Source organism: Microcebus murinus, chromosome 25, assembly GCF_040939455.1.
Source record: "Microcebus murinus isolate Inina chromosome 25, M.murinus_Inina_mat1.0, whole genome shotgun sequence".
Lineage (NCBI taxonomy): Eukaryota > Metazoa > Chordata > Mammalia > Primates > Cheirogaleidae > Microcebus > Microcebus murinus.
This window is the reverse complement of record NC_134128.1, coordinates 877,501-987,093: the sequence shown is the minus strand read 5'-3', so window position 1 is coordinate 987,093 and position 109,593 is coordinate 877,501. Positions and strand designations below refer to the sequence as shown.

The following is a 109,593-nucleotide window of genomic DNA, read 5'->3' as shown; positions in this document are numbered from 1 at the left end:
TTGGGAAACTTCACTTAGTAGTATGGGTTCCAGCTCTATCCAGGAAAATATAAGATGTGCTATATCACCATTGTTTCTTAGAGTTGAATAGTACTCCATGGTATACATATACCACATTTTATTAATCCATTCTTGGATTGATGGGCACTTGGGCTGTTTCCACAGCCTTGCAATTATGAATTGTGCTGCTATAAACATTCGAGTACAGGTGTCTTTTTTGTAGAGTGTCATTGGATCACAAATATTGATTCTTTATCATTCATTTATAATTGATTGCTTCCAAACATACTGTCATTTGATAAAGTTCCACAAATATGTATTAGCACCTATTCTTTGATAAGTACCATGCTAGAAATTAGAGGTAAACATCATTCCTGCCATCATGGAACTTACTACATCATTCTTTTTTTTTTTTCTGAGACAGGGTCTCACTCTTGTCACCTGTGTCATCATAGCTCACTGCCACCTCAAACTCCTTGGCTCAAGCCATCCTCCTGCCTCAGCCTCCCAAGTAGCTGGGACTGCAGGCATGCACCACCATGCCTGGCTAATTTTTCTATTTTTAGCAGAGACGAGGTCTGGCTTTAGCTCAGGGTAATCTCCAAATCATAGCCTCAAGTGATCTTTCCACTTCAGCCTCACAAAGTGCTAGGATTACAGGCGTGAGCCACTGTGCCCAGCCCCAGAACTTGAGAATATAGAAATGTTTTAAGTTATAGCCCATTTTTGTAGGTAACAGTTTATAAAATATTCTGAAATAAACAATCAAGATTACTCTCTGTTTCAGTGTAATTTTATGCACTGTTTCACCTTAAGTAGTCCACTGAAATATAAGAAGCAATTCATTTCAACAAGGTTATATTGTGCACTTACTATGCTTCAGTTGCTGTGAGGACTTCAGAGATACTAAGGTGACGAAAAGATGAATAAACCTCAGGTAGCTAGAAGGAGGATATTGAATGTTCCCAGCACAAAGAAATAGTAAATGTTTGAGATTATGAACATACTGATTACCCAGATCTGATCACTGTACATTATATGTATAGAAACATTAATCACTACCCAGGGGTCCTCAAACTTTTTAAACAGGGGCCAGTTCACCGTCCCTCATACCGTTGGAGGGTCACTGGAGAGTGCAGTGCACATTCCACACATGCGCACTGTGGGCCCCGGACGAGTCGGCTGCTAAGCAGGACAGGCAGCAGTGGCAAAAACACCCAGTGGGCCGGATAAATGTCCTCGGCGGGCCACATGTGGCCCATGGGCCATAGTTTGAGGACCCCTGCACTACCCTATGAATACATACAATTATTATTTATGGATTTAAAAAAAGATGAGGCCAGCTGTGATGGTTCACACCTATAATCCCAGTGGTTTAGGTGGCAGAGACAGGAGTTCAAGACCAGCCTGGGCAACATGGTGAGACCTCGTCTCTACAAAAAAATTTTTTTAATTAGCCAGGCATCATGGCACATGCCTGTAGTCCTAGCTACTCAGAAGGCCGAGGCAGGAGGATCCCTTGAGCCCAGGAGTTTGAAGTTGCAGTGAGCTGTGATCATACCTTTGCAGCCTGGGTGACAAAGCAAGACACTGTCTTTAAAAGAAGGTAAAAATAAAAAAAAAAATTTAAACAGTGAATAACCATGATCTATGCACAAAAGGGCTTAAAGTTTAATGAGAGGAAGCAGGCTCTGTGTTATGATGCCAGGGAGCACAGGGGAGGGGTTCTAACATGGGGATGGGGTGCTGGGCAGGTTTGGGAGGAGATAACGCTGGAATTGAGTTTCACCAGGTGGACAGGATGGAAGAGAAAGACATTTCAATCTGACATAAAAGCACAGAGACATGCAAGAGCCTAGAATTTAGATAATTGCAAATAGTTCCAAAAGACTGAACTGGACTTCTGCTTCTGGCTGAGATGGACTAACAGGGACTAGATTTACTCTCCCATCTAAACAGCTGAAAAAACAGAAAAAACTTATGAAACAACAGATTTCAGACAGCACACGCCAGGCAGCCGACGACAGGGAACGGGGTCCTGTGGCGGTCTGAGCTGACTGCGGAGAGAGCTTCCCGGGGCAGCCAGGCAGGCCACCTTGAGCTCGCAGGGCAGAGTTCCGGAGTGGAGAGAGCTCTTGGAGAAAGAGCTCCAGAGGTCTTCAGAGGGCTCCTCCACTCTTCAGCTGAGAACTGACCAGCATATGAGTGTGGGGAAACTACTCAAGGCTCAAGGAAGAACCTCTGGATTGGAGCAGAGGGGTAATGTTTGAATGAAAAGCCTTGTAGTTCACAGGGTATCAGGTAGAGCACTCGAAGAGCACTGCCTCAGTAGGGCGGCAAAGTCAGCTCTAGAATAAAGGCTACTCTTATCCTACTTAATAAAGCTTTAAAAAATCTTTAAGAAGGTTAAACTATTTCCATGTAATGTAACCATTTCCCAGAATAAAGCTCAAAAAATATTTATAGGAACAAAACTATCCAACACCTAAGAAGGTAAAATTCATGATGTCTAGCATCCAATAAAAAATCACCAGACCTACAAACAAGTGGGAAAAATATGATCAATAATAATGAGAAAAGTCAATCAATAGAACCCAGAAATGACACAGACATTAAATTAGACAGACATTAAAACCAGTTATTATAACTGAAAGGTGGTCTTACTAATAACCTGTCTAACACATGAAAATAAACTATCAAACAGAAAGTCAGAGAAGTAAACTCACAGCACATAATTGCCCCTTTGAAAAAAACCACAACTACTCTGTTTTGTTTAATTAAAGCACCTGTAGCTGGCACAGTGGCTCACACCTGTAATCCTACTACTCTCGATCACTCGAGGTCAGGAGTTTGAGACCAGCCTGAGCAAGAGCAAGACCCCGTCCCTACTAAAAATAGAAAGAAATTAGCGGGACAACTAAAAATATATAGAAAACATTAGCTGGGCATGGTGGCGCATGCCTGTAGTCCCAGCTACTTGGGAGGCTGAGGCAGGAGGATCACTTGAGCCCAGGAGTTTGAGGTTGCTGTGAGCTAGGCTGACACCACGGCACTCACTCTAGCCTGGGCAACAGAGCGAGACTCTGTCTAAAAAAAACACCTGTGGTCTAACTCATTATCTCTAAGACTTCATTTTCTCAGCCTCAAAAGAGCACTAAGGAGACAGTAGGAGTATGAACTCCCTGCGCCAACTCTCTGCCTCAGTTCCTCCCAGAACCAGATTCCAAGGACTCAGATAAGCTGACCTCACAGAGAAAAGGAAAAAAATAGAAAAAGCAACCACCACTGTTCTGCAGCTGCTCCTGTTATCAGTCTGCTAAAGCAGAGGTGGGGGGGAGCCATCTTTACCCTTTAAAACACCAGCCGCTTCTCCTCAGCTGCCCAGCATTTTCACTCCTTTCTGTGTGCCATGGCCTCTCTCTGTCTCTGTCTGTCTGTCTGTCTGTCTGTCTCTCTCTCTCTCTCTCTTTCTCGTCTCTCTCTTTTTCTTTCTTGGGAAAATAAATAAACTTTATACTTCTTTCTGTTTTAAACTCTGTGTGAGAATTCTTTCTCCAACCCACTGTGAGCATCTAGCAAGTCTCCACCCTTTCAATAACTATATTCCATATTTTAAGAATCTAAAGGAAAGATTCTACAAACTGAACTTCTAGAAATGAAATACAATATCTGTGGTGAAAAATATGTTGGATAGAATTGACAGAAGGTTAGATGATATAGAAGAGATGAGTAGTAAAGTTGAATATGTAGCAATAAAAACTATCTGAAACAGGGAGAAAAAGGTTGGAAGCAAAATGACCAGAGTGTCAGTCAGTGAGCTGTGGAATAACTTCGGGTTGCTTACACTGTATCTGAGGCCAAAGTTGATTGATCTGTGGGTGGACACCTTGGCCATGGCTGGGCCAGGGAGTTTCTTCCTTGGAATTTTGAGTTTAGGACCAGCTTGAATCAAGCCAGTCTTGCTCTGGATGCCTGAAGCTGGAACATGGAAGTCTTTGTGTTTGCCACGACAGACTGATAAGCAGAAATTACCTGTCTGCAACAAGGAGAAAGGAAACAGACATACAGAAGAAAGTAGATATATAATTTGGAGAAATAAATTGAGTTTTCTAGGTCCTGGTTCCAGTTGTCTATGAGCATAGCTATATACCTGTGCTGTTTAGCTTCCCATTAGATTCCATGAAATATAGGCTTTTGTTACATAAAATGAAAAACGCCTTAACTTGCACAGAGATGATACATTCGATTTTGGACACATTAAGTTTGGAGTCTGTAGGATATCAATATGGAAATGTCCACTGGGCAGGTGAATAGACTTATCTGAAGCTCAGAGAACAGATGTGTGCCCCAAATTCACATTTTTATTCTATGCATCAATAGGCCCTACTTAAATCGGTTATAGTATATGAAACTGACAACAGAGAACATATACAAGGAGTCAGAAATAAAGCCGAAGATGGAACCTGACATAAAAACATATTAAAGAGACAGAAAGAAGAGCATCCAGGAAAAGAATCTGAGAAGGAATGTCCACCAAGGTAGGGTGAGAGCACAGTGTTGAGGAAATCAAAAGAAGGGAGAATTTAAAGAAAAGGGAAGTCAGGCTGGGTGCGGTGGCTCATGCCTGTAATCCCAGCACTTTGGGAGGCAGAGGTAGGAGGATCACTTGTGGCCAGAAGGTTCAAGATCAGCCTGGACAATATAGCAAGATCCTGTCTCTACAAAAAGTAGAAAAATTAGCAAAACATGGTGGAGTGCACCTATCGTCCCTGTACTCGGGAGGCTGAGGCAGGAGGATCACTTGAGCCCAGGAGTTTGAGGTGGCCGTGAGCTATGATCACACCACTGCACTCCAGCCTGGGTGAAAGAGTGAGACCCCATCTCTAAAATATATGAAATAAAATAAAGAAAAAGGAAATCAATAACTGTGTCAATTCCTAAAGAACCTAAACATCCCTGACTTGATCGGCAACCACTAACTTCCTATATTTCTAACCTTACTTCCTTTTTTAGGCCCACGTTTACCAAGCCTGAGTCCGTCCTTCCCTGTTTCTGACCTCAACATGCTAACTTAACCACAGTTATTAGTCTCTTTCAGGACAGTTTAATTTGGTTGATCTTAACCCCACCTTTTCCTGCGACACATGACAAGGACTAAAGGCCGGGTCGGCGGGGAAGGGCCGAGCACTCTCCGGACAGCCGCGCCGACAGCCGCACGCCACGCCGCGGCGGGCGGGGAGGCGGGAGCGGAGCCGGCTCCAGGCACGCAGAGCGGGCTCGCCAGCTCACCGGCTGTGCTGGGAGGCGCGTGTGATGAGGACGCACAGAGGGGCATCCACTCACGTCTCAGAAAGCCTTTCACAGAGTCCCACACAAAGGACGTTCCGGGCGCGGCGCCGCGGGAGGCCGCGGGCGCCGGGAGGCGGCTGAGGGCGGAAAGCAGTGGCGGGGGAAGGGCGCTTCCGGGAGGGAGGAGTGTGGCGCCGCATGCCCGCGCCGTTTTCCGGTAATATGTTAGGGAGTGTGTAGAGGTGGGAAGGCACAGTGCCACTAAGTTCTTCTGCTTCTAAAGAGCCCATGTACATGCGAATAGCCTCGAGTTAGTGTGAGGCTGCGTGAACCGGCAGAAAGTATTGAATTGGTCTTCACGTGGGCAAAAATAAGATGCTAAGGGGAAGATCATCTAAATTACACTTCGAAGCTCCACGCGCTCATTCGCTCGTTAAACAGTTGCTGAGGGCGTCCTGTGGGGAGAAGCCGCCGCCCGACTCGTTGCGGGGCGCTGTGGCCCTCCGGGAGGCGTTTCCGCCTGCTCTCAGGGGACTCGTGGAGTGAGGAGATGTTTCCTGAGCCTTGAGGAAAGTAAATTTAAGGAAATAGTTCGCACAATAGGAAACACATGGAGCTGAGTTTTCCAGCCGTTAAGCTAAGGCTGAAAATTATAAACACACTCGACATATTTAGATAATTTCATAAAAGACAATGAATGCTGTAATGGTTTTGTTAAGAGAAACTATTTGGGGCTATATTCCTAACAGATGGATTTATTAGCCAGGACCACTTTTGTTGCAAGTAACAAAAATGAAGACTAACTTAAAAAAAAAAAAAAGGAAAGGAAAGGAAAAGGTCAGCCTGGCTTCAGGCGCAGCTGGGCACAGGGCTCAAAGAGGATCCTGCCGACACTGGTAGCTGTGGCCCAGCGGCGCCATCTCTGGCTGTGTTCACTCTGTGCTGCTTTCCTTGTACGATTGTTTTTTTGGCTTTTTTGAGACAGAGTCTCACTCTGTTGCCCAGGCTAGAGTGCCGTGGCGTCAGCCTAGCTCACAGCAACCTCACACTCCTGGGCTCGAGCGATCCTCCTGCCTCAGCCTCCCGAGTAGCTGGGACTACAGACATGCACCACCATGCCCAGCTAATTTTTTCTATATATATTTTTAGTTGTCCAATTAATTTCTATTTTCAGTAGAGACGGGGTCTTGCTCTTGCTCAAGCTGGTCTCAAACTCCTGACCTCAAGAGCTCCTGTCTTGGCCTCCCAGAGTGCTAGGCTTAAATCGCGCCAGGCCTATTGTATGATTTTTTTCACATGGAGCAAAGATGGTCTATGTGTAAGAAATTCCAGTTTTCTGTGTTCCACAACACCTGTGCTCTTAGGAGACCCTTTTTTCCCCCCGCAGCAGCAATATCACTTCCTGAAAAAGGACTCCAATTGGGCATCCCTCAACACTCACTGTGGCCCTGCCAGGGCCACCACACCAACGCCAAGAGCCAGGGTGAGAGGAGCTGCCGGCTTCCCAGAACCACACAAACGGAGGACAAAGGAGCCATCATTTCGCAAATAGATGGTGCGCAGACCAAAAAAAAAAGAGAGAGAAACAACTATCTGCTTCCCCTACATAACATCATCGCAGACGGATCAGTGTGGCAGGCAGGCTCCGCGATGACCCCTCACAGTCTCTGCCCCTGGCATTTGTACCTTCGTATGCCCTTCCTCCTCACGGTGGGCAGCATTGATTAACGTCTGGCGAATGCACATGGCGCGTCACTTCTGAGCTGAGGCTATGAAAGACTCCAGGTTGCGTCTCAGACGCTCTTTCTGGCTTTGTCTTGAGTGGTTCACTCTGGGGAGAGCCGGCCACCAAGTTGAGTCCGTCCTGGGGAGAATCCCACGTAAGTGAGCTTGGAAGTAGGTCCGCCCCAGCATAGTCTTCAGATGAGGCCACAAAATCTGAGAGATCATACATTTTTGGTTTTGTAAGCCACTAAGTTTTAGAGCAATTCGTTACAGCAATAGATAACTAATACACTGGGGTTGGTACAATAAGGTAATAATTATGTTCCTATGTATAAATACAAATGACCCAAAATAGTTCAGTATATACAGGATCAGCAAGGCATGTTGGCTCACGCTGGTAATCTCAGCACTTTGGTAGGCCAAGGTGCAAGGATCACTTGAGGGCAGGAGTTTGAGACCAGCCTGGGCAACATAGTAAGACTCCATCTCTACAAAAAATAGAAAAATTAGCCAGGCATGATGGTGCACACCTGTAGTCCCAGCTACTCAGCAGGCTAAGGCAGGAGGATTGCCTGAGCCCAGGAGTTTGAGGTTGTTGTGAGCTAGGCTGACGCCACACAGCACTCTAGCCCAAGCTGAATGTGAAGAAATGTAAGTTTCTCCTCCCCCAGATGAAACTACTGGGCATTATTTTTTATCCAGTAATGACTCAGTACATAGTAGCTACATTGCATCTTATTAAATACAAATCTTAAATCAACATATGGGACTTACAGCATTTTGTAGCTAAAGTCTAGACTATATCTATTTGGCTGTCTTCTGGATTTCTTCTCTAATTTTTTGCTGATTCAAATGAGGTTTTCAAGGCCGGGCGCGGTGGCTCACGCCTGTAATCCTAGCACTCTGGGAGGCTGAAGTGGGTGGATTGCTTGAGGTCAGGAGTTCAAAACCAGCCTGAGCAAGAGCGAGACCCCGTCTCTACTATAAATAGAAATGAATTGGCCAACTAATATATATAGAAAAAATTAGCCGGGCATGGTGGCACATGCCTGTAGTCCCAGCTACTTGGGAGGCTGAGGCAGGAGGATTGCTTGAGCCCAGGAGTTTGAGGTTGCTGTGAGCTAGGCTGACACCACGGCACTCACTCTAGCCTAGGCAACAAAGCGAGACTCTGTCTCAAAAAAAATAAATAAATAACAACAAATGAGGTTTTCAATTGTAATTTGAGGTTTAAGAAATCATTTTGCCAAGTTTCCTTTGACTAATTGTTTAAAGATATGCAAAGGGCTGGGCTCGGTGGCTCATGCCTGTAATCCTAGCACTCTGGGAAGTCGAGGCAGGCGGATTGCTCGAGGTCAGGAGTTCAAAACCAGCCTGACCAAGAGCGAGACCCCGTCTCTACTATAAATAGAAAGAAATTAATTGGCCAACTAATATATATAGAAAAAAATTAGCCGGGCATGGTGGCGCATGCCTGTAGTCTCAGCTACTCGGGAGGCTGAGGCAGGAGGATCGCTTGAGCCCAGGAGTGTGAGGTTGCTGTGAGCTAGGCTGACGCCATGGCACTCACTCTAGCCTGGGCAACAAAGTGCGACTCTGTCTCAAAAAATAAATAAATAAATAATAAAAAAAAGATCTGCAATGTATCACCATGGAGTAAAGGTCTATGTAGGACATTGTGACTTTGTCTTTGAGATCTGTTTATATTTGTAGGTTACCTAAGTACCTCTCTCTGATGAAAAGGAAAAAAATTTCCCGGGGAAAAAGAAAGAGGACTGATGGCCGGGCCAGGTGGCTCATGCCTGTAATCCTAGCACTCTGGGAGGCCGAGGCGGGTAGATTGCTTGAGGTCAGGAGTTCAAAACCAGCCTGAGCAAGAGCGAGACCCTGTCTCTACTATAGATAGAAAGAAATTAATTGGCCAACTAATATATATAGAAAAAATTAGCCGGGCATGGTGGCACATGCCTGTAGTCCCAGCTACTCAGGAGGCTGAGGCAGTAGGATTGTTTGAGCCCAGGAGATTGAGGTTGCTGTGATATTTATTAAAGCCAATTTTCTTTAAAACCTGCCTTATCTTGGGCAGCAGCTTTACAATAAAGAGATATTTTTAAATTTATAAATCACATCATCTGGGTATGGATGGCAGACTGATGTAGCTCCATGAAAAATATCAAGTTATAACCTCTGAAAACTGAGTAGGAAGGCCGGGCGCTGTGGCTCACGCCTGTAATCCTAGCTCTTGGGAGGCCGAGGCGGGCGGATTGCTCAAGGTCAGGAGTTCAAAACCAGCCTGAGCAAGAGCGAGACCCCGTCTCTACTATAAATAGAAAGAAATCAATTGGCCAACTGATATATATATAAAAAATTAGCCGGGCATGGTGGCACATGCCTGTAGTCCCAGCTACCCGGGAGGCTGAGGCAGAAGGATCACTCGAGCCCAGGAGTTTGAGGTTGCTGTGAGCTAGGATGCCACGGCACTCACTCTAGCCTGGGCAACAAAGCGAGACTCTGTCTCAAAAAAAAAAAAAAAAAAAACTGAGTAGGTAATAGAAATGTCAATTAACCTCAACTGCAGTGCCCATACCTGCTGCTGTTTTCAGAAATAAATAGCTATCCTGGGGCATTTTTAACTTACATACAGCATTGAATGGAATTTTCCTGTGATGATTTTCCTAATATTTCAGAAAATTCTAATTAGTAACTAATTACCATTCCACCTTGTCATTACACACGGGGCACTGCTGTTTTATCTTTATATCTTTTTCTAATGGGGGGGGGGGCTCCAGTAAGTTCTTAAGGCACTTTGGTGACTGCGGCACCAGGAGCCACCCTGCATTTGCTGCTACTTCTGTAGGGTATAATTTGTATGTTGCAAATTCCTTCAGCTCAGCTCATGCTCACTCATGTGCATAGAAAATTCCATGTTTTGACATGTATTACATCTGGTTGAGTTTTTCTTTTTTCATCCGTAGATAATTTGCTACTGCTGTAGAGGACTGTTTTGAAGCTAGTTTTTGTTCAGTCCATTGAAACCTTGGGAGGAAGACAAAATGAATGAATATACACATGTTCGTATACAGTACAAACACATGTCCTTATTACCTGGCGGTCTAGGTAAAACCTGCAGTATTGACCCCACGGGACCCCGCATTGATTTGAGTTGGTGTTTTGCAGAGAGCATGGTGACAGCCTGTAGGTCCTGGAGAAGCAGAATTGATGCTCCCATTTTTTCTCCCAGAAACAAGCACCTTGACACCCGTGGCCTGAGCGGTTCAGATCACCCCCGAGCAGTTCAAAGTCCATCTGGCGTCACCGCGGGACACGGGCCGCCGCTTCGCAGCGGAAGGCCGGGCTTTGCGTCCGCCCAGCGCGCTCCACAGAGGCGGGTTGCTGCCCGTGGGCATTAGCTGACAGTAGAAAAGACCTTCATGCACAACGGCAACAAGAGAAACCATAAAGGGGAAGACTGATACATCTTACTACAAAAAAGGTAAAAACATCTGCAGGTTAAAAAAAACATAAATAGAATTAAAGGCAAGTGAAAGTAACAGAAGATATTCGAAAAATATAGAACAAAGGATTAGGGTTAACGGTTTTAACATAGAGTTCTTTTCAATCTCTTCAAATAAAATTAAGTTTCTGTTTGTTTTCCTGTTCTGAGGAGTGTGAGAGGCGTCGTCAGCCCGCCGAGCCTGGGGCGCTCCGGCCGGGGCGCAGGCCGCCCGCCAGGCCGCCAGGCCGCGCTCCGCGGGCGCCACGCGAGCGGCGACAAGACCCACTGCGCTTTCGATGTTGAGAACAGAAAATCACGGGAAAGTGTTGAAGGCCCAAACACAAAGCCACAAAGCTAAATTAAAAAATGAGGCTTGTCTGAATAATAAAAAAACCAAAATCCTTATTCTAAAAATTGAATTTCTGTCTGCTGCTGCATCATGGGAAAGTGGACGCGCATGTTTTCACCAAATTTGGAAGTATACGTGGGGTTATCTGAATTAAAGCACAAGCTGTGTCTTGTACAAAGAATTTATTTGGGGGATCCCGTGGCAAGCCCCTCGTTGGGGCAGCTGAGCCCGAGGGTTAAAGTGAGGCTCTTGGGGTGCGTGGTGGCGGGACGTGCTTTGGCGCGTGGTGTCCACACTGGCGGAAGCTGACGGTGCCGCGAGGGCCGCGCGATCCATCCTCTGCGCGGCGCGTCGGCCTCCACGCCCGGCACGCTCGCTGATCGCTTCGACCGCCCAGCACACCCGGCCCGCGGCTGCTGGAGGCCAAGGCGAAGAAGAAGAAAGGAGGAGGAGAAGGAGGGGGAGGAGGAGGGGGAGGAGGAGGAGGAGGAAAGAAGAGGGAGGAAGGAAGAAGAGGAAGAGGAGGAGGAAGAAGTATATGTTTAGCTCAGCATTATTTACCTTTGTTTTTTTTTTTTGTTTTTGTTTTTTTTTTTTTGGTTGGTTGGTTTGTTGAGACAGGTCTCCCTAATGTTGCCCTGCTGGCCTCAAATTCCTGGTCTCAAGCGATCCTCCTACCTCAGCCCCCTAAGCAGCTGGGACTACAAGCGTGAGCCACCACACCCAGCTCAGCATTATTTACATTGGTAAAAAGTAAAATATTAATAGAAATCATGTAAGTGATTTAAAATAAATACAGAAAAGAAATAGAAGAAATGCTGTACCACCATTAAAAAAATTTTTTTTTTTTTTTGAGACAGAGTCTCGCTTTGTTGCCCAGGCTAGAGTGAGTGCCGTGGCGTCAGCCTAGCTCACAGCAACCTCAAACTCCTGGGCTCCAGCGATCCTTCTGCCTCAGCCTCCCGGGTAGCTGGGACTACAGGCATGTGCCACCATGCCCGGCTAATTTTTTATATATATATCAGTTGGCCAATTGATTTCTTTCTATTTATAGTAGAGACGGGGTCTCGCTCTTGCTCAGGCTGGTTTTGAACTCCTGACCTTGAGCAATCCGCCCGCCTCGGCCTCCCAAGAGCTAGGATTACAGGCGTGAGCCACAGCGCCCGGCCTTCACCATTAAAAATTGCGTTGCAGATGAACAGTTAATAACATGGAAAAATGATCACAGTGTACTGTTAGGTGAAAAAAAGTTGGCTATGAAGGGTATATACAATATAATCTCAATTTTAGAAAAAATATATAGAAAGACTATACTATGCACTTTTCACAATATGCACGCATTACTTTACAATTTAAACAAACCCTATGTATTATCTATAGCAGACACACACAGAGTTTCGGATGTGTGGCATCATCCCACTTCCTTATAGTGGCCTGGTTTCGTATGGGGAATAACCTCCCTCCTGAGGAAGGCGATTTGGGCTACCCATCTCTCATCCACCTCTCACTTGCGGAAGCCAAGAGGCTCTGGGTACTGCAAGAATGGTGGCTTTTTCCGAGGACGGCCCTAGTGTCCTGCCAGCACTGTCGGCAGGGAAGTGCATGGGGCTGATTTTGTGACCCTGCTTACAGCTTCTGGACTCAGGGACTTCCTTGTTCCCTGCCCTTTCCCAAGACTGACCTTTCTCCTTCTAAAGTGTTCGTGAGCCCCTGTTAGCTCATGAACTAACCAGCCAGTCAGTCCTTCTCTGCTTATCCAGAATCTATTTTGCTGTTTGCAACCAAAAACTCTTATTAATAAGTTATTTTTAATAACTGGCAAATAAATAAAGCAAGGGACACTTCAGGTAACAGCAGCTATGGAGACATTCTTTGCAGGAGTGGTCCAAACCTGGGTGAGTCTAAGAGGGTTTGGAAGAAATGCTAAATGACCTGGCTGTGGCCACAGGATGCCAAGCATCTGGTTGGAAACTGGGAAAATGCATCACATTAATTAAACATTAATCAATTAATTAATCATTTTTCAATTTTAGGTGTTCCCAGATATACAGTTGTTTGATATGATGTGACATTCGATGATTGTTATTCTTTGATTTTTGTGATTTGAATTTATTTAGAATTTAGAATACTGTGAAGGAAATGTTAAACTAAAATGAACAAAGACCTTAAAGCACAGTACTAATTAATCACACATATACTAGCTAGTAGGTATGAAAGCTACTCCTGTATTTTGCAATATGAGACCATAGGCCTGTAGCTCTTCACTTTTAAAACTTGACCCCAAGAGAGCAACATAAGTTGTAGCTTTGTTGCCATGCTCTAACAATTCGTCTGTATTTAATCTTGGTAGCACGACAACTTTTCAGAAGTTTTCTTTGCACCATCGGCCATTAAAAATGATTACTGCTTTGATACAAGCAAGCTTACCAGATAGTCACACTGCCTCAGTTTTGTCTTTATAATATTTCAGGAGTGTCAACTTCTGAAACCTCTTAGCTTGCCTCCTGAATTATTGTGCCAGTTTTCTCTCACTCTCATGGAAACATACCCTCCAAATGGGAGTCTGACCGAAGATTTGGACAAGTCCTGACACCTAAGAGAACACAGCACATGTAACAGGCAATAGTTATCCAGCTTTCTGGAAACACATTCCTCTAAATGTGATTTTTACTTATTGTGCAGCATCTCATAATTTGCAATCAGTGTTCTAAAGGCCAGTATGAAAATTAAATGTTACACAATTTTATTTTAAATCCATGCTTCTCACATTGTAATGTGCACATGAACTACTGAGGGACTTTGATGAAATGCAGGTGACGATTAGCAGGGGTTCTGGATGTATGGTGCCGCATGACACATATTCCCAAGCTAAGGCCTGAGACGGCTCAGGAAATGGTCAGTTTGCTCACAAACCTGCAGTTTGGGCGCGGCTTGGCGGGGACAGCTGGCCCCACACGGGCTGCGCGGGAAATTCTGCGCTAAGGGTACTGAGTGGCTGGGAGCCGCAGCCATCTGAAGGCTCTACTCAAGTGTGGTGGCTGTTGCCAATTGTTGGCTGAGACCCCAGGTGGGGCTCTTGACCCCACACCCCACAGGTGTCCTCTGATGGGGGTGCGTGGCTTCCTTCCGGTGTGGCGGCTGGGCTCCAGCATGCGTCCCAGCAGAGCAAGGGGCAGTGCGCGGCGTGTGTCCGACCTGGCCTCAGATGCCGCGCAGCGACGTTTCGGGCAGGGCAGCCGTGAAGGTCTGCTGAGGGCTAGGGGCAGGGGATGGGCCCCATCGCCTAAGGGAAGGAGTCCTGACGTCACACTGTCAGAGCGTGAGGGAAGGAACATCGCCTTGTGCCACATCTGGAGAAATGCTGTATGCCACGGTCAGTCTGGAGGGGCCTGAGACTCTGCCATTTCTAACTTCCCCTGGCACCAGTGCTGCAGGTGCTGGGCTCACACTGTGAGTAGCAAGAGTCTAGGTCGCTCAACAAAGTCAAAATTCTATCTATAAAGATATTTTGGGCCCGGGCGCGGTGGCTCACGCCTGTAATGCTAGCACTCTGGGAGATCGAGGTAGGATTACTTGAGGTCAGGAATTCAAGACCAACCTCAGCAAGAGCAAGACTCCGCCTCTACTAAAAATAGAAAGAAATTAATTGAGCAACATAAAAATATGTAGAAAACATTAGCCGGGCATGGTGGCGCGTACCTGTAGTCCCAGCTACTCGGGAGGCTGAGGCAGAAGGACTGCTTGAGCCCAGGAGTTTGAGGTTGCTGTGAGCTAGGCTGACGCCACGGCACTCACTCTAGCCTGGGCAACAAAGTGAGACTCTGTCTCAAAAAAAAAAAAAAAGATATTTGCAAAAGTGTAATACAATACCGCTCTGGCGCTCACCGGCCGCGACGCCCGCCCGCGCCGCGCTCACAGTCCCCGCGACAGCGACAGTCCGCGCTCACAGTCCCCGCGACAGTCCGCGCTCACAGTCCCCGCGACAGTCCCCGCGACAGTCTGCGCTCACAGTCCCCGCGACAGTCCGCGCTCACAGTCCCCGCGACAGTCCCCGCGACAGTCTGCGCTCACAGTCCCCGCGACAGTCCGCGCTCACAGTCCCCGCGACAGTCCCCGCAACAGTCACCGCGACAGTCCGCGCTCACAGTCCCCGCGACAGTCCCCGCGACAGTCCGCGCTCACAGTCCACGCGACAGTCCCCGCGACAGTCCGCGCTCACAGTCCCCGCGACAGTCCCCGCGACAGTCCGCGCTCACAGTCCACGCGACAGTCCCCGCTACGCAGCGACCACGAGCGAGTCCGGTCTGCTGTCTGAGACGAGGGAAGCTTGACCGCGCTGGAAGCGGTTGTACCTCACAGGCAGCTTTGCTTGTCCTGTGAATCAGAACAGGTAACATACGCATACATGTTTCCATCACGCTATTTATTTATTTTTGAGACAGAGTCTCGCTTTGTTTCCCAGGCTAGAGTGAGTGCCCTGGCGTCAGCCTAGCTCACAGCAACCTCAAACTCCTGGGCTCAAGCGATCCTCCTGCCTCAGCCTCCCGAGTAGCTGGGACTACAGGCATGTGCCACCATGCCCGGCTAATTTTTCTATATATTTTTAGTTGGCCAATTAATTTCTTTCTATTTTTAGTAAAGACAGGGTGTCGCTGTTGCTCAGGCTGGTCTTGAACTCCTGACTTTGAGCGATCCTCCCGCCTCGGCCTCCCAGAGTGCTGGGATGACAGGGTTGGGCCACTGCGCCCGGCCCCTCCTGTGTACTTCAATCATCTCCAATTTGGGTATGGTACCCAACACAATGGAAATGCTATGTAACCAATTAGCATGCAGTAATTTTATCTTTTTTATTGGCGTGTTGTTACTTTTTATTGTTTCCCCACCCAGATATTGTCAGTCTCGAGTTGGCGGCAGCCGCAGCACGGACTGTGCAGCCGGGCGGCCGGCTGCTCCTTCGCGCCGGAGGGGCGCTGCGGGCTTGCGCGCACGTGGAGGGGCGGCTGTGAAGGTCTGATTTAAAGAGACCCTTCACGCTTCAGCGCCTGGAACCCTAGAAAGGACCGCTCAGCATCACAGAGTGAGAGGGCCGCGAGCCCGAGCCGCACCGCGAGGTTTCCGAGTGGCCACGCGCTGTCCGCAGCTGAGCGGGCAGGACTCCAGGCGACGCGGCCCCGCGCGTCGCGGCTGCAACCCAGCAATCTGGAGCCTCGTCTCCTCGCCCCGCGCCCGCCCTCCGCGCAGCCACGCCGCCCTCCGCCCGCCCCCCGCCGCGCAGCCCCGCCGCCCTCCGCGCAGCCCCGCCGCCCTCCGCCCAGCCACGCCGCCCTCCGCCCGCCCCCCGCCGCGCAGCCCCGCCGCCCTCCGCGCAGCCCCGCCGCCCTCCGCCCGCCGCCCGCCGCGCAGCCACGCCGCCCTCCGCCCGCCCCCCGCCGCGCAGCCACGCCGCCCTCCGCCCTCCGCCCGCCGCGCAGCCACGCCGCCCTCCGCCCGCCCCCCGCCGCACAGCCACGCCGCCCTCCGCCCGCCCCCCGCCGCGCAGCCACGCCGCCCTCCGCCCGCCGCCCTCCGCGCAGCCCCGCCGCCCTCCGCCCGCCCCCCGCCGCACAGCCACGCCGCCCTCCGCCCGCCGCCCTCCGCGCAGCCACGCCGCCCTCCGCCCGCCCCCCGCCGCGCAGCCACGCCGCCCTCCGCCCGCCGCCCTCCGCGCAGCCCCGCCGCCCTCCGCCCGCCCCCCGCCGCACAGCCACGCCGCCCTCCGCCCGCCGCCCGCCGCGCAGCCACGCCGCCCTCCGCCCGCCCCCCGCCGCGCAGCCACGCCGCCCTCCGCCCTCCGCGCAGCCACGCCGCCCTCCGCCCGCCGCCCAGCCACGCCGCCGCTGGGCCGGTCCGCGCTGCCGCGACGACGACGCGCCGGCCGGAGCCCTGCTAGCCCGTGGCGGCCTCCCCTGCCGCGCCCGTTGCGCCGGCGCGCGTCTCGGGACACGTCTCGGCGGCTCACAGGCTCCCGTCTGGACTGGCGCCCCTTTATGCTGTGGCCGTGGTGACTCCCTTCTGTTGTCGGGTCCTTCATTGTTTTCTTGTTTTTGCGACAGGCTCATGTGGCCCAGGCCGCGCGCCGCTGTGCTCGCGGGCTCTGAACCCCTCCTTGGGCGTCCCGGCCTTCCCCTTCCGTAGTTCAAGCCCTCAGTTTGGTTGAGTAGAAGCTTCCCCATAAGAGTACGTAAAAAGTAAAGTTGTTTTTTTTTTTTTTTTGAGACAGAGTCTTGCTTTGTTATCCAGGCTAGAGTGAGTGCCATGGCGTCAGCCTAGCTCACAGCAGCCTCAAACTCCTGGGCTCAAGCAATCCTCCTGCCTCAGCCTCCCAAGTAGCTGGGACTACAGGCATGCGCCACCACGCCCAGCTAATTTTTTCTATATATATCAGTTGGCCAATTAATTTCTTTTCTATTTATAGTAGAGATGGGGTGTCGCTCTTGCTCAGGCTGGTTTCGAACTCCTGACCTCGATCGATCCGCCCGCCTCGGCCTCCCAGAGAGGTAGGAAAAGGTAAAATTTTTGAGAGCTGATAGGTATGCAAACTTTTTTATTCTATCTACCCTTACACCAATTGAAGCTGGAGATAATTTTCCCTCAGAAGTTTAAAGGTATTGATTTATTTTTTTTCTAATTTCTGGTGTTATTTGATGCATTTAGATTCTCAGTCCTTCATATGAATATTTTTTTGTTTTTGTTTTTATTTCAGGGTATTCTTTGTACTGAAATTCATAACCTACCTTAGTGTGGGTCTATTTTCCTCTATTGTGCTGGGCATTAGAAACTGATGGTTTTCAGTTAAATTTTCTTAGATTATTTCACTAATGATTTCCTCTCCTCTGTTTCTTCTGTTCTCTCTTTGTGAGTTGCTTGTTATTTAGACGAGGCCCTTTTTCTGGTCTTTTCTTTGCTACTTTCCAACTGTTCTTTTTGTACAATTTAGTGAGTGATTTCCTCAACTTCATCTTTTAACCATTCTATTGAGTTTTTATTTTCTATTTTCATTTTTAAAATTTTATATTCTGAATATTCCTTTTTTTAATGGAGAAAATTTTTTTACTGTTTCAAAATTCGAGGATATTAGTGGCAGTTCTTTAACAATGTTTTCTTCTCCCTGCATAGTCCCAGTTTCTTCCATACTTAGTCGTGGGGTTTTGTGTTTGCTTTATTTGGTTGTTTTGATCCTACCTTTCCCCCTAGAGCCTACCTCCAGCGCCCTAGAGCCTACCTCCAGCGCCCTAGAGCCTACCTCCAGCGCCCTAGAGCCTACCTCCAGCGCCCTAGAGCCTCCTCCAGCGCCCTAGAGCCTCCTCCAGCGCCCTAGAGCCTCCTCCAGCGCCCTAGAGCCTCCTCCAGCGCCCTAGAGCCTACTCCAGCGCCCTAGAGCCTACTCCAGCGCCCTAGAGCCTACTCCAGCGCCCTAGAGCCTACCTCCAGCGCCCTAGAGCCTACCTCCAGCGCCCTAGAGCCTCCTCCAGCGCCCTAGAGCCTACCTCCAGCGCCCTAGAGCCTACCTCCAGCGCCCTAGAGCCTACCTCCAGCGCCCTAGAGCCTCCTCCAGTGCCCTAGAGCCTTCCTCCAGCGCCCTAGAGCCTACCTCCAGCGCCCTAGAGCCTACCTCCAGCGCCCTAGAGCCTACCTCCAGCGCCCTAGAGCCTACTCCAGCGCCCTAGAGCCTACTCCAGCGCCCTAGAGCCTACCTCCAGCGCCCTAGAGCCTACCCCAGCGCCCTAGAGCCTACCCCAGCGCCCTAGAGCCTACCTCCAGCGCCCTAGAGCCTACCTCCAGCGCCCTAGAGCCTCCTCCAGCGCCCTAGAGCCTACCTCCAGCGCCCTAGAGCCTACCTCCAGCGCCCTAGAGCCTACCTCCAGCGCGTGGTGCGGCCGTCTGCGCGCGTGTCGGCCGGGCCCCAGAGAAGCGGGCGGGGAGCGGCCGTGCGTGGGAGGGGCTGTGCGTGGGAGCGGCTGTGCGTGGGAGCCGCCGGCGCGTGGGAACGGCCGTGCGTGGGAGCGGCCGTGCGTGGGAGCGGCCGTAAGTGGGAGCGGCCGTAAGTGGGAGCGGCCGTAAGTGGGAGCGGCCGGCGCGTGGGAGCGGCTGTAAGTGGGAGCCGCCGGCGCGTGGGAGCGGCCGTGCGTGGGAGCCGCCGGCGCGTGGGAGCGGCCGTAAGTGGGAGCGGCCGGCGCGTGGGAGCGGCTGTAAGTGGGAGCCGCCGGCGCGTGGGAGCGGCCGTGCGTGGGAGCGGCCGGTGCGTGGGAGCGGCCGTAAGTGGGAGCCGCCGGCGCGTGGGAGCGGCCGTAAGTGGGAGCGGCCGTAAGTGGGAGCGGCCGTAAGTGGGAGCGGCCGTGCGTGGGAGCGGCCGTGCGTGGGAGCGGCCGTGCGTGGGAGCGGTCGTAAGTGGGAGCGGTCGTAAGTGGGAGCGGTCGTAAGTGGGAGCCGCCGGTGCGTGGGAGCGGTCGTAAGTGGGAGCAGCCGTAAGTGGGAGCGGCCGTGCGTGGGAGCGGTCGTAAGTGGGAGCGGCCGTAAGTGGGAGCGGCCGTAAGTGGGAGCCGCCGGTGCGTGGGAGCGGCCGTGCGTGGGAGCGGCCGTAAGTGGGAGCCGCCGGTGCGTGGGAGCGGCCGTAAGTGGGAGCGGCCGTAAGTGGGAGCCGCCGGTGCGTGGGAGCGGTCGTAAGTGGGAGCGGCCGTAAGTGGGAGCGGCCGTAAGTGGGAGCCGCCGGTGCGTGGGAGCGGCCGTAAGTGGGAGCGGCCGTAAGTGGGAGCCGCCGGTGCGTGGGAGCGGTCGTAAGTGGGAGCGGCCGTGCGTGGGAGCGGCCGTGCGTGGGAGCGGCCGTAAGTGGGAGCGGCCGTAAGTGGGAGCGGCCGTAAGTGGGAGCCGCTGGTGCGTGGGAGCGGCCGTGCGTGGGAGCGGCCGTGCGTGGGAGCGGGCTTTGCTGGCTGTGGGCCTCCGCTTCCTGGGGAACCCCTGGTATCTATCAGCCGTCAGAGTTCTTACAGAAGAGGCTTCTCATCTCCTGGCTGAGCGCGTAACCCTGGCCGCCAGTGTATAGATAGCCAAGTAGGAGGAAAGGGCTGGTTTTAAATATTCTGAATATTTATTTGAGTAAATAAATTATTTAAGTCTGTACTTTCAAATTACCCTCCGTGTCAGTCAAGGTCCAAGAGGATCACCTGTAAATGGATGCAGAGAACGGTAAAGGGTACCCGATGGCTAAGGAAGAGAAACTGAGGTTGGAATAAACTCGGAAAGGGCTCTCCTGCCCCAGGTCAGGACGCAGAGCCGGCTGGAGAAGGTGTGGTCACAGCCCACCACTCAGGTGGCAGTTTGCTGGACTGCCCCAGGTGAGAGCTGAGCACAGTCGCCAGGCAAGCGGCCTGGCGACCGTGCACCTGTGGGTGCATCAGGCCGACCCTGGCCAGCGGGGCGCATGGCTGGGACTGGCAAGAAGGAAACACACTGCTGGGGCGTGGGCGGGCGAGGCTGGCGCCCTCCTGCAGGAGACGGGCAGGGAGTGCAGCCGCCTCTGGCAAGTGGAAACACGTCTGTCTCCAGGCCGTCTGTGAGCTGCGGCTGAGGGCCAGGCTCAGAGGGGGTCAGACTTCAGGAGAAGCAGTCGCAGTCTGGGGCCAGGGCTCCGAGGGATTTGGGCTCTGGATCCCAGCTGGGGCTGAGCCCCACTGGATAGCCCCCACTGTGCCACTGACAACCAGATAGAAATATGAAACAGCCAACTGAAGCATGCCAGAGCCAAGAAAAGATGCCCCTTTCTCTTGCACTTGACAATGCAAAGGGGGAAAATCAGAGGGCCCTGCGCCATTACCACAGAGCAGGCAATTGTGCCAGTTGGCGAGGGCTGATGTGAGAAACAGGCTGGCTGGCTCAAACAACAGAACTTGATTGTCTTACAGTTCTGGAGGCTACAAGTCCAAAATTAAGGTCTTGGCAGGATGGACTCCTTCTGAGGGCTGTGAGGGAAGGTTCTGTTCCAGGCCTCTCTCAGCCTGTAGATGGCCATCTTCTCCCTTTGTCTCTTCATAACATCTTTCCTCCATGCATGGCTCTGTGTCCAAACTTCCCCACATGAGGGCACTAGTCATTTTGGATTAGGGCCCCCCCTGATGACTGCACTGGAACCTGACTTCAGGAGTCATCGGATTGGGTCCCCAGAAGAAAGGACCTTGCAACAACAAAGCAAGCACAGACCACAACTCCCCCAGTCCCACCCCCAAAAGAATTATGGCCATTTACTCAGGTCACCAGAAACTGGAGAAAGGGGAACACCCAACTATTTTGAGGGCCGTTGGATCCAAGGTCTGAGTTGACGGCCTCCTGAAGCATCATCGTGGCGGGAGCACGTTGGGGCAGGGAGTGCCGGCCGAGGTATAAATGTACAGGTCACATGCAAGTGCTCACATTACACCTGCACTCTCAGCCTGGGCAACACAAGACACAGTCTCTACAAAAACATTTTTTAAAAAATTAGCTGGGCATAGTGACAGGCACTTGTAGTCCCAGCTACTTGGGAGGTTGAGGCAGGAGGATCCTTGAGCCCAGGAGTTGGAGGCTACAGTGAGCTGTGATCTCACCACTGTGATCTCACCACTGTGTCTGGGCGACAGAGTGAGAGCTTGTCTCTAATACAAAGAAAAAAAAGAAAAAGAAATAAAAACTGCATGTGTTCTTGTGTATCCATCTGGTGTTCACTATTTCCTTGTTTCTGTACATGTAACTCAAAATGACATACTCAGCAATTGGTGTGAACCCTGACGTCACATCTTTGGCCTGTGGGATACAGGCCATCCCGTATAGTAACGATGGCCAAACAGAAACCTCTGTTCAGAATCAACGTAGCGTACAATTTTGCCCTGGGGCTACATTAACTCTCTGCTGTAATATGGTCTGAAGATATTTGGGCATCTCACCGTTAAGCTCATGGAGCTAGATGAGCCCAAAGGGGCTAGCAAGCTGGAGGCCCTGTCAAGACACCTGGTCTAGAGTATAGGGGATAAACCTTATGAAGACTCAGGCACCATCCACAGCAATAGGATTTTTATGAATCCAGTAGTCAGGGTGTGCCAAAATATCTTTCCAAAGAATAGTAAAAGACAAATCCTTGCTTCTTGTTGCTCCTACATGAAGCAAAAAGCCTGGCGTGCCTCTGGGTTCTGGTAACAGCGTATTCCACACCCAGCAATACTGGCCTGCCCTTGTACCAGCGGATATAAATGCTGCTGGTTTTAGGTGGAGTCTAGACTAGGAAAGGGCTGTGCAGCAAACACAGTGGAGGTGTAAGCAGCCCTGTCACTAGAGGCATTAGTAATGGTGGTGGGAAAAGATGCCGAGTGTGGCTGTGATGACGCCCAATGGCAAATCACAACGGGAGCTCCTGAGGTTCTGGAGCAAGGCCATGACATCTGCAGTGAATTCTATGCTTTTGAGAAAATAATTTCTAGTTCTGGACCCTAATAGAGATGGAGCACCTATGTCCACATTTTCCCACAGAACCTAGTGACCGTGCACTTGGAACTGCCATCAAGAGCAGGGTTTTGTCAAACCTGCCATGTGAAAAGGTCAATAGTATGTCCAGGAGCAAGCATGGGCAAGACCAGAGGGCACAAGCCAGCTGTAAGAGCAGCCTGCCAGACCCCGGCCTCGCCCCCACTGCTGCAACAGCTCTGCTTGCTCAACGCACACCTCCAGCATGTGGGGGCCCACTGTGATGAGCTGTTGGAGGAAAAAGCCCAAGTTTCTTTCCTGGATGAGTTGGCTTGGGATATGGATTCAAGCCATATATGGATGGCAGCCTCACTCCAGTGTAGTCTTGAGGGACAGTGGCAAGGGCAGACTTCTGGTTTCCAGTCCAACATAGTTTGGAAGTCATTATTCCCATCCCACAAGAAAAAGCTGAGAAGAAAATCAACAGCTCTTCTTAGATCAGAGAATTGAGGTCACAGGGCAAACCACTGTCCCCAAAAGTGGAGACAGGTGAATACAGAGAATCAAAGCTTACTGGAGCAGAAGCCCAGATGATTTTAAGAACTAATAGGCCCAGTGCTGGAGCCAGAACTGAGTTCCTTTTACCCAGTACATTATGTCCAGCTTTCAGCAAAAAATCACAAGACATTGAAGAGACAGAGCAAGCATCAGAACCACACTCAGACAATGGCAGAGATTTTAGTTATCTTCAGACCAGGTATTTAAAATAACTATGACTAATATGCTAAGATTTCTAATGGAAAAATGTGGACAACATGCAAGAACAGATGGGTAATGTAAGCAGAGAAGTGCAAACTCTACGAATCAAAAGAAAATGCTAGAATAAAAAACACTAACAAAAATGAAGAATGCTGTGGATGGGCTCATCAATAGAATGGACAAGGCTGAGGAAAAGAATCAGTGTGCTTGAAGTTATGTCAAGAGAAACTTCCACAACTGAATTGCAAAGAGAAAAAAAGAATGAAAAAAGATGGGATCGAATATCCAAAATTGGAGAAAGGAAAAAAATATTTTGAAGCAATCACAACTGAGAACTTCCCCAAATTGACAGATCTCAAACTATAGATCCAGGAAGCCCAGAGAAGACTAAGTAGGATGATACCAAAAAAATATCGATACCTAGGCATATTATATTCAAACTGCAGAAAATTAGAGAAAATTGTAGAAAACATTCCTTTTATGCCTAGTTTGTTGAGGAATTGTTATCACAAAGCATGCTGCATTTAATCAAATACATTTTCTGCATCTATAATGATATGATTTTCGTTTTACATTTTGCTTATGTTGGTGAATCACATTTACTGACTTGCATATGTTGAACCACCCTTATCCTTGGGATAAAATCCACTTGATCATGGTGTATTATCTTTTTGATGTGCCATTGGATTCAGTTTGCTAGTATTTTTGTTCAGGATTTTTGCATCTGTGTTCATCAGTGATTGGTTTGTATTTTTCTTTGTAGAGACAGGGTCTCACAATGTTGCCCAGGCTGGTCTCAAACTCCTGGCCTCAAGCAATCCTCCTGCTTCAGCCTCCCAAAGTGCTGGGCTTATAGGTGTGAGCCACCACAACTGGCTCTGTAGTTCCTTCTTTCTTTCTCTTTCTTTTGAGACAGAGTTTCACTTTGTTGCCCAGGCTAGAGTGAGTGCCGTGGCGTCAGCCTAGCTCACAGCAACCTCAAACTCCTGGGCTCAAGCAATCCTCCTGCCTCAGCCTCCCGAGTAGCTGGAAGATACTCATACTGGCTTTGTACAATGAATTAGGAAGGATTCCCTCCTCCATCTCTTGTAACAGTTTCAGTATGACTGGTACCAGCAGCAACCATTTCTTTATGTAATTTTCTTCCCCCTAACCAATTATATTTGAATATGAAAAATAATTACCCCTTGAACCAAAGTGAAGAAAGTTACTGCCTGCTCTTTGCCCAAAAAGCAATGTAAATGCCTCTTGGCTGCAGTTGTAGAATTCTGCAACTAGATAGAATACAGATTCTGATTAATCTAATGATTTGGTGGTTCTGTTTTTAATGACCATTGCCTCAAAAGTGGTAGAACCAGCTGGGTGTGGTGGCTCACATCTGTGATCCTAGTACTCTGGGAGGCCAAGGCAGGCGGATTGCTCAAGGTCAGGAGTTCCAGACCAGCCTGAGCAAGATGGAGACCCTGTCTCTACTATACATAGAAAGAAATTAATTGGCCAACTAATATATATAGAGAAAAAATTAGCCGGGCATGGTGGCGCATGCCCGTAATCTTAGCTACTTGGGAGGCTGAGGCAGGATTGCTTGACCCCAGGAGTTTGAGGTTGCTGTGAGCTAGGCTGACCCCACAGCACTCACTCTAGCCTGGGCAACAAAGTGAGACTCTGTCTCAAAAAAATATAAAGTGGTAGAACCCCTAAAGGAGTTCTCTATTGCACAAGCACCTGATTATAATAAGAAACAGTAATTTCTCTGGCTATATCAATTATGATAATATATTCATGTCCATCCTCTTATGTTTGCCTGCCTGTACCTAAATCCAAACTGGTTTCTTTACTTGATAAACTTCTTTATTCCTTTTGCGTCCCATTCCTTAGATATGCTGTGATTTTTTTTTTTCCTTTTTAGTTGGTAAAAAACCCTGTTTCCATTCAAATTTCTCCAGGAAAAGAAAAAGTGATTTGCAGGCTTACAGAGCACGCTTAAAATAAAATAACAAAAAACAAAAACGAAATGTACAACTACCTGGTAACCATTGGTAGATGACAGTGAAGTAACTCATTATTTTCAAACTTGCATAAAAGGGGAAAGAGTCCTATCTTTCCTTACAAACTACATCACTGGGTAACCAAATAGCATAAGAGGGAAAGTTTCTCTATTGCAGTTAACAAATAGAGGATGATATAATTATTAATAGAAAACTGCCATTGTGTATGTAACCCCCAACTGATGGATCTAGGCATTGATCATTAATGCCAATAATCCAATGAGACAACTGGACCTTATGTGCCACTGATGGAAGAATACCACCTGGTAAGTAATACTGTCCCCCAACAAAACACAATAAATATCTGAATCTGAATAAGTCTGTGGATCCAAAACAAATTTACAGGAGACACAAAAGCCAGAGGAATATGCTGATATCAAAGGGATGTGATCAGCAAAATGTGGGAAACTCTACAATGCAAATAACTTGTTTTCTTCATAAATTAATTGCAAAGAAAAAAACAGAGATAACGTGGATCGGGACTCTTTGCAATACATGGACTTTTGATTTGAAACATTACCTGTAAGAACTAAAATGTGAATTTATTATGAAATTATTAACTTTTTGATGTGGTAATGGTACTTCTGTTTTAAGTATGTATTTTTATCTACTTATTGAAATATTTATAAAAGAAGCATATGTTCTGTGGGAATGCTTCAAAATAATATTGGGAGGGGCATGAGTGGACGATGGATTAAACTAGATTAGCCATGAATTGATTAATTGTTGAGACTGAATGACTGTTACTTGGGGTTTCATTATGTATTGTCCACTTTTATGTACGATTAAATGTTCCCATGATATTTTAAAAAGATATAAAACACCCCCAACAAAAAAGACATGATCACCACTTGAATTTAGTAAGTCTTTTTTCAGTATCTGAAAAACAAACTTTTTTTTTTTTTTTTTTTTTTGAGACAGAGTCTCGCTTTGTTGCCTAGGCTAGAGTGAGTGCTGTGGCGTCAGCCTAGCTCACAGCAACCTCAAACTCCTGGGCTCAAGCAATCCTGCTGCCTCAGCCTCCCAAGTAGCTGGGACTACAGGCATGTGCCACCATGCCCGGCTAATATTTTTCCTATATATTTTTAGTTGGCCAATTCATTTCTTTCTATTTATAGTAGAGACGGGGTCTCGCTCTTGCTCAGGCTGGTTTCAAACTCCTGACCTCGAGCAATCCGCCCGCCTCGGCCTCCCAGAGAGCTAGGATTACAGGCGTGAGCCACCGCGCCCGGCCTGAAAAACACACTTTAACAGTACTCTTCTTATACTGGTTAATAAAATAATCAGACTTAAATAATGCAGACTACAACACTAAAGTAAAATAACAGGTGAAGAGGAGCAAACCAGAAGAGGGTGTGGGATTAAAAACATACCCACTGGGTACAATGAACACTGTTCTGGTGATGGGCACACCAAAAAGCCTGACTTAAATTATACAAGGTATCCATGTAACAAAAACACTTGTATCCTCTTAATTAGTATTTTGAAATAAAAATAAATAACAGGTGAGACTGTTAATTCATTTCTACCTCTTCAGCCTACATACTTAATACCTCCTGTCCAAAAGCCTGCCAACACATTGGGAAACACAATATCCACGAATGTAATAATGTATCAGTCACTAGGCCGGGCGTGGTGGCTCACGCCTGTAATCCTAGCTCTCTGGGAGGCCAAGGCGGGCGGATTGCTCGAGGTCAGGAGTTCGAAACCAGCCTGAGCAAGAGCGAGACCTCGTCTCTACTATAAATAGAAAGAAATTAATTGGCCAAATAATATATATAGAAAAAATTAGCCGGGCATGGTGGCGCATGCCTGTAGTCCCAGCCACTTGGGAGGCTGAGGCAGAAGGATTGCTTGAGCCCAGGAGTTTGAGGTTGCTGTGAGCTAGGCTGATGCCACGGCACTCATTCTAGCCTAGGCAACAAAGCGAGACTGTCTCAAAAAAAAAAAAAAAAAATGTATCAGTCACTATTCTATCAAAACAGAAGGCTACCCAGTTCTTCATCAAATACGTTTTAAGAAAGCCACTACATTTCAAAAAAATTTTCCTCTTTATTTAAACATACAACACATTTACAGCATGCAGGTTAACTTATATGGCGTCTTCCCAAACCAAGTATCTCTGAATGTGTCTTCAAGCACTGAAAATAAACCAACATATTCCACAGGTAGACTCAGACTCTCTTCTGTAACCTCATGTCAAATGAGTTGAATTAAGCACAAACCGAGAGTTATGCATAGTAGTTTCTTAAGTTAGGCAAATAATTTAATTGATCACCATGAATAAATATTATTCTCTTATTTCATTGAGTTTCTCTTCTGAACCATTTATCAATACCATTCAGAGGAATATTAATATATCCAGTCAAAAAGACACTGCAAATTGAAGTAAGGTCAATATTCTAGATGATCAGATGTTTTCATTTATAAGAGTATAAGTGCTGTGTTTAATGACCTACCACAGCAAAAAGAGCAGTTCGCAGAAAACAAATTTATGAAATTCTTGGTACACTTTAAGAAAGTTTGAAATTATAAATAGAAAAGAACCATTAAGATACTGTATACTCTGAATCACATGCTAGTTACAATTCACTATTTGTTATACAGCACCAATACCCATTATACATCTTATAAGAATGAACTAACATATTCAGACAAAAGAGAAAAAAATTTTGCTTCATTTATGAATATTGCCAAAGCAGCAAGTTTTCATGTGAAAACAAAATGTGTCTATGTGAATGCAGCCAAATGTTTCTCCATTTAGAATACTATCATCATAAAGAAGCTGCAGCACTTTTTTTTGTTTATTGTATTACTTGTATCTTGCTGCACACCAAGATTTCATCTCAATTTTTGGAGTGTTTCTTTTGATCAATCCTAAGGCAACATAATCATTGTAGAGGTTGCACACTACAACAGCAAAGATCAACTGTTAAAAAAATAAATAAATAAATTTATCTTTTAAAAATCAAAATTATTATAAAAGTGGAAATTACAATAGTTAAGGAAATAGAAAAATAAGCCAATTATGATCTGAGTCTTCTGACCATGGCTCCAAATTTAATAATACAAATATCTGTGTATAAAACTTTTTCAAAAAGTTAATTCTGCCAGCCAGATCTTAACACATAGTTTTCCAAGTTTCTCTACTGACCGAATAACCTTAAATCCCCATTCTCTGCGTATTTCTGCTAATACAGTTGCAGTCACCCCCCACCCACCTCTAATGAAGCAAATATTGAAATCTCTTTCCCTATTACTTTTATACTTTCCTAAAATAAACTGCTGACTTAATCATCTGAGGAAAAAGTGGTAAAAATAGGTACACTTTTAGTACTGACTACAAAATTATGGGCTATAGTCAACAAAATAATTTGAGGATTAGCGACTTGCAAACAATTTGCTATTTTTAGACTAAAATAAATAAATTATAGTGTATGATTTAGTGTAGCAGGTAAAAAACATCTCAGGGATTTGAGACCAAAATTTATCTACAAATTTTTAAAAAATCCACCATGTATCTGCCCTATTTCTTCATACTTTTCTCAATTTCCATAGGCTGTAAATTTAGATCAGCCAATAAAGTACTAATAAGATAAAATTATGTTTATTCCTATAATATCTTAATTCATTTCACTACATTAATTAAAGATGAAAAATTAGTATCTAATTCTTATATCAGCTAGCAGGCTCACAACTAAGCAGGGTATTTTCATTCCATCAAGCTGTTGAATACAGAATCAGAAAGAAGAGAATTACAATTCCTTTTCCAAACTCTCTTAAACTGAGATCTGCTTTTGATATTGTAAAATATTTCTATTCAAAACAACTCAGCAATAGACTTTTCATGAGATAACAATTAAGTAGCCTTGCTCAGTCTCAAATGCCTAATTAGGCAGCTGTAAGGTTTCAGTGCTCAAACAATAGTTTTCAGAAGCAAACTTCAGAAATGACACAAATAATTTTAGCCCTGATATCATTTCAAGGGATTTTAAAATACAGTACTGACCTGATATATTTTGTGGGCATGTAGTGTTATAAGTGGCAAAATTTAAGACACTTAACCTAAATGTTCCATTTACCTTACCCTAAAAAAAAAAAAAAAAAAAAAAAGGGAAGACATTTTAATAGGAAAAGAAAAAGAAGAAGCAGTAGCAGCTAAGTGATTTAAACTGAGATTCCTATAAGGTATGGTTAACTTGGCACAGACTAAATTTAAGACAAGAAAGACAAACTGTGTAATAAATAGGGCCACAGTTGTAAACTGTCATTTTCCCCTCCTAAGATGCCAAAACTGCATGCTAGTTGTGTTGGGAAGCAGCAGAGTTTACAAGAAGAGTGGGCGGGAAACAGCTGTACAGGCCAGGTATAATTTATACATTTAAAAAAAAGTTATAATTCTACAACCCCAAGGGGGTAGAGGTTAGTCATTGAATGACTCTTTGATACCATGTCCTCTTCATACTTTGGGTGCTTTTCAACACCTGAAAATGGGAGAAAACACAAAGAGAGAATACATTTAGTTTTACAAAACTCATGCTTGAGATAATTATGAAGAAGAACGAAACAAGTAAATAAAATATCCCAATAGTTTACAAACCTTCTAGCTAATAGCTCTGACCACTTTCCCCAAAATTAAAGAAATGATTTGATTTCTTCTCCTTTTATTTACCTCTTCTACTAAGAACTACTTATGAGCAAGTACAGTGTTTAAAGGAGGCTAAAATAAATTAATTAATTAATTTTAAAAAAAAGGAGGCTAGTCCTTAATATGTTTTTATTCTCCGTAATAAAGCCATGGGTGAGCTGATACATTAATTATATTTGTTTAAAAAGAAAAAGGCTAATCTTTTAACCAGCAGACTGGTCAGTAACATTCTTAAACCAAGGACAACTTGCAATTAGTAGTTACAAAGTAAAGGTGAAAAACAGTGGAAGAATAGGGAAAAAAACCAGTGAAAGAATTCCTATAGTTGTTACCTGAAGCCATCCTTGTATTAACTGCCTATTTACCTATGCATTTAGAAAAACTCAACCTGTTAAACTATTATGCAAGCCAGAAGAACTGGGAACTAAAGGTATCAGTATTATTCACACATTGTAATCCTTTCTAAAAATAAACCCAGTGTTTGGAAATGTTTTTCTTAACAAAAATTTCCTGCAAAGAATTTAACTTTTAGACAATTTATCACATAAGTAGATTGTATTTCCCAATCATGGTTTAAGATTGATTGAAGAATTTTAAAAGTAAGACCTGCTATCCTTTGGACCAGCAATGAAACAAACCTGTAAATAATTATACTTTCATATTATAATTTTCAAGTCTGAAAACCTAGTTTAGCTGGTTCAGCTATTTTTTTCTTTTTTTTTCCTGAGACAGAGTCTCTCTCTGTTGCCCGGGCTATAGTGCAGTGGCATCAGCCTAGTTCATAGCAGCCTCAAACTCCTGGGCTCAAGCGATCCTCCTGCCTCAGCCTCCCGAGTAGCTGTGACTACAGACAGATTCCACAACTAAACTAAAGTACTGTCACTATCAGCTATATTTAACAAAGGCCATGGTCTATCCTCTCTGCAAATGAGATATGAATTCAAAGTTTACATATAAATTTTAACATGAGAAAAATATCCAAAAAAGGATAAACTTTTATGGGTACATATACTTTGAAAATCCCCTTGCGTAGCTCCCAGTTCCAGAAACGTATAAAAAGGCAGCTTGCATCTACATAATACTGTGTGCTGTGTAACATCTTAACTTGTGTAATTCTCAAGAATGATTTCCAGGCCGGGTGCAGTGACTGACGTCTGTAATCCTAGCACTCTGGGAGGCCGAGGAGGGTGGATCGTTTGAGCTCAGGAGTTCGAGACCAGCCTGAGCAAGAGCAAGACCCCATCTTTACCAAAAATATAAAAAATTAGCCGGGGATGTAGTCGCCTGTAGTCCCAGCTACTCAGGAGGCTGAGGCAGGAGGATCGCTTAAGCCCAGGAATTTGAGGTTGCTGTGAGCTAGGTTGACGCCACAGCAGTCTAGCTGGGGCAACAGAGTGAGAGACTCAGTCTCAAAAAAAAAAAAAGAATGATTTCCAGTGACTGGTGCATGCCTGTAGTCCCAGCTACTTGGGAGACTGAGGAAGATCGTTTGAGCCAGCCTAGCAGTTCAAGACCAGCCTGGGCAATATAGTTGAGACCCTGGTAAAAAAAAAAAAAAAAAAAAAAGACTTACATTTTATTAATAAAAGGGGCATCAAAAAGTTATTAGTCACAAGAGAAAAAACACAGAGGCCATCTCTAATAGCCAGGAAAATCAGCTATCTTATTATCTACTGATGTGACCCAATATTAAGCAAATATTACCTCCAACATAGTCTCATCAAAAATGTTTATACTCATTATCTAATCAACTTTTAATTTATTTTTCAATATATAATATAGGGAATAGAAGAAACAGAAGAACAAGGCAACTACACATAAAAGCGATCAATCAGACATATTCAGAGGGTGGCATACACTCAAGATAACTGACCTAGTCTCTTTAATAAGTCAATGTTAGTTAAAGGGGGGGTTATTCTAGATTAAAAGAGACTTAAGGGATTTGCATTAAAAACAAATGTAAGGCCGGGCGCTGTGGCTCACGCCTGTAATCCTAGCTCTTGGGAGGCCGAGGCGGGCGGATTGCTCAAGGTCAGGAGTTCAAAACCAGCCTGAGCAAGAGCGAGACCCCGTCTCTACTATAAATAGAAAGAAATTAATTGGCCAACTGATATATATATATAAAAAAAAAAATTAGCCGGGCATGGTGGCGCATGCCTGTAGTCCCAGCTACCCGGGAGGCTGAGGCAGAAGGATCACTCGAGCCCAGGAGTTTGAGGTTGCTGTGAGCTAGGCTGACGCCACGGCACTCACTCTAGCCTGGGCAACAAAGCGAGACTCTGTCTCAAAAAAAATAAAAAAAAAAAAAAAAAAAAAACAAAAAACAAATGTAAACAGCAGTACTCGATTGTACTCTGGTTTACACAAATCAGGACATTTAAAAACATAGAGAGGCCGGGCGTAGTGGCTCACGCCTGTAATCCTAGCTCTCTGGGAGGCCGAGGCGGGCGGATTGCTCGAGGTCGGGAGTTCAAAACCAGCCTGAGCAAGAGCGAGACCCCGTCTCTACTATAAATAGAAAGAAATTAATTGGCCAACTAAAATATATAGAAAAAATTAGCCAGGCATGGTGGCGCATGCCTGTAGTCCTAGCTACTTGGGAGGCTGAGACAGAAGGATCGCTTGAGCCCAGGAGTTTGAGGTTGCTGTGAGGTAGGCTGACGCCACGGCACTCACTCTAGCCTAGGCAACAAAGCAAGACTCTGTCTCAAAAAAAAAAAAAAAATAGAGAAATCTGAATATAGATTGATATTCAATAATATTAAAAATATTATTTTGTCAGGCATGATAATATTGTGGCTATACAGAAAAATGCTATGTTTTGGAGATTCATTGAATAGTTAAGTCATGAGCCCACAATTTATTTTTATGCTAAAAATATTTTAAAAGGACCATGCACAATGATCACTGAGGTCAAGGAGTTGGAGACCAGCCTGAGCAAAGAGTGAGACTCCATCTCTATTAAAATTAGCTGGATATGGTGGTGTGTGCCTGTAGTCCCAGCTACTCGGGAGGCTGAGGCAGGAGGATCGCTTGAGCCCAGGAGTTTGAGGTTGCTGTGAGCTAGACTGACACCACGGCACTCTAGACCCGGCAATAGACCAAGATTCTGTCTCCAAAAAAAAAAAAGGAGTCAAAATGAGAAAGAAACTAACTCTTAAAAAGTTACTTGCTCAAGTTCATAAAAGTAAAGTAGAAAATCCAGGATTTAAACTTAGATGGAACTCCAAAGTCCATGCCCTTTTAAATCCTATACTGTCTGAACAAAGTATTATACTAAATTGTTGGAAATGTGAATCCTACAAAATATCATTTAATTCTCTACTCAAATTTAGAGGCAGAGGCCGGGCATGGTGGCTCATGCCTGTAATCCTAGCACTCTGGGAGGTGGATCGCTCAAGGTCAGGAGTTCAAAACCAGCCTGACCAAGAGTGAAACCCCGACTCTACTAAAAAAATAGAAAGAAATGAATTGGCCAACTAAAAATATATAGGAAAAAAATTAGCTGGGCATGGCAGCACATGTCTGTAGTCCCAGCTACTTGGGAGGCTGAGGCAGGAGGATTGCTTGAGCCCAGGAGTTTGAGGTTGCTGTGAGCTAGGCTGACGCCACAGCACTCTAGAATGGGCAACAGAGCGAGACTCTGTCTCAAAAAAAAAAAAATTTAGAAGCAGTGTTATACAAACTGTCAAAGTAAAAGTAAGGAAGATTAAAATAAACTGGTTTTAGTATTTGTCAGAAACAGTAACAGTTAACCATTGTATATTTATCTGGCATTTTTCATTTCCAAAACACCTACACATTTGGGACTTCCTGAAGCATTAAAATTTGAGTTTCCACAATATGATGAAACATTAGGTAGCTATTAATCAATCAATCATGTTGTAGAAGAAAATGTTCAGGATGTATTGCTAAGTTTATTTATTCATATTTTAAAGATCAGATCCGCTCTGTTGTCCAGGCTGGAGTGCAGTATCTCAATCATGGCTCACTGTAACCCCGAACTGCTAGGCTCAAGCAATCCTCCCATCTCAGCCTCTCTTGTAGCCGGGACTATAGGCGTGCGCCACCACACCAGGCTAATTAAAAAAAAATTTTTTTGTTGTTGTTGAGACAGGGTCTCAGTACGTTGTTCAGGCTGGTCTTGCACTCCTGGGCTCAAGTGATCCTCCTGTCTTGGCCTCCAGAGGTGCTAGGATTAACGTGTGTGAACCACTGTGCCTGGCCTACTTTGTGATATTTTTTATCCCCTAGAAGGAAGAGATTCATACAAAAAAGAAAAAAGAATAGAAGGAAGAGATTTTACTTGTATAATTAAAAATAAACAAATAAAACTCAGAAATCGGTTAGAAAAATCACCCACAATAGGTAAAAAGGATACAGAGAGATAATTCATTAAAAAAAACCCAAAACATAAATGGGCCAATAAATATATTTAAAAATCCAATTTCAATAATAATGAATAAGATGCTATTTCTGGCCAATTAAATTGGAAACAGAAAATCGATTAATGCTCAATGCTGGCAAAGATGCAACAAAACAGTATCTTTGGCTAATATGCAATTTGGTGCTGTCTTTCTAGAAAGCAATGTGGTAACATGTAGCAAGAGCCTGAAAAATGTTCACACCTCCTTGGGATTCCATTTCTGGGAATCTTCTGGAAAAAATCTAAAAGGTGAGGGAATATAAAAAATGTTTCACATTTCAAATTTCATATACAGAAATCTCAAATATGGGAAAAATTAATGTAATTGAATGTCCAGTAAAAAGCAATGGCTATAAGCCATGGTATATCCATCCATTAGACAGAATACCAAAAGCTATTACAAATGATCCAAAATGTTAGATTTATAAACAGTAACAGAAATGTTAATATACAGTAATTACTATAGTAATAGTTTTACTATAGTAATAAAAATTACTATAGTAATATAGGATGATCTTAACTATAAAAAGCACTAGAAGCAGTCATGTTAAGTTACTTTTTTTTTTTGGAGACAGAGTCTCACTGTCCCCCTCCCCCTAAAATGCAGTGGTGTCATCACAGTTGACTGCAACCTCCAACTCTTGGGCTCAAGTGATCCTCCTGCCTCAGCCTCCCAAATAGCTGGGACTAGAGGCACGTGCCACCATGCTCAGCAAATTTTTCTACATTTTGTAGAGATGAGGGTCTCTCGCTCTTGCTCAAGCTGGTCTTGAACTCCTAACCTAAAGCAATTCTCCTATCTTGGCCTCCCAGAGTGCTACGATTATAGGTGTGAGCCACTATGGCATGAGCCACTGTGCCTGGCTCTAAGTTACTTTCATAATCACTTATATTTAAAAAAATTATGACACCAATTTGAGAATCAAAAAAGTCCAAAAACCTATGTAAGAATCAATAGCTCAACTCTTCCACATATACCTATGAAAATCCAGATGGAAATGACAAACCTGTGTGTATATGTAAATATTTACGCTTGTTTGCCTCCTCCACCTCGTACTGCCACTGGCTGGCTGTTCTGAACGAATGCACCTCCTCCACGAATTGCGCTTGGATGAGTTGGAGAAGCTGCTGGATGCTGCCCAGGACGAATAGGTTTAGCTAGTATGAAAGACAAAGGCTGACTTTAGAAATGAGCTTAACACATGACTGCAATGACTGATGGCCTAGGGCTCCTCTCTTTATTCACCCCAAATAGCCAAATGTTTTGTTTTTCTTTCCTTTTGTTTCTCTCTTTTTCTTTTCAGGTACATCCTTTTTTCCAGGACCTATAAAATCCTTAGCCTCTTAAAAATCTTTTTTCCTGCACCAATGATTATTCTGAAACATGAAATAACTGATGACTTACTTTCTTGCAATTCTTTCCTTTGCTTTAACAATATGGCTGTATGGTTTCTCCTCTCCTTGACCATTCTTGTTTATGTCTCTAGTTCTTATTTATCTTCTTGTCCTGTTAATGTGGTTATTTCTCAATTTCTTTTTTCCTTCCCAACAGGGCCACTCTTTGGTAAGTTAGAAAATAGAGACAGACACACCCTGACAACTCATAAAATTCAGATGTTTTCAACTAAAAGAAAGCATTCAAACTGAGCAAGGAGTACAGGTTTTAATGTGTTCTACTAACCAATCTGTGCAGAATGCCCTCTTCTGGCCATATTCTTTGACCTGACTGCTTCCTTTATGCGATCAACTTCTTGCTGATAACGTTTGCGATCACGAGATGCATTTTCTTTGGCTTCCTTCAGTGCTGACTCCAAAGCTTTCACTCTCTCGGCTGTAGCTCGAAGTCGCTTTTCCAATTTAGGAAGTTCACAGCGAAGATCTGCATTATCACGTACCAACTAAAGGTACACAAAGAAAACAGGATTCTAGCTTTAACAAGAGGATTTAAGAAAGTCTGAACATTTCATAACTGCTCTTCAGAAAAGAATTGCTACCAAAAGTTTTTAATTTAGCTAATTTAATTTGGGCAGAAACATGCTGAAAATACACCCACCCATCCATATCATACATACACATATTTCTTACAAAGATATAATTTAATTTGTTAAGGTGGATTGTTCTTTCCCCTGCTAGGCAAAGACAACAAATTACAACATAGTCCTAGGTTTCTTCGACCAGATAACCAATCTAGGGAATGAATATCCCTTCATATAAACTAAGTACACAGTAAACAAACTTAGCAAGCCCCTTAGTAAGTGCTGAAGAGCTAAAATGTCTTTAACCTTACTCTAGTGCAAACAGTGGGTTTACATTAACAAAGACATACAAGAGTCAAGTGTGTTAAGAAAGTTTATCAGTAACGTAAATCATTCACAAATAGTAATAAAGAATAAGCAAAACGAAACAAAACAAACAAACAAAAACCTAGTAAGCATTATTTAAAAGAAAAACTGAAATGCCTCATCATGTATTTTATACACTGGGCATTAAGTGTAAAAGGACTTCCCAAAAAAGACTGTATTTTAACTGCAAAGACTTGTCTGCCAGAGATTTAAAAATTACTATGAATAAATCAAGAAAATGGATGCTCTTGAAACCCTAAAGAGAAAATAAGAATGCATGTTTTTATTGCTCTTTTGGATAATAAGGTTGTTAAAAATATTAACTCCTCTAAAAGTTACTGGTGGTATTTGTATATAATTGCTTGATAAAATAGTGAAATAGATTCAGGTATAAAAATTCCTTAGAACTCTAAAAGATTAAAATACTTACCACTCAATTTTTGATTCTTACAATGTTGCAGCTATCACAAAATATACTCTTTATTACCTGTTTGTGCACTTTAGTGAGTTGTTCAAGATTATTTTCCAGAAAGGAGATTTTTTGCTTCTGAGCAGCACTGCCTCCAGTATCATCAGAATCAATCTCGGCACTCTGATAAAAGAAGGTTGATGAATACTATAAAAAAATTTGAAGATCAAAAAAGATCTAAGCTTGACTATACAAAAATTGACATGACAATGTAAAATTATTTCATTTATGAAAACATAGAATTACAGGCAGTATGTGCCATTTATACAAATACCCACCCTTTAGTATAGTTACATTACCTTTTTAACTCTGGTAGCCAGGTCCTGAACAAAGAGCTTGCGCAAGTTATGTAAAGTCTGAAGTTCTTTTGCCTTGAATTAAGAACAGCAATATTTTTGGCATTCAGACTTCAAATTTAGGACAACTGAAAGAAACCCACAAAATATTCCCCCATCCTATTTATTTTCATGTTTTTCTTACCACTGTCTCTTCCAAACCCTTCAAGTCTTGTCTTGCTTGTTCTCGTCTATCTTGCATGACCCTATCAATGGAAGAATATATATGTATATTTTCAACTTTGATTCCATAAAATTCTAGTTTTATTTAGCATAAGAGTTGAATACTTTAGCTGAAAGGATCAATAATTTAAATACATGAAAGATGCTTATTTTTAAATAGTTTACCTGTATTGCCTTTCAAGAAATTTTTATGCCCTGTAATCTCCTTCTAAATCTAGTTTATTACCAAAAAAATCTCCATTTTATAGGAAGAGATGAAATAAAATGTGGCACAATTCAAACATTAAGACATGGTTCTAATTTATATATTTAAAAATGCCACATATAGTATCTATTGCTATTTATCCAAAACGATACTGAGTTCTTTTTGTTTGTTTGTTTTGAGATGGAGTCTTATTCTGTCATCTGGGCTAATGTGCTGTGGTGTCAACCTAGCTCACAGCAACCTAAAAGTCCTGTGTTCAGGTGATCCTCTTGCCTCAGCATCCTGAGTAGCTGAGACTACAGGCACACACCACCATGCCCAGCTAATTTTTCTATTTTTAGTAGAGACAGGGTCTCACTCTTGCTCAGGCTGGCCTTCAACTCCTGACTCAAGCAATCTTCTCGCCTCGGCCTCCCAAAGTGCTAGGATTACAGGTGTGAGCCACCATACCTGGCGAAATGATACTGATTAACTGGGAATTATAGAGATTATAAATTGTCAAAGATGAAAATATTTTACATTAAAATCATTCTATATAAAATTATAACTGCAATTCAGCATAATCCTTATAACATCAATTCTAAACTGGTCCTGCTGGTCTAACTATCCCAATAATAGCAAATCATTTACAAACTGTCTCACAAATTCAAGGGATATGAAAAATTATAATCATGAGTATTCTATCTGCTCAGATTCTAGAAAACCAAGTACTGACTCAGTAAATGAGAATGAGTAAACAGTGAAAACCTATGTTCAAAAGGCAAGGCTAAAACAATAATGTTCTTTTTATACAAGATCAAATTTGACAAAAATTCAGTTTTTGTGATAAATCCTGAAAATCTTCTAAATTACTAATGTCATATTTTAGGCTGATTTTTATGATGGATCCCAAAGGAATATGGCAAAACACCAAGTAGGCTGCCAAGATAGGAATTTAAATCTTGACAACCAATGAAATATAAGACCTTGCTTTCACTAAAATAGAAGCATATATTGCAAGTATTTAGATACAAATCAAACCCAGAGGATTTAAGAAAAACACCCTTTAGCCCTGAAGTCCCCAAACCCTGGTACTAGTCTCAGCCTGTTAGGGACCAGGCTGCAGAGCTCCCTACCCCTATCTGTGGAAAAATTGTCTTTCATGAAACATGGGGACTAGGGGTCCAGACAGCAGGGGAGCAGCAGGCAAGTGAGTGAAGTTTCATCTATACAGCTGCTCCCGACCGTGTGCATCACCGCAGGAGCCCCACTCTCAGTCAGTGGGAAAGCTGTCTTCCATGTAACCCATCCGTGCTGCCAAAAAGGTTAGGGACTGCTGTTTTAGTCCATACGAAGTTAAAATGTACCTACTGGATATATCCAAGGCTAATGCTTACAATCCTCTAATTTAGTTTTTATTTTTAAACTTTAAGCACAACAATTACTCACGTAAGTTCATGTAGTTTTCTACTCTTTTCCTGATCTGTAGCTTTCAACTTCTCATGTTCTACTCTTAGACGTTCCTGCTCTAACATCATTTTCTGGTTTTGGCTGAAAGAAAAAAATCATAATACATTATCAACATCATAGCTTTCTGAATTTTGTAGTTAAAATGCTTCAAACTCTTAAAATCTATAATCTCATTTTTCAAACACCAAGGCCTCCTTTGTTTTCTTGTCCCCCATGGGAGAAGACTGGGAGGGGGCCTGATTACTTTCAGCCATACAGTATTTTTCATATTTTGGTTTGAAATCATGATTTTATTCTGCTATGTCTTTTACCTTCCTGAATCCTTACCCCTCCTTCTATTAGGTAGTAATAAGACCCATGACCCAAACTTCATCATTTTTGTTGTTTTGATACTCTCCTCTGGTTCCTACTCAAATTGTCACAGGCTCCAATTTTTATAAATTCTATGTATGTGCACATGATTACAGAAGGCAAATGTCTTCTAGATAAATTAACGTGACAACTTCCATTGGAAAAAAAACTTTTAAAACCCACAATTTTGAATAAAATTTTTCTCAGTTAAGAAACTTTTAAATAAAAAAGTAAATGATCTGGAGGAGACTATGTTATCTACTTATAACAATAAGTTCTTTTTTTTCTTTTCAGTGAATATTTAGGTTAAAAGAACTCAGAAAATTTTTCAATTATTTGACATGAACTCCTAAGTTTTATTCATAAATGAAAAAATTCTTTATTTCCAAGTCAAAAATTGTAATTTCAATGAAAACTACAGGTTTCTCATAAGGACATACTGTCCATCAGCAACCTATTATTTCCTACTGTCTAAATAGTCCATCTTTCTCAGTTTCTAATATCTAAAAGAAAAGTATAATACTTACTCTTGAAGATCAGTAATAAGTTTTTCTTTTGCCTCTACTTCATCTCGCAAACTACTGATTTGTTTTTGATGAGTTTCTCTGTGGCTCTGGATCTGTTGTTCAACAGCTTGCTAAAATTTTGAAGAGAAAAGGGATATTAAAGCCAGACTAATAAAAATTAATAATAATGGACTAAAGTCATTAGAGTCCAATGCAACATCATACTTGCCTTAACTTCATTTGCAGTCTGAACCTTATTTAAGTGTTCCTTTTCCATTTCATGTACTTTCTCTGTTTGGGTAAGGAGAGAAAACAGAAGAGTGAAATAAGTCTTAAGTTTCCTCACATAAACCGACGAGCAAAAGGATTTTATGAAGTATGGTCCTTAGTACTACTTGACTTTAAATTTATCCAAATGTCAAAAAGTAAATCTTGCTCTCTTAGCTCAATGACATGGTGACTAGCACACTTAGTCATATCCCTTGTGTCAATATTATGGATTCTTTTATGTATTTTCTTTGCCTAATCCCAGAACATATGGGATAAGGGGCATGGTAGGGAAACGAGGTAGCTTCTAAATCCCGTGTTAAGATTTACACACACAGCCCCCTTCCTAACTGTGGGAAATTTCCAGATTGGCGATTTTCACATTCAAACACAATCTTAAACAATATGTTCTAAAGCAACATTAAAATGTATGATTTGCTTACCATTCCAAGTTATACACATTCCTACTATTCTCCATCAGTGTGAACGTAAGCTTATTACAATTACACATTAAAAGAAGGAATTAATGCATAACTCGTAAATAGTTGGAAGCTAATACCTTGTGCTCGAAGCTGGACTAGTTCTTCACTGAGGGAATCGACAGATTCTTCCAGCTGTCTTTTCTTTTGTTCCACATTCTGAAGGTATTCAGTCAGTGACTTGATTTTGGCTTCATGCTTTTGGAAAAAATATACTGATATGAAATGGAAAAAAAATCTCATGCACATATTGTGTTAAGAATATTTATTGATATATCTGACTATATGATAACTTGAAGATACTTAAACCTAAAATGTTCAGGAACCAGATTTAAAATGTTAAAGAATTTAATAAATTAAATGGCCATCTGTATAGCTTATACCACTTGCAAACTAAGGCACTGAAGACTGAAATATGAAATAATATTCTTATAGTTATCTTCAACCAACGTAACCCTCCCCCCCTCCCTGTGAAATTCCTATTTTGATGAATGGCCCCATTAGTTCATTTGTGAAAGCCAGAAAACTGGTCCCTTGCAGTTCTGCCCATACTGGAATTCTTCTAGAATCTTCAATAGGCAGCATCAGTCACATCTTTCTAGTAAATTTCTATATATAACCCAGTTAAATCATCCAAGTTATTATATTGTAGCTAGATAAGGAAAGGCAACTAAATTAGCCTTTTTATTTTGTTACTCAAAATAACCTACAGAAGCTCATTTTTATGAAAACTTTTATAATAAATAAAATTTATATGTGGATGGTTGAAAACACGAAGAAAATTTGTAATGTAACATACTTGAGAGATACGAAGCTGACACGCTGCTAACTCCTTTTCATTTTCTTCCATTTTTTGGTTGCTCTCAGTTTGTGTACTTTCTAACTGTTTGCAACGTTTCACCATTGTTTTTACTTCTGACTTCATTTTGCTAATGTAGAGCCTTGCAACAGTGAACTCTTCATCTATCATGCCAGTTCCCTCAGGTTGCTGCGAGAAAAAAGTAAAATAAAAAATTAAAGCCCAACATGTTCAGAGTGTCTTCCATCTAGACTTTAAAATCTTATAACAAAATAAAATATATTGTAATATGACTCAAAGTCCATAGGAAGTCTGGAATTTATTTTTTCTTTCATTACTCTTTTCAATAACGGGTAAACAAACAGAGCTTACTTTTAAAAACATAATGTTAATATATGCCTACAAGGAAAATAAATGTATACCTAAAAAAATAAAAACAAACTGATGTTAACTGGGCTAGAGGATGAAAAAAAATAAAGAAAAAAGATAAAAAAAATTTAAAAGAAGAGAAAAAAAACCCAAACTGATGAATTCTGCCTCTTTCAATTTTTATATTTCCTCCTTACAAGATCTCTTCAGTAAATTCATTATTTCCTCCTTACAAGACCTCTTCAGTAAAGTCAACCACTTCCTACATACCAACAACGAACAACTGGAATTCAAAATTAAAAACACAGTGCCAGCCAACATGGTGGCTCACGCTTGTAATCCCAGCACTTTGTGGGGCTGAGGTGGGAGGATCACTTGAGTCCGGGAGTTTAAGGCTGCAGTGAGTTATGATCGTGCCACTGCACTCCAACCTGGGCAACAGAGCAAGACCCTGTCTCAAAAAAAAAAAAAAAAACCCCACAAAAAATCCAAAAAAACACAGTGCCACTTATATTAGCACCAAAAAAAAATATATATATATATTTATAATCTAACATAATATGTACACGTTCTATAAGAGGAAACGCCAAAACACTAATGAAAGAATATAATCCCAATCAAGGTAGCAGCAACTTATTTTGTGGATATCAATAAACTGATTCTAAAGTTTATACAGAGGCAAAAGACCCTGAATAGCCAACACAATACTAAAGAAGAACAAAGTCGTAGGACTGACACTATACAACTTTAAGACTTATTATAAAGCCACAGTAATCAAGACTGTATAGTATTGGAAAAGAATAGACAAATAAGTCAACAGAACAGAGAGCTCAGTAATAGATCTAGGGACAAAGGCAACTGAATAGAGAAAGGATAGTCTTTTCAAGAAATGGTGCTGTAAAAACTGGACAACCACATGCAGAACAATGAATCCTGACAAAGACCATACACCTTTCAGAAACATTAACTCTAAAATGAATCGCAGACCCAAACATAAATGCAAAACTAAAAAAATTTTAAAAGATAACATAGGATAAAATCTAAGTGACTTTGGGTTTGGTGATGAGTTTTAAAATACAATACCAAAAACACAATCCATGAATGAAAAAACTGGCAAGGCAGATCTCATTAAAATTCAAAATTTCTGCCTTGCAAAAGATCCTGTTAAGAGAATAAAAAGATAAGCAAGCTACAGACTGGGAAAAATATTGCAAGACATTACCTGATAAAGGACTTACATCCAAAACACATAAAGAATTCTCAAAACTTAACAAGGAGAAAATAACCCAAATACAAATTTAATATAACACTATACATTAGAACTGCCAAAATAAAAAACTGACAACAATAAATTCTGACAAGGACGTAGAGCAACAAGAACTCTCATTCAGGCTGATAGGAATGCAAAATGCTTCTGCTACTTTGGAAGACAGCTTGACAGGCTCTCACAAAGCTAACATAGTCTTAACGTATGATCTAGCAATCACACTCCTAGGTATTTTACCCAACTGAATTGAAAAGTTATGTCCACTGAAAAACTTACACATGAATGTTTACAAGAGCTTTATTCAAAATTGTCAAAAACTAGAAGTAATCAAGTAGGTGAATGGATAAAATAAATTGTGGTACACATTCATACAACAGAATATCATTTAGTGATAATAGAAATGAACTATCAAGCCACAAAAAGACATTGAAGAACCTTAAATGCATATCGTTAAGTGAAAGAAGCTAGTCTAAAAAGGCTACATATTTGGATGATTCCAACTATATAAAAGTTTGGAAAAAGCGAATCTACAGAGAGAGTTGTAAAAACAGTAGCTGCCAGAGGTTCACAGAGTAGAGCTAAATAGATAAAGTACAAGGAATATGTTAGGGTGGTGAAACTATTCTAAAAGATACCTGTAATAGTGAATCTACAATTTGTGCATTTAAAAAAATGTAGGCCGGGCGCGGTGGCTCACGCCTGTAATCCTAGCACTCTGGGAGGCCGAGGCAGGCGGATTGCTCGAGGTCAGGAGTTCGAAACCAGCCTGAGCAAGAGCGAGACCCCGTCTCTACTATAAATAGAAAGAAATTAATTGGCCAACTAATATATATAGAAAAACTAGCCGGGCATGGTGGCGCATGCCTGTAGTCCCAGCTACTCGGGAGGCTGAGGCAGGAGGATCGCTTGAGCTCAGGAGGGTGAGGTTGCTGTGAGGTAGGCTGATGCCATGGCACTCACTCTAGCCTGGGCAACAAAGCGAGATTCTGTCTCAGAAAAAAAAAAAAAAAATCTATACACCTATAAAACAAGTAGAACTCAAATAGTGCTTACTGATGATAGGAAAAGAATTACATGTACATGACAAAAATACCGAGGATCTTTTTGTTTTTTTAAATTACCTATTTCCAAGGCTGATTTATTTTCAAAATGTTATAATGATTTATTTAAAAAAGCAGTCTAGGAATCCGGGAACCTGTATTCTATGTATGGCTCTGCCACTAACCATAGCCATTTCCACTCTTTATTTTCTCTATCTTTACCACTTTTCACTTAAATTATGATTATTTGAAAATGAAAGGGAAAGAGTTTTCTTAAAAAAGGTTGAAAAATCTATAAAGCGAATTTTGAACAATACCTTTCTAGTGTTCAGTGATATGAAATAAATCTACTTTTCCATCCTAGACGATCCCCACAGCTCTCCTCTCACATTACTTCACCATAATAAACAGAATAGGGCATAATGTTCAGACAGATGGTGTAAGAGAGAAAGTCAAGTCACCTGATACTTAAAAATGACACTTTTCCTTTGTTTCAATGAGGTGAGTCAACATAAGGAAATGACATATGAGAAGAGTAACAAGAATCCTTGCCTCCACCAACAAACAGCAACTTTCAACAACACACTGGACAGAAGGAATGTGTACTCAATATTGAAAACTTTTATTTCATTTCCAACTCATTAAACTGGGCTTCCTAGCAGGCTTTCATTATAAACTCAAGTGTAAGTTTCTTCTCTCTTAAATTAGGCTTAAATTAAAAAGGTAAAGTCCAAACAAATAGCTAATGCAACATAGAAATCTTTCATGTTATGTGATGTTTTTGTAGCTGAGAATTTCAGTTTGCATTCTGGTCTGAATTTTTAAGTCTTCCAGGTCATATGCCTAATGACCAATATTAGTGTCCTTAAAAAGATTATTATAAGAAAAAGGGCATAAAGTGTGGCAATATTTTAATAACTGATAACTCTGGAGTTCATTATTCTCTCTACTATTTTATGTTTGAAATTTCTCATACAAAATTTAAAAAGGAATTAAGTAGTGCTCATCTTTTACCTTTATTTAAACATTTAAAGCAACAATAGGCTAAATCATTTGAGTTTACTTGCTGAGTTAATCTTGACTCTTGGTATAATCACATACTTTCATGTATGGTAATTTATTAAGATAATTTCTAACTGTGAAATCTTTACATTGTAAAGAATCAAAAAAAGGTTCAATAAATGCTACGTAGTATGTCTATATTGGTGCTCCTTATTCTCACCCTCCCCCTTCATCTATTCAAAATGGAGTTAATATCATATACCACACATGGCTGTTGTGAAGATGAGATAATTGCTACGAAGAACTTTGAGAGAAAGTAGCAAACATAAGTACAAGTTGCATACAGACAATTACATTTAATATCTAAATATTATATTTACCTTTACATCATTATTTCCCACAGCAATTCCTATTTCTGCAAGGTCTTTTAGTAAAGATGCCATCATCTCAGCTGCTCGCTTTTTCTGGTGGTTGGTCATTTCCTTAAGTTTCTGAAGCTCGGCATCTATACTTGCTAAAGTTGCCTAACATAACCCAAAACAAAAAGCATATAGTTAAATCTACTAAATAAAAACTCAATTCAAATATTCATATGCATTTCAAGTTTTTTACCTAGCCCATACAAAACCATGTATTTTCTGCTTTCACTTTTTTGAATTATCTACTGAGGTCTGGACTAGCTCCCAGCTCAAACTTAAAAAATATTTCAGACCTCACAGGCTATGGTAAAAGTAGCCATATTGTATTCCATTAAGAGCAGGCAGCTTGTATTATTCCACTAAATTTTTGAGACTTGAATATGTTTCTGCCTAGAAATGTGAAACTTCAAAATTAATTAAATTTATCATTTATTACTATATTATCACATCTTTGGAAGTTGAATCTGAGGTAATTCATGTCAGAATGGAACTGACAGTTTCTAGATGGTTACATGTTTTCTTCGTCTACTTTCTATATGCTTACTGAAAAATCTACCTGATGATAATTATCACTATTTTTCATATTATGATATAAGCAATTATCCAGGAGCCAATGATAAAAGTAATATTACTATTTGGGTTTAATTACTACAATTATAAATTTAAAATGACAGCTGGTTTACTAGTTATAAAGTCACCAAATTTTGAAAAGTCCAACCTAATCTGGACACTTAAAAAATTATTCACTATATCATGGATCAGACACAGGTTGATTATCCCTAATCCAAAATGCTCCAAAATCTGGAACTTTGTGAGTGCTTACATGATGCTCAAAGAAAATGCTCACTGAAGCATTTCAGATTAGAAAGACTCAACCATTAATTATAATGCAAATACTCTAAAATCCGAAATGCTTGGGACCAGAAGTTGAATATAAGGAATACTCAACCTGTAATGAATTTTTAATGCAACTTACTGACTTTTAGTCATTATCTTTTTAGTAAAGGTGCCATCATTCAACTACTCTTTCTTCTGGTGGTTGGTCATTTCTTTAAGGTTCTGAGTATCAGTAGAGTATATGTTCACCAATCATCTTGCAAGTCTAATTATGTAGCATCCTTCTACCATAAATATTTAAATTACCATACATTTTCTCTAAGAAATGAAGAGCAATGCTGTTTAAGCATATAAAAAGATGCTAAACACTAGGGGTTTCTAACTCCTCTTACCAATGTAGTGCTGACAGATTTCAGCTCCAATGAAATAACAAATGTTAACTACCTTAAAGACTGAAATCAGCTGGGCAAAGTGGTTCACACCTATAATCCCAGCACTTGGGAGGCCAAAGCGGGAGGATCGCTTGAGCTCAGGAGTTCAAGACCAACCTGAGCAACAGTGAGACCCTGTCTCTATAAAAAATAGAAAAATTAGCCGGGTGTGGTGGCATGCACCTGTAGTCCCTGCTACTCAGGAGGCTGAGGCAGGAGGATCCCAGCCAGAAGTTTGAGGTTGCAGTGAGCTACGATGACACCATTGCCACTCTAGCCTGGGCGACACAGTGAGAATCTGTCTCAAAAAAAAAAAAAAACAAAAAACAAACAAAAAAAACATCAGTGGCCAAGGACCAACTCACAGAGTTGTAAGAAACTCTTGTTGCTTTTCCAAGCAGCAATTAGGTTTGCTAATAATGCAACTCAGTAAGAGTTATAACAGTGTCTTGGATCTCCAGGGTATTAAATTTTAATTTTAAGTTAACTGTATCTTTGTAGATTAAAAGGGGGAAATGAACTCATTAGGTACAGTAAATCTTTTATAAGTGCTATTTCATACTGTTGACTGCTTTCCTTTATATAAGTGAGCATGGATAGGGAAATTAAGTGGTGGGCACAGATCCTGAGTGCAAGTCTAGGTACTGATCTCTAAACAAGAAGCTAGCATTAACAACAAAACCACAAGAAGATAGCTCATTCATGATGGTGCTGAAACAATCATAGGTCTATACTATCTCTGGCATCACTGTTGGCTTACAATCCCTGTCATACAGTAAGGATAAAAAGTAAAAATCCTCATCTACTGGGGAACCACAAGGAAGACCCTACTGCATTTTGCCAGGAAGGCACTGTTCAAGGTAGTGGGAATAAACAGTAAACAAAACACAAATTATATAAAGTTATACATCCTCATGGCTACTCCAAATAATTCATGTAGTTGATCAAACAACATTTTTATTTTTAGGCTCATGTTTATTATAGTTTGAAAAATCATCTAAACTAGAGATGATCCAACTCAGCTTTACTGAGCAACTAAAGGTAACTTAATTTTTTTCCCTTTAACATCAGGAATGAATGGCAACATCTTTTAAAATAGCATTTAAAATTAGATAATTAACAGACCTTTAGGAACTAAAAAGATAACTTGTCTTCTACAACCTCTAAGGCCTCATATACAGAAGGAATGAAAATTGAGACCCTAGACTTTGGAGAATTAGTACTATCAATCTTGGGCTTATACAGAAAGAAGTAACAAGTAATTTTTAAATTAAGGATACTTGTGGGCCGGGCATGGTGGCTTACGCCTGTAACCCTAGCACTCCAGGAGGCCGAGGCGGGTGGATCCCTCAAGGTCAGGAGTTAGAAACCAGCCTGAGCAAGAGTCAGACCCTGTCTCTACTAAAAATAGAAAGAAATTAATTGGCCAACTAAAAATATATAGAAAAAATTAGCTGGGCATGATGGTGCATGCCTGTAGTCCCAGCTACTCGGGAGGCTGAGGCAGAAGGATCACTTGAGCCCAGGAGTTTGAGGTTGCTGTGAGCTAGGCTGACACCACGGCACTCTAGCCTGGGCAACAGAGTGACACTCTGTCTAAAAAAAAAAAGAATATCTGTACTTAAGTATTAAGAAAGAAAACAAAACTATATCCTACCGATTTCTGATTCAGTTCATCACTAAGCAATTCATACTCCTTAGTTTTGTCTTCAACTTCCTGAGACTTCTGGTCATAATTGACAGCAAGTTCCTCTAAAGCCTGTAAAACTTCTTTAACTTCCTCTTTAGAGGCATCATTTTCTGCTTGAAGGCGATTCAGCTCAGCTTGCATATTGTCTTGATCCCTTCTGGTAGATGCCAGAAGCTGTAAAAAAGAGTAAAATATTTATTTTCATCAAAAGTATACAGGTGTTTTTTTTTTTTTTTTTGAGACAGAATCTCACTCTGCAGCCCGGGCTAGAGTGCTGTGGCGTCAGCCTAGCTCATAGTAACCTCAAACTCCTGGGCTCAAGTGATCCTTCTGCCTCAGCCTCCTGAGTAGCTAGTACTATAGGCATGCGCCACCGTGCCTGGCTAATTTTTTCTATATATTTTTAGTTGGCCAATTAATTTCTATTTTTTAGTAGAGATGGGGTCTTGCTCTTGCTGGTTCTGAACTCCTGACCTTGAGGGACCTGCCTGCCTCGGCCTCCCAGAGTGCTAGGATTACAGGTGTGAGCCACCGCGCCTGGCCAAAAGTATACAGGTTTTTCTTTTTTCTTTTTTTTTTTTTTCTCACTTTGTTGCCCAGGCTAGAGTGAGTGCCGTGGCGTCAGCCTGGCTCACAGCAACCTCAGTCTCCGGGGCTCAGCGATCCTATTGCCTCAGCCTCCCGAGTAGCTGGGACTACAGGCATGCGCCACCATGCCCGGCTCATTTTTTGTATATATATTTTTAGTTGGTCAATTAATTTATTTCTATTTTTGGTAGAGACAGGGTCTCGCTCAGGCTGGTTTCGAACTCCAGACCTCGAGCAATCCGCCCGCCTCGGCCTCCCAAAGTGCTAGGATTACAGGCGTGAGCCACCGCGCCCGGCCAGTATACAGGTTTTTAAAAACCATCAATGAAGTTTCACCATTAGCTAAGCACAAAGAGAGTGAAATGTGGATACCATTAAGTGTGGCAACATTTATTCAATGCCTACTATATGCAGACACAGTGCTGGATGCTGAAAGACAATAACGAAGTCAAAGACTTTGCTTTTTTTTTTTTTTAAAGACAGAGTCTCACTCTCTCCCCAGCTAGAGTACAGTGACATCATCATAGCTCACTACAACCTCAAACTCCTGGGCTCCACCAGTCCTCCTGCCTCAGCCTACCAAGTAGATATAGGTGTGCACCACCACACCTGGCTAATTTTTCTATTTTTGTGTACAGACAGGGTCCCAATCTTGCTCCGGCTGATCTCAAACTCCTGACCTCATGTGATCCCCCCACCTTGGCATCCCAGAATGCTAGGATTACAGGTGTGAGGCACCGTGCCCAGTTAAGACGTTATCTTTGAGGAATCCAAGTCAAAGAGAAGAATGGTACACAAATAAGTGCAATACAAGATGGAATGTAAGAGCCACAAAAGAAGGACAAGACAAAGTGCTTAGTAGTATAAGAAAGGAAGATATTTCTGGAGAATATTCATGGAGAAATTGGTCCAGATAGATTTTAGTCATGTGCGAACTAATGTAATAGAAGAAAATGGCATTCTAGGCCCATGAATGGTATATATATATATATAGAACCAAGAAATTAGATGTGTAGAAGAGTTGCTTAAAAGTTTAGATGTGCTATGGGCAAGAAGTAATGGCATCTGTGCTATGCCTCAGAAAAACAAAATCTGAACTACATGCCAAGGTGGGGGGAGGTCAGGAGTTTGAGATCAGCTGTAGCAAGATTGGGACCCTGTCTGTACACAAAAATAGAAAAATTAGCCGGGTGTGGTGGTGCACACCTGTATCTACTTGGTAGGCTGAGGCAGGAGGACTGGTGGAGCCCAGGAGTTTGAGGTTACAGTGAGCTATGATGATGTCACTGTACTCTAGCTGGGGAGAGAGTGAGACTCTGTCTTCAAAAAAACAAAAAAAGCAAAGTCTTTCCTGGTTCTTGGTTCAAACCGGAGGGAAGCCAAGAGACTAAGAGACTAAGTAGGAGCATACTACAATCATACAGGTCAGTGTCTCTTCAGTAGAGATATTTGGAAATGGGTGTGAGTGCTATAAATGGGGTGGGATGCTAACACCATTTAGAAGTAGGGGCCAGGGATGCAAAAGGTTCTGTAATGCACAGGACAGAACATAATTATTAAACCCAAAATGTCAATGGTGCCCCTCTGAAAAACAATGCTATTGCTGACATAAGTATAAAGATGATCTTACCAGGATTAATTTCACTGATAGTAACTCTTACCTATTAAAGCTTTACAGTCTTTGTCTCCACTTCCCCACCCCACCAAAAACCTTAAATAAAGGACTAATTATCCCCATGCTGTGCCCAGGGAGATAAAAATAAGGGTCCAAAGTAGGTGACAAGAAGACAAATGTGGAAGAACTAAGAAGAAATTATCATTCCCATAAAAAGTCATACCTGAAATTATACAACTACGAAAGACAAAGTCAATGGGATTTAGAAACCAATACTTCCTTTCTTTATAATCCTTTAGACCTACATCTTGGGTTTAAGCAAACACAAAATTTTATGTTTTTATATTTCTTCCCTCATATCCATATGTAAATACTTTTCATTGAGGGAGGGAGAATCTAAGATTGCTTCAGCCCACAGATCAATAAAAAATGTTCAGGGGAAAATAAGGTGATATACAGCATTATACTTTGAAGTAAGTAAATAAAAATTAAAAGTTTTTCTCCCCTTTGGATTAGAAGGAACTCAAACTTCAAAAAGAAACAATCTGGGCCAGGCATGGTGGCTCACACCTATAATCCCAGCACTTTGGGAGGCCAACATAGGAGGATCATCTGAGGCCAGGTTTAAGACCAGCCTGGGCAACATAGTGAGACCTCATCTCTTAAAAAAAAAAAAAAGTGGCCAGGCATGGTGGTGCATGACACCCGTAGTAGTCCTGACTGAGGCAGGCCTGAGTTCAGGAGTTCAAGGCTGCAGTGAGCTACGATAGCACCACTGCATTCTAGCATAAATGACAGAGATCCTGTCTCAAAAAAATAAAAAAAGAAACAATCTTCGCTTCAATCCATAATGAGGTATAGATTTCATAGGATATTCACAATAAAGCATGAAGATATTAAAAAAATTTTAAAATATAAGCATTAGTATATTCTCAGCGGTACAGATTCCTTCATCTTTTATGTTTAAATCATAATAATAAACTATAAAGCTTCTCTGGAAGCACTATGACAGCTATTTAACTCACCTCTTCCTGATCCAACATTTGTGTCTTCAGTTTTTCTACTAGTTGACTCTGCTGGTTAATTTCTTCATCCTAGAATTTTTAATACCCAGTTAACAATGTAGCCCACAACCTGGTCTAATTGTTTCCCAATACAGGTTGTAAGACCACTACTCCCCCAGAAATACTTCAAAACTGTTTCTCCAAATTCAACATAGGTATTGTAATCTTTCTTAAGAAAATGACAAAACAGAAGGAATTATCAGTAAGTGTAACTTATTTTTCATGCAGTAACACAAAAGGCTTATGTTTATGAAATCCATTCATTAAATACTATAATGCTTAAAAATAACATGCTTAAGGCTATTATTAAATATAATGGTCATGTAACTACTCATTACATGCTATCTCCACTTAAAATACTAAAAATATCAACTTAAAATAATGATTTTCCTCTAGTCTCTTTATTGCTCTTATCCCTGGCCTTCTGTTCATAATTTTTTCCACACTACTAACATTACTGACACAAGCAAAGCAGAATATGATTTCCATGCTATTCTGTTCCCCTAGTCTTTTGTATCATCTTTTGAGAGGGTCCTCAAATCCCTGATTTTAAGAGGTCATATCATTAAGGCTCTTTAATGCCAAATTTTCTTTAGAAAGGTCTATTAGCTTAAAAAGGAGGGAATAGAGGGAGGATCAAGATGGCGGACGAGAAACACCGCCAGAAAGAGTGTCTCCGCAGAAAAGACAGATTCTAGCAGAAATTAGAAAAAAGAAGCAAGAAGGCAAACATACAGCAGACGAGGGCCGGAAGGAGAGTTACCTGAGACCCCGGGAGACTCCACGGGAGGAGGCTGCGGAGGAGAACTGGAAGCTGAGACCACCGGAGCAGCCCGGAGACCAGCGGGAAGGGTAGGTGGATAAATCACCTTTCCCCTCCCTTGCATTTGGGACTGCTGGTGGGCTCCCCAGCAGGTGGAGAGACCTGCGGACACCAGCCCAGAGACAGTCGCTGCTAGCTAGCGGTGAGCCTGTAGCAGACCCGGCACCAGACTCCCAAATCCCTCGGGGCACCTCCGTGTGCACAGACCTGAGCCGCACGGCAGGCGCCATATTGCCTCCTCCTCCCCTCCGACGACCCTACCCGCGGCTGCCCAGAGAGACAATATAGCCACCAGCCGGAGGCACCTCCAGGGAACGGGACCTTCCCTTCTGGGACCCTACAGCTGACTAAGGGGAACTCAGACTGGGAGCTCCCTAGCCGCCAGCCCTCCCCGGTGCTGCTGGCACGGTGTTCCCAGGAGAATGGTGCCGACTCAGAGGCTGAGAGACACAGACACAGCTTGGGCTCCCTGTGGGTGAATTGGGACCGGAACTCCTCTCCCTGGTGGGGATACAGTTTGAACTCTGGGACCCAGAGATTGGACCTGCAGACCAGATCCCGTGCACCGAGGTCTAGCATTGTCCGGGGCACAGAAGGGATATTTGTGAACAGCCTGCTGAGGTGTGTGTGCCTCCAGGGGCAGATCAGCATCCTAGAGGGCAACCCTCCCCCCAAAGGGAGGCCGCGCGCCCCGCCCAGGTGGCGTTCCTGGGCAGGGAACCTCCCTGCCGGCATCAATCCGGGGAGGCCTGGTGGCGTGTGGTCTGGCCTGCTGGCAGAGGCCCAGGAGTAGCTGCAGAGTTGGGGAGGGTGGAAAGAAGCAAGGCCTGCTCCAGACTGCGGGTCTCAGACAGCCCCACCCCCACAAGCAGACTTTCTGGCTGAGTGGGACCATTCCAGCCCCTCCCTGACAGCTTTTCCTGGAAGCAGAGAACAGAACTTTGACCTCTGCTAATTGCATTGGTGGTGTCTGAGGGCAGGCTTACCCAACCCAGCTCTGCCCAGAACAAGAGCTGATAACAGGACACAAAAACAACAGCATAGCCTGTTCCTCCAAGCAAGCGCCACCTACTGACAGGGACGGCATCCTGCACAGCCTTTTCACGGCACCCACTGACTCATTATACAGGGAGTGGACGAATCTCACCCACAGACACCACCTACCGGATCATAAACTAAACAAGGCGTGTGAATACCCAAACAAAAACCTAAAGGAAAGAAATAGCAACTGATCGACATGGGAAAAAATCAGCAAAGGAACTCACGAAATATGAAGAACCAAACGGAAAACACACCCCCAAAGAGGAGCACCAGCCCCCTAGAAATGGACACCAACCCAAATCAGGCAACCAAAATGACAGAAGAGGAATTTCATATGTGGATCATAAGAACACTCACCGCCCTGCAACAACAACTCAATAACCAACACAAAGAAACCACCAAAAGCCTCCAGGACCTAGAACAAAAGTTCACTAAAGAAATAGACACAATGAAGAAAAGTTTAACCAAACTCCTGGAAATGAAGAATCAATTCAGGGAACTACAAAATACAGTGGAAAGTCTCAAGAACAGGGTAGATCAAACAGAAGAAAGAATCTCAGAGATTGAAGATAACACCCTCCAACTAAATAAAACCATCACAGAGATAGAGCAGAGAAACAAGAGAAAAGAGCAAAGCCTACAAGAGATGTGGGATTATGTGAAGAAACCTAATGTGAGGGTCATAGGGTTACCAGAAGGGGAAGAGGACAACACTCAAGGGTTGGACAAGCTATTTGAAGATATAATAGAGGAAAATTTCCCAGGCCTTGCTCAAAATCTCGATATACAAGCTCAAGAAGCTCAGAGGAACCCGGGGAGATTCAATGCAAACAGGAAGACATCACAACATGCAGTCATCAGACTGACCAAAATATCAACTAAAGAGGCCCTTCTAAGAGCTGTAAGATGAAAGAAGCAAGTGACATACAAGGGAAAGCCAATTCGAATAACACCAGACTTGTCTAATGAGACTTTACAAGCAAGGAGAGACTGGGGCCCCATTCTCACTCTTCTGAAACAAAACAATGCCCACCCTAGAATCTTATTCCCTGCAAAACTAAGCTTCATATATGAAGGAGAAATAAAGACATTCTCAGACAAGGAAAGTCTCAGAGAATTCACCAAGACAAGACCAGCCCTGCAAGAAGTACTCATAACAGTGTTACACAAGGAACACCATAATAAACACTCACAAATATAAAAACAACCAAAACCCAAAGATTAAAGGCCAGATAATACAATGGCTCAAGAGAGAAATCAAAACAACATCCAACCCAACAGAATGAACAGTAATATACCTTACCTATCAGTTCTCTCAATAAATGTGAATGGCTTAAACTCTCCACTCAAGAGACATAGGCTGGCTGAATAGATAAGAAAATACAGGCCAAGTATATGCTGTCTTCAGGAAACACATCTAACCTGCAAGGATGCATATAGACTAAAAGTAAAAGGGTGGAGATCAGTATTCCAAGCAAGTGGAAGCCAAAAGAAGGCTGGTGTGGCAGTTCTAATTTCAGACGATTTAGTTTTTAAACCAACAAAAGTAGTGAAAAACAAAGAGGGTCATTATATAATGGTGAAGGGCACACTTCAACAAGAAGAGATAACAATTTTAAATATATATGCACCCAACTTACATGCACCCAGATTCATAAAGCAAACTTTACTGGACCTAAGCAAGTGGATTAACAGCAACTCCATAATCACCGGAGATTTCAACACCCAACTGATGGCACAAGACAGATCCTCCAAACAGAAAATTAATAAAGAAATAATGGACTTAAACAAAACTCTAGAACAATTGGGTCTGACTGACATTTTCAGAACATTCTACCCAAAATCCACTGACTATACGTTCTTCTCATCAGCTCACGGGACATCTCTAAGATTGACCATATCCTAGGACACAAAGTAAACCTCAAGAAATTTAAAAAAACAGAAATCATACCATGTATTTTCTCAGATCACAGTAGAATAAAAGTAAAAATCAACCCTAACAGAAACTCACATTTCTACACAAAAACGTGGAAATTAAACAACCTCCTACTAAATGATTACTTCATAAATGAAAAAATCAAGATGGAAATAAAAAAATTCTATACTCCTACACTGCTGGTGGGACTGCAAATTAGTTCAACCTCTGTGGAAAGCAATATGGAGATACCTTAAAGCGATACAAGTGAATCTACCATGTGATCCAGCAATCTCATTGCTGGGCATCTATCCAAACGATCCAATGACACTCTACAAAAAAGACACCTGCACGCGAATGTTTATAGCAGCACAATTCATAATTTCAAGGCTGTGGAAACAGCCCAAGTGCCCATCAATCCAAGAATGGATTAATAAAATGTGCTATATGTATACCATGGAGTACTATTCAGCTCTAAGAAACAATGGTGATATAGCACATCTTATATTTTCCTGGTTAGAGCTGGAACCCATACTATTAAGTGAAGTTTCCCAAGAACGGAAAAACAAGCACCACATATACTCACCAGCAAATTGGTATTAACTGAACAGTACCTAAGTGGTCACACAGGTACTGCAGTAATAGGGTATTGGGCAGGGGGGAGGGGGGAGGGTACATACATATATAATGAGTGAGATGTGCACCATCTGGGAGATGGTCATGCTGGAGACTCAGACTTGTGGGGGGAGGGGGGGAAATGGGCATTTATTGAAACCTTAAAATCTGTACCCCCATAATATGCCGAAATAAAAAAAAAAAAATGTCCATTCAGAATAACACCGAGGAAAGACCTTTAAAAAAAAAAAGGAGGGAATAAAAGGATATGCCCTCATACAGTTTCCACACAGAAACTGAAATTATTCTACATTTTCTATTAATACAGTGATTTTTAAGAGGTTAACAGAAACCAAAGATCTATAACCATAAGTACCCACAATATTGAAATTAATTAGAAAAAAAGCACCTATATCAATATTCTTTTCTTTTTTGAGACAGAGTCTCACTTTGTTGCCCAGGCTAGAGTGAGTGCTGTGGTGTCAGCCTGGCTCACAGCAACCTCAATCTCCGGGACTCAGCGATCCTACTGCCTCAGCCTCCCGAGTAGCTGGGACTACAGGCATGCGCCACCATGCCCGGCTAATTTTTTGTATATATATTTTTAGTTGGTCAATTAATTTATTTCTATTTTTGGTAGAGACGGGGTCTCGCTCAGGCTGGTTTCGAACTCCTGACCTTGAGCAATCCACCCACCTCAGCCTCCCAAAGTGCTAGGATTACAGGCGTGAGCCACCACGCCCGGCTATATCAACATTCTTAAAACAGACCTATAAAGAAACAATACCTACCTTGTCATCAAGTTGTTTGTACAATTTAGCAATTTCTTCTTCACACTTTCTTTTTTCAGCATCAGTAAAATTCCCTGTAACTCCAATTGTGGCTGCTGGTTTATCACTGGTAATAGTAATATCTTTATCCACTGTAAAAGCTTCCAGGTTGGCTTTCTCTTTGTCAAACTGTTCATCAATAGGCACTTTCTCCCCTAAAATAAAGACCATAGACTGGTTAACAAAAATCTACATGTCTAAAACTAATTTTAATTTTATTCAATTTCCTTTTTTTCATTTTTCTTTTCTGACTGTGTGTTTCCAAATAACCTGTCTTCAGGTCCACAGATTCTTTCTTCTGCTTGATCAATGCTGCTGATGCTCTCTACTGTATTTTTCATTTTGTTCATTGTATTTTTCAGCTCCAGGATTTCTCTTTGACTTTTAAAAATAATTTCAATGTCTCTGTTAAATTTCTTGTTCTGGTCATTTATTGTTTTCCTCATTTCATTGAACTGTCTCTATGTATCTTCAAGTTCAGTGAGCTTCCTTAAAAGTTTTTTATATCTTTGTCAGGTAGTGCACACACTTCCATTTCTTTAGAGTCCTTGCTGGCTGGCACTTTATTTCATCCCTTTGGTGATGTCATGCTTCCCTGACTGTTCCTGATCATTGTGATTGTGTCAATGCCTGCACATTTGAAGACCTAAGTGGTTATTCCAGTCTTCACAGACTGGCTTTGTCTGAAGAAGCCCTTCAAAGTCACCCAACCCAAAGATTCTAGGCAGGCCATCTGGTATGGTTCTGAAGCCCAGGGCCACTGTAGTGGTCCAGTGTTGAATGGGCCAGAAGTCCAGGGCCACTGAAGTATAAGATGAAGTCTGCTTACAGGCCTCAAACCTGGAACTGTAGGCTCCCACTGACACTAGGTTTTACTGTGATGGGACCAGTGGTAGGCTCCAAGGCAAACTCCTATGTTCACTCCCCTTTTTTCCCAAAGTGGACAATATCTCTCTCCATGCTGCTGTGCTGCCTAGGGTTGCCAGAGAGGTGATGTGGGTAATGTAAAACTATCCTTCCTACCCTCTTCAATGTATCTTTTCTTATTATTGTGCCACGACCAGGTACTACGATTTTTCACCTGGTTTCCCTAGGTCTTGCAAAGGTATTTTTCTGTGTGGATTAATTATTCAAATAGATGTTTCTGCACAGGGTGATCTCCAGAAAATCCTGTTCTACCATGCTGCTCTGTCCCTCTCTCTCATTCATTTTCAGCATCTCTTATCAACTTTCCTATCTGTTCAGTCCCTGAGATTTGAACAGCTAAAATTATCTTTGCTTTCCTCCATTCTTCTAAATCTAGTCACCAAATCTTGTCATTTTATTATTTCCACTCTAATTGAGGTATCTTATCATCTTGTGACATCCTAATTGGCCTCTATGCCTCATACTTATTATTTCAGGTAAAATCAAAATTTAATATAAAAGATTTTATTCATTTTTTATGATCCCTAAATGCATAAAAAGTAACAATGGATATGCTTTGTTCTTTTCTTTTTCTTTTTTTTTTTTTTTTGAGACGGAGTCTTACTCTGTTGCCCAGGCTAGAATGCAATGGTGTCAGCCTAGCTCACAGCAGCCTCAAACTCCAAGGAGCTCAAGTGATCCTCCTGCCTCAGCCTGCCAAATAACTGGGACTACAGATGCACACCACCACGCCTGGCTAATTTTTTCTATTTTCAGTAGAGATGGGATCTCTTTCTTGCTTAGGCTGGTCTCAAACTCCTGAGCTCAAGCAATCCTCCCGTCTCAGCCTCTCAAAGTGCTGGGATTACAGGCATAAGCCACCACACCCACTTTTCTTTTGCATTCCTTTTATTCAGAGACAGGGTCTCACTCTGTCACCCAAGTTGGAGTGCAGTGGCTCACTGTAACCTGAAACTTGTGGGCTCAAGAGATTTTCCCACCTCAGCCTCCCAAGCAGCTAGGACTACAGCTAGGACAACACACCCGACTACTTTCAAAAAATTTTTTGTAGAGATGGGGACTCACTGTGTTGTTCAGACTAATCTAGAACTCGTGGTCTTAAGCAATCCTCCCACCTTGGCCTCCCAAAATGCTTAGATTATAAGCGTGAACCACTGTACCTGGCCTATTATTTTCATTTACAATTATGTCAAAATCTCACATTTAAAAATGAGCTCAACTATGTATCAAACAAACCTACGGCGATAAATTCTTAAGTTATTATTTACCATTACGCCATCGGTTGAGTTCATTTTCAAGCCACTGAATGGTGTTCCGCAGGATCTTATTTTTTTCTTTTTCTTTCTCATACTTCTTTTTCCACTGTTCTGCAGTTAACTCTACATTGACACAAACTGTGTTCTTAATTGTTTTGGCCCTAAGAGAAATAATTGGAGGGGAAAGAAGGATGTGACTAAAATTATTTTTAACTGACATCCTATGTAACATATGTATATATGGCTACATAATTTATTCTTATCCAGTTATTTGTTAGATTAATAAAAGCTATTATGCATAGTGCTTTTTCACAATTCAACTAAAATTGAGTCAGCCCCCAAAATCTCTGAATTACAAAAAACGGAACAATCCATTGAAAATAAAAAAAAACAAGGGCCTATATTTTTCCTGCTCATTTGCAAGTCTAAATTAAGAAATTATTGTTGAAGTCCAAAGATAAATTATGGACTTTCCTAGACTAACCATCTCATAGATTATTTGAACCTGTCACTTATGTCAACAGGATTGTTTTTGCCAGGCTTTTACTTTATCATCTAATTCAAATACTTATATTCTTTAATGTTAAATTAAAGATTGCCATATAAGTTTGACCAAAGTTAACATTTAACTTTAACATGTACTGAAACTTAACTCAAACCAAGCAGCCTAAAAAATGGACCTCTCTTCTATTATCTGTCTTTCAATTAAAAATGAGTGTTTAGCAAATTAACAATATACACTGATTTGAATAACAACCATCTGACATTTTCTTAAATTTAATAAATAAAAGGCCATCTACATTTAGGCTTTGTATTTTCTTAACAAACCTTTGGCCGAATAAGAGTGTTGATTTTGTTTCAGACTCATTGTATGATGATGGAGAGCAGCAAATTACAATAGTGGTTCTACAGTTGCCACCTAGTGAATCTTGAAGGATTCTTGTCATTTTACTATCTCGATATGGAACATATGTCTACATAAAAAAACAAGGAAAGAAAATATAGAAGGATCAGTGGGTTTCTAGATAATAAAATTTATTATATAAATATGCTACTTTAAATAAATTAAAAAATTATTTCAGTTATTTTAACTGCTTGATATTAAGATGCAAAGTAGGATATATGTACTAATACTATAAACTCCTAAATGACAACTAATTCACACATACTGATTCAAACACAGCAAATCTCTCTCACACACACGTACATACACACTCATGCATACATATACATTTGTATTTAAATAATTTCCCATAAGATAATGGGGAAATAGAAGACATGTATACTCACACTACCCTCAGCCAAAGCAGAAATGACATTTCCAAGAGCAGAAAGTGACTTGTTGATGTTCTTAGCTTCATCCAGCACAGCACCTTCAGCTCCAGTTTTACTAACCTATACATAATATTTCCAAAGAATGAAACCAAATTACAAGTTTAAGATAACACTGAGTTTTCTAAAAAGTTCACATATCATAACCAGTAAAAAAGAAAGAAAAACATGAAAAGCTTCATGTTATCTGCCAAGCATTAACTCTAAGGTACCACTATTTCTTGAGTATTACTCTTCTAAGAACTTGGTCAAGCAACTAGTTATATGATAAGATTATGATTAAAGACACATCAAATCTTATTTTTAATTTGTGGGTGCTCTTGAAAACAACCGACATGTAAATTTTGTAGTCCATTAATTTGTGAGTCCCCTTTTGCTACATTAGAAGAGAAATCTAAAATTTGCAAACACATGGTGATATAACTGTTAGAAAACGGAGACTGAGTTTACACAATAAGCAAACTTGTTTCTTTTTTAAAAATGTAAGATGTAACTCTGGGAGGCGGAGGTGGGTGGATTGCTCGAGGTCAGGAGTTCGAAACCAGCCTGAGCAACAGCAAGACCCGGTTTCTACTATAAATAGAAAGAAATTAATTGGCCAACTAAAAATATATAGAAAAAATTAGCCAGGCATGGTGGTGCATGCCTGTAGTCCCAGCTACTCGGGAGGCTGAGGCAGCAGGATAGCTTGAGCCCAGGAGACTGAGGTTGCTGTGAGCCAGGCTGACGCCCCGGCACTCACTCTAGCCTGGGCAACAAAGCGAGACTCTGTCTCAAAAAAAAAAAAATAAGATGTATAAATACCTATGTTAAAGACAGGTTAGACAAATAAATAAGCAATGTTGGCAGAAGAGATGGCTTCTAAGAATTCACAAGATTAGAGATAGTCTTTGAAAGACGTATATAAGACTTTTGAGTAAAATGAAATAGGTACACATCATTCTAACCAGAAGAAACAAAACTAGCAAAAATAGTCACAGAGGTCCATATTAAAACATTCAAACTTATTCTGATTTCAATATAAACTAGAATCAGACTGTGTAGAACTATAATCATCATCTAAAATAAAGAAATAAGTACAACCAAACCAGAAAGGATTAATGGATATTTACCAGTTTTAACAGGGAGTCCACTGCCAATATGGATAAAATAGACACCAAAAATTAAGAAAGGGATACCTAATGAAATTTTTAATGACATATGACAAATTCTCAATAAAAATATACATCTTAAGTAAAAGGTAGCACGTATTGGCTGAACTGGACTATGGTCAAATAACAGTAATTTAGAAGTGTTCAGTTTATATAATCACAAAGCATTGGTATCAATAGTTATAATTCTCAGATTACCAAACTCAATTTGGTAAATTTTCAAGATGTAACAATGAATCCTTCATGAGTCCCAATTCAAGCTAAAGTTTATAAAAATATTTAAATATTTATCAAAATAAATAAAGACTTTACCTTCTCACTACCAGCTAAATCGACCAGATAAAGTTTTCCACTCAGTTTTTGTTCCGTTTGCGTGTTCTCTTGTTTTACATTAATAAGAAATATACTGTGACTCCTAGAGCTATGTTCATTCATATCTGCAATGAAATTACACAAACTATAAACAAAAATGGTTTTCCTTTACTAACAATTTTCCTGCAGCATTAATTTACAAAAATAAAAAACTTACAATTAATCAACTAGACAAGAATATTTTAAGGTTGTTTTATACCCTAGCCCCAGTGCTATACACTCTACTTACTTGTAACTGCTACATGTCTGTTCGATTTTCCTTCATCTATGGTATCCATAACTTCATCTGGACTACACACAAAACGCTCTGTGCACCCCTGTGAAATAATTTATAAAAAATTATGTTGGTATCTTTTAAAAAAACTTACTACATGGCTTTTCTAAACAACTATTAATATATTATTTTAAAATTACCTTTACATAGGGAACTCGGTTTTTGTCTTCATGGACTGAAAGGTTGGTCTTTGAAACTGAAAAAGAAAAATAAATACTATTAGCAACTTCTAACCTATAACACTGGCTGTGAAATAAATAATTCAACTGAAAGACTTCCTCAAGCAGTCTAATAGCAATAGGGGAACTTTAAAGAAAAACAGAAACATTGCTTTTAAAGCAGACCTTGTAGATGTAGGAGATTTAAACAGAAATCAATGCAGGAACGTAGAAATTGTAAGTCTACTCCAACCTCTACTACCCACATTTTATAAATAAAAGCATTAGACTGGGCCGGGCGCTGTGGCTCACGCCTGTAATCCTAGCTCTTGGGAGGCTGAGGTGGGCGGATTGCTCAAGGTCAGGAGTTCAAAACCAGCCTGAGCAAGAGCGAGACCCTGTCTCTACTATAAATAGAAAGAAATTAATTGGCCAACTGATATATATATAAAAAAAAAAATTAGCCGGGCATGGTGGCGCATGCCTGTAGTCCCAGCTACCCGGGAGGCTGAGGCAGAAGGATCACTCGAGCCCAGGAGTTTGAGGTTGCTGTGAGCTAGGCTGACGCCACGGCACTCACTCTAGCCTGGGCAACAAAGGGAGACTCTGTCTCAAAAAAAAAAAAAAAAAAAAAAGCATTAAGACTGAATGGTTCATGGTCTGCTTGAGCCCAGGAGTGTGAGGTTGCAATGAACCATGATCATGCCACTGTACTCCAGTGGGGGCAACAAAGCTACAAGCTGTCTCTAAAAAAGAAGTAACTGGTGCTATTCAAAACTAATCAAAAAGAAAGAATTTAACTTACCATCTAATAGGTCCCTTATTTTATCCAAATATATTTCAAAATATGAAACCTAAATGGCAATAAAAAGGAAAAAAGGTCAACCAATTAAAATTATAAAACAGCTTATGCATTTATTAAATATTTATTGAGGTCTAAGTACCAGGTACTGTCTACACTAGGAGGGCAGAGATATCAACATACCAGCCATAGCTCACATTCTAATGGCAAGACATAAATTAGCAAAACTCTTTAAATAACTAAAATTAAAAGTCATTTTGATCACACATCCTCATCTAAAATGAATCAGAATAGTTAGAGTAGGAACCTTCATGTTCTGTAGTAAAGCAAACTCCTTTATTTTATCAAGAAGGAGGCTAAAAGCAAGAAAAACTTAGCTAACTTATTTAAGGTCATCTAATGGCAGATGAACACGGATCCAAGTTTATTAATTCTAATGATATTTCAACTATGCTTGTCCATAAAAATAATTTTTAAAATTCCTTTAAGAAACTAGTATTTAATTATTATAGGTGTAAAATAAAATACAATCTTTCCCCAAGGAATTTACCTTAATGTGAAATTCCAAATTTTCATCCATGGAGTAAATATAATTAAAAATATCTTGCACTATTCTTGGAATAATTCCCATGCCTTCTGGATCATGAAGTTTACCCTAAACAGGAAACAAAACTAGATTTCTTAAACAAATTATAAAATATGAATTAAAAACAAACACTTCCAATCTACAATTTACAGTTAATAAAGGACAGGAATTATAATTGTTATTTTTTTGTGTGTGTGCCAATGGCTCATAAATGCCTAAAATCCCAACTCAACAATGACACATATATGAACATATTCAAAAAATGAGTTTCTACATTGTTCCTTCCAGGCCAGGCGTAGTGGCTCACGCCTGTAATCCTAGCACTCTGGGAGGCCGAAGCGGGCGGATTGCTCAAGGTCAGGAGTTCGAAACCAGGTTGAGCGAGACCTCGTCTCTACCAAAAACAGAAAGAAATTAATCGACCAAGTAAAAATATAAATACAAAAAAAAATTAGCTGGGCACGGTGGCACATGCCGTAGTCCCAGCTACTCGGGAGGCTGAGGCAGAAGGATTGCTTGAGCCCAGGAGATTGAGGTTGCTGTGAGCTAGGCTGACGCCACGGCACTCACTCTAGCCTGGGAAGCAGAGTGAGATTCTGTCTCAAAATAAATAAATAAAATAAATAAATGTGCCTTCCACTTCATGTCAAATTTAGGCAAATGCTAACAACGTCTTTGTTCTCTGAAACTATGAAAATGAGTAATACGAATCACGCTAAAATAAGCAGTTATTCTTCTGCGGTAGTGGAAGAACATCACAGGTTGTTTTTTAGAAGAAAAGCTAGGGCAGGTCCACATGTATTAACAGCAAAACCGATAACTATGACAATATTCTTATCAGAGAAGACTGCAGGTATTTTTAGGAGGAGGACCCAAGAAAAGGAAAAAAGTAATCATTCTGAACAGAATCAGTAACACACAAGCATTCAAAAATTTCGCATATAACAGGGTCACAGAAAGTTCATGTTTAACTCTAACTAATAAAACAAAGCTATATATAATCTCAAACAGAGGTATCCCTTACTATTCAAACTCAAGAACTGGTTAGACTCGAACAATGATGTTACCTGTATATTATTCATATGAGAAAAAGCAATGAAGAGTAAATAAAGATGTTTAAGCATGGTAAAATAATTTCACAAATGAATGAATGAATATACTACATCTAAGTACAGATTATACAACATTACCTCCATTGTATGTGTCTTCCCAGATGATGTTTGTCCATATGCAAATATTGTCCCATTGTAGCCCTCAAGTACATCTAGGAGAAAATTGAAGATGTTAAACTTCAGGGAATTTTTTCCTTAAAATTCGTAAGAAATTACTTAAAGAATGTTACAGGAAAACGTCATATGTTTATCCTTAGTGACATAGAAAAACTCTAAAATAAATTCACACACACAACCCTCTTCCTAATCCATGCACACTCAATTCTGCATAAAGCATCTGTGTAAAGAATGGTGACAAAGATTCAGATTTTCTTTCTTTTTTTGTCCCCCACCCCTCAAGATTCAGATTTTCTTTACACTAATATGAAAGATCCGTTAAAGTCAAAGTTTAGTACATAAAGGATTTATAAAGACATTAAAGGAAACAATATATTAATATTTTATAGTAAATTTTCTTAGTGATGATCCATCCATCTAAGCATTACTTTCTCTTGGACCCAGATTGCTTTCTGTGGTTAAGAAATTTTACAGTGAGGCCGAGGCAGGCCAAGCCACTCGTTTGAGCTAAGGAGTTCGAAACCAGCCTGAGCAAGAGCGAGACCCCTTCTCTACCAAAAAGAAAAAATTAACCGGGCATGGTGGCGCATGCCTGTAGTCCCAGCTACTCGGAGGCAGAGGCAGAAGGATCGCTTGAGCCCGAGAATTTGAGGTTGCTGTGAGCTAGGCTGACGCAACGGTACTCTAGCTGGGGCAACAGAGTGAGACTCAAAAAAGGAAGAAAAAGAAATTTTAAATTCCATTGCTTATAATCAATAATCTCTTCTATCAATCTACATTCTCAAATGCCATTACATTTGTATTCCAAAGCTTTATGTGACCTAAAAGAAAAAATCCCTTGCCAATTTATGTATAGACATGAATTAAGATTTTAGAAACAAGACTAATTGGTGGTTAACTGGTGGTTAAATCTCACAAATGCGTACCTTCCTCTTTATCCCATGCTCAGTCCTACCTCAAAATCAATTATTCAGCAAGTTCCTATGAAATTAAAGAAAAAAATCTTTTCTAGACCTTGGTGTAGCCAAGGATTTGCCATTAACATTTAAGTATACGCAGTTATTAGGTCAAAGGGAAAAATAAAAGAATGTGGGCAAACAAGGTGACAAGAAAAGTGCAATGTCCATTCTAGAGGAAGCCAATGTAAAAAGAGAAGTCTCTGCTGGCAACAGTAGATAACAGTAAATAAAGCAGTAAGCAAGCCAATCCTTGTTTTTATAGATTATTTAAAAAAGAAAAAGGAAGCACTCTGGGAGGCTAAGGTGGACAGATTGCTTAAGGTCAGGAGTTCAAAACCAGCCTGAGCAAAAAGCAAGACCCCGTCTCTATTATAAATAGAAAGAAATTAATTGGCCAACTAATATATGTAGAAAAAATTAGCCGGGTGTGGTGGCGCATGCCTGTAGTCCCAGCTACTCAGAAGGCTGAGGCAGAAGGACTGCTTGAGCCCAGGAGTTTGAGGTTGCTGTGAGCTAGGCTGACGCCACAGCACTCAGTCTAGTCTGGGCAATAAAGTGAGACTCTGTCTCAAAAAGTAAATAAATAAATAAAAAAGAAACAAAAAATCCAACACCAGGCACAACTAACTAGATAATAGCTTTCTTACAGAAACATTTATTAATGAGAAAAAGAAGCCATCAGAACTTATTTTCCTCGAAAGATTTTAAGATCTTAAAGATCTTAAGAGACTCTTTAAGATCTTAAGAGACTCCAAACATTTGAAACTTTCCTTCAAAATCTTCTCATTTTTAGGAAAGGAAGCAAAATTATTTCATAAATCATACTTAACAACAGATGGGATTGTAGCACTTCTGTCTGCAATTCTGAAGAAGAAAAAAGCACTAGGCCCATTCAAATTCCCTTTCTTTATATACAATCATTCTCAATATGTCTATGTCACAGCCCCTACTTAAGACTTTTAAATCAAGCACATAAAGTCTAAGCATAAAATTCAGATTTCTGTCAGATCTTTAAAAGATTGGATTCATGATATGATCCAATTATATAGCTACTACCACAATAGGTACATTTGCACCATGTGAAACTATTAAGGTACAGTATACGAGAGCTCCTAGAATAAATGCATGTATGTAACACATTAGGGACTTTAAGCATAACTTTAAAAGTTTCATATGATTACAGAGATTATGGAATATTCAACATTAAAATATTTACTGACACCTGCTATGATCTATGCTCTGCTCTGGGTACAAGGGATGCAACTGACAAGGTGATTTCTGGATATGCCGGGTATAACTACAGCAATAACATTTTTATCAACTAGAAACATAATCACTTTTTCCCTATCTTCAAATCTATTCTTGACTGCTTTCTATAGTAAAATCACCCCCAAAACTCTATATTAAAAGATATCAATGTATACAAAAATTGAATGAATTTTACAATAAACACTCCTGTAACTACAAAGATCCTACCCCTAACATTTTAGCATTTTATTGTTTTAATCATGTGTCTATCTATCCATCCTTCTATTCATCCATCTTTTTAAAAATAAATGTCAAAGTAAATTGACACTTCCACCTAAATCCTTCACCATGCATATATCATTAACTAGAATTCAATATTTTATATTTTTCCTCTGAGGTGAAATGTACAATGAAATGCAGATATCATAGCATGGATCTTCTAAATATGAATAATAATCATTTTTGAATATTCTGAAAAGCCTAGTGAATGAGCATCTGTCATCAGATAAAATTAGGCACTTTTTTACCTGTGTCTCCCTTCTTTTCAGCTCCATCCCCCATAATCCCTGTCCTCATATTGCTGTTTTTGTTGGTGAAAATAGTCAAGTCTAATGATTTCATATGGTTCACCCCAAAGTCATACCATAATATGCGCTGCTCCTCACACACATAATATACCCTTCGCATATGAGCATGCCTTTGCCCAGGTGTCATCTCTGTGTCTAGAAGACATGCCCTCCCTTTTTCCTACTTTTTGTGCATCCTTTGTGCTCAGGCTTTATTTCCTCTAACTCAGCTCCACAAATAAATCTGGGTAGAAGTTTCATTCTATGTGTTCTTATAATATCTGCATTTAATAAAAATACTTATCACTAAGTATTGTGTCAATTTATTTGTCTGCTTCCCTCACTGGCCAGTAAACTTACTGTAGTAAGGACTGAGTTAAATTCCTAGCACAGTGCCTGGCACTCAGTAGGAACTTGAATGCTTGCTGAATGATTATTACCATCGCTAATACACAGCATCTTTCTAAAGCCTCCCTCCCCCTCTTAATTATACTTTTGTCATCCTTATGAGAAATGGACAAGTGAACAACTATGGATACAGATTATTTCCTTCTATAAACAGGAAAAATATATTTGGCTAAGTGAGCACATCACCTTATAAAAGTCACTTAATCTCTCTGAACTTCAGCTTTCTTATCAGCAAAATGTCTGTCTGCTTAGGGGAAGGCTGTGAGAATCAGAAATATCACATAAAATTATTAGTGTTAACATTTGAGAACTTATGTGCCAAGCTCTAACCACTTTTCATATATTATTATATTTAATCATCACAAAACTATATGCAAGGTACTATTATTAGTTCCATTTTACAGATGAGAAAACTAAGACAAAGAGAGGTTAAATAACTTGCCTATAGTTCCACAGCTAGTAAGATAAAGCTGAGATGCAAACACTATCTTGGCACAAGACATGTTCTTAACTGCTGTACTAAAGTCCCAGGAACAAAAATAAACACATGACAGTCCACATCTGGAAAAACCAAAGTATCTTCCTCCAAAGGTGACACTGTGGTAGACAGTTCAGGTCAGGAAGCCATGGTGGAAACTAGGAAATCTACAAAGGCCTGATATAATGCCGGGTATACAGTAGGCGTACAGAAATCACTTAGATCTTGGAATTCAAGAGAACACAAGTGGGTGAACCTCATTCAAAGAAACAATTCTATCTAACGAATCCACAAAAAGGGAAGGGTAACAGCCATATACATAATACAGTTACACACTTGTATAGAAATTTATAAACCAATGCAACCTCAATGAACTGGCAGGGGCCAAGAAAATACTATCTGCTTTCAGGTCATTCCTGGAAGCTTGCTTATCAAATCCGTATCTTGAAAGAGATCCCAGTTTGCCTATTATTCTGTTGATCCTTGCCTACCAACAGTTTCTAACCATGGATTCCCACCTAATCTGTTTATCAATGATTGTCCCAAGTCCAACCTGCCATGTATTTAAATTGGTTTCCTGTCCTCCCACCTCACTAGGAACCCACCACCTACCCCCACACCATCTCTCTCCTTAAATCTACATATTTATTGGTAACTATGTCACATTCATATCCTTGTCCAGGGCAAGCCCCCCTAGCTACTACATAAAATGGCAGAAAGCATTTGGGTGAAGAAAAAAGGAAAAAGTTACAGCCAGGTGATACTGACATAATATAAACTGCAAAACTGGCAGAGAAGAGGAAAGAGATAGTGACAGAAACTTTCTATTCTAACACTTGCTGGAAGTCTAATTTTACACAGTGGAAATATCTTAGACTATGAGTTTATCTCAAGTATAACTGTGGCTGATTAAGAAAATGGTTTCCTCTCTCAGAAGATAGAAGAAACAATTAAAGACTAATATATCTATGTGTGCTTAAATATTCCTGATATCTCCTATTTTGCAGAAGAAGAAATGTAGACTCAGGTTAGGTAACTTGCTGAAAGTCATACTAGACAATAGGCTTCAGTCTAGAGCTGTATGATTCCAAAGACTATATTCTTACCACACTGCAAAGAGTAGAACTATTATCCTGAATGTGGTTTCAGAAAGTAAAGCAGTTAACATGCTGGTGAAGAAGAGACTAAAATTTTGAGAAAAAGAGGGAAATTTCAGGAAAGAAATTATTTCATCTTAGAATTGTGAATAGTAATAAAATAGAATAAAAGTAGTAAATATACAAATCCTAGATGTCAGGATAATAGATTTCAAAAGATTCTGAGACAGAGTCTATAATTAAGAGACTACATATAACCATGGATGTACAAAACTGAGAAAAAATTCCCTAGAATAGTCTGAGAAAGGTAAAAGCCCAGGATAAGTAAGTCTTATAAAAGCAAAACAAAATTAAAACTAAAGGCCTAAAAATATCTTTTACATTCATATTCACAAAAATAATCAATAAACTTATATTGCCTAAAAAAGATAAAACATTAACTGATGATATTAAGACATCATCCACACCATTTTCCACAAACATGATCCTTAAAACAGACCAACAGACAGAATAAACACTATCGAGAGAGACGTTAGGGTTGATGTGGCTAGGACAACAACAAAAGAATGGTTTTATAAATGAGTCCAAGTTTCTAGTTATAAAGAGAACTGCATTCCAGGGAAAAATCTCACAGCTACTGCAGGTAAGTTTTAAAAGCCAGAGAGAACAAAGGTAACAAAAAGAAGGTGAGTAACTTGCAACTGTAATCTCATTTTCAAAACGGGAAAAATGATTATGGGAATAAGTATATTAAAATTTCACTAAGGAAAAACTATGGTTGATCTAACTTCAATTCCTGTTTGTACAGGGTCATTCAACTGGTACTCTGGGCAAATACCAGTCATGCACCATGGTATCATAAAAATATCCAAGTTTCTCATCATATTCTTGTGGGCATGTTGACAAGCTAAGAGCTAGATAATTGCACAGGTAAGAGGCTCTGAATTGGTTGAATATCCAACTGTGTGATTTAATTAACTGCCACTAACCTTATTCAGTTTTTAGAAAATTAAGCTAAGGACCATGCCCCATTAAGCATTTTATAAATGACTTAGAAGAATATTTCTCTCTCTTTTTTTTTTTTTTTTTGAGAAAGAGTCTCACTCTGTTGCCTGAGCTAGAGTGCCGTGGCATCAGCCTAGCTCACAGCAACCTCAAACTCCTGGGCTCAAGCAATCCTCCTGCCTCAGCCTCCCGAGTAGCTGAGATTACAGGCATGTGCCACCATGCCCAGCTAATTTTTTCTATATATTTTTAGTTGTCTGGCTAATTTCTTTCTACTTTTAGTACAGATGGGGTCTCGCTCTTGCTCCTGACCTCAAGCAATCCTCCTGCCTCAGAGTGCTAGGATTACAGGTATGAGACACCATGCCTGGCCTTAGAAGAGTATTTTTCAAACTTCAATGTCTTTGGTACTAATAAACTCATCAAATATACTGAGAGCCAACTTAGATCTCTAGCAACATAATTATTTTAAAAAATCAAAACATGATCAAGAGCTAAAATGAACAAAATAGAATCTTCATTTTAAATGCTTGTACTCCAAAGTCCAAGCATGGAATGGGGTTTAAGGCTGCTGACTGCAACAGATATGAAAAAGACCTGTATGCACATTTATTTATTTATTTTTTGAGACAGAGTCTCACTCTGTTGCCCAGGCTAGAGTGCCTTGGCATCAGCCTAGCTCACAACAACTTCAAACTCCTGGGCTCAAGTGATCCTTCTGCCTCAGCCTCCTGAGTAGCTGGGACTACAGGCATGTGCCACCATGCCCAGCTCATTTTTTCTATATAGTTTTAGTTGGCCAATTAATTTCTTTCATAAAGACAGGGTCTTGCTCTTGCTCAGGCTGGTTTTGAACTCCTGACCTTGAGTGATCCTTCCTCCTTGGCCTCCCACCCAGAGTGCTAGGATTACAGGTGTGAGCCACCGTGCCAGGCCTGTATGTACATTTAAATTGCCCATGAGTTCATGAATCAATAACTCTTTATTATTTATAAAGCTAATGTAATCCATAATTATAAACAGATGACAAAAGTATAGCATAATCAAAGAACATAATATAATTGGACTCTATGATAGATTCATATGGAAAACTATTTGATGCTTACAACCTAAGATGACACTGCCTGTTCTTCTTTGATGTATTCACTTACAGAATCACAAATTAATTCCCCTTCATTTTATAAAGATTTCAGATCCAGTTCACTATCTCTTACCAACATCACTCCTGTTGCAATTCTTGGTGGTTTTAACATCCATGTAGTAGATAATCCCACTAAAATACCCTGCTCTCTCAGATCTTTAACCTACTTTTCTACACAATCATATCCTTTACTACTTCAGATGCCAACTCCATGGTAATATCCTGACATTTTCATTACTAATTGCACTGCCTCCATAATCTCAAGTTTAAGTAAGATGCTCCTTGACTTATGATTCCCAATGAATCACAAGTTGAAAATGTATTAAATACACCTAACCTACTGAACATCATGGCACTGACTAGCCTATCCTAAATGTGCTCAGAACACTTACATAAGCTTACAGTTGGGCAAAGCCATCTAACATAAAGCCTATTTTATAATAAAGTGTTGAAAGTTTCATGTAATTTATTGAATATTGTACTGAGAGTGAAATACTTGTTGTATGGGTACCCCAAGTATGGTTTTTAGTGAATGCATATCCCTTTTGTACCACTGTAAAATCAAAAAATTTTAAACTGAAATGTCCTAAGTTGGAGACCGTCTATCCACCTTCTATTACTCCTTCTCATACAGATTCCAAAAACCTCTGACCCCACGGAGATCTATAACCCATTAATCTTATCACCCTTCCCCACTATTTTTCAGCCTTCATGTCCTCCTTCCTATAACTTACCCACTTTAGATTCCATGGTCCACCATTATAATCACTCCCTTGACAACATCCCCAGTTCTCTTGCCCTTCTCTCTCTTTCCTACTTCCATGGCAAAACTCCAAATGGGCAAATTCATTTCTTCCAGTTGCTACCCTCAAGTGGGCCCTTAATACTTCCTAGCAATACTGTCACGTTTCCTGAATCCATCCATTTCATGCCTTTTCCTAGAACTCCTTCCCCCTTACTCAATCTCTGTGATGACTTTATTCCCTATATTAGACAAAAGAGAATACAAAGAGAACATCTACACCTCCCCTCCTTCACATCTATAAACCTGCTTCTATAATTCTTCCTCTCCTGTTATTAGGTGACTGTCTGTGCTCCTATATCATCCTAATCATCCCACTTTTATACTGAATCCCAACCCCTCTAATCTGGTGAATGCCACAAGACAGATTTTGCCTCAATCTAATAAGAAGCACTTTTAAACAGCTAGAGCTACCAAAAAATGGAATAAATCATAACACAAAGTAATAGCCATTTAACTGTTAAGATTCCTTTGATAAAAAGGATTTGTATAGAGAGTGGAATTAACTCCAGATAATCACTTAACACACTCTCAGCTCTGGAGTTCTATGGTTTTAGAAAATATAAAATTGATAATACCGTAGTCTAAATTAATAGTATTAACTGGAAAACATATGTTTTTCTCACTCTTGACAATCCGTGTTAAATTTCTTAAGAGAGTCTCTGATAAGTCTTTGGGGAAAGAATAACAATGGAATGGAAGAATGACAGACTGCCATTTTTTACTACTTTTTAGAAACTTGCCTAGCCATTTTGTTTTCATTCTCATGGTGTTCAATTTCTAGAAGTGCCACCTTGGAAGCTCCTGGGAATATCTGATAGAAATTATCTTTCAAGAATAAGTATGTAACATAATTCTTATAAAATCCTTCACCAGGTACTGCATATAATTAGGTCATGGAATTTGAGCAATAGTAAACATACGTTTACTAAGTATATTTGACCTTTTTATTAAACAGTTTTCTTCTGCAGTTAATCTAGAAGAAAAGGGCATTAAAATGAAAAAGAAAATGTTGAATGAGTGGTAAAGATCACTAAATTTTACTTATTGCTGGTATAACTCAGCAGGTTAAACATATTTACCTTTAACAATCTTCTTTGCACAGTCATTATACACTTGCTCTTGAGATGTGCTTGACTGGAACACCCGATCAAATGCGTAAGGCTTGGACTAAAAAACAAAAACAAAATATTTCAACTACACAAATTAAAGGCAAATAGACATTTCTAAGCTCCTTTACAGATGCCATCATATATTTAATCTTCAAAATAGTATACCTAATATGCATTACTTCATAGAAAGGACCTTAGAGGCTCATCATGTACAAATCAACTACTATAAACTCCAGGAAAACAAGAATTCTGTGTCAGGCTTTGCTGTATTCCCCAAGGTAGCACAGTAACTACAAACAGCACTACTATGTTAGCCACTCAAATACTGCCAAGTGAATTTTTAAAAAATAAGTATCTACTCTGTCAGGTACTGAGACTCTATTTTCAATACTAATTCTATTTTGTGGGGGGAAAAAGAAGATAGACTCTTAAAAGGTACAAAAGTTGTTAATGACAAAACTAAATTAAAATTCAAACCCATCAGGTCAGGCCTCTTTCCACTACTCCATTCAGCTTTTCAATTTACTGCAACAGTTCTTTTGTTTTCTTTGTTGTTATTTTGACACAGGGTCTTGCTCTGTTGCCTGAGCTAGAGTACAGTGGCATGATTACAGCTCACTGTCACTTCAAACTGCTGAGCTCAAGCGACCCTCCTGCCTCAGCCTCCCAAGTAGCTGGGACTACGAGTGCACACCACCACACCCAGCTAATTTTTAAAAAAACGTTTAGGTCTTGCTATGTTGCTCTGGGTGGTCTTGAACTTCTGGCCTCAAGTGATCCTCCTGCCCTGGCCTGCCAAAGAGCTAGTTTTAGAGGTTTATAGGCATGAGCCACTGTGCCTGGCCCGCAACAGCTTTCTAGTAATTCTTTCGTTTAACAAATATTTATGAAATGTAAGGCGCCATGCAGGAATGATGACCAAGAGTCACTCTCTGGTTTAGTGGGCCTCAGTTAACAGTAGGGTAGACATTAGACAATTAAGTGAATAGAATTTGGAATCATGCAACTCAGTGCTATGAAAATTGCAAACAGTGCATATAAGAGGAGAACCTGAGTCTAGAGGAGACCAGCAGAAATACTCTTGGAGAAGGGATGCTTAAGGTTAAGGGACATTTAAGAACTGAGGAATAAATGTAGCACCCAGTTAAATGCCATCTCTTTCAATATTAGTCATAAAGGGAGAGGGAGGTTTAATGTGGGAAAGTAGTCTAGACGTTGGGACTAGGATGTTTACACATTCAAGAAGCCAAAAGAAGTTGTTAAGCTTGATGTATTAATACAAGGAGCAAGGCTCAAATGCAATTATCAATAGTGTAAAAGACAAATAGCATCCTATTTTGAAAACAGTTTTGACCCTGTGAACCCCTCAAATGATCTTGGGGACTCCATGGACCATTCTTGGAGAAATGCTAATATAGTCCAAGGAGGAACCAGAGCCACTGAATGAAAAAAAAAAAATCAGAATATAGTGTCCATGCAAGTCAAGGAAAAATTTTCAGGGAGGAAGTGATTATGTCAAATATAGCTGTAAGGTCAAGACAGAATTGAAAAATATCCAATGACAAAAGTAAGGTTGGAATGAGTTGAAAAAATAATGGGAGGGAACCAAGTAGAGCAGAAAATTTGGCTGTGGGTCTAAGAAAGATTTTTTTGTTTTAAAGTTAGGTGAGACCTGAGCAAGTTGAAAAGAAAGATAATCAGCCGAGCACGGTGGCTCACACATGTAATCCTAGCACTCTGGGAGGCCAAGGTGGGAGGATGGCTTGAGCTCAGGACTTCAAGACCAGCCAGAGCAAGAGCAAGACCCCACCCCTATTAAAAATAGAAAAAAATTAGCTGGGTGCACCTGTTGTCCCAGCTACTTGGGAGGCTGAGGCAGGAGGATTGCTTGAGCCCAGGAGCTGGAAGTTGCAGTGAGCTACGATGACACACTGCACTCTTACCTGGGGTGATAGAGCGAGACTCTGTTTCAAAAGAAAAAAAGAAAGAAAAGATAATCTGGGAGACAGAAGGAGCATCTGAAGATGAGCAAGGCAAGGAGGCTCTACGTATTTGCAAATATCTGCCTGTTCTCTAGTTTTTTCTAAACGAAAGCAGCTGAGCCCTTAAAAAAAAAAACAAAAAAAAAACAAACCCTTAATATTATAGAATACTTCCTAGGTCTTAGCAGAAAAAGATCTAACTTTGAGAAACTATATCCCACAATCTCCCCCCACCCAAAGCTTAGAATAACAATAATAATAAAGCAGATACTCCCAAAAGGCTATCCAAAGCCACTCCCAATTCCCCTTTGCCTTGCTAGCTCCACTAAGTAAGCTGGAAAGCCAAATGCCTGCTAGCCTAGTCTCCGACCAAGTTCTGGATAGCATGAAGTGGTGGTCTGCTAGGAGATGTCTAAGAAAGGTGTCATTTTACTGATAAAACGGACCATCTCAGCTGAAACTGCCCTTTCTCCTTCCCGGAATGAATGCCTGGAGCTGTAGCATCCATCTTGCAAATATGATGATGAAAAGTCAACAGCTAAGGATGATAGAGTATGACAGAGTTAGGGTGCTTGACATGGTAGCAGTAGGATCTATCTCCAGGCTTTTGTTATATGAGAAAAACAACTTCTTATTTATTTGAGCCACTATTAGCTGTTTGTTATCCCTCTGAAGCGGAAAGCATTCCTGACAGACATACTAAGATGACCTCACTTTGGCATCAATTTAAAAGAGGCATCAATCAGACTTCTGATTACTCTTTAGCTATAACAAATATGAAAGTATCTTTTTACTCAGATGCTAAGACATTAACAATCAATTCTATAAGTGTGGCTAAAAAACCCATAATCTATTATTTTACTGATGATCCAAGATATTCATGGTAAATAATTCCAAAAACATATACAAGTACAATCAAAATAACTACCCAGAAATAAACCATACTGTTTTTCTTTGCAAAAAGGAAGTAATTTTTTTCTTTATTTATATAGCAAACATTTATTTAGTAACTATAAGATATCAGATATTGGGCTGGGCACGGTGGCTCACGCCTGTAATCCTAGCACTCTGGGAGGCCGAGGCGGGACAATTGCTCGAGGTCAGAAGTTAAAAAACAGCCTGAGCAAGAGCCAGACCTTGTCTCTACTATAAATAGGAAGAAATTAATTGGCCAACTAATATATATAGAGAAAATCAGCCGGGCATGGTGGCGCATGCCTGTAGTCCCAGCTACTCGGGAGGCTGAGGCAGAAGGAGTGCTTGAGCCCAGGAGATCGAGGTTGCTGTGAGCTAGGCTGACACCACGGCACTCACTCTAGCCTGGGCAACAAAGCAAGACTGTCTCAAAAAAAAAAAAAAAAAAAAAGGTATCAGATATTGTAGATGAATAACACATTTATTTATCATTTTAGAAATATTTTAGTTATTAGCATAGACCATGTAATTAATTGTACTAATTAAATATTTCTATTTCTGAAATCATTTCAGGCTGTAGGATTCAAAGAGTAACAGAGGACAAGGCTAAGTAAAGTCTCAAATACTAGGATGGGCAAGGTGGCTCACACCTATAATCCTAGCTCTCTGGGAGGTCTAGGCGAGAGGATCACTCAAGGTCAGGAGTTTGAAACCAGCCTGAGCAAGAGCGAGATCCTGTCTCTGCTAAAAATAGAAAGAAATTAATTGGCCAACTAAAAATATATAGAGAAAAAATTACCCGGGCATGGTGGCGCATGCCTGTAGTCCCAGCTACCTGGGAGGCTGAGGCAGGAGGATTGCTTGAGCCCAGGAGTTTGAGGTTGCTGTGAGCTAGGCTGACACCACTCTGGCCCAGGCAACAGACTGAGACTCTGTCTCAAAAAAAAAACCAAAACAAACAAACAAAAACCCCTCTGGAATACTTAGCTAAGAAGCTATATACTAAGATCTAATACATGTGTGATCAAGTAATGTCAATGAATTGAAATGGCCGCAGCCTCTAGCCTTAAAGAATTTATAATCTGGTAAAGAAGTCAAGATGAGATGGCAATTAGCCCAAATATGTGTTTAATAATGTGTAAAAATATTATGAAAGCAAAAAAATTATTAATTCTAATTTTGTTTGGAAGAAACAAGTTACTCAATAGAAAATAGGTAAAAGTATGAAGACAAATGCATCCCTACAAAAGAAGTCAAATAATATTACTAAAATACACATTTAAAGAATAGAAGGAATAATACTGAGCTTTGAGTCCTATCTCGATTTTTACATCAATAGAAAATAGTGCTCCTAAACCATTTACAAAAAGACATGTCAAAAATAATATAATAAAGCCTGCCTTAATACTTTATGCAGCTGTTTACTCTAGCATCATCTTATAGCGTATATGCAAACTATCACTACAACCTTACTAAAATAATCTAAATAGCAATTATTAAAAAGGCAACACACAGGCCGGGTGCGGTGGCTCACACCTGTAATCCTAGCACTCTGGGAGGCCGAGGTGGGCAGACTGTTTGAGCTCAGGAGTTCGAGACTAGCCTGAGCAAAAGCGAGACCCCATCTCTACTAAAAATAGAAAGAAATTAATTGGCTAACTAAAAATATATAGAAAAAATTAGCTGGGCATGGTGGCACATGCCTGTAGTCCCAGCTACCTGGGAGGCTGAGGCAGGAGGATTGCTTGAGCCCAGGAGTCTGAGGTTGCTGTGAGCTAGGCTGACGCCATGGCACTCTAGCCCTGGCAAGAGTGAGACTCTGTCTCAAAAAAAAAAGGCAACACACAAACATGAAAAAAACTAAGTTGAGATTGAGTGATTATTTTTCTAGAAGTTATAACAACGTTAAATAAAAAATTAACAGAAGTGTCTAGCATCAAGCTGACAAAAGTCTCCTTATTTTGACTGTAAAACCAAATTATAATTAAGTATATTAAGTAAGGTAAATGTTCTGATTGAAGATCTAGCCATAAGTTACCAACTGACCCTGGCTTCCTGGGATAAATATCATGACTCTGTGAAAATAAAAATTTCTAATGTTCTATAATGAAGACATTATTTCTATCTCTATCTTTCAAATAAATTAAACAAAGGAAAACTCAATATATCTGGACACCTATATCTAAACACCTGGTTTTTAGCCTTGAAATGTACATTATGCAGCCTTTTATTCTTATGTATCTTCAAATATATTCCAAGTTTCAAATTTCAATTTTACTAAACTCCAAGTCACATGATGCATTCAACTTCTGACTTAGGCTTCAAGGAGACAAACCAAATAGGAATAAGTTTATCTGAGCTGCAACTATACCTTAGATTTCATAAGTGAGATGATTCCTATTTGAGTCTGAACAGACCAGGCTAAACACCAAATTTGGTTACGAAGGACACCCTTCTGGCAGGGATATGCCTTTCTCTGCAATTTTGAATAGTGATCTTTTCAGATCACACAGGACTGTATTATATTAGATTTTCCTTAGTCACTTCTTGTGGACTAACATTCCACAAGTATAAAGGTATTTTCTCTTTTAATTTTCACTCTTAATCTAATCAAAGAGGTTCTCAAACACCAAATCGTCATTCAAATGAAAAGGAAAATCATGTTTTGCTTTATGCAAGGAACTGGGAAAGATTATTATCTAATTAGTTTTATTCTCTTCTACTTTCTATGATTAGTAAAGATACTCAACAATGCAAATAAGCACATTCTACTTTCACAATGTATAAACAGATGTAGAAGTAATTTTTTCTATTCATTTTTTCCTAATAGTTTCAGCAAGTTCGTTTAACCTTAAGTAGTTATTTCCTTTGTCCTCGATGTTTTGTGGATAACAAGTTCTCTAATTTAAAGCAAGTAGGTTTAGGTTATATTTGTATCACTGAAAAGTTTTTGTAAAATAATCCATTTATTTCATTCGATATGTTAGATAGCACTTCACCAAGCGCCACCCCATTATAAATACATCTATATTAAAGGCTGCACAACACACAGAGAGACTCTATAAAATTTAAAGACTTGACTGCCATGGGGTCATATTATATTAAAAATCACTGATTACATGAGTGACAGGAAAAAAGTTTAGACAAAGTACTTTTTTTTGGATGAAGTATTAAAAACCGAATTGGAAGTAAATCAGGGTCCTTAAAAGTCATTTTCTCCATGAGCAATGATTATGCTTTTAACTCAGTAACATCATAAACTATTCTTTAAATTTTGATTTAAATGAAAGACTGTATACAAATGTTCTTAAATCATATTTTAAAACTTTAGTTTTAAATGCCACATTGCAGCAATTCTCTATTTATTATGAATCAGGATCTAGGAAAATGAACAAAACAAATTTAGAGATGATTTTACCTAGAGATTTTCTAATTCTGCTCCTCCCAGCTGCCCTTATAAATTCCCAAACAAGCTTTTAAAAATAATTCATTTTTAAAAATTGAGGGAAAAAAACCCTCAGAGTAATTAGTCACCATATACAAGAAACCAGTGCCTGAAAACAATGAACTAAACATAAACATGTTGCCTTACATTTTTAAGGCTATGTCATTCAGTTGTAATGTATTTTTGCTTATACTTCAAAAAAAAAAAAAAACCAGACTAAAATGCTTATCAGTTTACCTAAAGGCCAACTAACTGTTCATTGATGATTCACAAACCAATCACCTATCCATTGCTTCCAATATTATAATTTAAATGTATTTACACCACTGAAAAATTTTGACACAGAACTTAAAAATAACTTTTTCCAATGGAAACCTAGAATAAATTTATGCTTACTTAGGTAATTGTTTTCTTACAGCTCTCTCTTCATGATTTCATGTAAAATAAACCATCTAAAGGAAAAGGATTACTGCCCTTAACATCTCCACCTCTGCCTCGCTATGACATCATTTATAGCAAAGAGTTCTTCTTGTGGATTTGTTAACAAAGAACCTGCCTGACAGTCTTCACACAGTAGTAGCTGGCAGTTCTTAGTGACCTAATAACTTGCCTGCCAAAAAGCCTACCAAGAGCTAAGACATTCATTTTCTAGAGGTGAATTTTGGAAACCTTTACATTAAAAACCCTACAGAGCTTTATTTAGTCCACTCTTAGATGTCAATGCTTTCAATCGTCAATGTCCCATCTCCTGTGACCTCTCTGCCGTATTTCCAAATTAAATATCCCAAACCATACAGTACTAAATATAGAATGCAATTAGAGGGAAAATTAGCATATTAAAATTTTGTACCATGATAACAATGTAAAAAACTTCTACCACATGGCATTACCAGGAAAGGTGAATTTAATTTTTAGTCATAATTCACTGTTCCGTATGCAGTATCTTACGACCCATTTTTTAATCTTCTTGAACCAGGAAGTGTTATATTCAGAGTCCTTTCAATACTAGAGATCAGACCTCAAAAATCCTCACATTCTGGTCTCCCAAACAATGATCAGCCAACTCTGGTTAGGTCTGACACTTCAATGGAACAATATCTCACTATTATTAGGATTATCAAAATCAATATTCTTCAAGGTAAACCTTAATTGTATAAGTATAAATCTAATACTGGTCAATTTTTATCTTTTATAAGCTTGTTCTTATAATACTTTGATACACACACAGAAAGTTACTTTTTCCTAGGCTGTTATCCCGTAAGACCCAGTAAGACTGGAGATTCTGTATCTTTTTGAGCACTTACTGACCCAGTCAGAATCAGTCAGAACTGCTAGAAAATTAAACAAAGTTGAACATTCCCATTTCAAAAGAAAATTCAACTATTTCTTTTTACAGTCTTCGATTTGCCATTTGTTAACATGAGAAGTCATTCATCATTCAAAAGGCCAATGGGTGAACATCTGAGGTATTAGCATATCTGCAGTTATTTGGTGGTTTTTTCTTCTCCTCGGGAAAAACAATATGGTTCAACACCTAGTTCTGTGTTTCTATAAAACTAAGTATCTTTATTATTTAAGGTACAGCAGGGCTGGTCTTAGAGTTCAATGCTCCCAGCTGAACTTTAAATTATTCTTCTTTATTTTATGAATAGGTAAACGTGAGGGTAGTCCAAAACACCAAAAGCATCAGCAACCATAACTGCACACACAAACACAGACAGATATGCACTAAACTTGCTTCCAAATGGGGGAGTGTCCCAGACTACGACTGGGTGCCTCCCGGCCACGGCGCTGGACACCCGGGTGGGGGCGATCCAGGAATGCCTATGGAGCTACGCAGTCTCCCTCTCCTGGGTTATCCCAACCGGCAAACCCCGCGAGAGAGGGTTCGGGACAACACCGCTGCCCCTCGATTCTGCACCTGGCTACTTCCCTAAACTCCCGGCCCAGCCAGGCCCGAAGGAGAGAAACGTGGGCGAGGGTGGCAAGGGTCACTCACCGCTATCATGACCGTGTCTTCTCCCTGAAACTTGGCGATGTACTTATCGCCGCGGTTCACTTCGGACTCGTTGAGAGGTCTGAAGCGACACATCACTTTGATGTTGCACTCGGCCGGGTCCGCCATCTTCCTCGCGGCCGGGGCCGGCAGCCGGGAACCACTCCCCGCCTCTCAGTCTCGGAAGAAGGGGACCGGCGCTGAGAGCCTGGGGGCGCGAAGCCGTGAGAGTCAGTAATCGGTGCGCCGCGACTCCCCGGGCGAAGGCGGCCGGGGAGCGGGCACTCCAAGCGCCGGCGCCGGCAGCCGTCGCCCTGGGGCTCACTTCCGACCCATCATGGCAGCCATGGCGGCGGCAGCACCGGGTAGAGCGTCTGCGGCTCCTCAGGTTCTCCCTCGCCGGCCTGGCAGGCTGCAGGGGCTGGGGAGATTTTGGGGGCCGGAAAAGGGGCCCCCTCCTTTCTCCCCGAAAAGATCACGCGGGGCCCACCTATCCGCCCACTTTGCTGTCTGCTGGCAGGCTAGCGCCGAATCTCTCCAGAGGCCGCAGTCCTGCAGTTGGGCGGCGGACTTGGCGGCGCGGGAGGAGGACTGCGCAGGCGCGTGGCCGGACGACCAATCAGCGCGCGCGCCGGGCCGCCGTCGCTTCGGCCGGCGTGGGTTCGGCTGCGGCTCCTGGCCGGGAGTAGCAGGTTCCAGTTTTTCCCGACTGGGGGTGGTAGCGGTGCTTTCGGGCTCGCCCGGCGGCTCCCGCCACCATCTTGAGCCGTCGGTCGAGTTCCCAGAGCTAAGACGGATGCACTTAGCTTTCTTTTCTTTGGAAGAGAAGGGGTTTGTTGTAACTTGTTAATGTTGTAGTTCGTTTAAATAAAATACTATATTCGTATAAGGAAGTGTCTGCTTTCAGTTTGGGCGGGGGTGGGGAATCAGTTCTGGCTCACGTTTCCAAAAAAAGAGGATTTGAATGACGGGTGGGACGTGGCTCTCTAGTTGAACCGGTGGCGCCTTCCTGAGACAGTGGGTTGGGGAGACAGGAGTAAGAAAGTGAAAGGAAATTTCTCCTAAGGAGTGAAGAAGGTTGCTGTAGAAATGTGGCACAGTAGGGTGAGGTGGGAGAAGAACCTCTGTCTCCCATCTGTCATCTTCGGCTGCCCTGGCTTGGCACCCCAGCCCCGCACACACTCTGCCTCCCAGGTACTCAGAGGTCCCACCTCCAGATAATGAACACGTGGAACTCATCAATCTCAATACAGCAGGAATGACTGACCTGGGGCTAAAGATGGTCTTAAAGGGCCTAGATAAATTTGTGGATTACATGTTTAAAGGAAAACCACTCCAGAGTTGACTTCATATTTTTAGAAGATGGGTACCATGAAAGTTCTTCACGTGGAAGTGGGTCTGAGGTAAGGAGAACTGCAACTGAGACAGGAGTCAGATACCCTGCAGGCAAGTAGGGTAGGGGTCAGAAGGAGAAGGCCAACAGGAAAAGAAAGTCACAAGAATGTGAATATGCAATAGTTGCTTTACTTTAGCCATGACATCTTTAAGGAAAAGGTGTAATTCCTTTGATTGAAGCATGTGTACAGTTGAGGCCACTTGTCCCTGAATGTACTAAATTCGTTAGCATAATAAAAACACACACCCGCCAGCACCAAGATAGTTTACAAATGCCATGGCAACCCCCAGAAATTACCCTATATGGAGGAAAAGAGTTCCAAGAACTCTCCACTCCATTCCCAGAAAATCCTGAATATTCTGCCCCCAATTTAGCACAGCATTAAAATTCCACAAAAAAGAACTGACCTTAACCCTGGGGCACACTGCTCCTCTCTGGGTCAGTCCACTGGGCTCTTTTCTGTAACAGTGTACTTTGCTTTCAATAAACCTCTCTGCTTTCCGCTCATATCTCATGTCTGAACTCTTTTCTCTCCCTTGTGCCCTTGCATTTGAATTCCTTTCAGCGTGGAGGGCAAGATCCCTTTCTGCCAGGGTGGGTGGTGGTCTGTGCCAGAATCAAGTGACAATTGGGAACCTTTCTTCTAGTCCCCAGTTTTTGTTTGTAAAATGAAGGATTGGGCTATGAAAACCTCCAATGCCTCCCTCCTCCTCCCCGCATGCTCACCCAGTCAATCCCTGTAACCTCCAGAAACAAATCCAGAGTTCAACAGATTCAGGTTTATTGATCCACTGCAATGAGGAAGAGCTCACACCAGAGAAACTGTGGAGGATCTCATTGAAGGAAAAGATTGAGTTTTCTCAGGGTTTTGGGGAAAGTGTAGAGTTTTGGGGAAATTTAAATGAAGCAGTGTTTTAAGTGGCTCCAAGCAAAGCAGTTCTGTGAGTAAAGGCATCAACATCAGGTCCTATTTCCTTGAATACTACAAAGTTAAGATAGATGCAAAATGTCTTCAGAAACCCCTTTTTCCAAAGCTCTTCACTTGCCTTGGAAATCCAGGCTTCTTTGCTAAGTCTTAGATCCTTCAGGCAAGAGTGGGATTATTTATTCGTAATGATACGAATCTCTTTCAAGGAGCCATTTCTAACATTCTATGATTTTACAGAACCAAGTTTCTCAATGAATAAGGAATCAGTAGTCACTCAAAGAAGGTGGTTGTGACACTCTATGGATGTAGCATGTCCTTGAGAGAAATACTTTTTCCTGTTCACTTTGTAGCTGGCTTTATCTGTGGCTGTTATATTCCAGTCTGATGAAAAGGGTAGATTTTTACCTTCTCACTCCTTCAGTCTTATTATTCTTCATCTGGTTTCTTCATCATGTCTATATCCTGTCATCATTATCTCTAATTTCAGAAGAAGACAGCTCTCTCTCTCCCTATAACTAATTTTTCACTTACATTTGGAATTCTTACCAACTTCATGCAATACCTGGACCCTATCAATCAATGGTCAACATCTTTTTACACCTTTGATTTCTCCCTATTCTCAGCTTCCTGGAAGGCAAAAAGGGAAACAAATATGCTCAGCCTCCTCATCTTTAAAACAACAACAAAACCTAACCCCTTCATTGGTCTCTGTTGACTGGGAGCCTTCTGTCAAAGATAAACAGAGCCAGATGCTAGTCAAGTGGTAAGGACAGATTTTAATCATAATGCAGTGTTGCAAAGGGGAAGAGAGCCCAGAGTGAATTGAATTCAACATTGATTTGTACAGACATAAGTGAATGTTGTAAAGGGAGAAAGGGATGCAGAGAGGGATGAGCTGGGACCCAGTAGAGCCAGGAAAGTGAAAAATTACAAAAAGAGAGAAGTGGGGTTGGGGTTGGTCCATGTGAAACCCACCTGGGCTTGTTAACTGGCACTAATGGAGGCTATGCACCTTCCCTCCCAGGAGGCTGGGAGACTGGGGTCTTATCTTCAGGTGTTGGCTGGAACAAATGGTAACTGTTTGGTGGTCTTGACTTTTCTCATGAAGGCACTTTAAAGGAAGCTGGGATCATCCTAGGGATGTGGCCTTAAGCTGTTAAAAACTTTGTTAGTGTTTGTTCAAGTCTTTGTGGGTCAAGTTTAAGGCCCACTTGAGAATGGGTTCACAGGAGCCTGGCTAGGGTTTGGTCAGAGAGAGAATCTTTGTCACTTCTTGCTGCCATTAAATGGGTGAAGTTGACTAGAGGGACTGTGTCTGACCATTCAGAGGCAATGCCATCTGATACAGCAGGGGCTACTCAACTCTCACCATAGGAGAATGTGGGCCCAACACTGTCAAGTGTTCCTATTTTCCAGAAAAGGTATTCAGATTTCATTAAAACTCCCAATTTTTATATTAAGTTAAATTGACCATTAATTTTAAAATAATTTAAACAATGTTTGAACTAAGTAAAACATGCTGGGGCACTGGATGGAGCAGGTGGGCTCCCAGTTTTCAACCTTTGTAGGATGTCTTGAAGGCTGTGTCTTCAGTCTCTGCTCTCTTATCTCTGAGCTCACTTCTTCAGCAGTGGCTGGAATCTCTCATCTACATCTCTGACTTTTTCATCTGTGTGCCATTCCATCTCTCCAGCTGCTTATCGGCTACCTTGTTTAAGGTCTTGTACCATAACCTCAAACTTAGCATTACAAAAATGAAATTAATTATTCTTCACTCCCTGCCAATACTTAATATTCAAGAGTGAACACTCAGCTCTTGTGTCTTCATGACACCCATTGAATAGCAGCAAGATTTATTAACAGCTGATATTTCAAATATCAGCGTTGTGCCATATGTCCAGGCTAAAAACGTTACAATCATCTTTAACTCTACTATTGTCTTTATCCCCTACACATGCAAAAGAGAAACATGGTGGTCTGTATCTGAAGTCCCTCAGCTTCTACTCTGCCATTCGTTATGCTCTCCAACTCAGAGGAGCTGAGGAATGACTGATCTAAAGTAATGATTTTCAAATTCTTCTCCATAGAAACAGAGATTCCAAAGAGGTGACTTTGGGAGACTCCATAAATATGGGGAGGGAAAGGAAGTAGATGGAAAGGCAGTAGAGTGAAGCTCTGGAAACCTACCTGCTCAAGGCACTGGCTAACTTCTGTTGCCTTTCAACTTTTGCCTATTCCATCCTCTCCTCCTGCACAAAAGATTCTGGAAGCTTAGGCTTCATGAAAACAAAAGCCAGAAAGAGAAGTGTCTGCAAGAGCCTTCTGCTTTCAGACCTGGGCAAGGGAACACAAAGAGCCTGACGTCATCACAAAACCAGGAAGGAGAAAAATGCTGTGGGAAAAACAAATATTTCTAAAACATGTCCTATCTTGCTACTAAGGAATAATGGTATCAGGCAGCAAGGATTTAAAAAATATTTTCATGGGCTGGGCACGGTGGCTCATGCCTGTAATCCTAGCACTCTGGGAGGCTGAGATGGGAGGATCGCTCAAGGTCAGGAGTTCGAAACCAGCCTGAGAATGAGCGAGACTAAAAAAAATAGAAAAAAATAGAAAGAAATTAATTGGCCAACTAAAAATACATAGAAAAAAAAATTAGCCAGGCATGGTGGCACATGCCTGTAGTCCCAGCTACTCTGGAGGCTGAGGCAGGAGGATCGCCTAAGCCCAGGAACTTGAGCTTACTGTGAACTAGGCTGACACCATGGCACTCTAGCCCAGGCAACAGAGTGAGACTCTGTCTCAATAAAAAAAGAAAAAAATATTTTCATGGGGAAACAAAAGATTGAGTTAAAGAAAAACCCTGGTTAATCCCAATTTTTCTCCCATATACAGAACAGACTGTCATTATTCAACGCTAGCAGTGAAACAGTAGGTTTCCTTGACAGTACAGTTTGAGACAACATTAACATAACTTTTTCTTATGTAAATGTGAGTGGTGCTTTCACTTATACAGATTAAGAACATTAATTGGGGGCGCCCCAGATGGGGAAGGAGGCGGTGGATGGTGGCCGCGCACCCCTAGGACCTCACGGGCAGGAACTTGGCTGTATTGTCCTGTATCAGAGAACAAACTCACCTATTGCAGGCCTACCCTGGGTTGCTGCCTTTGAAACCAGGAAAGGTTGGTAGAATATCAACCACAGCATGGAATTTCCAGAGAGATCTTATTTCAAAACTTCATAAAGAAGGAGAACCACATGAACCTCTGCGAAAGAGATTGAATTAGCCTGAGTTTGAGAGAAGGGATAATGTGTGCCCAACCTGTAACTAACACCAAGGAAGTCAAGTGGCAGAAGGTCTCGTATGAGCGACAGCCTTTCCCTGATAACTATGTGGACCGGCGGTTCCTGGAAGAACTCAGGAAAAACATCCATGCCCGGAAATACCAGTATTGGGCTGTAGTATTTGAGTCTAGTGTGGTAGTACAGCAGTTGTGCAGTGTCTGTGTTTTTGTGGTTATCTGGATGAAGGTCTTCTGGCCCCCCACTGGCTTTTTGGGACTGGCCTGGCTTCTTCACTGATTGGGTATGTTTTGTTTGATCTTGTTGATGGAGGTGAAGGACGGAAGAAGAGTGGGCGGACCCGGTGGGCTGACCTGAAGAGTGCTCTAGTCTTCATTACTTTCACTTACGGCTTTTCACCAGTGCTGAAGACCTTGACAGAATCTGTCAGCACTGACACCATCTATGCCATGTCAGTCTTCATGCTTTTAGGCCACCTCATCTTCTTTGACTATGGTGCCAATGCTGCCATTGTGTCCAGCACACTGCCCTTGAACATGGCCATCTTTGCTTCTGTCTGCCTGGCCTCACGCCTTCCCCGGTCGCTGCATGCCTTCATCATGGTGACCTTTGCCATCCAGATTTTTGCCCTGTGGCCCATGTTACAGAAAAAACTGAAGGCATGTACTCCCCGCTGCTATGTGGGGGTCACTCTGCTTTTTGCATTTTCAGCCCTGGGAGGCCTGCTGTCCATTAGTGTTGTGGGAGCCATACTGTTTTCCCTTCTGCTGGTTTCCATCTCATGTCTCTGTCCTTACTACCTCATTCACCTGCAGCTTTTTAAAGAAAACATTCATGGACCTTGGGATGAAGCTGAAATCAAAGAAGACTTGTCCAGATTCCTCAGCTGAGTTAGGAACCTCCATCACATTTTTAAGGCAAACCGATAGACTAGCCTCCTAAGTAGTAAAAAATTTGAAGACAGTTCCATTCTGGGAGCAGCGTGCTGGTGTGGGTGAGCGAACAGAGATCAAAAGAAAAAAAAAATAACCAAATGCTTGGGCGGTGAAGGTGCTTATCCTTTCTGTTATTTTGTGGATGAAAAAGCTTTCTGGGGCCTCTTGAATTATTGCCTCTAATTCATTATTCGCAGTAACAAATGACGTAATCTGGTTTCTATTAAATAAATAACAACACATTGGAAAAAAAAAAAAAAAGAACATTAATTGGAAGTTAGTCTCCAGTGACTGTCCTCCAATGGACCATGCCTCCCTGGATTCACACCTATGTGCAGCCTCTCTCTTTGAATCTCGGACCTATGGCTCACTTGTAACACATATACTGTGGCAGAAGTGTGGCAATACATGCTATCTGAGGCTAAAGGTACCTTGCAACTTCCACCCTAGCTTCTTGGAACACTCTTTCTAGGAGCTCGAAACTGGCAAGATGACCGAGCACCCTGGAAAAGCCATATGTAGGCACTAGGCAGTAGCCCCAGCAGATTCTTGCCTTCCAGCCATCCCCACCCAGGGACCAGACTTGTTAGTGAAGCCTCCTTGAACCCCAGCATACCCACCAGTTGGACACCAGTGAGTAATCTCAATTAATGCTCTTAGAGCAGAAGAATCACCCAGCTAAGGCTTGCCCAAATTACTGACTCATAAATCATGAGGTTATAATAAAAGGGTTATTGTTTTAGGCTGCTCAGTTTTGAATAATTTGTTACCTAGCAGGAGCTCCCTGGAACAATAACCTAAAACTTGGAATCTAAAATTCATTTCCTGGAAATAATCCTATGAAATGTTACTTATGTATAATAAATGTACTTAGATTGTACTGTATTCTAGATTAATTATAAATTAAATAGTTTGAGGAGACCCCAAAACATAACCACTATTGATAACATTATTAGTGTGAGAAAATTTGTTTTATGGCCGGGTGCGGTGGCTCACTCCTGTAATCTTAGCACTCTGGGAGGCAGAGGCGGGTGGATCCCTCAAGGTCAGGAGTTCAAAACCAGCCTGAGTGAGACCCCGCCTCTACTAAAAATAGAAAGAAACTAATTGACCAACTAAAAATATACAAAAAATTAGCCAGGCATGGTGGCATATGCCTGTAGTCCCAGTTACTCGGAAGGCTGAGGCAGGAGATTGAAGTTGCTGTGAGCTAGGCTGACAACATGGCACTCACTCTAGCCTGAGCAACAAAGTGAGACTCTGTCTCAAAAAAAAAGAAAAAAAGAAAGAAAGAAAAAGAAAATTTGTTTTACATTTCATGTGAAATGACTTTTTTAAAATGTTCTTTTAGAATAGGAACTTATACCATTTTTCTTTTTCAAACATGTAAAGACACACCTGTTCCTTTCCATTTCCACTAACCCTTTCTAGTCCAGGGCTTCACTACTTTAGCCCTAGAGTATAAAAGGTCTCATCTTCTTTCCCATTTGATCATTCAGTAAATATGGATTGAGTTACCACTATGAGCCAGGTACTAAGTTAGGTGCTGGGGATACAATGGTGAAAAAAAACTAAATAATTCCTCCCATGTCCACTATTTTGCCTCCAAGTTTCAGATTAACTTTCCTAAAATGTTGCCTTTATTACATCATTTCATTGCTCAAGACCCACAACTCCCTTTTTTCCTATTCAAATAAGTTCAAATTCCTCTGCTTGGATGCTAAGGCCTTCTTCACCTGACTTCCCTCATATCTGCAGAGTGTTCCACTGCGGCACAGCTTACTTTCTTAACTCCTGGAAACTGGCCTTTTCACTTTCCCTCCTTATCATTTGCTAATTTCAAAGTCATGCTGATCTCACCATGTATGTACCTCATGCTTGTCCAAATCCTATCCATTTTTTGTCAGTTCCACCTTCTGCAAAGGGTTTTTTAGCATTTCATTGAGAATTACTAGATCCTGGATGGGTGCCGTGGCTCATACCTGTAATCCTAGCACTTTGGAGACCAAGGTGGGAGGCCTACTTGAGGCCAGGAGTTTGAGACCCCATCTCTACCAAAAGATTGAAAAATGAGTTGGGTGTGGTGGCACACACCTGTAGTCCCAGCTACTTGGAAGGCTGAGGCAGGAGGATCACTTAAACCCAGGAGTTTGAGGTTGCAGTGAGCTATGATGATGCCACTGCACTCTACTGCACTCTTGCTCGGGCAAGACCCTGTGTCAAAAACAAGCAAACAAACAAACAAAAAACCCAAAAGAGAATTGCTAGAATTGCTAAATATGGTAGTTCTATTTTTAATTTTTTGAGGACCCTCCCTACTCTTTTCCATAATGGCTGTACTAATTTATACTACCACCAATAGTATGAAAAAGCTCCCTTTTCTCCACATCCTGTCCAACTTTTTATCTTTTGCCTTTTGATAATAGCCATTCTAACAAATGTGAGGTATTTCATTGTGGTTTTAATTAGTATTTCCCTGATGATCAATGATGTTGTGCATTTTTTTCACATACCTATTGGTCATTTTATGTCTTCTTTTGAAAATATCTACTCAGGTTCTTTGCCCATTTTTTACCTGAGTTGTTTTCTTGCTACTGAGTTGTTTGAGTTCTTTGTAGATTTTGGATATTAACTCCTTATCAGATGGATAGTTTGCAAATATTTTCTCCCATTCTGACACTTATCTCTTCACTCTGTTGATTGTTTCCTTTGCTGTGCAGAAGCTTTTTAGTTTGATATATCCCATTTGTCTATTTTTGCCTATGTTGCCTATGCTTTGGGAGTTATATCCAAAAATCATTGCCCCAGCCAATATCATGGAGCTGTTTCCTTATGTTTTCTACTAGTAGTTTCATAGTTTCATGTCTTACATTTAATTCTTTAACCCATGTTGAGTTGATTTCTGTATATGGTGTGAGATAAGGGTCTAATTTCATTCTTTTGCATGTGGATATCCAGTTTTCTCAGTGCTATTTATTGAAGAGACTGTCGTTTCCCCATTGTGTGTTCTTGGCACCTTTGTCAGAAATCAGTTTGCTGTAAATGCATGGATTTATTTCTGGGCATCTATTCTATTTCACTGGTCTATGTACCTGTTTTTATGCCAGTACCATGCTGTTTTGGTTGCCATAGCTTTGCAGTATATTTTGAAGTTATGTAGTGCAATGACTATAGCTTTATTCTTCTTTTTCAAGATTGCCTTGGCTATGTGGAGGCTTTTGTAGTTCCACATGAATTTTTAGTTAAGAAGTGGGGTCTCACTGTGTTGCCCAGGCTGGAGTACAGTGGCTATTCACAGGTGCATTCCCATTACTGATTAGCATGAGAGTTTTGACCTATTCCGTTTCCAGCCTCGGTGAGTTCACCCCTCCTTAGGCAACTTGGTGGTTCCTCGCTCCTGGGAGATCACCATATTGATGATTAACTTAGTGTGGACACACAATAGGCTTGACATAGCATGCTACAGCCCAGAACTCCTGGGCTCAAACAATCCTCCCACCTCAGCCTCCTGAGTAGCTGGGACTATTGATACATACCACCACACTACCCAGCTCATGTGAATTTTTGGGTTGTTTTTTCTATTTCTGTGAAGAATATCATTGTTGTTTGATGGGGAGTGCATTGAATCTACAGATTGCTTTGGGTAGTATAGACCTACATGTCATTTTATAACATTTCTTTTGGACTGATTAGTTTTCCCAAGGAAGAATTCTCTAATTTCTTGCAAGGTCAACATAAGTCAGGCTGCTAGTTTTCTTTGAAGTGAGTGGGGTTGGGTGATCTCAACATTCCATTTGTAGACTGTATTTCACTGTTTTCAGTAAGGCAACTGACCCCTCTCTTCAGATGTGTCTGGTGTCCCTGAGTCCACAGACTATCTGGTTCACTTCCTCTAGAAAATGAGCTTTCTTTCTTCTGTTGTGTTTGGGGCAGGGGAAATCTTCTGGCACTTTTGGTGGAGGGAATTGCATTTTGACAGCTCCTTATATAAACTTTTAACTAAACCTTCCTATTTTTGGCTCTATCCTATACTCCTGCCTCCTGGTGTCTACATTTCCTGAGGCTTTCTGGTGTTCCATTTAGAGAATTGATTGACTTCTTGACGTTCTGCCCTGCAAGCTTAAGTTTTAGCATACCGCAGCCTATTTAGGCAGTTACACACTTCCAACATTTTGCTGAAACCCTGTTTGCTGAAGGTATTCATTCAAATTTTCTTTACGCTTGTGGCTTTAGGACTTTTGTATTTCTTTACTGTTATTTTAGTGGTGCCATGGGGCAATCAAAATAAATGTGAATATTCAATCTGCTATATTAATTGGACAGAATTTATGTCTTGATCTCTAGTTGTTTAAGGATATTATTCCCCATGAATAAAATACATTCCTTGAAGGCAGTCACTGTGACTCATTTTCTCCAACAATGTTTAGCTCAGCCCTCAGGGTCAAATCTTCTTTACTGATTGAAACTGGAATTCAATGAGTACCTATTAATTACTGTGATCTGCTCAGAGATGGTGGGATACAAATGTGAACAGCTTCCCATTGAAGAAGACCAGGACTCTAGTGGGGAGCTAGAATGAGTATAAATCACAGGGAAAGGTTCTATAAAAGAAGTGCCATGAGAGCTCAAAGAATGAATATTTTGGGGAAACTTTCCAGCCATTTGAGGTTGATACTATGGATAACTATCAAGATCTTTCTCAAAATCTGCCTGTTATATGCAGAACACTGGATGTGCTGTGATTTGACCAGGTATCGCAGCTCCCTTCATGCTTTCAGTGACCAAGGTTTCATTCTTATTCAGCAAGTCACCCAATATTAACAATTAATTACATTACAAGGAGAATGGATGTAATTAAAATAGAAACTAAAGAGTATCTCCTATTTATTAATATATTTACTGTGATTTGGCAAGCTTATTAATAGTATTTTTTAAAAAACAGACTTGAAAACATTTTACTTTTTTTCCACACTCCTTTTTAAATTTACATGTATACATTCAAGTCTATACCTGGATTAAGTAGACTGATCCACAGGAAAAACTGGCAGAAATTTTATTGCAACCTGTCCATTCATTCAAACCAAATTAACAGAAATAATCTACACTGCCATAAAGATGGCTACGTTTAACTATACCAAAGAATTTTGCCATGTGTCTTAGATTGGGTTTCATGGGGAAAAGTCTCTTTTTCCCTGGCCTGGAAGATTTTATATTGTCTATTTCTGTGAAGACTTGATTTTAATGTAGTAGGAACTGTTGGTCTGTGTCCTTCCATTCACTGCTCTTTTCTTTATCAAAAATGAAACAAAACCAAAACCAAGCAGCTGAATAGCTTCATTGAAAAGCATACAACTTGAAACTCATTTTCAGTGACACCTTCCCAGAGTTCAGAAAAGGCAGAAATTTGCTTGCAGGAGGTTAACTGGGGAGAGCTGTCAACCCCACCACCTACAAAGGAACGAGGGAAGCAGGACTGCGCAGAGAAGTCGGACTGTGATGCAGCTGGGATGGAAGCCCCTGCTGATCTTATGGGGAAGTTCTGGAGCAGGGCTGGCGGCTCTGAGGGAGACAAAGGGCTAATCATTGGAGGCCACTGCTCCTGAGGAAGAAGCATAATTTTTGGTGAGGCAGCTCCCTTTTGTGGAAGGGAATTCTCAAGGAGGCTGTGAGCCTCCACCAGCTTCGGTCGTAGGTAGGGGATTTGGGAGCTCGGGTGGCACATCAGAGCATCTACTAAACCAGCATTGCAGGGCAGAACACTTACGAAGTTAGTTTTCTTAGAGATGGGGTCTTGCTCTGTCACTCAGGCTGAAGTGCAATGGCATGATCATAGTTCCCTGCACCCTCAAACTTCTAGGTTCAAGGGATCCTCCCACCTCATCCTCCCAAGTAGGTGGGACTGCAGGCACAGGCCACCATGCCTGCCTAATTAAAAAAAACCTTTTTTTTGTAGAGACGGAGTCTGTCTATGTTGTCCAGACTTGTCTTGAACTCTTGGCCTCAAGCCATCCTCTCACCTTGGCCTCCCAAAGTGCTGGGATTACAGGCATGAACCACTGCGCCTGGCCTGGAAAATTTTGTATTGTCTATTTCTGCAAAGACTTGATTTTTAATGTAGTAAGAACTCTCAGTCTGTGCCCTTGCATCAACTGCTCTTTCTTTATCAAAAATGAAACAAAAACAAAACCACACAGCTGAATAGCTTTATTGAAAAGCAGACAACTTGAAACTCATTTTCAGTGAACACCTTCCCAGAGTTCAGGGACTTCCAGTTTTTCTGAATAGAAAGCTAGGCATGGTAAACTCCTTCTAAGTGTGTTTCTTCATGTTGAAGAACCTTTGGAACCTTGAACATCAATGTGTCACCACTGACCACCTCCCTTTCAGATCTGTTTCTTACTGTCACTCTACGAGATTAGGAGTCAGGACAAGGCCTGTTTAGAAAGACAATGAAATTTTCTTTCTTATTTTGGAGGCCCTGAAGTGTGATGTAGAAGTATGGTCTGATATATTATCATAGACATCTTTGTTATAGAAAAGATTAAAACAGACTCTTTAAGTCAAGATGGTGAAGTTTCTCTTGTCCTAAACACAACCATGTTGTGACACGCCTATTCTAATGGAGCCTTTTGCAGGAGTGTGCCGCCTTAATCAGGACAACTACAGCCTCACCCCTTGGTTTTAGCTGTACAATACTCAAAGTAACCATTAAGTTATTTACTATGGCAAAGATGTATAAACACAATTTTATAAGGGTTCTGAAACTGTAAATATTCAAGATCCTGGAACTGTAAATATTAATATATTATTTATGGGTGGTACTTGAATAGAGCTGGCAGTAAAATAGTGTTATGATAGTTTGCTTGCTAGATGAACCTGTTAGGCATCAAATCTTTTATTCATAACCTTAAAATGGATACAGTTGTTCAATGTTTCTGAAAGTGATTTGTATTCAGCCCATCTGCAGTTCTAATGCTCATGAGATTAAAGAGACAACTTTACTATTGATGAATAAAGAAACCACTAGAAGGAAAATGTGTTATTAATATTTTATTTAGATCAACAATAAAAACCAAGGTTTTAGGTGAGAAGAATCTCTGTTGTTAGGCGTTTCTTTTATGGGTCACGCTTCATCTTCTTTGATTTATTCTAAAAATATTTGAATTTATATATTAAAATAAAAGGAACATTTACGATGTTACATATATGGCTTATCTAAGCAAAGACAAAGTGGGCTCCTGTTCTTTTGTGGAAAGCATACATTCTTATATTAGTTGTTTATGTAACACACAGTCTATATAATACACAGTAATACATAGAATATTTGCCAAGTTTCCACTTTATGTTATAGTATTTATTTTATACTAGAGGAAAACTAGAGGAAAAGCACTTTAGCCCTTTGACTTTGAAGTCAAGGCTTTTAAGATTTAGCAGATGTAAAAAAATATTCAACTATACTAAAATGTATATATCAATGTTTATGATAAAATGGAACAAAACACATGATTGATTTAGCAGTCAAAACAGTAACTCTAAGTATGCTATGTATAATTCAAATCCAGCTTTTGCACTTTATGATTGGTGTGCTGAGGATAAGCACATGACTTACCAGAATCAAAGTACAATGTGTGTCCTGACTACAAAATCTACAAATCAATATGTGAAAGTAGTTCAATGTGCCTTTTGCCAAATTTGATTCACTGTGAAATAATTTGCTCTCCTTTTACAGGGCTGTAAGGAAAATATGTATAAGATCTGGCTAAGCTCATGGTAAAACATTTTTTGCTACCTTTTTATGTACACACATGCACACATTCACACACATACATATGTGTAACATATATTATACATGTATCTTTAATACATGTATATGTAATATATACTATATGTATGTATATAATCTGTAACTGGAGTCTATCATTTATTTCTACACCAGCATGTTTTATCCCTCTTCAAACCCTGTTTCCCTCTCCCCTTGTTACAGCCTTAGGAAGAGCAAACAGCCACAAGCAAGTCTGAGTTTACAAGCAAGTCTTCAAGGGACCTCTGTCTGAATAAAGTCTAGGACAACCTCGAGCACTCGTCATTAAGTTTGCTTATTTGCTATCGACAGTGTGATAGTTGCTTTAGCTCAGCTAAGAAGGAACAGGGAAGAGGGTGGACTCAAACTCAGCTGCCTGGCTCTTTCCCCGCAAACCTTGGCCACAACACAGGTTACGGGAATCCCACGACCCGCGCGTATCTCCCAGGACTGAGGCCTTCATTGACGTGTTCTTCATTTGACGAATATCTATTGACCATGTAATAAGCAGACCCCGTCTCTACCAGAAATAGAAAGAAGTTAATTGGACAGCTAAAAATATATAGAAAAAATTAGCCGGGCGTGGTGGTGCATGCCTGTAGTCCCAGCTACTCGGGAGGCTGAGGCAGGAGGATCGCTTGAGCCCAGGGTTTGAGGTTGCTGTGAGCTAGGCTGACGCCACGGCACTCTAGCCCGGCAACAGAGTGAGACTCTGTCTCAATAAAATAAAATAAAATAAAATATATTAATATAAAAATTATTATAATTTCATAGTAAGTTTATACTTTCTGGGTTATCACAACTGAATTCTTCAATTATCTATCTTAGAAAATTTTATATTTAAAGTTAAGAATATGACAAATGAAAAAAAACTGGGACTACAAAGGCTTGCCAGGTGGGGAGGTGTGCAGCTGTCGTTCCCTCGAGCCCGGGGCTCCATTCCAGGTAAGTGGGAAGGAAGAGATCTCAGCTAGCTTTTCCCTGGTTATCTGGGTACTAGAGTCCTTAAAATTGTGAGAAACTTATTTCAAAGACTCAGCTTCATATTACCGGAAGAGGAGTTTAAATTTATCTCTGAGGGCAGACTGTTGCCTTGTTTCCCAGTTTTTGGAAAAACATGTTAACGGGGATTTTTTATATATATTAAAAAAAAGATCCTATTTTGTAATAAAAAGATCCAAGAAAATGAGCAGCTACTGTTCTGCATAATATTTCAGACACGTTTGTCTCCATTGTGGAAGTTACATTCCTGCAAATTATGATTTCTGTAGAATGTTTCTTTCTTTAATATGATTTTTACTCTTTGCTATCCTTGAAAATTATCAATCATTTTTGTATATATGTATTCTGTGTGTTGTTATTTAAATTAAGATCAAAGTGCCTGGCACATAATAAGAACTCAATAAAAGTCAATTGTGTTTTTTTTTTTTTAATTCAGGATATTATGGGGATACAAACATGTTGGCTACACGAAATGCATTTGCCTCACCCACGCCAGGGCCACAAATGTGTCCCTCCCCCATACAGTGTGCCCCATTTCCACTAGCCGTGGGTTTACTGCCCCCCACCATTGTTATTAATAATTTAAAGTGCTGAACTTCCACCAGTCATAAGGAAGAAGGTTCAGACTATTCATGTTTCAGCAAAAAGGGTCATGAAATCCTACAAGGTAAAGACATCAGGCATCTCTGAGTTGCATGTTATTCCAGAACGTTACTGCTGTGTCCTTTAATTATGGTGCTTATTTAATTTTCCAGATGAATGAATGCTAACTAGTGGGAAGTTATTGGTTGGAATTCCTGCCTGAGAGTTAGGTGGATGGATGAAGGAGAACATTGAGCGATGTGAGGATGCAGGACCCACAAAGGCTTGTGGGAAGCAGGGAAGGACTCCGGCTTCCTACTCACAGCTCCCAGCTTCTCCCCTTCTTTCCTCGCTCAGCCTGTGTGCCTTTCCCCTCAAAGCTGACCTCTATGGAGGACTTAAACTTAGTCACAATCAGGTACAAACTGTTAACAGTTTGAAGCATACACCTCTCGCAGGGGTGCTAGCACTGTAACTGGGATTCTGTTTGGCAATTTTGCCCCTACAGGGCTGCCTCCAGGTGCTGGCAGGGAACACAAATGAGCAAAACAGCCTAACCCAAGACCACAGCATCTGGTGGGGGCTGTGTGAAAGCTCAAATTCAATTTTCAAAACAATGACCATGCCACACAAACATATTGGACGACCGGATTGGACGGCCTGCTAGTTTATGACTCATGAGTTAAAGACAGTCTAAGTGTGAAATTGTAATTATTATCCAGTGGGTGGCTGAAAACTATGTGTAAGTGGGTCCTTTTTTTTAAGAAGGGAGAAGGGGAAGTTAGGACAGCAGAGGGTTTGGCAGTTTTTCCAGGTATGCGTGTGGTTCTTGGATGGCTCCCTGCTCTAATCTACAGAAAGCCCAGGCTTGCAGGGCTGTGTAGCTCTGGGTTGCAGATTCCTGTTTAGTGAAGCCACTCACTTGCTGTGGGATCTTGAGCAATTTGCTAAAGCTCCCTAGTGTACTCATGTGTCTGGCAGTAATGACTCTTACCCGTCCCACTGTTGAGGAGGCTCAGTGAGGTAACACATGAAATGCCTGCCTCAGTGCATGGTAGTGAGTGCGTTTAATCAACAGCTGCTTATGGATCCCTAAACATGTAACCGTGGTAAATAATACAGACCCTCTCCCCTCTAGTGAGGAACACAGGCTTTAAAACAAATATTTAGATAAGTAACCAACCAGCCAATGGGGAACCATTCTACATTCACTCAAGTAGGGCCTCTTGGCCACTGTGGGGCATAGATGCATTTTACTTGTCAACAGACACGAATAGAAACGTTAAGTTCCATTTCGCTTGGGATGTTTTATTCTTACAGTGGCATCTCTAAAAAATAATTTCTGTGTTTTTTTTTTTTACCAGAAAGCCTAGATCTGAACAGTTATTACTAAAGTCTGCTCCAGTTTGAGAAATGCCTTCCTCCCACTTTTTTTCCAAATCAAGCAAATAAGACTGTAATCAAGGCCACTAAATCACGAAATAATTATTGTACTTCACATAAGAACAATGTGCAGTGGTAGACACCATGGGAGATACAGAGAAGCATGAAATCTGTGACCTTAAGTTATCAGATGTTTTTAAAAATAACCCATTATTAATGTCTGCCTTGGTCATGTTTTGCTGTTGTCTTTTCCCTGAATGTGGGTGTGAGGTGTGGTGCAGGTCTGGGAGATGGTGAGCAGTTTGCGATTAGTCTCTGAGACTTATGGTCTATAAGCTTTAAAATGAAAGACTACCTGGTAACTAGTCCAGAAAGATTTTATGTCACTAATGCATACTGCAATATAAACGGATCTGACCAGGAGAGATCTCAAGACCTGAGAACCTCACTTATTACAGGACAAGAAGGATCCGGAGACCTGCCAGCTGCCCTCGTGCCATTGCAGTGACTGCCTGCACTTCTCTGAGTCAACTCCTCGTGACGCAGTGGCTATGCCCTCTCCTTCTCACGGCCTGGGAGAATTGAATGGCCAGTGGCTTGAGCACTCAGGAAATGACAGCTACCATAACGCCATGGCCTTTCTCCAGCATGGTTTGAAATCACCCACTCACCTCCATTCAACCCACCATCTCTTTGTCAGTCTGGCCTGTTCTTGCCTAGACTTCTGTGGTCACCTCCTCGCTGATCTCAGCCCCAAACCATTCTTTACACTGCTGCTAAAATAATTTTCTATAACTGCTTCCACAATAGTTTAAGAGACTTTCAACATCTTCCCATTACTTTTTGTTAAGGTATTATTTACATACACAATAAAATTCTCACATTTTAAGGTTTGATCAATTCTGGTTATTGTGTACAATTGTGTAACCGTCACCACAATCAAGAGGTAGAACCACAGCCCCACCCCACCTCCACCCACCACTCTCTGCAGAGGACCCTCCCTCCTCCTCCTGTCTGTCACTGTAGTGTTCTAGAATTTTATAGAAATGTTTCTCTTTACTATTTTAAAAAATAGACTTTTTTTTTTAAGACAGGGTATCAATGTATAACCTGGGTAGAGTGCAGGGGCATCATCGTAGCTCACTACAACCTCCAACTCCTGGGCTCAAGCAATCCTCCTGCCTCAGCCTCCTGAGCAGCCAGGACTACAAGCAAGCACTACCATGCCTGGCTAATTTTTCTATTTTTGGTAGAGATGAGATCTTGTTATATTGCCCAGGCTGACCTAGAACTCCTGGCCTCAAACAATCCTCTCGCCTCAGCCTCCCAAAGTGCTGGGATTATAGGTGTGAGCCACCGTATCCCGCCTAGACATTTTAACTATAGATTTACAGAAGAATTGTGGAGCTAGTTGTGATATTGTGAAATATGTATTTGATTTTCATCTTTGTTCCCTGGCATAGAGACTGGTGGCGGCGAGTCCACATAAAGACCAAGGCAGGATTAGAGGGCTGGGACTCCCAACCTCACTCCAAAACATCCCTGGAGGAAAGAGGGGCCAAAGGTTGAGCTCGTCACCAATGGTCAATGATTTCATCAATCACAGCTATGTAATGACCCCCCCCCAAATCCAAGAGAATAGGACTGGGAAGGCTCGGGATAGTTGAATACCTGGAGGTTCCAGCAGGGTGGTGTTCCGGCAGGGTGGTGCTCGGGCAGGGTGGTGCTCCGGCAGGGTGGTGCTCCGGCAGGGTGGTGCTCCGGCAGGGTGGTGTTCCAGGAGAGGGCACAGAAGCTCCGCTTCTCCTTTTCACATGGCTTGCCCTAAGTATTTCTTCCTCCCTATCCTTTGTAATATCCTTTATAATAAATGTGTAAATATAAGTAAAGTATTCCCCTGTTTTGTGAGTTGTCCTAGCGAATTAATGGAACACAAGGGGGGTGTTGTGTGAACTCCCAATTCATAGCAGGTCAGAAGTGTAGTGACAACATGCTATTCGTGGCTGGCATCTGAAGTGGGGGGCAGTCTTGTGGGATCTGATGGTGTTTCTGGGGGATGCCAGAATCGAATGGAATTAGAGGACACCCAGCTGGTGTCTGCTGCAGAACTGCTCAGTGTGTGAAGGGGGCCCCATATCTGGTGTCGGGAGTGTCGTGTTGGGTAGTGAGTGAGACAGGAGGATTACTTTGCTTTTCCTCATCCTTAATACTAGTACAGAAAGTCCCTGGATACCCCACACCCACTTTCCCTTATTACTAGCATCTTAAATTAATATGATAAATTTATCACAAGTCATAAATATATATTTATAAATTATTATTAATTCTTGCTTTATTCAGATTTCTTTAGTCTTCACCTAATGTCCTTTCTGTCCTAGGATCCCATCAGGGTCCATGACAACTGGTCATTGTATTGCCTTAAGCTCCCCTTGGCCATCTGTGGTTGTTTCTCAGACGTTCATGATTTTTGATGACTTTGACCATTCTTCTCACTCCTTTATATTTTCAGAAACATTTTCCTCTTTAACTGCAGCCTACAAACCCCTCTAATAGCCCATCCTACTGCATTAGTTTTCTAGGGCTGCTATAACAAAATGCCATGGGCTGAGTGGCCTAACTAACAGAAACTTATTTTCCCACAGTTCTGGAGGCTGCAGTCTAAGATCAAGGTGTTGGCAGGTCTGGTTTCTTCTGAGGTCTCTCTCCTTTCCTTGCAGGTGGCCTTACCCCTGTGGGTACATCCCAGCATCTTTGTCCAGATTTCTTATTATTAGGACACCAGTCAGATTGGATTAGGGCCTCATTTGTAATCTAACATCATCATTTTAATTTAGCTTAATCACCTCTGGAAGACCCTGTCTCTGGACACAGTCACACTCCGAAGTGTTGACAGTCAGGCCTTTGACATGTGGATTTGAGGGGACGGTCTCGCCAATTACATTACCTGATGGTCTTGTCTTCCACTGCACCTCTGGCCACAGCCCCATGTCCCTGCCCACCCTTCTGGCATTTACTGCTAAGCTGTCCCAAGTTTTAGCAGCTTTTCAACCCTCTTAGAAACCAGTAAAGCTGATGCCAGGCACCATGGCACACACCTGTGGTCCCAGCACTCTGGGAGGCCAAGGCAGGAGGATGGCTTGAGGCCAGGAGTTCAAGACCAGCCTGGGCAACACAGCGAGATCCCATCTCTACAAAAACAAACAAAGAAACAAACAAAAAAATTAGCTGGGCATGGTGGTGAGTGCCTGTACTCCCAGCTACTCAGGAAGCTGAGGCAGGAGGATTGCTGGAGCCCAGGAGTTCAAGACTGTAGTGAACCATGATCATACCACTGCCTGGGCTACAGAGTGAGACCTTGTCTCTGTAAATAAATATATTCTAGAAAAAATTTTTTAAATAAATGTAAAAAAAAAAGAGAAGCCAATAAAGCTGATGTGTAGGAAGAACACATCCCTCTGTCACACTCTGCACTAAAGTACGAAGTTTCAGCGAACTTCACAAGTATGTGTGGCCCCAGGTCACCAGGGCAAGTGTGGCAAGGACAATGCACAAGCACAACCTGTCACTACTCTGGCCTCCTAACGCGGGCTTCACCACTGCTGGACGCTCCGGGGCCTGCCCTCTCCCGCTTTCCACGCTCCGGCCAACTCGCTCTGCTGTGCGTGGAGCCGGGAGTGACGCTTTACTCCAAGGGAATACCTGGCTACCTTTTCACGGCTTGGAAACAAGGAGAATGGCAATTCCAAATACAGAATTTCGTTTTCTTACCAAGAGACAAATAAAGCCATTTCTTGGAGAGTCCTAAGTGGCACGGCACAGCTGACTGTAGTGGGGGCAGCGGACATGTGTCCTTCCTGCCATCAGCCTTACTGCAGCGTCTCCTTTGAATTACAAGGAGAACCACAAATGATGGAAGCATGAATTAGCCTACCATTTAACAAAACAACTTCATGCAATATTTCAAAAGGAAAGTATATATTATTCAATCGCTTTGGATGAATCAACTGATACTACTGACTCGGCAGGTTTTATACTTCATTTGCATCACAACAGAAGATTTTCTTTGCTACGAAGATGAAGAGTTACTCACTTTGGGCACTCTTGTGAACTTAGAGGAAATAGATATCTTTGACAACTTTCAAGACAATTGTCATGAAGTTGGAATGAATTTGGTAAACTTAGTGAGTGTTTATGTACAAACAGCACACCTTCCATGACAGGAAAACATGAAGGGTTTATTGCACAGATAAACAAAAGTATTGACAGATATGGATGCTCTCTGTTGGGAAATAGGTTAAGAGACATGAGAAGTTTCAGGGGTTTTGCCTTGAAGGAATCTGTGGACAGGTTAGTTCACAAAATAGAAGCTGCTTCCAACAAGGGGGCACTGTCAGAGGACGTTTGCAACGCAGCGTTTCTTCTCTTGCTGCTGGCCATCGCCTTGAGCTTTTTTGCAAGGCAGAAGCTCGGTTTGGGTCCTTAGTGGAGAAGCTGATTGAAACGCCTGCCCAGCGGATAACGTGCAGCTGGAGCTATCACAGACTTCAAGGCTATTCCTGCTTCACTCCTGACTACATGTCTCTGTGTTTAGAAGAGGTAGATTAGAGTAGTACACAGACTCAGTGTTCTCATTTTATACATTTTATCTTTAATTTGCATGCTCAGCTAGGTCTGTTTCTAACTTAGAGCTTAACATGCTTATCTTAGAAAATTTGTGTGATCATCTATTCTTGTAGACAGAATTAGGTAAGGTTCCCCTGGAAACCTCAAAAAAATAAACTGTGTACGTAATTCTCTAACAGAAGACAACTATTTGCTGTACCAATAAATACTGATGCAGGACTTCCCTCGGGGTCTCAGCCTGCAGGAAGCTGATGACCCCCTGACTCCCCCGTCTTTTGAACTGCTGTTTGGCTCCGTCCCAATCATTTCTCCGTCTATAATATATCATCACTTTATTTCTTATTATTTCCACATCCCTTGCAATGATCTATGCCTTAGGATCTGTTTGTGCTGGGAGGGTATCCAACTTCTAGCAGCTCTCATTTCTTTTCATTGTATCAAGCAAATTCTCTGTGCTAAAGCTACTGTTTTAAGGGATACTTTGCAACAAGTTATAAGTATTGTTCACTATATTTTTGCAAATGCAACATGGCATTGTCAGTTTCATAACATGCTAAAGTGTGAAGGGATAAGGTATTCAGTGTGGATTTGCTGAACCCAAAGTGGGTTGGCTATGACAGGGACAGGTGTTAGCCAAATTTTTATCTCTGCAAGAACAGATAGTTAAATTTTATGAAGAACAAATCAGCAATGCAAATTATTAAAAGAACATTTCTATAGAAATGTAGTGTTTCTGTGTGATCAAAATCAAATCAAAACAACTTCAATATTTCTTTGCAAGGTAAAACTAAGTCTTTATATGATATGTGGCAAAAAATCCAAGCATTTTGAAAAGAACTATGTTTTTCCAAAACACTTCTTCAAAAGGAAATTTTGATAAACATTTTCTCCAGTTAGCAAAGGTCAGTATGAGCAGGACAATATATGCAAATCATTTGAAGAATATGCAGCTGTTACAGACCTAATAATTGGAGAACACAATGAAAGTTTCACTGACTTTGAGAATCGTAACATCACTCTCAAAGTAGCATTTCAGCCTCTCCTAGTTGATATCACCAAGGCACCTAAAGAACTACAGATAGAATTTATTGAACTCTTAGTAGATGATATTTTAAGGTCATTGTTTAATGCTAAGAAAGACCCAATTGAAATATGGAAAAATTCAGTAGCATCCACATTCCTTTGGCAATATGCCCGAAAAATGCTTTCTTGCTTTTCAACCCTTTATTGCTGCAAATCTACATTCTCCTACCTGACCCAAATCAAGATGCCCTTAATGCCACAGATGACTGATACCCATCTAGAGGATCAGCTGGAACTGTGGACCTGCATGTTGCAACCAAATATTCAAATGCTTTCCAACAAAAAGCAGAACAGCAAAGTCATTAAAAGATTAGTTAACTTTAGAATTAACAAATAGGTTTCAATTTTTGAAATTATTAAGTACATAGTAGTTAGATTTTAAACAAAATAATGTATATTTTAAAGTATATCTAATTGAAGTTTCTTGAATGTAGCCTTATTTGATTACAGCTAAATTAATCTGGCCTTCCAACATGAAAAGGTTCCCTACCCTCATATAGGAGAATGAAAAAAAGATAGTAAAATGAATATTTAGTATGTTCTAATTTAAAACATTAAAAATACTAAACATTAGCATGTTTTATTTCTTGTAGAACACTTATGAATAATATTTTGTATGGTACTTGTCTCCTCATCATATAGCTTACACTATAGAGTGAACGTCTTTTCTATTGTTATGTGCATTTCTTTTGTTTTTGTTTTTTGAGACAGGGTCTCATTATGTTGCCCAGCTGGAGTGTAGTGATGTCATCACAACTGATCGCAACCTCAGACTCCTGGACTCCAGCGATCCTCTAGTCTGAACCTCCCAAGTACCTGGAACCACAAGCACATGCCACAATGCCCATCTTATTTTTAAATTATTTTGTAGATACTGGGCCTCACTAGCTTGTCCAGGCTGGTCTCAAACTCCTTGCCTTAAGTGATCCTCCCCTGTCAGCCACTCAGACTGGTGGGATTGCAGGCGTGAGCCACCGTGCCAGCATCTACCGTTGTGTGCCTTTCTCAGTTGGGGTCAGGTTCAGATATTTTATCCTTTGTGCTTTCAATATGGTGCAGTGTCTCCACAAATTCCTTTAGTGTGAAGTTTTTTGCCTCTGGGACATCCTCATCCTTTTCTTTACCTGTGCTTTCCTCCTTTATATTGCATCACCGTAACTAAGTTCCTCTGGCTGCACGTCAAGGGTCACTATTGCCATGGTCGGCTATACTACAACCCATGTGTTCTAGTCAAATTTCACTTCCAGAATTATCACTTTTTGTTTCCTTGCTCCACTTTCATCTTTGTTGGCCAATTTCCCATTCCTATTACCCATTTTTGTGAAATGTCATGTGGGTTTATCACCAGTTGGAAAGGAGGTAATACAACTGCCTATGTTGCTATTTGTGTATGAACTGAATAACAGATGTTCAGTGATCAATAATGCACAGACTTGGACAGAAGCAATGTGACTGGTCACTGATCATGGTGCACATATGTTATTTATGTAGTGATTTGTGGACTGAAGACCTAGCAACAAAGTTTGCACCTTATGCAATAAGGTGTGGAATATATCACTTATATATCGGTGACAGGCACCTGGATTCCTTATTGGGATCTTGAGTTTTGGTTGTCACGGCTGGCTGTTAGCAGGATGTGCCTATGTGACCCACCCCTTACAAAGGCCTCAGATTCTGAGAAAAACAGACTTCTCTGTGCGGACACATTCCACAAATAACCCTGATAGATCTGCCAGAGATAAAGCACTCTTGTGTCACTTTGAATGAGGAATGAAACCAGAAGCCTGTGTTGGGCCTCTCAGGACTGCTCTGAATGCACGACTATTTCCTCTTGCTTTCGTTCAGTGTCCTTTGCTGTAATAAATCTCAACCCTGAGTATCACCAGGGTTGAGTCTTGTGAGTCCTTCTGGCAAACCATCAAATAAGACAAATTCTTATATTAACTTCAAAAATAGTCTGTATGCTATTTTATTTTTTAAATTATTTTTTCAAATTCTTTAAAATTTTTTTTGTAGAGATGGGGTCTTGCTATGTTGCTCAGGTTGGTCTCAAACTCCTGACCTCAAGCCATCCTCCTGCCTTGGCCTCCCAAAGTACTGGGATTACAGGCATGCACCACTACGCCTGGCCTGTATGCTATTTTCTGCTTTTTAAGTGATCAGAATCCATGTATTTTTATGAAACATTCATCAATTTCATATAATAATACTAAGGACTGATAATGGCAATATTTATAATGATAAACTCCAATCTCAATATAGTCCTTTCCTTAGACTCCTTTCGCTCTTTATTTTCTGCTGAAGTTTTTGGAGGGTACAGTTGATTTTGAATGATTTTTAAAGACTTTTTAAAAAACACAAAACCCTGTGTGATCCAGATGCTATTTGACCATTTGGAGAGTATCTTTCATTTTGGAGACATGTGCACTTGCTAAAATAGACTTGGAACAGCTCACAGGGACATGCCTTTAAGTCCTCTTGGATTGATACTGCCGTTCTTTTTTCTCCAACATTCCAGAGGTACTGAGTCATAGATTACAAGTGTTTCAAAATTCTACCACATATGTTCCTGCCAACTGTAGCTCAATTTTTATTTCTTTGCAAAAACTTGACTTCTAATGACGTCTTAGGTACATTTCATTATCCACTTAGTTAAAAATAACTACAGTTAGATTTCCTTTATATACTCTTTGTCCGTATGCTTAGCTCTAATACTATTGGTTAAGACTTAAACATTTAAAAAACTTAAATGAATATTTAGAAAATGTCAGAAGAGCTCCTATTTTCTAAGTCTTCAGAGTTAACTTTTTTTCACTTTTTTTCTCCTGGCGATCAAAAATGCTCTTGGTCTATACTATGCATATGGTTGTTTCATCATTTTAAACCCTTTAATCAAAAACTCTTATTGAGCACTGAAATACAGTTTTAAACGTCTGTATACATGTATCCATTGCTTTGTCGTGCCTGTGTTATAATCAGTTGACTACAAAGGCAAGTCTCTGTAAACTGAATACAATGTTTATACTCTCATCACCACAGCTGGAATGTGTCCAGAACGCTCACTTCAACCCTTCACTTGACCCTTCAACCATTCAAGGAGTCAGGCATTGTGTGAGGTGAAGGACATGGCCACTGTCACGTGGTCATTCACTGGAGAGGCTGAAGTTTATCTTGTCTCCCCAAAGCTCAGAAATCCTCAAAGAGTCTCCATTCTCTACCAAATCAAGCTGAAACTCCTCTGCTGTGTTTTTTAATATCCTCCATGGTCTGGCCACACCCAGCTGACTTGATCCCATTTCTCACCACTCTCCAGCATAGACACTTAGCTTCTCTGTGTGTGTAGAACCTTGCTGAGTACACAGTAAGGAATCAGTGTATGAACACTTATTGATAGATTTTTAAAGATTAAAAACAAAATATTCCTATACAATATCAATAAGATAAAACCGAGGCACTTTGAGAGGTTGAGGTGGGAGGATTGCTTGAGGTCAGGAGTTCAAGACCAGCCTGAGCAAGAGCGAGACCCAGTCTCTACTGAAAATAGAAAAATTAGCTGGGGGTGCTGGTGTGCACCTGTAGTCCCAGTTACTATAAAGGCTGAGGCAGAAGGATCACTTGAGCCCGGGAGTTTCAGGTTATTGTGAGCTAGGCTGATGCCACTGCACTCTAGCTGGGGTGACAGAGCAAGACCCTGTGTGAAAAAAAAACAAAAACCAAAAAAGATAAAATCCTGATGCTATTATAAAAAAATTATAAGACAATTAGGAAAAGCTGAACTTTGAGTAAATATTTGATAATAAGAGATTATTGGTAATTTTTTATGTGATAGTAGTATTACATTTATATCTAAAAGGATCTTGCTTTTTAAGGTATAGGAGTGTGTGTGTGTGTGTGTGAGAGAGAGAGAGAGAGAGATTTCTGGGATTGGCTTCAAAATAATTGTTGGAGTGGATGGTGGCACAGATGGAACCTTACTGATAATTGTTGAAGCTGAATGATGGGAGCAGGAAGCCAATAATACCTCTTTTCTATGAATACTTCTGTTTATATTTGAAGGCTGTCATTTAAAATTTTTAAAAAATTTTAGCAAAAATGAAAAATAAAAGCAAATGAAAACTTGTGACTTGGACAAGGTTACAACTGTTAGCCAGTGGCAGAGGGCAGAGGGTGGGGAGCT

General features: G+C 41.2%; 2 protein-coding genes and 1 long non-coding RNA gene across 3 annotated transcripts; 2 read left to right on the top strand and 1 right to left on the bottom strand.

Moving 5' to 3' along the window:
• The first annotated feature begins 5,298 nt into the window (after positions 1–5,298).
• LOC105881721 (uncharacterized) lies at positions 5,299–10,924 on the top strand. Its single transcript, XR_012914861.1, has 3 exons — positions 5,299–5,506; positions 10,256–10,507; positions 10,679–10,924. It is a non-coding gene; the product is annotated as an uncharacterized LOC105881721 (long non-coding RNA).
• A 16,240-nt stretch (positions 10,925–27,164) lies between these two features.
• Positions 27,165–82,969, bottom strand: KIF5B (kinesin family member 5B). The gene is made up of 26 exons (XM_075997511.1): positions 82,382–82,969; positions 74,011–74,098; positions 65,186–65,259; positions 63,960–64,064; positions 63,413–63,461; positions 62,590–62,645; positions 62,405–62,492; positions 62,116–62,240; positions 60,611–60,715; positions 60,149–60,294; positions 59,333–59,481; positions 57,099–57,292; positions 51,875–51,943; positions 48,614–48,820; positions 45,650–45,793; positions 41,592–41,780; positions 40,873–40,990; positions 40,276–40,337; positions 40,068–40,177; positions 39,169–39,270; positions 37,498–37,558; positions 37,317–37,388; positions 37,036–37,140; positions 35,888–36,104; positions 35,214–35,364; positions 27,165–29,616 (listed from the first exon to the last, which is right to left on the bottom strand). The coding sequence occupies exons 1-25, from the start codon at positions 82,505–82,507 to the stop codon at positions 35,234–35,236; spliced, it is 2,892 nt and encodes a 963-aa protein (XP_075853626.1). The 5' UTR covers positions 82,508–82,969; the 3' UTR covers positions 27,165–29,616; positions 35,214–35,233.
• A 4,808-nt stretch (positions 82,970–87,777) lies between these two features.
• Positions 87,778–89,206, top strand: LOC105881709 (phosphatidylinositol N-acetylglucosaminyltransferase subunit C-like). Its single transcript, XM_012783508.3, is given in 2 exon segments — positions 87,778–88,227; positions 88,230–89,206. Coding segments are annotated over 2 exon segments (882 nt in total). The 5' UTR covers positions 87,778–88,013; the 3' UTR covers positions 88,898–89,206.
• Positions 89,207–109,593: the final 20,387 nt, after the last annotated feature.

Excerpts from the sequence above, each read along its gene's own strand:
- KIF5B (XM_075997511.1), bottom strand. The coding sequence starts at position 82,507 with ATGGCGGACCCGGCCGAGTGCAACATCAAAGTGATGTGTCGCTTCAGA. Across the intron at positions 62,241-62,404 it reads CAGACATGTAGCAGTTACAA|ATATGAATGAACATAGCTCT; the intron begins GTAAGTAGAGTG and ends ATTTCATTGCAG. Across the intron at positions 40,338-40,872 it reads AGTCCAGCTTCGAGCACAAG|AGAAAGTACATGAAATGGAA; the intron begins GTATTAGCTTCC and ends TTACCCAAACAG.